The 121,896-nt window shown below is 38.6% G+C and overlaps 4 protein-coding genes and 2 pseudogenes across 12 annotated transcripts; 3 read left to right on the forward strand and 3 right to left on the reverse strand.

Moving 5' to 3' along the window:
- Positions 1-10,393: 10,393 nt before the first annotated feature.
- Slc25a28 (solute carrier family 25 member 28) lies at positions 10,394-20,622 on the reverse strand. 3 transcript variants are annotated; one of them, XM_047554080.1, is made up of 4 exons: positions 20,277-20,622; positions 13,541-13,769; positions 12,402-12,458; positions 10,394-11,225 (listed from the first exon to the last, which is right to left on the reverse strand). In XM_047554080.1, the coding sequence occupies exons 1-4, from the start codon at positions 20,565-20,567 to the stop codon at positions 10,708-10,710; spliced, it is 1,095 nt and encodes a 364-aa protein (XP_047410036.1). In that variant the 5' UTR covers positions 20,568-20,622; the 3' UTR covers positions 10,394-10,707. The 3 variants fall into 3 exon arrangements, with proteins under 3 accessions (XP_047410036.1, XP_047410037.1, XP_047410038.1); XM_047554081.1 differs by lacking the exon at positions 20,277-20,622 and adding an exon at positions 19,873-20,253; XM_047554082.1 differs by lacking the exon at positions 20,277-20,622 and adding an exon at positions 17,120-18,250.
- Positions 20,623-35,630: 15,008 nt separating this feature from the next.
- On the forward strand, positions 35,631-78,661 carry Entpd7 (ectonucleoside triphosphate diphosphohydrolase 7). 2 transcript variants are annotated; one of them, XM_047552447.1, is made up of 13 exons: positions 35,631-35,720; positions 35,984-36,078; positions 37,194-37,376; positions 51,933-52,138; positions 52,415-52,565; positions 56,580-56,683; positions 58,729-58,785; positions 61,437-61,570; positions 64,470-64,636; positions 66,904-67,228; positions 69,404-69,489; positions 70,560-70,721; positions 71,853-78,661. In XM_047552447.1, the coding sequence occupies exons 2-13, from the start codon at positions 36,071-36,073 to the stop codon at positions 72,082-72,084; spliced, it is 1,815 nt and encodes a 604-aa protein (XP_047408403.1). In that variant the 5' UTR covers positions 35,631-35,720; positions 35,984-36,070; the 3' UTR covers positions 72,085-78,661. The 2 variants fall into 2 exon arrangements, with proteins under 2 accessions (XP_047408403.1, XP_047408404.1); XM_047552448.1 differs by lacking the exons at positions 35,631-35,720; positions 35,984-36,078; positions 37,194-37,376 and adding an exon at positions 47,062-47,197.
- On the reverse strand, positions 43,939-44,004 carry LOC124986010 (uncharacterized; annotated as a pseudogene).
- On the reverse strand, positions 78,524-93,281 carry LOC124984621 (cytochrome c oxidase assembly protein COX15 homolog). Of its 2 annotated transcripts, XM_047552449.1 has the most exons (9): positions 93,138-93,281; positions 91,780-91,970; positions 90,168-90,290; positions 89,496-89,682; positions 87,514-87,681; positions 84,771-84,852; positions 82,921-83,075; positions 81,358-81,471; positions 78,524-80,207 (listed from the first exon to the last, which is right to left on the reverse strand). In XM_047552449.1, exons 1-9 carry the CDS (start codon positions 93,225-93,227, stop codon positions 80,076-80,078), a joined length of 1,242 nt encoding a protein of 413 aa, XP_047408405.1. In that variant the 5' UTR covers positions 93,228-93,281; the 3' UTR covers positions 78,524-80,075. The 2 variants fall into 2 exon arrangements, with proteins under 2 accessions (XP_047408405.1, XP_047408406.1); XM_047552450.1 differs by lacking the exons at positions 91,780-91,970; positions 93,138-93,281 and having other exon boundaries at positions 89,496-89,743; positions 90,168-90,285.
- A 107-nt stretch (positions 93,282-93,388) lies between these two features.
- Cutc (cutC copper transporter) lies at positions 93,389-113,474 on the forward strand. 5 transcript variants are annotated; one of them, XM_047553216.1, is made up of 10 exons: positions 93,389-93,576; positions 96,441-96,512; positions 98,729-98,788; positions 101,707-101,772; positions 101,981-102,049; positions 102,610-102,645; positions 105,135-105,268; positions 109,053-109,080; positions 112,222-112,327; positions 112,970-113,474. In XM_047553216.1, exons 1-10 carry the CDS (start codon positions 93,516-93,518, stop codon positions 113,082-113,084), a joined length of 747 nt encoding a protein of 248 aa, XP_047409172.1. In that variant the 5' UTR covers positions 93,389-93,515; the 3' UTR covers positions 113,085-113,474. The 5 variants fall into 5 exon arrangements, with proteins under 5 accessions (XP_047409172.1, XP_047409169.1, XP_047409173.1 ...); XM_047553213.1 differs by lacking the exon at positions 101,981-102,049 and having other exon boundaries at positions 101,707-101,916; positions 112,222-112,321; XM_047553217.1 differs by lacking the exon at positions 101,981-102,049 and having other exon boundaries at positions 101,707-101,916; positions 112,222-112,269.
- A 6,165-nt stretch (positions 113,475-119,639) lies between these two features.
- LOC124985191 (transformer-2 protein homolog beta-like) lies at positions 119,640-121,142 on the forward strand (annotated as a pseudogene).
- The last annotated feature ends 754 nt before the right edge of the window (positions 121,143-121,896 follow it).

The raw sequence follows: 121,896 nt of genomic DNA on the forward strand, positions 1-121,896 counted from the left end.
GAACGCTTCCAGGTGCTTGCCTGGTCACACAAGGATTCAGACAATAGGCTCAGTGACAGAGCTGCTGGGGACGGGAGAGGATTCCAGGTGGCTGGCAGGAGTAAGTGGTGGGCAAGATTTGGGACAGGGAGTCTCCTTGCTTGCTCTGATTCTAAGCAACCAACTGTCAGTATTTTGTTTGCTTTCCTGAAACCCAGCCTTGGCATGCAGCAATAATGTGACCTTGAGAACTTGTCCTCACTGTCTGCCTTTATCTCATTGCACAACCCGATCCACATGGATCCAATGCATCTTCTGCCTTCTGGCAATCAAGTCCCTAAGTTGGCAGTAGAGGAAAAAGGAAGTATTCACTTCTGAAAGATAGAGAGGTGACAGGCAGGGCTAATCCTCTTGTCCTTACCCCTACTTTCTTTCTTTGGGCACTTTGTCCAGACAGACCAGACTCAGCTCAGTGACCCCAAATGAGCTGAGTAACAGACTCTTGGTATGTCATTGCCAGGAATTCAGAGTGTGTAGCCGAAAGGGGCAGCTGATCTAGGCCAAAGTGGTGCCGTACCAAAACCAGGAGGTCTCTATTAACACTGTGCACATGAAATCAGAAAGTCAGGTGTAAGGACCCCAGGCTAAAGGTTCAGACTGCTGCCTGATGGTCTGTGGCTGTGTGACAGTGGGCAAGTGTCTTATCTTTCTTAGCATTCACTTTTTCATCTATAAAATGGGGATAGTAATTCCTGCCATACCTAACTCAGGGTTCTCATGAGACCCCCATTTGCTTGAGCAAATTTATAATATATGATATTAACTGATAGTACATGTCCTTCTGTGTGTTTCCCTGAGATGGTTGTGAGGCTCTCTGAGCTGTTATATACAGGATTGGCACACAATAGATGCTCAGTTAGTACAGTAATCATAAATAATTATTGTTGCTTATAAACTCTCCATGTACAAATATGATTTTAAATTGCAGAGTAATATAACATGCAAATCTTATTTTTGTCTTTTGTCTGCTAGTGCATAAGGTTAACACATGATCCCAATGTCACCCGTCCTGGCCTGGCAAATTTCTTTCATCCAGGGGACCTCAGTACTCCCCTGCCATCCTCCTTGCTTTCACCAATTCCCCAGCTCAGCCCTACACACAGTCTCCTCCCCAGATATCATTTCATTATGATCTTCCAGCAGAGTAATGCTTCTTATGGGCCTGCAACCTCAGCACCCACCTGTTGGGTCTTTGAAGCATCCTTCCTGCTCTGCTCTTGGGGTTAAGCCATTTCTTCTCCACACCTCTGCTTATTTCCGAGCCATCAGATGGAACCCCCTTGTCTCTTCTTCTTTCTTCAGTCCCAACCTTTCTTCAAAATTCACATCACCTTTTCCTTTAAGGAGTTTCTTGATTTCCCATACTCCATTGATGACCGGGCCAGGATGGGTTGTTTGTGCAGTTTCGCTTTGGCACACACCTGATCTGCTGAACATCCTTTGATCCCTGTGGCAGCCATCCAGTCCTCTACTTCTTCCTAATTACTCATCTGCACTTAGCAGAATGCATCATACAGAGCAGGCCCTCAGGAGAGACTGTCCCTTGACCTTGAGCTCCTCACCTCATCGTCTCCCTTCCCAGGTCCCTCTTCAGCAAGGAGCTCCTGGAGAGCAATGCTGCCCTTTAATGAAACAGTTTGTTTCAGATGCCTCTTGGGTCCCTACTTCCCACATGCCTCAGGGAAGCTTCCCCATCCATCTCAGCTTTCTTATTCAGGCATATTCTCCAATTTGGCTGGGAGGGGTGTTGCAGCCTCAAAAAACCTATGGAGGGGTAAGTCAGGGCCTCAGGTCAGTGTCTCCTGTGCAAACTGGAATTTTTCTTCTAGTTTTTCTATGTGTACCTGCAGACAGGTGTCTAGGCTGTGCTCTGCTCCCACCCCCACCACCTGCCCAGTTTAGTTCTAGTCCTGACCTGGGAAGCCAGAATCTAAGATGTCACATCATCACTGGTGGAGAGATGCTTAAAGAGAAAAAGCCAACTTGCGTTTGCTTCGGGGTACAGATTTGCTCCCAAGTTTCTCTTCCCTTTTTTGGTTTCTTTTCCCTTCATATTAATACTGTGCCCAGCACTGAAAATACAAGATATATAAGATCCTGTCAGCTCTGAGAGTCTTCCGGTCTGCAGAACTTCCTACCCACTAGGTCTCTGGATCCAGCTCTTTTCTCTAGATCTCCCAAACTTTTTAGGTTAAAGACCACTGAGAATCTTATTAGAGTTATGAATTTTCTATAACCATTCCCATGCAGTCATTTCTAATATTTGGCATATACTCCAGAGGGTTATGAATACCAAGGCACACTCCAAGGAATACTCCAAAACCACAAACCCCAGTGGAGAAAGAGTTCCTTTTTTTTTGAGTCAACAAGGATTGGGGTGGGTACTTAAATAGAAACTAATGAACTTAACCTATTTCAAATTAATATTAATATTAATATTTTATGTATGTTTATCACACATAAACAAACAAACACATTAAAGCAAACAAGTGAAACTAACTAACACTGAATTCTGGTTAGGAGTTTTCCCTCTAGTGATATGGGTTAGCAGTCTGAAATACTTTTTGTGTGCTGTAAACTGAACAAAAAAGTAAGTATACAGGGAATAATGGGAGCCAGTTCTTGCTGTTGGAGAACAGGTTTACAAATACGGAGACAGGGAAGATTAAAATGAATTTTGTGGTGCTGGATTGGAATTGGAGGTATCTGTATGACTGTGTGTGTATACATGTGTGCTTATAGACACAGAAATAAATTAAATATAAATATCTATATTCCTTAGTTTTGTTTGCTAAAGGACTTAGAGGTAGGCTCTGCAGGAGCATTGAACACACCTGGCATCCAGATCTTGTTCTTTCTTTCTTTTTGTTAGGAATGGCACCCAAGGCCTCATGCATGCTAGGCAAGTGCTGTACCACTGAGTTAGATCCCCAGTCATGTTTTTAATTTCAAGAAGAGTCTCACTAAATTGCCCAGACTGGCCTTGAACCTGCCATCACCCCCACTTCAGCCTCCTGTGTGGCTGGGATTGCAGGCATGTGTCACTGCAATGTATTGAGACCCTGCCTCAAAATAAATTTTTTTTTTAAAGGGCTAGCTCAGCGGTAGAGCCCTTGCTTGCACGTGCAAGGCCTGGGTTTAATCCCTAGGATTGGGGGGAGAAAAAGAGAAAGATGTGCTCACCCCTGTGCCTTCTGCCCTGGCAGAAGGACTCTGTAAAGGAATCAATGTCATTCTCATGCACACCTTGCCCCATGACTGCATAACAAACCAAATTGAAGGGCACTTGATGTAATAATTGATCTGTTATCTAAAAAATAAATAAGTAAATAAAAGGAAAAAAAAGGTAAGGGAAGGCTGGAACCTGATCAAGAGTAAAGAAAAATAAAGAAAAATAAACAGCAAATGCAATGTATGATACTGGAGTAGATGCTGGATCAGAAAAGGAAGAAAAAAAAAAGCTATCAAGGGCATTCTTGGAGCAATTGGTGAGATTCAAATAGGAACTATAGATCAGATAAGGATCTTGTATCAATGTTAGATCTCCTGGTTTTGATGAAAGTGTTGTGATTATGTAAGAGAAAGTTCTTATCCTTAGGAAATTTGCACTGAAATATTCATAAGGCTATTTAGGATAAAGGGGCAGAATTTAGAAAAAAATGTGTGCATATGTACATGTATGTGCGTGCACTGCACACATGTGTGCATTAGATGGATGGATAGATAGATAGATAGATAAAATGATAGACCAAATGGGGCAAAATATCAACAATTAATGAATTTGAGTAAATAATGTATGGGAATTCTTTATATTGTTTTTGTAACTTTTCTGTAAGTTTGAAATTTTATAAAAATTAAAATTTAAAGAGTGGCATAAAGGATGTTCACTTTAAACTGGAACTCTTATACATTTCTGGAAGGAGTATAAATTGATATAACCATATTAGAGCTTTGGTAATGTCTACTAAGGCTGAACACATACATCCCTATGACCTAGCAAGTCTGCTTTTATATTTTCCCAACAGAAGAGTGCTTCTGTTAAAAACTTGCAATAATATAAAACTGGAAACAACCTGTGGTGGTTAATTTTATGTCAACTTGGCTGTATGGTCAAACTCTAGTCTAGAGGTTGCTCTGAAGGCATTTTGTAGAAGTGATTAACATTTACAATCAGTTTACTTCAAATAAGAGGGTTATCCATAATGAAGGTGGGTCTCATCCAATCAGCTGAAGGCATAATAGCAAAAACACTGAGGTTCACCAGAGGAAGAACCTGCCTTAAGACTAACATAGCAACCCTGCCTGAGTTTCCAGGCTGCTGGCCTACCCTACAGGTTTTGAACTTGCCAGCATCCCCCAATCACATGAGCCAATTCCTTTTTTTACAAGGATGGCTTTCTCTCCACTTCCCTCTCACTCACCTATCTGTATATCTTATTGGTAGTGGTTCTGTTTCTCCAGAGAAGCATGACTGATACACAACCACAACAACCAACTGCTGTATGCACCAACATCAATGAATCTTATAGATGTCATGCCGAGGCAAAGAAGTCAGACCCAAAAGAGTATGTACTGTATGAGTACATTTTTATGAAGTTCAGAATCAGGCAAGACTAATCTGTAATTGCAAGAGTCACAATAGTGGTTACCTTTGCAGGGGTGGTATTAACTATGAGAGGACATAAAAGAGCCTTCTGGAGTTTTGAAAGCATCCTGTATCTGTATAGCAGTTCTGCAGGTGCAAATATATGAAAAATTTCACCCAGGTGTAGAGTTATGTATGTTACTTTTTAAAGGGGTTAAAAAAAAGAAAGAACACTTATTCTAAAATCTTACCTTCTCCATCCACTGTATAGCTTAGGTTTAACCTCTGCATAGTTGACTCCTACTTCAATATTGCAGATCCTGAAAATCTGTCCCAGCTTCAAAAACCTGTTCATAACTATATTTATTAGTCTCCCCCTGGAAAACCTGCTTTCTGTCCCAGAAATTCACAAGCTATTCAACAATGCTACTTCTTTAATCCTGAACACATCTGATTTGCAAGTTTTATTGATTCTGCCTCCTAAATATCCCTCCACTCTGTCTCTTCCTCCTCTTATCCTCACTGTCCTTGTTTAGGTGTCCCCATCATTTCTGCTTAGCTTTTATCATCATCTAAGTGACAACAACACCTAGGTTGTGTTTGAATAACTGGGACAATAGCCTCTCCATGTAAACATATAAAATTGACCATCACATAGGCCCAGCATCTACCTCAAGTGCCGCCTCTGCTCAATACATGGTTGTGAAGTGACATGACTCATGCCTAGCTCAGCACCATCATTTTCCCACACAGATCTTGGTGTCTGGCCACAATCAGTCCATGGTCAGCAAGTAGTTATCAATCAAACACCTGTGATGAGGACTGTGGTATAGAAGATCATACCAGAAAGGCAGGATTCTGGGCCCCAGAAATCAAGGAGGCAAAAATGCTGTCAGATGAGTGCAAGACAACCAACTGGTGGCTTCCCACATGAGCGTCTAAATCAGCAAGTGACTTCATCTTGTAACATTTCTTCTCAGGTTCTTCTTTGTATAGATGTTGACAACAGCCCCTCGGCTGGAGTCCCTGTCTCCAACTGTCCTGCATCTGGGCTATAGGTTGAATCATTCTCAGATATTACTTTGGTTAAGTCTCTCCCTGCTCAAGAACCACGAGAGCTCTCACTAGTTGCCAAGTCAAGTCTAAACTCCTCTGTCTGTGCTCTGCGCTCTGACCCCTCCCTGGGGACATGACAGCCATCTTAATATATTTGACGATCTGTCAGAGAGAAGAAGGATTAGTCTGATTTTGCGCTGCCCCGGCAGGCAGAAGGTGCCTTCAGAGATGGAAATTAAAGAGACCCTTAAGTGCCTCGATTTATAAAGAAATGTTCTCCTTTCTTTTGAGTGTGGGAAGTGCCGGTGGGTGGCAGGGATGGTGATGGTGGTGGGGGTGTCAGGTTAGGGTTAGGGGACTCTGACAATGCTTGAAATACCGAGCAGCTCCAGTGGGACTTGTTCTCCACGAACCGTTTAAGGTAGCAGGAAATCGCACGATACTGCACAACCAGCTAAACATCTGCTGCGTGAAGTTTCTGACGGTTTAGGCAGGCCTATCAAATCTCCTAAATTAATGAAGACAACAGAAGGAACGCTTTGGATTTTGGAGAAAATGGGTTTTGTGTTTAAGACCTCATCTTTGGGTGGCAGGTTGGGGTTGGAGAGAGAGACTGCACGCTAATTATGTAAAACCCTTTTGACCATGATGGAGAATTTGTCTTCTTCCCAAGGCAACAGAAGCGGGCAGTAGCATGATCCCAGAGTGGAAGCAAGACACCAGGGACTTTCTAATATTTGGAGCTTTGTAGCAATGACATGGATGGCCTTATACAACAGCAGGCTCCCAAACACCAGGGGCTGTAGAAGAATGCAGGGCTCCAGGAAGCGTGGGAAGTCAGATGACTTCTAAGGCGTCTCCCAGCCTGACATTCTCATTGGCCAGGCTCAGCCCCACCATCCTGTAACCTGTACCCTGGTCTCCAGGGAGCATCTCTTCAGCCAAGTCATCTCCCCACTCTGAACCTTCTCTCTACATTGAATACTCTTTTTTGGATTATTCAGATCCTATCTATCACAGCAGTGTTTCTGATAATAAATTATTATAAAGGTGCAGGGGACTTGATGGAATAAAGTAGCATTGTACATCCACATAATGGGATGTGGTATGGCCATTTACAAATGGAGTGGTGGAAGGAAATTTAACAATATGGAAAGATGAACACCATAGTCGATTATGTGAAGGAAGCTGGTTACAGTGAAATCTTGTTTTGAAAATTAACAAAAAGTATTTATGCATAAAAATCCTAGATGATATGTACATCAAAAATGTCCTTTCTAGGCTGAGGATGTGGCTCAGTGGCAGAGCACTTGCCTAATGTGTACAAGTTCCTGGGTTCAATCTCCAGCACTGAAAAAAAAAAAAAAAGTCATTCTCTGGGTGATGGAATTGGAGGTGTTTTCTTTTCATCTATATTTTCTGAAATTTTATTTTATAAAATTAGCATGATTCAACTTTTATTTACTTTTACAAAAGTACTTTTTATCCTGCTATTTATCAAAATAACCCTCTTCTTGGCTGGGTGTGGTGGTGCACACCTGAGGCAGGAGAATCACGAGTTCAAAAGCCAGCCTCAGCAAAAGTGAGGCGCTAAGCAACGCTGTCTCTAAATAAAATATAGAGATATCTTAAAATATAAGATAGGGGTGGAAGTGCCCCAAAGTTCAATCCCAGGCACACCCCCCCAAATAAAAACCCTCTTCTCCATTCACCTGATTCACACTTATCTTTTCTGTCTCTAAAATGCACTGTTGCTTCTGTATAACCCATTATATGACCAGATACTGTGTGTGTTATTACAAGACTGTTCCATTCACATTGGTCTATCTCACTAAAAAGAGTTTTCTCTAGGGAAATTGTGTGTTATTTTCTCATTTTCCTTAAATTGGCCCTATGATGGTGGCTTGGAACTCAAGGCATCAACAACCTACCTGACTTTCTGGAAAGGCTCTGGCCCTGAGGAGGCCACCAAACACGCACAGCTCTCCTGGATGTGGTGAGCCCCACAACGAGACCCAGGTATCCAATCACTGGCATTCTAGACTGCTCAGCCCTATCAGTAATTCTGCATCTATCTCCTTGAGTGACTGAGCCAAGAGAACTACAGAATCCAAGCCTCCTCCACCCCACCCCACTCCAAACTAGATGTCCTCTGGTAGTTAGGGCACAGTTGGAGGTTGGAAGGTCACTTTGGATTCTTTTCTCATTTGTGAGCAGCTGTAGGGATGAGTAGGTATTTATTTATTTTAGTACTAGAGATTTAATCTTGGGGCGCTTTACTACTGAGCTCCATCCCCAGTCCTTTTTTAATTTATTTTTTAAAATTTTTTTATTTTTAGACAGAGCCTCACTCAGTTGCTTAGAGCCTTGCTAAATTGTGGGGCTGGGCCTTGAACTTGTGATCCTCCTGCCTCAGCCTCCTGAGTTGCTGGGATTACCCAGGTGTGAACCACTGTTCCCCAGTCTGAGGGGGTCTTCAGCAGCCACCATTCTTTCAGAATGTTAGGCATGGTGGTGCATGCCTGTAATCCCAGAAGCTCTGGAGGCTGAGGCAGGAGGATCACAATTCAAAACCAGCCTCACAAGCTTAGTGAGGCTGTAAGCAACTCAGTGAGACCCTGTCTCTAAATAAAATACAAAAAGGGCTGGGGATGTGGTTCAGTGGTTAGGTACCCCTGTGTTCAATCCCTTGTACCCCCCCCCAAAAAAAACAAAAACAAAAAAAATATTACCCACATTCTCTTGAAAAATGAGCTTTACTGCCATGGTGCTTACTTTGTGCTGGATACAAGGCCAAATAGTAGTTCTGTGAAGCCAACTGCAAGAGCAAGTTCTGGAGAGCCATCCCTTTGTTCTCCTGCCTAGTTCACACCCAGAGGCAGCCTCTCACATTTTTTACTTGCAGACCCTCTGAAATTCCCTCTGCACTGATATTACACTTTTTTTTTTTTTTTTCTCCAAAGGCTTCCAAACTCCAGTACCACCGTTCAACACTATTAACATCTTTCCTTTCCATCACTAAATCAGATGGGCAGCATAACTTACTGAAATAGGGTTGAGAACAGGAGCCCCTGCTGTTTCCTTGACAGTTTTTTTCAAGTGCTTTCAGACGAGATTCTCCATTGATATTTGAAGGGCTGTCAGGTGGAAGGAGGACAAGATTTATTCTGTAACCAAATCCTATTGCTCCTACAACCCTAACATGGCTCCGGTCTCCTTGCCATTCCTGGCCCAGACCACCATGCAGTTGCCTGGATTTTATTGCAGCAGCCTCTTAACTTGCCTGCCCAGTCTTGCTCCTCTAATCCTTTCTCCAGAGAGCCTAAGTGATCTGTTTAAATGGCAAATCCGATCACACCCGCCTCAGCTTAAACCCCTGTAATGCTTCTGCATTGCCTTCAGGATAAAGTCCCGAACTCCTTAGCATTGCTTTAAGGCCCAGCACCTGCTCAGTTCTCTGGCTGCATGCCTTGCCCACATTGTTAGAGTCCTGCTGAACCATTGGCCCACTTCCAGGTCTTTTACTAGAACATCTCTCCTCCCCTCTTCATCTCATTTGACTTCCAGGTGTCACCAGAGATGTCACTTCTTCCAAAAGCTACCCATCACCTAAGGCTGGACTGGTATCCTCATATCCCCCATGTGTATGCTAGGTTTATCCCATCATTTGTCTCATCATTTTATCTTGTAATTGCCTATTTACACACATCTTCCTCCCAGACAATATGCTTCCTGAGGGCCAGGACTGCTTTATTTATCATTGTACCCCAGCTCTAATACCTGACCCAGAGACCCTCAATAGTTATTGAATGAGTGAACAAATGACAGATGACATAAGAGAGGATAGATGGGTGTTTTAGGGGCCAGATGTCTGTTCTGTGTCCTGCAGAACTTGCTAGTAACTGTCAATAGCCAGAAAAGGGACAGCCTGACCCACCTAGCACAGCAAAAACCCCATCTCTGAAGGCCTCCAGGCGGAGCTCTGGTGGACATCAACAGGGAGCTTCTTCAGTGAACTGCATGCAGGGGAACACGCCTCAGCTCACTTCCTGTCTTCAGGCAGCCAGTCGGGTTCACTCCTGGGGTTAAAAAATCTGGGCTGGGGTCTCTGTTCTGCACTTACAGTGAGGTCTCATGGAAGTCACAGCCTTTCTGAGCTTCCATCTCATGAAGTAGAGATGACACCTGAGGCACCACCTGCTTCACTAGTTCATGAGAACTAGATGAGATCACATGTGCTCAAGTACTTGGTAAAAGCCTTAAAGTCAAACAAAATGTGTGATTGCTCACACAAACTTCAGGACTTGCAGCTTCACTGAATAATTTTAATTTCACAACTACATCGAAAAACACAGTGCCGAGTGGGAAGTTCCACTGCTCAGGCAGAGCCCAGAACTGGAGCAGAGAGATCTACTCTACTACTCTGCTGTGGCCTGCCGCTGCCCCAGGGAAGAGGCACTCGTGCGAATGAAAGCACCTGCTGAGTTAGATTGTCAAATGCCCAGAGTTCCAGGTGATAGGGAGACTGAAACAAGGGAAATGGGACCCATCTTAAATCAGGAACACCAGCAGAAACAAAAACTTACAGAAACTTACAGCCATCCTTAATAAACCTTCCTCTGGGTCCTCTGATTTATGCTTCAAGACAAGTAAACAACAGCTGACAGCATTTCACTTCTCCTTTGGCAAGACAAACGCAGCAAAACCGTTTAATTTAAAGGTTTTATTAGGAACCAGGGGAATGTGCTGCTTAGCCCTCTATAACAGTCTAGAGCAGGTCACCAGGCCCAGGATGGAGGTCGACAGAAGTGCTGAGGGGTGCTGTGCGGCACTCGCCCAAGGCCTGAAGGAAAGGTGGTGGAGGCAACGAGGTTGGCAGGAACTGGTGTTAGCCAAGACACTGAGAGCCCGGGAGGCCCTCTCCCTTCCTTCCAACTCCACTCAAGGCTGGAGCGCCAGGAGACAGAACATGGCTGGAGGGGGCAGGACGCAGCGGTGCTGTCCACCCCTGGCTGCACAGTGCTCCTTCATTTGCCGGCTCTCCACTCTTCTTGCCGTTTAGTGATCAGGTATTTGAAGAACTCATACACAGACCATGCGATGGCCGTGGAGGGGATCTGGTAAATTACTCTAGCCTGCACCCCTCGGAAGTAGGCGGTCACCCCGCCTACTTGGTATACCGTCCTGAAGGCACTAGCCATGCCTGTGATGTGTCCTGTAATGTTTGAGTTCAAAGCCAGGGATTCCTGGGTGTTGAGCAGTGTTTTGCAAACGTCCAGTGGGGTTGTGGCAGCGGCAGCTACAGCTCCTGCACAGGCTCCGGAAAGGACGTGGGAGCTGGGGTTGTACCGTCTCTGGGGGTTAAAGTGCTCCTGCAGGAATTCATAGGTCATGAAGTGAATGGCTTGGAAGGGAACGTTCATGGTTAGCTGGGTGGTGTAGCTGCGGTAAAAGGCTCCAGCCCCTTCATTTTGCCACACTGCCCGTACACAGTCTGTCACCCGGTGGTATGGTGAGTTGTACATCTGCATCCTCTGCTTGACCACTGGGAGTGCCATTAACAAGGAGGAAAATGGTGACAGCAACCAGCCGGTGACCGAGAATATCCAGATGCACAGTCCCAAATCAGCAGATCAGCCAATGGAATGGAGAGAGAAGAAAGTATAAGTGAACTAACTACCAGTTAACATGATAAGCTCGTTTCCCTCTTGAGGGGAGGAAGTAGGCAAAGGTCTGGTAAAGGGTCAAAAGTAATGGGCCCACTCCCAGTAGGATTTCTTTAAAACCAGCCAGTTAGAACACAGGTTATATCTGTGGCTTAATACCTCCAGAGGGTCTCCTTGAAATGGGTACCTATCTATCTTGCCCTTTCACAACTCCAGCAAGGAGCGACTCAATGGCAGTGATGTAATGAACACAGAGCACTAACAATCCCAATCCTTAGGTGTGAGCAGCACCTAACTCTTAAAACATGAAGATGGTTATTCTCCCAGAGGGGAGGAGGGGAAAGTACTACCAAAGAGAAAACAAGATTCTTAGCCAAAAAGAGTGGGGCTTTAGTTTCTAAACATCTTCCACTCCCTCAGGTGGACAACATGGTGCGACTTCTGTAAGTCTCCAGCTTAGGTGTGGTCCTTACCATCCCATGGCCTTGCCCTGACACAGAACTGGAACTATGCTATCCCTTCTTATTTGTCCGACTACCTCACGCTCACAGTGAGAATGTTTTTGAAGAACTTCCCTCCAAATGAGAAGCCAAGAGTCAGGTAGAAATGCAGGGACCAACCTCTACAATTTAATCTTTCATTCCTATCTCAACCATGTTCTTCGTTCCAAGAAGAAAGGTAATACTTTTAAATGTCAAAATTCATCTTCACTTCTTTGAAGAGAAATTAAATAATCTGCTAAACTTTCAGGAGACATCAACTTTACTACAAAAGGGACTTCCACAAAAGCCCAGGAATAAGCCGATAGAGAGCCACCTCTTTTTCCAGGGAAGCCCCAAAGATGGATTAAATCCCAGTGAATGTTTCCTGTCAAGGGGTTCCTCTGGAGGATTAAAAATACGGAGCAAGCGCCCTCTGGTGGTAAAACAAAGTAACACGGGAGGATTTCCCACCAAAACTGAAATGCTCTCTGGCTTTTTTCTGCAAACCAGAAAGAGAGGAAAAGCTCAGACACACAGCTGCCTCTACCCAGAGATAGGCTGAGGAATCATTACCTTCCGCCGGATTCATGGCTGCATCATGAAGTAATGTTGCCACACACCCGGCTGCACCTGCAAATTAGAGAACAACTGCCACATTTAAGGCCAGGAGAGGCTGACCAATTCACTGAGGCCCGAATGAAGGCGAGTAGCTGTGCTAAAGCAATGAGGAAAGGGAATGTTAAGAGCCAGTCCAAAAGAAGGCCACCCACTGTTCCTAAACTTCTGCTTCAACAAATATTTGTTCCCATGAACTTAGTAAATGTCATCAATGTACATTCCACACCTATCTCAGAAGAGGCAAAACAGCCCAGTTTTTATCAATACAGATGGTCCTAAGAATAATTGCAGTTTATGCCCCAGCTAGGAAGCAGATCTGCCAAGGGATGCCAGCATATTGACTGCCACCACTGCAGGGAGAACATGGGAGCCAGGTGGTCAGATCTTCACCACACAATCCTGTCTTCCATCCTGCTGTGCTGCTCGCCCATCTCCAACTCACATTGTCCATCCAGACCTTTCCCTCGGTCCTGAACTACTATATCCCCCACTCTCTCCACACTGAACTTGGTTTTCGGACAATCAAAACCCTGGGCTATTATCTCTTCCTTCAATTCCACCCAACCTCCAACCTCTGGATTCTCCACAGACCTTTGGCCCTGCCCCCCTTCACTTGTCAAGGCTTTGTCATGTCCTTAATGACAAACTGCCTATGGTCAAAGGGATCCTGAAAAGGTGAGGTGAAGAGCTGGGGCTCCATTAGTGTCTTCCGTGGGTAGCTGGGTCACCTCCACCTCCAATCCCATCCTGAGGAGCAAGACACCATCCAACTATCAAGAAGTAAACAGTGGGGGTAGTTCAGTGTGTGTCTCCATACCAGGCATTAGTAGTTGATGCCAGGGAGATGAGAGGAAAAAGTCAAGCTGGTAGGAAAGGGAGGATACTGTAACCCTTTGCTGAGGTGCCCCAGAGGAGGGGTGGGGTTGCAGCAGCCCGTTGTCTGAGAACATCAGGTTTGGAAGTCCCTCCCCTATAATCTGGCCTACCCCAGCCCAAAGCTGCAGCTCCAAACCATGCTGATTCTGGAAAGCACTGAAGCGGCAAAGCCCAAAGAGTTGGGAAAATGGGGGAACCAGCACATGAAGGCTCAATACCATTGGCAATATGGCTATTGCCCCCTGGGTGGATTACATCACTCAATGTCTTTTTCAACTTTTCGTAGCAGGCAAAATAGAGGGCGTGAGCAGGCCCTGCGCCTGTCGCTGTGACGTTCAGCCCCCGCATGGGCCTCCATAGGCCCTCCGTTCTTATAATCCTTCTGAGGGCCTCCAACACATTGCGATATCGAGCAGCTGGGTCAGGCTGTAGACTCTGCATCCGGGTCTGAAATTACAGCAAGGAGAGCAATGTCAGCGAGGCCAACATCTTGCCCCACCTCAACACCCAGGCTTTGGGCACTGAACAGGCCTCCTACAAGCAACTGTGCCAATCTGTGGGGGCAATACCTAGCACCCTGCTTTACTTCATTCCAAATCTGTGTCCCATCTTTCCAAATCTTGGACTTTTCCTTTTCTAGTCATTGATGACGCCAAGAGTGGAACATCATGGCTTTCCCCAAGTACATGGCCACTTGGTAATTTCTCAGAACTCCAAGGTGATTCACTGCCCCAGCAATAAATATCAAGCCTGTGATTCAGAGGTTGTTTTTGTGCCTTAATAAATTCAAGCTAAGAGTTTTACAAATGGATTCTAAATTCAAATATTTACTGCATTTATTTCTAAAGACCAATCCTGGCACTGCTTACTGACCATAATACATGAACTAATGAGATGGGGACTCATTTTTTGATACCTTTTCAGACTATTTGGCATGGGCAGCTGGGTCTACAAGTTAGTCTTGGCAGAAGGAGTATTCCTAACAGAGGCTGCTACAGTTCCCTGGGAAAGATAGTTTTCCTTGAAACTGTGAAAGTGGGGAGTGTCTAGCTGGAAACCAACCTTGTCTCTAAAACTCAAGGGTCTTTTGAATTTCTGATCAAAATTGACTGAATCCCAAAATTGGCATCAGCAAATACAAATCAGTTTCTGTGAAACACAATCCTTGGAATTCCTAAAAGATTCAACAATTGGAATGAAAAGTGTAAACACTTGCATAATGTTCTTGGGTAATTTTATTGAAATTTGGGAAATTAAATCTCATCTGAAACACTTCCCCAAATCAGACCTTCTCTGAAGTATATGCCTCCTCACAAAAATCTCTTGTGAACCATTTCAGGTTAAAGTAGTGTGGAGACTAACAGTTTAAAATCAATGTGTAGCTGGGTGTGGTGGCACATGTCTGATCCCAGTGACTCAGGAGACTGAGGCAGGAGGATCCAAGTTCAATGCCAGCCTGGGCAAATTAGTGAGACCCTGTCTCAAAATAAAAAATAAAAAGGGTTGGGAATATAGCTCAGTGGTAGCATACCTCTGGATTCAATCCCCAGTACCTCAAAATAAGTAAATTAAATCAATGTCTATTGCCTAGCATACAGAAAGCACTTAACATGTTTGCTAATGAATGAATCTTTTGTCACAGTCATGTCTGCACCAGGTCAGAAAGTAATGAGTACAGCCACTGGTGAACAAACAAGGGGTAACTGATGCCCAAGAACAGTTTAAAATCTTCCTTCATTCCAATCACTAGATTCAGTCTGGATTTAAAAGCTTGAAATTTCCTGTTGGCCAACTGGAATCCAAGAGTAATGCTTTTTCTCAAAAGCATGGGGCAAAGAAACTAACCAGATTAACAGGTCCTGGTTAGCCACAAGTAATCCACATTCCTGAAGTTATTTCTCCTGCCTGCTACCACCACCACCACCAACAACAAAACAAAAAAACAACAACAAAAAACCCTTCACATTTAAAAGGTTAATTACTGGGTGTTCAATCAGAAATACAGTATCACAAAGGACACAATCTTTCCCACTTCCCAAAAAGACCCCATGAATCTCCAATAAAGAGTGTGCTTTATTCAAAGGGTGTTTTTTAAAACTGGTCTGGTAGCTTAACAATTTTGTGTTTCCAAAAATTTGTGTACAACTGATTTTGTACAGGAGGAACATTTAGAAATCACATTGCTCTGCTTTAGTCAATGGCCTATTTGGCATCCCATCCTGAAAGTTCTGATCTCAGAAACCTGGAACTCTTTACCCAAAAACTGGGCCAGGTGAGGTAGTGCATGCCAAAAACTAAGGCCAAAATAAAAAGACTGTGAGTGTAGCTCAGTAGTAGAGTGCTTGCCTCGCATGTGCTAGGCCCTGGGTTCAACCCCTAGTAAGAGACAGAGAAAAGTAGACTATGGTAAGTTTCACGAAATATTTTACAATTGCATCTGAATCTAACAATGGTTCTATTTAATGCTTCTCCCTTAAGGAGAGGACCTGGGTATAAACTATGCCAAATATAAAAATGAATAAGGATGCCCAAATTTGTGGGCCAATAAATCTACTTTGCAAAGAAAGATGAAATTTCTAAGAATTTTGAAGAGCCTTCAGTATGAAATACCAATGCTGTGCTTTGAAGAAGAGCCAAACTAGTAGGGAGATAAGTGGTTTGGTAAAAGACAAGATAAAATTTGAGTTCAAAAACCTGAGTTTGGCTGGGTGTGGTGGTGCATGCCCATAATCCCAGCCACTTGAGAGGTTGAGGGAGGAGGATCACAAGTTCAAAGCCAGCCTCAGCAACTTAGTGCGACCCTGTCTCAAAACAAAACAAAAACGGGGCTGGGGATGTGGTTCAATGGTTAAGCACTCTTGTGTTCAATTCCTAGTACAAAGGAAAAAAAAAAAAGTAAGCAAGCGAGCCTGAGTTTGAGTCCCAGTTTTGCTAGATGTATTGTCCCAAGTATGTTACTTAACCTTTCAGAGCTTCAAAACTGTCATCTATAACATGTGGCCAAGAATGGCTGGCTCCTGGGACTGCTAGAGGAATTTAAAAAATAAGACGTATAACCATTGGTTATTTTCACAATGTGCTGTAAAGACTTTTTATTGCATTAAAGTAATACTCTAAGGAATATTTACTTATATCCAAGAATTTACAGATCATGGCAGCATTGTCTCTTCTATAAACCTTTCAGAAACAGGCATTGGCAACTGGTTCTAAACTAATAAGTCAGGTTTAATTCTGCATTTTTAAAAGTTTATTTTAAAGTTTCTTTGTGGCTATAATGACTTATGTGTTCACCTGCTAATCTGAAGGTCACATATTCAAGACAAGCCTGTTGTGAAACTGTTTGCTTTGCTTGGGTCTTGAAATCTGCTTCTGAGAGGCTGTAAGGGAGGCTTGGGAGTCACACAGACTGGGTTCAAATCATGTCCCTGCCTCTTACACTCTGCGATGTTGAACAAGTTACTTAACTGCTCTCTAAGCCTCCTTTCTTCATCTATAAAATAATGGAAATGGTGTCTACTTTATGAGGGTGTTTCAAAGATTAAATGAGTTGTTTCAAAGATTAAATGTATGTGGGATAGTTCTTGGCACATGAATAGCTGGCATTTATTGAATGTTTAGCTATCATTATTAGATGCAAGAAAATCGAATGTCTGTTTCCATTTCCTAACCTTGCACTGGGGTATAGATAACAATTTATATCCAGAATGGAAAAGATTTCTCTCCCTCTGCTCTTTCCCTCTTCAACTTGTTATGTAAGTTGATAACTTGTTTCACTGCTGCAGAACCAAAAACAGTACCTTGGTAGCAGGTGGGGACTTTAGTCAGATGGTTTTGAGAAGGGTTGTCACTGCTTTGGGTTGCAGAGCCTATCCCTATAGATAAAGTCTGATGCTTGCTTCTGAGGCCTAGAAAAGGAAACTGGGGTTTATCTGGGTTCCCAAACCTCCCTATTATGACCACAAAAATAGATGGGTGGATAGCCATGGCCTACCAAGGCTGTTGACTTCTCATGGTCCCTCCCAAGGATATTTTAAGTCAACTTGACCCTGATAAGTGAGTGGGGATACACAGGTTTGCATGCCAAGAAGCAACACCAGCTTTCATTTGCAAACACTGTGGTTGCCCTTTTGACTGCAACATGGATACCTGTCTTTGGGTAAAATTGAGCTGCTTTTCCTCTCCACCATGGATTTATGGTAAAAAAGAACAGCTGCCAGGGCACAAGTGAACTGGGAAGGTCAGGATTTGAATTTTACTTTCATGCACGCACAACAGCATTTGACAAATGGACACTAACTCATACTGGTCTCTCCTCTAATCATTTAAATTCCAGCATTAATGGCAAAGGAAAGTGATTCTTGATTTTTGAAGACTCCTGAACATTTTTCATTCAGATCAAATTATTACTTCCTTGATGTATGGCTTTGAGGCATGACTGTAATGTTGCATGACTAATTTTATTTTTTCTTTTTTGTATTTCTGGGGATTGAACCCTGGGCCTTGTGCATATTAGGCAAGTGCTCTACCACTGAGCTACTTCCCCATCCCTGCATGACTATTTTTTCAAAAACAAAAATTCCAAAGTTCATGTAAATGAATAATAACTTTTTCCAAATAGTTGCCTTGGAAGGGTATAAGAGACTTATTCCAGTATTGCTGTGGTTATGCAAAGCATTTCTGGAACTCCTCTTTCACAAGTGTTCCTCAGTGGGCACATAGGCCTCAAGAAGTAAATCAATCTCCTTGCTATCCAATCCTACCTAATCTTTGACCCCAAGAAATAGTTCCCATTGTGAGCTCTGACCCATTCATAGTATATGATTCTGAGTGATCTCTGTTCCTACTAAATTAATCTTTTTTTGTTTTTAAATATTTTTTTGTAGTTGAATATGGACAGAATGCCTTTATTTTTACCCGGTGCTTAGGATCAAACCCAGTGCCTCACACATGCTAGGCAAGCACTCTGCCACTGACCTATAGCCTGGCCCCTAAATCAATCTTCTGGTATATATATATATATATATATATATATATATATATATATATATATTTTTTTTTTTTTATAGGACAAAGATTTGCCCACATTAAGGATATGCACACAAATATTCTGGAGGCATTTCTAACAGAGGAATTTACAAAATGTTCATGGCAACAATAGCATCAATAGCATTATGAAAATATACAGTGTAAGGAGAGTCTCCCATTATGTTGTAATGGCACAACAGTTAAAGTTGTAGTAATATCTTTGTCACATTATTTATTACATTGTATTTTTCAAGTCATTAAATTGCTTTCCCTTATCTGTTTTTCATCTGATACTCATCCTGAAACTGCACCATAAATCCTGCATTCTACTCAGGATTGAAGTAGAGTGAGGTTACTCTGCAGCTAGATCATATTAACTTTTGGATATGTAGCATTATTAACTCCCAGTCATTCAGCCTAGAGTCCACTACATAAATGTCTGAATCTTTTTTATTAGTATTTATTCATTTTACATTTCAAAGGTTCTATTTCTTTCTCATGGAATTTACTGGTTTATTTCTCTCAATCGATCAACAAGGGCATTTAAAATTCTAATCATGTTAGTTAAGTGCATTAAACCACATTTTCAGAGGCTATGGTCCTTGTTAGGAGTTAACCTTGTAATGCACTAGAACCAACTCAGTGTCATTCACAAAGCTTCATGAGCTCTTTCCCCATTTCTTCATCCACATTACTATGAAAACATGAAATGGTAACTGGAACCTGTGGCAAGCAGAAGAGGGTTGTTTTGTATGGCCCAAACTGACACTCTTTTCTTCTGAATACAAGACATTTTCCTAATTTGAGGAGAAAATATACAAAATCTGCCAGGATATTGTTTGACCATTTCCCTTAACACGTAAAGGAAGCACCAGGCTCGATCATGTTTATTTCAACAGACTCCTGGAGTTTACTTCCCCTTCAATTTAGACCTCAGGTTTGGTGGTTGGCACCTTTACTAACTTCGGGAATAAAAACTGCAAAGACAATATTCTTTCCCATCTTCACTCAGCTTTCTTCAGAAGGGCCTCGCCTCTGGATCCATTAATCATCCTGCTTGGTTGTGGATGAAATTAGTTTTACTTTCACACTAATTGTAGCGTTGTGTCGATCTCGTTCTATTTTCTTCACACTTACATCTACTTTCTAATACCATCACACTTCCCTTCTAGGCAACTTTCCCCTTTTTGTCAACTTTAGGCGCCCAAAGAAATACATTAAAGTTTCCTTTCTTGTGTGGGGGCTGACGCACACACACAATCTTAATCACGGTTCAATTTTTATGTTCAGGAAATAGGTGGGATATCATGCTTGTTTCATAGAGAAATCGAAACCTTTTCCCGAACACGATCTTTCCCATACTACTTCCAGTCTGGAACTCTGACTTCTGACTGCAAAACGACTTCCAATCACTCACGGGATAGGATTTAATACGTCTTTTATCTAGCTGAGAGATCCCAGATTGCGGATCCTGCCTCCTCACTTCTAAGGGAAGAGTCGGCACGAAGCTGGTAAAAGCACCTACCCAAAGAAGATTGCAAGCCATCCGATCCAGTTCACTGTCTTGATTCACGCCAGTCGGCTTCACCTTAATCGAATTAGTAGTAGCACTTACCTGTGCTTCAGGACCCCCCATCCCACCCTATACCTGTTTAGTCCCAGGTGGGATCCAGGACTTTGGCAGACAGATTTTTTATCGTAAGTCCTGATTGAGATCTCACTGACGGTTAGAAATAAGTCCTGGCTCCAGACTGGGCTCAACTCCCAGCCCGGACCTTGCTTGCATGGAGTATCAGTTCGAATCGTGTGAAGCGGCCGGAGCCAAGAAGGAACCCCGTCGACTCCAGCTCTCAGTTAGGATCCTGGCACTAGACGGGACTCGGGTTCGGTCAGCCCCAGGTCGGGTTCGGAGCCCGGTCCAGGTCTCACCTTGACGCAGTCGATGGGGTACATCACGCAATGCTCCAGGATCCCTGCCACGGCGCCCGCCACCATGTGCGTGGTGACAGTGGCTCCAGCCGGCAGCGCCTCGTAGTCCGGGCCGGAGTCCGGATCCTGCCGTACCGGGGGCCTGCAGGCCCCGGCCTCCCCACCGCCGGCCCCCCGGCCCACGCCCCGCTGCAGCCACCCGTCCAGCAGCGCAGACTCCCCGGGGCTCCGCCCGGGCCCAGCCGCTGGCCCCCCCGCCACACCGCCTGCACTCCGCCCCTCCAACTCCATCCACCCGGGCCAGCCGCGGCGCACACCCGCGCCGCTGCCGCCACTACTGCCGCCGCCCCCCGGCCCCGTTGCCTCCGCCTCAGGCGCGGCCCAGAGAGCCCCGGGCCTCCGGCTCCCGCTTGGCCCGCGGATACGCCCCCCAACCAACCATTGGTGAAGGCGCCAACTTAGCCCCACCCCTCTCCTCACGTAGGGAAAATATGTCTGCGGTATTCGCGAAGTTGCCTGTCATTCCTCTTCCCCGAGGCGTTGCTGCCGCTGAGATCCCACCCCTTCCCCTTTGATCTTGGAAGCTTCTTGTTTATTGGTCACTGATTGGCGGACATGTAAGATCAGCCCGCCTCTGACTTTTCAGGGGCGGGAGAAACTTAAGGCAGAACTTTGATAGGCTCCACCACTCTCGATACTTTGGCTGCGGCCATTGGCTCGCACCACTTCTATCTCCGATTGGCTAAAGAAAGAGAGCGAAGCGCTGGTGGGAGTTAGGGACCGACTTTGGGCCCCAGGCTGGCACCTGAGGGACTGCAGGCGCTGCGGGCGGGATCGCGGGATGGGTGCGGTGCCAGGCCTTCAAGGTCAAACCACTGACAGTACCGTTACGATCAGCGCTTGAGCGCGCGATCCAAGTGCCCGGACGCGCAGCGTCTAGAAGTGCGTTCCCGGGCACGAGAGCTCTGTTCCCGCGGGATCTCGTGGAGGGTGAGAGGCGGAGCCAGCCTGGACCCGGCTTCACCCTGGCACTGCCCCGGTGCCAGTCTGGGAAGTTGTTGCGACACATGGGTTGGGGCCCTCCCCACTGCCAGGCAAGACCGCGGCGGCCCGTTAGGCCCAGGTCGATTCTGGAGTGTCCGACCGCGGGGACCTCTGCAGGACCCGCTGGGTCCAAGGCCCCAATCTCTGGCACTGAGCCTTACACACGCAGTCTCAGTAAACCCCACAGTGGTTGAATGAATGAATTCTCCAGGGCCCCGGCGGTGAATGGGCTCTGCGCCAGGCTGAGAGCTGAAGGCTGGGAAAGGAGATGTCGAAATAGGGCGTGATGATTCAGAGATGATGACAGGTGGAGAGGTCGACTGGAGGCAGCGTTTCAAGCCCTGCAGAGAAAGTATGGCAACTATGGGGAAGTTCGGACGTACAGCTTGTACCGAGTCTGAACCATCCACTTCTTCCCCTTGAGCTGCCTCACTGCCAAACTTTATGGATCGTGTTAATTGCCTTTTGTGATAAGACCGCTCTTGCTCCCAGTCGGGTCGGCTAGTCTAGTGAGGGACTCGTACTGGTTGTACAACAAAGTCAGTGATGCCCAGCCTTCGGGACCACGCCAGCACCGAGACGTTGCGCATGGAGCATGTGCTTCCCTTAGGAACAAGGAAAAAACTCTAGAGCTGCAGCCTTTGCCAAGGAATCAACGCACCATTTCACTCAGTCTTCCCGGCTTCCTCAGGCTCCCTTTGCTGGAGCGTGTTTGCACAAGCTTCCCAAGTTTCCAGCTCAGTCTTTAATACCTATTTTAATGAGATGATGAAGTAATTGTGAACTATCTCTTCTATCTGTTTATAGCGTTTCCTTAGATTAGGAAAGAGGTTTTTCATTTTCTCTCTTAAAGCTTAGGCTTCTCTGGACCTCAGATCCCCCCCCCCCCCAACTTGTCTGTTCCCTTTTTCTTCAGCAGTGGTTAGTAACCTTTCCATCGCGACCTTTTGGAAAATAATAACGCTAAAAATCCGTTTCTCTAACCCTTGATGCATGCACAAAATTTTGCATGACTTCTGAGTTTCAAAGTCCCTGAAGGTGGCTCTTGGACTCCCTAGAGGTCCATTAATTTCAGGTTACAGTATGTTCAGTCTTCTCTATTTTGTAGCTCATTTCAATCCCACTAGAGTACTTCCCTTTACTGACAAATTACTCCTTTACTCAGTAGTCAAAAATGATCTTTCTAGATTCAATCGCCTTTTTCCTATTCCCATTTTTCCACTCTGAGAGAGAACACTTGCTCCCCATTGACTTATCCTTCACTGAAACTTTTTCCTATCTTCAGGAACCATTCTAGTCAACCTTTTAGATTTCTTATAAGGTCTCTTACACTACTCTAGTCACTAAAGTGGGACATTCCTAAAGATCTGATGCTTCTTATCTGTCTCTAACCCCCACTTTGGGGAACTTTGCCATGTAAAACCTGGTTTCCTCATTGAAGCCCTATTCCTTTCTGCATACTTGTTTTGTCGACTGTGCTGAGTGGGGCTTCATGCATGCTAAGGCAAGCACTGCATATCCCCTACCCTATGGTGTGATAAAATATGACTGGGTGGCTCCTTTTGTATGATCAAGGAAGGCCTTCCTGAGGAGAAGACCTGGTGAGTTCTGAATGACAATTAGGAACCAGTCGGGACAGACCTGGTGAAAAGCATTCCAGCAGAAGAAACAGGTACAACAGCCCTCAGGTAAGAACAAGATTAGCATGTTAAGGAAGGGAAATAAGGCCAAAGGAGCTTTTGTTGAAACAATCTTTATTACAACAGCTGAATTTTTAGCCTAACAAACATATGCTCTTCCCTAAAATGCATTTCTCACTTTGTATTTTTTTAAATCAAAATTCTTATTCTTAATGATTTAAAACTTACATTACCCTCTTTTCCTGAAATGCCATTGTACCTGGCATAATGTATGAGTGTATTAGTATATAAAATGAGATGAATTCCAGCAGCCACACATGAAAATAAAGTTGACTGCTTTCTAGTCACTTAGGGAGAAATTCATTCCTAAATGATGAAGAATAGACCATGAGAGCTGGAGAGTTTCATAGGAGATAGTGATCATAGGGCAATCACTGAGGACTGAAGGGATGAGGAGTTAGCATTACATATTTCAGCAGTTTTTAAACTGGAGAAAGTGCACAGGAAGATTTTACAGGGAATATGTGGAAAATGAAGTTTCAAAGGAATCAATTACTATTTCTCATCTGCATGTATTTTTTCATAAAACTCACCTTCCTAAAAAAGCAGATGAGGTAGTTTTTTCCCCTCCTTTCTCAGTCTGTGCTCCCACCTTACAAAAGAAAGGGGTGACCTCACCCATCCTTCATCTTGCTATGATTCATTCCCCAGGTATGTAAAAATCAAGTTGTCAGACAACCTGGGTATTGGCAAGGCCTCCTTTAATCAAGGTACAATTGTAGACTGTCTTTCCTACCTTAGGTATATTTCTGTTAAGGGCAAGCCATGGCTTTTTTTTTTTCAGTGCTGGGGATTGAACCCAGGGCCTTGTGCATGTAAGGCAAGCACACTACCAACTGAGCTATATCCCCAGCCCAACCCTTGGCTTTAAGAACAGCTATTTTGGTCCTTGTGGGATATTTTGTATACATATATGTTGTACAGTGGAACCATGAGTTTTTAATTTAACTATGTCACCTATTCCAACCTCTGACTACTGTCAAAGAATACATTGCTGTATTCCCTGAAATCAAAGAGTGCAATATGGAATATTAAAGGTGGTAGTGCCTTATTTCATTAGGTCTGTGTCTTACCTTATTTTGGGACTAAGATATTAAATATTTATCATTTTTATTTTTGAATTAGGAAGTAATAATGTGCAACAAAGGCAGTGCTCCTTCTTTGGTCAGAAAGAGTTTAGTAGCACTTTTCATTTACTCAAACTTTACCTTAGGTCTCAATTTTATATTTTGCATTATTTCTAGGAGAAGCATAGGGAAAGCACATGTTTATATATTTTCAGAGATTAACATTATGCCTTCAAGAAAATATGTTCAAAGAAAATTTGCATTTTACATTTTCTTGAATATTTATTTTGTATTTGTGTACTGTGGATTTGACCCAGGGGCCCTCTACCAACTAAGCCATATCCCTGGCCCTTTTTATTTTTTATTTTGAGATAGGGTCTCACTAAGTTGCTGAGCTGACCTCAAACTTGAGATCCTCCTCCCTCAGCCTCCTGAGTTGCTGGGATTACAGGTACACACAGCTGTGCCTAACTTTTTGAATGTTTATTTAGGCTTATAGTAAAAAAAAATTCATTTTCCTTTGTCAAAAGATTATTGGCTATACCATTTCATACCTACTTGAATGACTATAATAAAAAACACAACCATGGCTGAAAATAACCACCATTGGTGAGGTGAGGATGTAGAGAAATTGGAACCCTCATACATTGCTGATGGTAATATAAAATTGTTCAACCACTATAGAAAACATTTTGGCAAATCATGAAAAAGTTAAACGTAGGCCAGGTGCTATGGCACAGGCCTATAATGCAGCAACCCGTGGATTCAATCACCAGTACTGAAAAAAAAAAAAAAAGAAAGAAAAAGAAAAAAAAGTTTCCTGACTGCCTTCTCAGTGTTTTTGTTTTTGTTTTTTGTTTTTTCCTTCACTCTATCTTAAAGCTCATATATATCATGAAACTGTGCTAGGCCCTTAGTACCGAGTGTGATGTGTGAGGAAAAGGAGGGAAGGAATGGAAACAGTCCAAAAACAGAAAAACAGATAAACAACTTGAATATATACATGCAATAATTTAGTCATAAAAAAGAACAAAGTAGATACTGATACATACTACAATGTGAATAAACCTGGAAAAATCTTATGTTAAGTGAAGCAAGCCAGATGCAAAAGGTCACATATAATCCCACTTATATGAAATATCCAGAATAGGTAGCCCTGTAAGATTTCAGATTGGTGGTCCAGGGGCAGCTAGGAGAGAATGGGAATAACTCTTTAATGGGTATAAGGTTTCCTTCGGGGGCAATAAAATATACTGGAACTAGGTAGCAATAGTAGTTGCACATTGTGGATGTACAAAATGCCACTCAATTATCTACCTTAAGATGGCTAATTATGCCTTGTGAATTTTACTTCAATTTAGAAAAGATTGGCTAGCACTCAACAGATGAGCGGAATAGGCTAGTATCTCATTATCCTCTCAAGTGCTGATGGCTCTGTAACTCCAAAGAACACCTCTAAACCAGTCTTTATACAACTTTGGGTTGCTTCACACTGACTTGAAAGAAATCTATCCTGGAAAAAAAGTGAAAGATTGGGAAGAAATTGCCAATTTGAGTGTGTGTGTGAGTGAAAATGTTTTAAAATTACATTTTAGTGTACAACCCTGTGAACATACTAAAACAAAAACTACTGAATTGGATGAATTTTATGTGAATTAGAGCTAAACAAAACAGTTTTAAAAAGCAAAGGTCTATTTGGGGTACGTTGAAAGTATCTCTCTTGAAACAATAGTTTCATTATCTTTTAAGCAACAAACTGTTTCCTTTTGCACATTTTTTTGGGGGGGATTACTGCAATCATACCACCACTACCTGCTTTTTAAAAAGTTTCTCCTAGACCATCTTAATTCAAAAAGAAAAAGTCACAAGAAAATTTAGCAGTTTTGGTCTACGAAACAAACCTGATGTTATCTCGGCTCATAAAAAAATCCAAGGAAATTAGTTTCACTGGTTGTTGTTCAGTAGGAAGTTTCAGTTCATTTCATAACCATACTCAAGTTAAGTTGAAACAGATATAGTTAGAGGTAATAATGCTACAGTAAATCCATGTTCATTCTTGTTTAGGCATGAATCTCACTGCCACTCATTTTGTTCATTTATTCATTTCTATTATATCCTTGTTGCCTTGATAAAACTATATCATAAATTTTATAAATAATGCCTCTAATTATTTTTGTACTTTTGTAAGTCCTATATCTATTAGTCATATAATACTTTATCTTCTTTTTGTTTATTTTACAAAGAGGATAAGCAAAACAGTTTTAAAAAGCAAAGGTCTATTTGGGGTACAACTTTTTTGGGGGTACAACTAAGATGCTGTCTTAAAAGCATCTCCTTTTGCATCTGGCAAAATGAAGTGTTACCAAAATGTAATCTGAATTTATAATGCTCTGGACTTTAGGAAATCATTTCTTTTCATTAGAATTAATTTTTCCTTCTCAGACATTTGACAGTTTCCATTAATTCTATCAAATATATAATTGTCAACTTACTGCTTAATCTTGAATTACAAACCTGCATATTTTATAATACCAATTTCTGCTTATCTGTAATATCTTAAGGCACTTTAAAATGGTCTAAATAATTGAAATAGGACTTTGTTCTCAATCAAGAAGAAAAATTGTAGCCAGACCTGGTGTCACACACCTGTAATTCCAGCGATTTAGGAGGCTGAGGCAGGAGGGTTGCAAGATTGAGGCTACCTGGGCAACTTAGCAACACCCTGTCTCAAAATAAAAAATAAAGGGTGCTGGAGATATAACTCAGTGGTAGAGCACCCCTGGGTTCAAACCCCAGCACTACATGCACGCACACACACACACACACACACACACACATACAGAAAAGGAAAAAGAAAAATTGTGACATGCATAAATTCCAATTTTGTGGAATTTAAAAATTTCAATTTCATCTAATTTTAGCTCCATAATAAAGATGTGTCTAAATGAAAGAGTAAAAAGAACAATTAATTGTAACTTGATAAGTTTTGGTAAAATCTTTGTGATATTTTCAGAGACAGATAGTGATTACTTTGAGTAACACATCTTTTTGCAAATAAGATGGTTTTTGACCTTCTAACAAAGTGTAAGGAGATGAAAACATTGAGTGATGAGGATTTAACAAAAATCTCATTTATTCATTTAGTTGTGTAAAAGCCCCCTGTCACATCTGTAACAAAATAATAGAAATAGAACTGGTGATGAATTCTATCTCACTTTAGCAAAGTATAATAATCATCTAATAATTCATGATGTAATTTAAAATGTTTTTAAAAGCCCCACCTATCTATTAGGAGTGTAGTGTATCACAATTTTACTTTTTATGTAATTCTTCATCAAAATCTTATTTATAGTTACATTGTCGTCATATTCCAACTGATGCTCAGGTCTTTTGTAGAGCTTAGATAGTTATGGTTTTACATATGTTTATAAAATTATTTCACTTATATATATATTACCAATAGATGGTAACTGCCCCATTAGTAGGCTGGGAGCATCTTTTTTATTTTGTTTTTGTCCCCCTTCACCATTGTATCTTTAGAAGAGCATGGTACCTGAAACATTTGAAGTAGAATTTACTTGATTTGATAAATAATGAATGAGACACCCCTGGATCCTGGGTCCTCCATAATTAGGGATAATTAAGCTATTTTAATTGGATGGGTGGTAGAAGGGGTAAAGGGGGCACAACTTTCTGGACAAAGAGAAATCATGTGGCTCAATAACTTGTCTATTGAATTCCAGTTTCTTTACCCTCTCCCCTCAACCCTAGGCCTAATGTCCTAGGTATATTATAGTAGGAGCCAGGAACATCACCCAGCAGAGAGCTGGGAACAAGACTTGTTTCTTTTCTAATCTTGGCCTTAGTTCTAAGAAATTCTCTTGGAAGCAACAGGCCCTACAGTGAGTTCAGGATCCAGGACTGGAAATGGTGCCCTTGCCACTACCTGTGAGAGTTTATTAAAAGGTAGTGAGACTGTAAATAGGTTTCTTCCTCTTCTTTCCTTACCAGTGATTCTCAAATCACCCAGGTGAGCTTATTAGTCACGTAAACTTTGGAAACTAGCCTAGACCTAACAAATCATATCTCTGGGAGTGCAGTATGGGAACCTACATTTAAGCAGTAGGTTATTCTGACACTGGTGGTCATTGGACCATACTTTGAGAAATTGTTACTTTATCCCCATATGGTCCAAACACTGACTTGTTTCATAGGTTAAAAAGTATGACTTAGTAGGGGCAGCAAAGTTTTAGCAGTGCTAACCAATCCATTAATTGTTCTGAATGGCATGTGCCAATTCCTAATCTAGGAGCTGGGATACAAAGATGAGCCATCAGAGCCCTAGTCTCTCCCCAATGGGGCTTAGGTTCTGCTGGGGAAGAAAGGCATTAACCAGAGTCTCTTTCATGTGTAAAATTACAACTGGGATGTGTGTAATGAAGGGAGGGTGTAGTTAGGCTATGTGGGATGGAGGGGCAGTGGACCAGGAAGGGAGGCAGAACTTTTTGGACAAGAAGAACACCATGTGGCAAAAGTCCTGTAATGACAGGATAGGTGGGTGTCTAGGGCCCAGGGGAAGCATCGCTGAAGATGAGTTCTGGGAGGTGAGTAGGGGTCATTCCAGGAAAAATTTTGAAAGTCATGTGAAGGGGATCAGTTTATATCTTAAGAACAATGAAATCCTGTGGTAGAATTTTAAGTTGGAGTTGGGTTACTTGGTCAGTTTTGCATTTTGAAAAGGTCACTTTGGTTCCTGTGGAAAAAGACTGAGGGAAGCAACCCTACAAGTTGGGTCATCATTCGTCTTTTACAGATAAGAAAATGAACTGTAAGAAACTTCCTTAAGGTCATATAGCCAGTAAGTGATGGAGCTGGGTTTCCGTCATTGGTCTGTCTGACTCCAGCAGATGAACTTTTCAATACACAGTCTATTATCTCTCTGGATCAAGTTTGTATTGAACTGCCAAAATAGTTGGTCAAAATTATTTTTTAAAAAAGTAAACTAAGAAAGAAGGAGAAAGCCTTATCTAACTCATCCCATTCTAGCTTGAGTTCACGATTCTCCATCTGAAAATGAGGATGAAGAGGATAGCACAGCGTATCTGAGTTTCCCGAGCTTGACCTAAGCTTCAGCTTCCTTGCCTGTAAAATTGCATTTATGATAATAGCAGGTTCCTCACTGAATTGTTTGAAGATTAATTAGGAAAAGAATGTTAAGTGCTTAGCATATCATCTGGCATATAGTTAGAACTCAACAAATGTGATTATTATTTGTAGTTATGTTCCTTTATGAATGCCCATCTGCCATCACAGAAATCAGTGGTGTCAGGTTACTTTACTCCCAAGCAAGAAACCAAAATGGCCATGACTGGCCACTGTCCTCTGCTTGTTTACACAGTTATCTTGTTGCTAGACACCAACACCAAATTTACAGTATCTCACAAATAAATGGACTTTTCTCCTACCAATATCATACTTGAACTCCAGGCCCACATCATGTGGGACCTTAATGATTCTATGAAATTCGTATCATAAAGAGCAGACTAAATGCTTAAGGGAAAAGACTAGAATTACAAATCTTTCCTTGAGTGTTACCAAAGAATGTAATGGTCTGTTGTCCTTGACATACAAAGAAGATAAGTTATCAGTAGGGGATGAGGTTTGATTTGGTTATGTTTTTAATACTTTGTGGTATTAAATCCTTTATAAACATGAGACATGCTTATAATCAAAGCAACTAGCCAGGGTCATGGACATCAACAATCACAACAATGTCTTCTGAACAAAAAACTAGTTACAGCAGCACCTGTGGGTCTCAGACCCATGAGTCTTGAATCCCTGTGTTAACTGTGTGATTTTTCTGGCTGTTCGCCAGGTCCCAGTCCTTCCCCACCCACTAGTGCCTCTGTAGTGCTCAGGGCCACATGCATGTTATGCAGGAGTTCTAGGAATGAGCTACACTCCCAACCCCATCCCTATTTTTTAACATTTTTGTTGCAGACACATTACAAACTAGCACATAACAGCCCAGAAACACATCAACTGCACCAAAAGAGATAATCAAATATTTTAGGAAATGGGAAGTTATCCTCACAGTGACAAAAATGACAAAAAAAAAATCACTTTTAGATTTAATTCAGCCAACTCAAGAATTATCGATTGGGCTTCAGTTTTATGTGTGTCCAGCACTGTGCCAGGGAATGGAGAGGGATGAGTAGAGTCAGAGTATACAACAAAAGGAAGGAATGAGTTGCAGTCCTCTTTTTCAAGAGACTTGCAATCTTTGGTGAAAAAAGACATGCATGCATGCATTATGCAATACTGGTAACTAACTGCGAATTATTTTGAAGGGCTTACTATTGCCAGCCAAATTTATACATTATTTAGTTTAACCCTGCATGGTTGCACATTAGTTATCTATTGTTCCATAACAAATTATCACAAAACATGATGACTTAAAAATAGATATTTATATTTATTATCATTAATACCACCCCCATCAATAAACATTTATTATCCTTTCTGTGGGTGAAAAATTTGATACAGTTGATTGGGGCTACAGATACCTGAAGGCTTGATGTGGGCTGACTCACATTGCTGGCAGTTGATACTGATTATTGGCAGGAGGTCTCTGTTCCTCTCCTTGTTGATCTGTCCAGGGAGCTGCCTAAGTATCCTCATGACATGATAGTACATGGAACCACATTGTTGGCAAATTATTGTATGTCTTTTTAACTATAGTGGTTCTAGAGGATATGTAATAGTATCTCATTATAGTTTTAATTTGCATTTCTGTAATGACTAGTAATGTTGAACATTTCATGTGCTTATTTGCCATTTATTAGATCATTTTTGGTGAAGTATCCAAAGTTTTGTTCATTTATATTTGGGTTGTTTATTTTCTTCTTTAGTTTTGAGAATTTTTTTGTATTCTGGATATAAGTCCTTTATCAGATATATGATTTTCAGATCCCTCCCACTCGTGCATGCGGCTTATCTTTTCATTCTCCTAGTAATGTGCTTTGAAGAGTAGATGTTAGTTTTAATGAAGACCAGTTTCTGAAGTTTTCTTTGTGGATCTCACTTTTGCCGTTGAATCTAAGAAATCTTATCTAAACCTAAGACCACTAAGATTTTCTCATATCTTTTTCTTTTACAAGTTTTATAGCTTTAGTCCTTACTTGTAGCACTGTGATCTATTTCGAATTAGGTTTTATATGAGATCTTAGGTTTTTTGTTAACTGTCAGTTTTTTACTTAATGGCATGTCTTTGATATCTTCTCCTACGTTTACATAATGAGCTTTCGTATTCACGTTTAGAGCCATATTGCTCTGGTGGAGATGTCATTCTGGCTGTAGGGAGACAATAAACCAATGGGTAAAACACCTTGTGGTAAAATGGTGATACAGTAAGGAAGTGTGGATGTCACAGACAGCTAGAGTTTTAAATAGGATGGTTAGGGAGGGTCTTAGGGAGGGAAGTAGATATTTTAATAAAGGCTGAAGGAGATCAGGAAGCAAGGAACCAGGAACCAGGTAGGGAGAACAGACACACAATCTCTGGGGAAGGAAAGAAAAACACAAAAGACTTAAGGCAAGAGAGGGTCTGCCATGTCCTGGAAGAAAGGAAGGAAGGTAGCCTGTGTAGCTGGAGTAAACTGAGGGGAGGAAATAACAGTGGGAAATAAAGTCAGAGAGGTAAGAGTTGCGTGTGTTCAGCAGATGGCATAGGGCCTTGCTGGTTGTAGATCATGAGGGCCAGGGCTTTTCCTTTGAGTGAGATGAGAAACTACTGGAGGGTTTGGAAGAGCAACATGATCTGGCTTGGACTTGAAAGATTCATATTGATCACAGAATTCAGAACAGATTGCAGAGGGGCAAGACCAGTTCAGAGGTTACTGCAATAATCCAAGAAGAAATGGTAGCAGTTTGGGCCAGGTTAGTGAGAAGTGGTTGGATTCTGGATACATTTTAAGGTAGTGCCAACAGGCTTTGTTGATGGACTGAATGTGTGTGTGAGAGGAAGTGAGGAGGGTGTGAGAGGAAGAGAGGATGAATCCAAGATTCTGGGCCTCAGCATCTGGAAGAATGAAGTGCTTTTGACCCTTCATCAGTGTGTTCTGTACTGTTGAACACTTAGCTTTCACTGACTTTAGTTCATGATGTTATCAAGGACCTGAGTTTTCAGTCTATGCAGTATTTCTATTCTGTTATTCCCAGGCTTGTCTTCTCAGGATTGTAAGCATTAAGCATCACATCCTTAAGATTACACCAGGAAAGAAGAAAAGAGACCTTCTCTCATTTTGTAATTTTTTAAAAACTTGTATGTATCTCTTTTAAGATAGAGAAAAACTTTCCTAGAAAGTTTCCCTCCTCTCCACCATTCCCCACAAAAGGCGACTTCCTTTCAGTATCATTAGCTAAAATTCCATCACATGCCCATGTTTAAATTATTATTTGGTTAGGGTATGGGCCCACCACGATTGAGTTAGATCAATAATAGTTTATTCCCTGGGGCTGGGGTTGGACCTCAGCACTCTTCAAACACACAGCCAAGCATGAGAGAGTGGTTACTTGATAAGTTAACAGGGCAGAAGAGTCTTGGCTTTTGGGGCAGGCAGTCAGCAAATCCATCACACCATCCTAAGGAATTTGGACTATACCTGTAGGGATAAGGAACCAATGAAGAATTTTAAGTGAGCAAATAGCATGATTGGATTTCCATGAATGGAGGGCCACTCAGAGGGGCGTAGGTTGGAAGGCTGTGCCAGAAGATATTGAAAAAGATTTCAGGCACTTGATTAAGAACACTTAGTGACCCACTGGATGGAAATGAGGAAAGAAAGTAGAAGGAAGAGATTCCAGAATGGCTCTCACACAGGTTTCTGCTTGGTTGAATCACAAGGTATTTTGTTAAAGATGGGAATATGAATGGAGGGGGTTTGGGTGGATATGGTGAGAGTGGAGACAGACTAAGTTTGGTTTTGAACAATGAGGTGCCTTAAAGACACTTGAAGAGAGACGAGTAAGTGTGAAAGAGTGAAGACCGTGTTACTTGAAGTGTGGAAGAAAGGAGAATTGATAAGGGGAAACAAAATAATGCATGCTACTGACAGCTAGTATGAACAGGACTGCTGATTTTGCTCAGGGTTGTGCATCAAGTGTATCTGGAGAAAAATTTGCATGTAATTGTAGACAAGTCTTTAAAGAGTAGTTAAAAAACATGTTTTGGAATATGGGCTTCTATATTTGCTTCAACATGAAATTGAGACTAGCAAATAAATAGAAAATGGTCTCAATCCTTTTTTATTTGACCAGTGAACTGGAAACCTCAGAACTTAGCCCTGAGAGTTATTAATCAGATAAGCATTGCAAGTTTTTGTAAAGAATCCTGCTTAACAAATGCCTGAGGGCATATGAGTTTATTAAAGGAAGTATTGTCCAAATCAAACTGTCAAAGAAAGTTTTGCAAGGAAAGAGTAATGAGAAAGTTTGGGGATTAAAATGTAGATTTCTTTTCTGTTTTATGACAGTAGTTATTTACATTCTCTAATTTTAGACATTGTTTCCATGCACCTTTGAGTTGTAAGTTATAATTACAATTAATTTATAACAATAATTAATAATTAAGTTGTAATATAGTTCATAAACTCATGAGTTAAAATAGTAATAGTAATTCTATTCTGCTGAAAAACAGTCATTTTTGTGGAACATTGAAGTTTGAAATATATCTAGATTTAGAACTCTCAGAAGACAACTTCGAGAAGTTTAAAAAAAATTCCAAAATATCTGTTGAGTTCTTTCCATTTCTACATGTTTTAAGCACTGAACAGTGCTCTCAAATAATAAAAAATATCTAATAGTTGTATAATTTTGTGGTTAATCCCAATTTTATGTAACTATTTTACTCAATGTGGTTTCAGGGTTCAGATAAAATATAACACTTGAAGCAGTGTGAGGATTTAGAGACAGAGGAAAAAAACAGAAATGAGAATAGAAGAAGGGACAAGTTAGTTAGCAAACCAATTATATTGACAGAGTAGTGAAGGGGAAAAACAATAGTCATGAGAGACTAAATCTAAAACTAAAAAATGGGCAGATTATAAATGGCAACTAGAACCTGCCCCACAACCTTGGCAGCAAGATCTGATCAATAACTGTCAGCTTCTCTATTTTTTACTCCTCCCACCTCCAACTTGGGACCAACTAGAGACAGCCAAATATGCTCCCCCAAACCAATCACAAAGATGCGTGCTCCTAGTTAGCTTCCGGCTTCCCCATGCTAATGCTTCCAAGTTATACATGAATAACTCCCTCCACCTGTCCTTCACTGTTAAGCTTCCCCACTTCCCTGACAGCCTGTGAGTATGCTAAATGCAAGTAAAAGTGAAGGACTCCTGATTTTGAGAACAAAATTCTCATTTGAGTGGTCTTCATCCCCCCCCCACATTCATTCATTCATTTATCATACATTAATCATGTTGCATATGCCAGACAGTGGCTAGTTTTTGGACTTTGTGAAAGCAGACAGTCCTGCCCCTAAGGATATTCTGGCTAGTAGGACAGACACATAGAGTTGTAATTCAAAGTGGTAAGAGGAACCGTAGTCATGTACAAAGGAGGTGTATGTCAGGTAAGGCTTTTATAAGATGACCCTTAAGCCAAATGGCAAGGAATAAGCAGAGTTGGTCTGGCTAACAGGCAGGGAAGGGGTGCGTGGAGAGAGGTTATTGAAGGTAGGTGACGAGTTGCAGAAGATGGTAGGACGGGTCGTGGACGATGATAAACCGGACACGTTGCGAAAATCTTAGCCTTTATGCTGTCCAAGCGACTCCTTCCTGGAAGTAAGGGAGAGGACTGCGGAAAGCAAAGACGAATAAAAATATTTAGAGACGGAATTACTGTAAGGTCCAGGAGGGCAGAGACAAAGAAGCTCGTAATGTTTGGCACACATGTTCAATGAATGTTGAATGGATGGACATAAGTACTTTAATGAAGATATCGTCTCGGATTTATGTTTTTCTCACGGGACAAGACAATAGAGTTGGGACATCACTTTTGATAGGCGATACGAAAGGTTTGGGAGAACTGCCATTCTTTCCGGGGAGGATGCTGGGCACGAAATCTCCAACGGGTTGTGGGCAAGGGATGCACTTCTGTCGCGAACACCGAGACCCACCGACCGGAGCCACTAGGTCCTAAGAACCGCTGCGGAGAGTGACCAGTAGAGAACTCGCGCCACCCCGAGGGCAGCCCACACCGCGCCTCCGGGCACCACTCACCTGTGCGCACATCGCCCGCCCTTCCAGGCGGAGCCTCCACACAACAAGCCTCCTTTCCGATTGGACAGGGCTGTAAATCCTGGGGCGGGCATTAGATGCCCGGCGCTCTTGAGGATTGGCCACCCTGGCGGATGGACGTGCTGTCGGCGCAGCGGGTTCGCGCTTGACTCTGCCTGCGTAGTGGGCGGGACCGTCTCGGGGGAACCCTGTCACTCATTGGCTCCGTGCGGTTTCCTTGGGGACGTGGCGCCGCCGCCGGCACGGGCCCTCCTTCCGGCTGGGCTGGAGGCTGGAGGAGCAGCTGTGGACCGAGCGGAGCGGTGCAGAGGGACCGGCGGGCCGCTCGATCCCGTGAGTGAGAATGCGGAGAGCTGCGGGACCGGGGGAGACGGGGAGAGAACACGGGGACCCTCTCTACCTGGGAATTGCAGATTCCACGAGAACGCTCCGCTTCCAGGGCACCCGGATGGGGTCCGCTGGGCCTGAGGAACGAGAGGGGACAGACACAGAGTGGGAAGATATGGAAAAGGGTGGGAGATATGGAATTCTCTTGAAGGTCTAGTCTCGTGGGCACTGCTTGGAGGTAAGCCTGAAACCCAGCAAACTCTTTCCAGGCTGCAGACTTAGGAGATGCCTGGGACAAGGAGGCCACCTTCTCAGGTCAAAAGAAAAAGGAGGTGACAGACCACTGAAGGGAACCCATGGCTAGGTAAGGCTGCACACTTTCTCGATGACTGGGGACTCAGTGGAGGATGGCAGGCAGGATCGAGGGGAAGGGGATCCTGAGAGGCTAATATCTATGAGATCTGCCCTGAGGCTGCACCTGGACTTTGCATCCTGGTCAGGAGTATGCAAAGATGGTCAAAGGTGTATTCTTTTAAAGGCAGGTGCAATAAGAATTTTCATCTAGTAACCCCGGGGTTATGGAGGGAGACTGTTCACTCAGTTCTGAAAAGTGTTAGATTGTAATATTCTCTCCAACTTCCATCTGAGTGAAGCTAGGTGTCCCTTGAGAAAGTTAAATGGGCATTATTATTATTATTATTTTTTGTGAACTTCACAACTGAATACACTTATCCATATATTATAATTCTCTGAAACTTTTTTAAAAAGGGTTAATGTGGATCTACATATTCCAATATGGGACAGTTGCAAAAGAAAGTGAAGGAAAGAGCAGAACCATTTTTTTGTGCTTCCATTTTTGTAAAACCAAGGGAATGGACACACTCACGGGAGATATTACCATATGTATTACTATGTATTTATGCCTGCATAGTCATTGAATATTCCTGGAAAGATACATAGAAACTTGGTAGCAGTGGTTACCTCTGAGAGAGGCAGGTAGTGGGGTCAGGTCAAAAGATTCACTTTTCACTAAATATCCTTTCGAACTGTTTTTTTTTTTTTTTAAATTATTTTTCACCATGTGCATATATAACTTATTAAAACATTTAAAAAGACAGTTGAATAATTTTCAGATTATCCAGTTTCTTGTCGGTGTTCTTGGTGGGAAATGTTGGTGTGATTCTCTAGTGTTATGAAGTTCCCAAGAGAGCTTGGTGATCTTTTCATTAATATGAGATTAATTCTTTAAATTGCATTCAAAAGTTCAGAGTTTGGAAAGAGCAGATATGACTTTTCTGATTTGCATAGAAGCACCATGAACCATATAGGTGCTTTTTTAAAATTTGAGACTTAAAGAATAGACTTTTTGTTGGTGAATTTTTTGCCTTTTTTAGGGGAGCTTTTATCCAATTTAAAACCCATTTTAAGCACTCAATTTTGGAGACTTTTAAGACTTAATTCATGCTTGTCTCATTTCAGGATCAGTTTTTCCTACCTCTGCCCAGCTTCCTGGTACTTCACTGTGCCCACAGTGAGCCCATTTCTTCGTCAGCGGGTGGCATTCCTGGGGCTCTTCTTCATATCCTGTCTCCTTTTACTTATGTTAATCATGGACTTTCGACATTGGGGTGCATCATTACCAAGAGATAGGCAATATGAAAGGTGAGTCAGCTTTAGATCACTGATCAGCTTTGACACTGTTTAACATACTACTACCTTTGACCCTTTGTGGGGGGGGATATTGTACGTTTATTAGTAAAGATTGCTTATTATTTATTAAGTAAGAAAAAATTTAAACTCCATTTTGGAGTGTTCAGTTTTGATTCAGGAATGCTGATACTGTCTTTTACCATGAAAGGCATCTTTCTATTTTCTTGTTTTAGTGGGCTGACTTACTGGGTGCATAAATGTTCAGGATTATTGTACACCCTTGATGAATTGATCCATTTATCATTATTAAATGATTCTCTTTGTCCTTGATTATATCATTTGCTCTGAATTCTACTAGTCTGATATTACAGCTGCTTCAGCTTTCTTTTGATTAATATTAGTATGATAGATCTTTAGTCTGTGCTTTTAGTTTTAGCCTATTTTTGTCTTAGTATTTAAAGTGGGCTTCTCATAGTCACTGTTTAGTTCAGCCTTACTTTTTATCCAATCTGACAATTTCTGCCTTTTAATTGGGGTGTTTAGGCAATTTGCACTTAATTATAGATTGAATTTAATCTATATTGCTGTTTGTGTTCTATTTGTCACATTTGATCCTGTTCATGTTCCTCTTTTCTTTCTTTTAAATTGAGTATGTATTTTTCTGATTCCCTTGTATCTCTTACTGACTTATAAGCCCTAACTTTTTTTAAAGTGATTGCTTTAGGGTTTATAGTATACATCTTGAATTTACCACAGTCTACTCAAGTAATATCACACCGCTTTGCAAATATTATAACAACCCACAACAGTATACTTTCATTCCTCCATTCCCCTTGGTCTCTGTGATATTGTCATACATTTTATTCTTACTTATAACTTTCACAATATGTTGTTATTATCTTTGCTTTAAACAGTCAATTAACTTTTAAAGAGATTTAAAATTAAAAAAAAAAAGACTTGTATATTTATCCATGTGTTTACCATTTCTGGGTTCTTCGTTCTTTTATATAGATTTGTATTTCCATCTGGTACCATTTTCCTTTCGCCTAAAGAATTTTCTTTAAATTTCTAGCAGAGCAAGTCTGCAGGTGATGAATTCTTTCAACTTTTGTATGAAGAAGAAGTCCTTATTTTGCTTTCCTTTTGAAAGAAGTGCTCATTGGTTATAGAACTCTAGATCAATTGTTTTCTTCTTTCATTATTTTAAAGATGGTGCTCTACTATCTTTTGACTGCATTCTTCTTGTGGAGAAGTCGGCTATCATTTTTATCTTTGTTCTTTCTGTATATATGTGTTTTTTTCCCCCTCTGATGGCTTGTAAGATTTTTTCTTTCCTCTCCTTTTATTCCTTACTTCTTTTCTATCTTGCTTTTGACTGGGGATTGAACACAGGGGTGCTTTACCACAGAGCTACATCCCCAGCCCTTTTTATTTTTTATATTGAGACACTAAGTTGCTGAGACTGACCTTGAGGTTGCTATCTTCCTTCTCTAGCCTCCTGAGTTGCTGGGATTACAGGTGTACACCACTGTGCTCAGCCTTTTAAGATTTTCTTTTTTTTCTTTCTTTTTTTCCCTGTGGGTACCCTTTTTTATTTTTTATTTTGAGACAGGGTCTTGATACATTGCTTAGGGCCTCACTAAGTTGCTGAGGCTGTCCTAGAACTTGTGATCCTCCTACCTCAGCCTCCTGAGCTATTGGAATTACAGGTGTGTGCTACCGTGGCCGGCTAAGATTTTTTTTTTTAATCACTGGTTTTAATCAATTCGATTATAATGTGCTTTGTTGTAGTTTCCTACATAATTTGTGATTCTTGTTTTTGAGAAACGTTTTCTGAGAACTCACAGTGTGCATGACATTGTGATGGGCACTGGAATACGAATATGAAGTGTGGTCCTTGGATTTTTGGATCTATGGATTTGTAGTTTTTAATCAAATTTGAAAGTTTTGCTCATTATTTCTAAACATATTTTCTGTCCTCCCCATTTCTCCTTTGGGGACTCCAGTTGCACATATATGGAGCCATGTGAGACATTTTCCACAGCTCACTGATCATCTTTTCTTCCCCCCAGTGTTTTTTTTTTTTCCTTCTGTGTTTGATATTGGATATTTTATTGCTGTGTTTTCAAGTTCATTAGCATTTTCTTCTGTAGTTTCTAATCTACTGTTAATTCCACCTGGTGAAAACTGAATAGCTTTTTTCATAGAGAACTCATCTGAATTACTTGACAGTCTTTCAATGCCATACCAATTGTACAGAGATCTGCCTTCATTTTGCTATTTTTCTTTTTGCGATTAGTTTCTGTAGAAGATACAAAATTAAATGATGGCATATTGTGTTCATCATCTTCAGAATGATTTTCTAATTTTTTTTAGAATTTTCTTCTCGTTATTGCTCCTCAGATATGTATCAGGAGACTTCAGGCTGCAAGTAACAGCCAAAACTGACTCAAATAATTAAAAAATTTCTTCACTCACAAAACCAGAAGTCCAGGGATAGAGGGACCACAAGTTCAACATTGGCTAGCAGGACGGGAATCTGTGTCTTCTCTTCATTTTCCACAATGTCAGCTAGCTTAATGGTTGCAAAATAGCAGCCGTTAACAAGCAGAGCAACGTGCATCCTCATTCATGTCCTGTGAGAGAAACCGGTGCTCTGTGGCCCTTTTCTAAGAATGAACTACCTTTCCATAAACCTCTAGCAATCCTTTCCTTGAATCGCTTGTGGTTGGAATTGAGACATATGCCTACTCTTCTTTTTAGTTCTGGGTGATTCTGTTCCCAGAATTTCTTGTTTTCTCTTCATTCTTATTAATTCATTAAATAAAACTTTATTGAGCAGCCACTGTACGGAGGTGATGTTAGTCATGAGGACAGGGAGACTTTGGTACCTTTCCTCAAGAAGTTCATGTTTTCACCTTTCCTTCAGTAGCAGCTCTGCTCATTTGTTATTGTCTGAATCTTCCTTTCCAGAAGAGGGAACACTATTTGAGTGACTACAGTGGTCAACAGTTGCTTTAAGAAACCTGTTAATTTTGGAGCCCTAAATTCATAAGTTTAGTTTCTTTAATGTTTATTGGGATTTTCTTGACAAACCTAAGTTTATTTTCCCACAGGAAAACAGTATGGTCTAATTATGGAATTCCATATAGATTAGTTAGTATGGCCAGAGTAGATAATTAGGGAGTGAGTAGTGAGCTATACAACTGGAGAGGTAGATCAGGCTGAACTTCTTAAGCCATTTTAGGGGGTTAGATAGCATCCTAAGGGCAGAGGGGAGGCTTTAAAAGATTTTTGAGAATAATGTGGTCTGACTTACTTTTTGAAAAAAGCTCACTTTGGTGGCGTTGTGAAGAATGAATTGGAGGGGAATAAAAGAGAAAGCAGAGACTAATTGGAATACTTCAGTGGCCTGAACTTGGGTGGCAGCAACATGGATTGAGAGAAGTAGAAACATTTGAACCGCAAGTGGGAGGCAGAGTGATTCAGTAGTTTTTTGTTTGTTTTGTTTTATTTTTATTTTATTTTATTTTATTTTTTCTGGTACTGGGGATCAAACCCAGGGCCTTGTGCATGCTAGGCTAACACTACACTGCTAAGCTATGCCACCAGACCCTGATCCAATAGTTCTTATTTTCCACTGTATGCCAAGTGACCAGATTCAATAAATATTTGTTAGGTTGAATTAACTGAAACAGCTGCAGAGCTGAGGAACACAAGCATTAATACCCTGTAAAGCTCTCGCACAGCAGGCAGCAGCCATGTAACCTAGAACTCATTGTTATTAATGAAAGGTTATGTACATATTGTCACAAGTTACTATCTCATTAAACTCACAGCAGCCTCCATGAATCATGTAGGAGGTAAACATTTGCTGAGTGCTTGCTGTGCATGAAACTGTTAGGCACTGGGGTACAAAGATGAATAAAACGTGGCTCCTGAACTCAGAGTTCATTATCTAATTACAAAGATAGACTTGAAGGAATAATTATTTCTCAGTCAGATAATAGTTTACATACAGCCGTGTAGAATCAGGAGCAAAGACTTGGCAACTGTACACAGGTAAGAATCAAGAACAAAGTTAAGAACTAGAAATTTATCAGAAGAGGCCCATGAGTAACTAAACTTGATATCACTAAGCTCATGTCCTGAAAGTACATGTACTTTACTGATAAGATAGGCTGTATTACATAAAACCTGCTTGCTTTTCTTGCACACACAGTTTTATTTGTATGGTTCTCTCTTAATGTAGCAGATAACATCGCATTAGAATGGTGCAGGTGGGGTGGGGTGTGTCAATAGATGCAGGCACACTGATGGTAATAATGAGTAATATCTGATATTTTGAGAGTGAGGAAATTTATTAAAAATGGACTCAATTCAAAATTTCTACAATTTCTATGGTGGTAAATAGTTCTATGTATTTAGTTAAACATAGTCTAATAATTTATGTTAATATTGACATTAAATAATCGATTTTTAATCTTTGCATATCTAAATTGCTTTAGGACCATTACCAAATGAAAATAGTAGGGCATTTTGTTGAGGGAATTCTAGCATGCAGCCTAGGTTGAGAACCGTTTACTGTAAAGTTCGGTTACATTTACTAGGGAAGGTATTGTGGTGTGGAAGAAACAGGATTGAGGCAGAGCTAATCATTTCCAACCATTTGCTAGTCTGGCGACATGGGCAGGCTCCTTACAAGTTCTGGAATCTCATTTTCTTTATGTATAAAGTAGGAGTAAAAATGGCTACTTTGTTCTCCTGTCATTTGAATGCATTTGAATGTCATTTGAATGTCTAGTGCATTGACTGACTAATCAGTTGTTAGCCCTAGTATATTATTTGAAATAATGTTTTATTCTCGGATTCCCTTTCTAGTACTGTAAATATACATTGAAGATAATGGGCAGCATTTTCTTTATTTAAAATTTGCTTCCATAACTTATTTTTTTTGTAACAGCTGCTACTGCTTAAGCACTGGTGAGCACTAGCTTATGATAAAATGATCAAGCAAATAAAAAGGAATTAATGAAATTACCTATCACCTTAGTTCAACACTTAAACTATTTTTTAGGCGGGTGCTTGTAGTTGTGATTTTTATATTTCAAACAAATATAACATAACCATATTTTTTTCCTACTTAAACTGTTCCTGATTCACCCGATGAAATTTTTATCAGTATTTCATGGTGCTGCATGGAATGTGCTGTGCTTCCCGGAACACACAGGTATCATCAGGGGCACAAGTTTACAAATCCTAGATCAGATCAGGAGAATATGCCCAGAGGAACTTTGCATTCATTCTTCTGTGGTCTGGATAAATAAGGCGTTTCTTTAGTTAGACATTATAGTTTCTCTTGCACATTGCATTTTTGTGTTTTAATATGTATGAAAGAAGTTAATGTTTTAAAAATATTTTAACTTAATTATTTTTGTGCTGAAAACATTTTTTTTTCTTTTTTTTATTGTGAACAAATGGAATACATGTTGTTTCTCTATTTGTACATGGAGTCAAGGCATACCATTTGTGTAATCATAAATTTACATAGGGTAATGTTGTTTGATTCATTCTGTTATTTTTTTCCCTTCCCCCACCCCTCCCAACCCTCTTTTCCCTCTATACAGTCCTTCCTTCCTCCATTCTTACCACCCTCCTTAACCCTAACCCTAAACCTAAACCTAACCCTAATGCTAACCCCTCCCACCCCCCATTATATGTCCTCATCCACTTATCAGAGAGATCATTCGTCCTTTAGTTTTTTGAGATTGGCTTATCTCACTTAGCATGATATTCTCCAATTTCATCCATTTGCCTGCAAATGCCATAATTTTATCATTCTTCATGGCAGAGTAATATTCCATTGTATATATATGCCATAGTTTCTTTATCCATTCATCAATTGAAGGACATCTAGGTTGGTTCCACAATCTGGCTATGGTGAATTGAGCAGCAATGAACATTGATGTGGCTGTATCTCTGTAGTATGCTGATTTTAAGTCCTTTGGGTATAGGCCAAAGAGTGGGATAGCTGGGTCAAATGGTGGTTCCATTCCAAGCTTTCTGAGGAATCTCCATACTGCTTTCTAGAGTGTCTGCACTAATTTGCAACCCCACCAGCAGTGTATGAGTGTACCTTTTCCCCCCACATCCTCTCCAACACCTATTGTTGCTTGTGTTCTTGATAATCGCCATTCTAATTGGGGTGAGATAGAATCTTAGGGTAGTTTTGATTTGCATTTCTCTTATTACTAGAGATGTTGAACATTTTTTCATATATCTGTTGATTGCTTGTACATCTTCTTCTGTGAAGTGTCTGTTCATTTCCTTAGCCCATTTGTTGATTGGATTATTTGTATTCTTGGTGTAGAGTTTTTGAGTTCTTTATAGATTCTGGAAATTAGTGCTCTATCTGAAGTATGAGTGGCAAAGATATTCTCCCACTCTGTAGGCTCTCTCTTCACATTACTGATAGTTTCCTTTGCTGAGAGAAAGCTTTTTAGTTTGATTCTATCCCAGTTATTGATTCTTGCTTTTATTTCTTGTGCTATGTGAGTCCTGTTAAGGAAGTCTGTGCGCAGGGGCCATGCTAATCTCTGTATCGTTACAATTTTAGTATATGTGCTGCTGAAGTGAGCACTGGAAACATTTTTATTTGAATTCTTTTCAGCTATTGGTGGAATTTAGCAAATCTTTTCTCAGGTGATATGACTCAGGACTTAAGAAGCCTATGTGTTTTATCCCTTAATGGTTTCAAAATCCAAATTTCTTTTTTAAATTTAAATTTAAATTTTTAAAATTGTGAATGTAAGCCATATTGCTTTTGGAAGGAGAATGTAAGAGATTTGTATCAGAACTACAATTTAGGAAAAGGTAAACTTAGTGTTGGGGAATCAGTAAACATAGAAATCTAAAGCTGTTTTTTTGTTTTGTAATTTTTTTATTAAAATATTTTTTATTTTTACAGACACATTTTGATTCATTGTACACAAATGGGGTTCAACTTTTCATTTCTTTGGTTGTACACAATGTATATTCACACCATTCATGTAATCATACATATATACAGGGTAATACTGTCTGTTTCATTCTACTGTTTTTCCCTCCCCACCCACTCCCACCCCTTTCTCCTCCACACTATCCAAAGTTCCTTCATTCTTCTCTAACCCCAGCACCCCCCATCGTTATATATTGTCATGCACTTATCAGAGAAAACAGTCGACCTTTGTTTTTTTGGGCTTGGCCTATTTCACTTAGCATGATATTTTCCTACTTCATCCATTTACCAACAAATGCCATAATTTTATTCTTCTTTATGGCTAATATTCTATTGTGTATATATACCACAGTTTCTTTATCCATTTTCTCATACATGCCTTTGCCCATCCCCATATATGTAGAAATGTTATGTTTTTAAGATTTTTTTGTGTTAAGGTATGTTTAAATCAATTATTTATTTGGCATTTGTCATAAATTATCAGACATGATCCAATGATTTATTCGAACTTAATACATATTTTACATTTGTTTATTCATTCATCTATTCACTTAACACATATTATTGAATAAGCTATATTGAGGTTATCTAATAAGTAGCCATTACCTACAAGTGATTATTTAAGTTGAAATAAAACAAAAAAATTCAGTTTACTTGCATTGAACACATTTCAAGTGCTCAGTGACCACATGTAGCGAGTGGCTATCCTATTCGACTGTGTAGATAGAGAATATGCCCATCATATCAGGAGGTTCTGTTGGACAGTGCTAGGTCTACCATGTTTAAGGCACTGCCCTGGGTGCAGGGTAAATTGTTATAATTTATTTTTAGTATAAGGGACACTTTTGTGTGTGTGTGTGTGTGTGTGTGTGTGTGTATGTATGTATAAAACATATACATATGTATTGTAATATTATATATAATATGTAATATTATGTATATTGTATTAGACAAATGGTAAGCTATTCTTACCAAATTTTCTGTATATTTAGCACATTTTTTTAACCTTAATGTTTATTTTTGTTCACTTTTCAGTAGCCTCACTACTGTCTTCATTTTGTCTGGTTGAACTATTGTTCTGAAGACTTTCTTTTGTAGCTATGGAAAAGTGGTATCGTCATCTTTCTTTGCCATCTGGGAATAACTGAAGAAGTTCTATGTCAGTGATTGGATCAGTACTGGCCTTCCTTAGGGGTTTTAATTTAGTTTAAAGAAAGTCAGAAAGGGATATTACTTTTGGTTAGGATAAAAATGGTAAGCTTCAGGATAAGCAGATAAAATTAAGATTTTCTTTTTTTTTTTTTTTTTTAATGGTACTGGAGATTGAACCCAGGGGTTCTCTGTTACCAAACTACCATCCCCATCCCCAGACCTTTTTATTTTCCTATTTTGAGACAGGGTCTTGCTAAGTTTCTGAGATTGGCTTTACAGTTGGATAATCCTGCCTCAGTCTCCTAAGTTGCTGGGATTCCAGGCATGCATCACTGCATCTGGCAATGTTCTTATATAAAGCAATTTAGAAATTCTTACTGGTGTAACTGAAGGCATCTGTTCGCATTCATTCATTTACTTGATCTTAATGGTATTTCTAGAGTTTACAAGCAGAGCTTTAAATTATAAATGTTCCTGCCTGCTCTGATTAGTCTTGTTAGGAGGTAGGCAGTAACCTTACAAAATGTTTTTCTGGATATGCATTACTATCATCATTCATGTGCAGTAAATTTAGCAATAATGTCATTATATTTGGTTCTAAGTCATAACAGTGGTTGAAAAGTATAACATTTAACAAAGAGCTAGTAAACCCATTCCAATGGGCCCATTTATTGACTTTTGGCACATCACTAAGTTCTCTTGGAACTCTGAAAGTGGTATAATTAGTGTTGATTTTGTAAGCCAGGTAATGGTTTGGTCAGTTACAACGCTAATGATGTTAATGTTTTTAAGATAATGGCAGTGAAAAGCTTTTGTTTTCCAGTTCTGCTTGGGGTGATATATTTGTGGGTAACTTCCTTTTCATTTACTCAACAGTGACTAACGGGAAATCATGTTTCTCAAAGAGAAAGAGTGTGTGTGTATATGTATATGACATGGGGGAGGGTGAGTGTGTGATGGAGAATCAGACTTTTCTTGGGAAGGTAGACGTGAGGGATTCCAAACACTTTTGGAACTTTTCTCTTGGGCTATAGATTGGTTTAGGTCAGCATTAGCAAAGCAAAAGGGTCCAGCAGTGCAGGTAATTAACTATGATGGCTAAGGTGTGGGTACAAATCATAAATGAAAAAATTCAGCAAAGGACAAGTGATCTGTTCAGTTAGGAGCCTAGAGAGATGAAGATTGTTGGATGGTTGAAAAGTATAAGAAGACTGATGAGGTCCAAAGAGGGCTGAGTTCCAGCAAGAGGTAATTCTCTTAACTCCCAGAAGGGAAAATTGTTCTTCAGTTACTCATTTGTATGCAAAGCAAGAAAAATGGAGACTTTCTGCTTCCTGCAGTGACTTATCAAAAGAATCATCTGGGACACAGCAGAAATGCCATCTGGTCCTTTCTTTCTGCCTTGTGATCTAATGTCAGCTGAATTTTTTTTTTTTTTTTTTTTTTTTTTTGCCATCATATATGAAGACATCTAAGGGAAGAGAAAGCAAAGTTAAGTTGCACCAAAATTAGAAGTATAAAGTTGCTTATTTTGACAGAAATCAGAAAGCATAACAGGATACTTTGGAACGCCATTGAAATGTTCTAAAAGACCAATCGATTTTGAATATACCAGCTGTACAGAGATATGAAGGAGTTATCAACAAACCAACAGCATTACATTGTGAACTTTAGGACCAAACCAGTGAGTACTGATTGATATGTCTTAGGCAGACAAATGTGAGGAACACTGTGGCAATATCAAGATACTGCAGATAAGGTACCAGCTCTTAAGAAACTCTAGGAGAGGGTCAAACAAATGTGAAAGAAATCTTTGGGGCTCATACTGAAACATAAACAGACTACTGAAAGGGATTAATGACATGCTACCATTTAGAATGGAAGGAAGAGGCCTTATCAGATCATTGCAGATATTACAAGAGTCTGCATTGTTGAATAGAAGCTTCTTAGGACTGGGAAAAGGGGAAGGAATAGGTAGAAAAGTTGATGGATGTTAAGAGAGAAAAGTAAATAAAGTTGCCAAGTAACCCCCCTTGGTAGTCCTTGAGACCCTTTCCAGGAGTTTGTGAGGCCAAAACTATTTCCAGAATAATATAAGGTATTATTTACTTTTTTATTATGGTAAAAAACATAAAACTTATCATCTTTACTTATTTATTTATTTATTTATTTTGTACTGAGGATTGAACCCAGGGCACTTTACCACTGTACTATATCCTCAGCCTCTGAATCACCACCATGTGCTGCTCATCTGAACCTGGGATTGAGCCCAGGGCCTTTCGCTTGCAAGGCAAGCACTCTACCAACTGAGCTGTATCCCCAGCCCCTATCTTAACCATTTTTAAGTGTACAATTCAGCAGTATTACGTATATTTACATTGTGGTGAAACAGGTCCCAGAAGTTTTTCATCTTGCAAATCTGAAACTTTATACCCATTAAACAACTTCCCTTTTCTCCTTCCTGCCAACTACTGGTCCCCACCATTTTACTTTCTTTTTCTATTAATCGATCTACTTTAGATACCTCATATAAGTGGAATAGTGCAATATTTATCTTTTCATGTCTGGTGTATTTCCCTTGGCATTATGTCCTGAAGTTTCATCCATGTAGCATGTGAAAAGGATTTCCTTCCTTTTTAAAGATGAATAACATTGCATTGTGTGTCCATACCACATTTGTTTATTCATTGGTGGACACTTGGGTTGCTTCTACCTCTTGACCATTGCCATTGTATTTGCCTTTTTCAACTGACATTTGTTCTGATGGTATAAAAGCAGTGTTGAGTAAAATTGGAGGTACCTTAACACCAATCAAGATAGAGGCACCAAATCATAACTGTCAGTATTTATTGCCAATGATTAAAGTTGAATTTCCAAAAAAAAAAAAATTAGAATTTTGGAAAACTTATCACTGAAGTTTTGAATTTGGTAATTTTCCAAGAATTAAAAAAAATTTTTTTTGACTAAGATATGTGGTGATATTAATGAACATAGTTTATGATACTGTAAAATGATATGTGTCAACATTAGGAAGATTTGCATAATTTGGTGAACTAATATTTTCCAGTATATGATGTTATCAAATTATTGCTTGAGGAAAAGCAACTCAAAGTGTGAGATAAAACAGTAGATTTTTTTTTTTTTTTTCTGGTACTGAGGATTGAACCCAGAGACACTTTACCTCTGGGCTACATCCCCAGTTCTTTTTCTTTCTTTTCTTTTTTTTTAATTTTTTTTAATTTTGAGTACCTGCACTGACCTCAAACTTGCAATCTTGAGACACTGTACCCTGATAAACCAGTAGATTGAAAACCAAATGAAAAGTTCTTGAATAGGGTTTTAGATTCCCATTGTAAATAATTTAAGAAATGCTACTTGTTTTAGTTATAGGGTAGTGTCCAAAGAATATCCACAGTAATCTCTAAAAGTATTATTAAAATACTTCTCCTTGGGGTCAGTGGTAAAGTACATGCCTAGCATGCATAAGGCCCTGGGTTCAAGCCTTAGCCCCACATAAAGACAATAAATAAAGATGTGTGTCCATCTACAACTTAAAAAAATATTTAAAAATATTCCTCCTTGATCTGGGATGTATTTAATGGTAGAGCACTTGTCTAAAGGCCTAGGTTCAATCCCAGGAATTAAACTTTTTTTTTTTTTTTTTTTTTTTTAATTTAAAATACTCCTCCCTTTTCCAACAACACACGTGAGGCTGGATTTTCACAGAAATACTTCAACCAAAACAACATGTTATAGCAGATTGAATACAGAAGCAGATACAAGAATCTAGCTGTTTCCTGTTAATCTAGACACTACATTTGTAAAACTATGAAATAATACCACTGTTCTAATCTTGCAACTGCTTTTTGTTTTAGAAAATGTAGCCTATTTACATATAAAGTGTTAATATGTAATGAATTTATTGTTTTATCTAAATGAAGGAACAAATGTTTAAAAAAATGTGTTTAATTTTGTAATATACTAAATGTAGATAGAGGTACACACACAGCTCTTGGGTGTCCAATGATTTTTAAGAATATAAAGGAGTTGTGATATCCCAAAGTTTGAGAACCAGTGTTCTACAGAAAAGCAGGAAGGGGTGGGATCTAGAATCTTGCAAAGCGAAGCAGAGTGGGTGGTTTTCAGAGAAGGAAAGCAAAGACCTGTGAAACATTTGAAGTGAAAAGACCGCTGTGATGGGAAGTGAGAAGCCACTTTGGGCTGGAGGTGTATTATCTGTTTTTGTTTCAATCTGTGGCTCCTAATGTGGTCAGCATTTGCAAGAGTTCTGTAGCTTGAACCTAGACTTTGACCAGCTTTTACGTGATAGGAGTGAGTTGTGAATTGATTGTTGGATTCTGAACCCAGGACAAGCCCAGTAATTTGATTAGTTTGGGTAGGTACATGAAATAGGAACTTGAATATTGTAAACTTTCTAGTGTGAAACAGATTTGTACCACCTGCTTTATTTCCAGAGACTCCTATTTTAAATCCAGGTAAAACTTATACCTTATGTTGCCTTATGCAGTAATTTATGGCATTATATTAAGCACATATGTGTGTTCTCATTTTTAAAAAATTGTATTTTGCATTATAGAGTAGAATAGGTGCTCAGTTTCTCTTTTTGATTACAGAACTATTTCTGAATGCTCTTTTTTCTCCTTAAGTTTGTTTTACTTTCAAAACAAGGAATCTGTGGTCTATAGCAATGTGAACTCACCAATAAACAGGCTAGATTGGTCTGAGGGATGTGACATGTTAATGTTCCGATTGGAAGTGGATTTATAGTGAAGCTAATGATACCTACACTTCAAGCCCATCACTTGCATGGGCCCCTTTTGTGTTTGTTACTTTGAATCTTTTCTTTCCCCCTTAAAGCTTTGCAGAATATATTTGTTAGGCGCTCTTTAAGGCCCTTGGGGCTTTAGGAGTTAACTCCAAAGACAGTGTTAGATGAGCAGGGCACAGTTAAGGAAGGGAGTTTAGGTATAGTACTTAGAAAAATATTCAGCCTAACTCTCAGGAGATGTATCCAGACAATTATTAGTTCAATCCATAGTAATACTCATGAAAATCCCAAGGAATGTAGAAGACAAAATTATAATCTGTGTACTGCACAGTATGTCCTCGTTGTCATTGGAAGCCTTTGAGTGAGAGTCAGTGATACCTACACTTTTCAGGCCTTCAGATTCTGAGGGAATTTTAGTATTAATCATAGCTTCAGTGCTCAGAAGCATTTTATCAACTCTTCTTTTCTTTCTGGATTTTTCAGCCCTTTTCCGTGAGCAGTCTTCTGCTGTTTGCTCTCCCAATATTTATCCAGTCAATCACAATAGCAGCAGCTGTGCAGCAAACCACTGCCTAGCTGCTTGGTATGTGTTCTGAGGATAGAGAGCCCCCCCCCACACTTTTTTTTTTTTTTTTTTTTTGCAGTGCTGGGGATCAAACAGGGCCTCACACATCCTAAGCACACACTGTACCATTGAGCTACACTCCCAGCCCCTGGTAGCTCCTCTTAGTTCTTCTTGTTTTACAGATGAAGAAACTGTCTGAGACAAGTTAGGAAACTTGCTACAGGTCACACAGCATGAGAAGTGATGGGGTGGAAGCTCAGACTTGGTGTTTGATGGTAACACCTTCACTTGTTTCACCTTCCCACTATGAGCCAGGTGTCATGAAGTGAGAATCTGAAAAACAACAATAACATAAAGTACTGCTGTGCTTGGGCCTAGAAACACTATTTTCTCTTCTTTAATATGCATTGATTCATTTTTTAAACGATTTGGTGGGTACAAGGCATTTGTTTTATTCTATTCTTTATACCCTACAGTAGCGTTATTTTTATACCTACAAAATAATTTAAAAGATTTTAAAAAAGAATATTGTTTTTATGGAATGTTTTTTTATTAATGTAGTTCTAGCAATGTAAGTACAAAGAACGAAACTCCCGAAAAAACAGTAAAAATATCTCCACCAGGCACATACATTAAGTGATAATCATCTCACAGTATTCTTTGTGCTTACATATCAAAAAGATAAATAGAAAAAATTATCATAGTTATCTAATGTGCAGAACAAACCACCTCCAAATTTAGTGGCTTATAACAACAAAACTGAATAGTTTATTCTGGCCTACAGATTCTTTAGTGCTTGGTACAAGATTTGTGAGTACAGCCAATTACAGAACTGCCCTAAACATGTGGGGTGGGGGGAGCACTAGTTATCTAATTTCATTGGCCTCTAGGCAAGTCAACCAGCTGTCGCTTCATATGCAGCAGTAAATGTGGCCAGTATTGTTTCATTGCTTCATTAGGACTTATAGTACTGTGTGCTTAGCACAGTTAGGCAATTAATGAAGATTTTTGAACAGATGGTGATGCTTCTCATGGACCTGGTTGATCTCTTTTTGCCTCGTTTAGGTATTTGGCTCGGGTAGGGGAGCTTGAAGCTACAGATACTGAAGACCCAAATCTGAATTATGGACTTGTGGTGGACTGTGGTAGCAGTGGCTCCCGGATTTTTGTGTATTTCTGGCCAAGACATAATGGGAACCCCCATGACTTGCTGGATATCAAACAGATGAGAGACCGCAATAGCCAACCTGTGGTTAAAAAAATCAAGCCAGGTACTAATGAGATTATCTTTTGTTGTTGATCTCTTTTATCTGTTGTAGGCATGAAAGAGGATAGAAGGGAAGTGGGCATAAGAAAATCCCCCCGCCCAGAAGAAAATCCCCCCGCCCTTTTTGTGCGCGTCTGGGTAGTGGGAGAGGTATTGCATTCATTGTTGCTCCCCTTTCTAATAAATAAATACATAGGGTCTTAGGCAGAACCTTATGGGGTATAGTTTTCTGAATCCAATGTGATCTGTTTTTTAAAGAAAGTATTTTATTTTACTTAAGGAATCTCTGCAATGGCAGACACTCCAGAACACGCCAGTGATTACCTTCGTCCTCTGCTGAGCTTTGCTGCTGCTCATGTGCCTGTGAAGAAGCACAAGGAGACCCCCCTTTACATCCTCTGCACAGCAGGCATGAGGCTTCTCCCTGAGAGGTACGATGCAGGGTTTGGGAAGACACAGAAAAATGGGTGGCACGAGGGATGAAAGGTCAGTTCTACTCCTCGCCCTCCGGTTCCTGGTCTGGAGATGGGTGTGGGTACATCACGCAGAGTTGACAGGTGGCATGAGAGATTCATTGCTCAGAAATAGAGCAGAGCCAGCCTTGTACCCAGTTTTGATGAAAACCTGGTTGTTAATGATTGGTGGTTCACATCGTCATGTCATTTGCTTGTTTAGGATCAGTATCCATCTGGGATGACCCTAGGGATTCTTAATTTGGATTGATGGTTGGGCATGGTGGTGATGGTGATAAATTTGAACCATGAAGCCCCCCACTTCCAGCTTTGGAGAGCCTCATGTTTCCCAGGACTGTTGCAGCACTCTGCATTCCCACTAACACTATGTGAGGGCTCCAGTTTCTCCACGTCCTTGCCATGACTTGTCTTGTTCTTTGATAATAGCCATCCTGACAGGTGTGAGGTGATTGTTGTATTGTGGTATCAATTTGTGTTTCCCTGCTGAGTAGTGACTAAGCATTTTTTGTTATACCATTTATTCGTTCATTTGTCTTTGTGGAAATGTCTAATCAGGTCCTTAGCTCATTTTAAAATCAGGTTATTAGTTGGTTTTGTTTTGTTTGCTATTGAGTTTTAAGAGAACTTTTATGTTTTAAAGATTAACCCCTTATCAGATATATAGTTTTACAAGTATTTTTCCATTGTGTAGCTTGATTTTTCACTCTGTTAATTGTTTACTTTGCTGTGCAAAACCTTTTTAATTCAATATAGTCTCATTTACTTATTTTTACCTTGTTGCCTGTGCTTTTTTTTTTTTTTTTTTTTTTTGTGGTGCTGGGGATCGAACCCAGGGCCTTGCGCTTGCAAGGAAAGCACTCTACCGACTGAGCTATCTCCCCAACCCTGCCTGTGCTTTTGGTGGCATATCAACAAGATCGTTGCCAACCTTAACTTTAGAATCCAGGCTCCAGGAATATTTGTAGTTTTATATACAGCAGGCATTTATTAGCGTAAATATTTTCTGTTGGTAAATAGCAGTTCCCTTTTCCACAAATTTCAATTTTATCCTTGGCCTTTCTTTTCTAAAAACAACAAGAAAAACCTCAACCATACATATTAGGCTCACACTGCTTATGCTGGACCTGCCAGATTACATAACATATGCCAACACTCATTTGGGTGAACTTCTTTCCTTTTGTTTAGATTCATAATTAGAGGTTTGCTGTCTGATTTATTGTTGAGAAGCAGATTATTTATATAACTGTCAACATGAGAGGTCTTCTGGTTCCTTGTTGATTTCACCATGTATCTTGTTCCTTTAAAAGATGCATCTTATTTTTTTTTAATTTTAAAACCAAACTTCAAATATTATAGCTACAACCTTATGTCACTAAAGAAATATTAAAAGTAAACCAAACCAAACAAAAACTTTACAATCCTACTGTCAAACTGTTTCATTTTGTGCCAATTTCTTCTTTCTGTATATGTATATGTAATTCCTATGAAGTTGTAATCATACTGTGTATGCAATTTAGAATGTTTGTTTTTGACACAGGTAATATTCACATTGTTTAAAAATTTTAGAAACTGTGGGAAGTGTACGAATGACACAAGATGGGAATGCCAGATCAGAGTTTGAGAATGGCCAGAGGTCTCACAACCAAACAATTGGAAGGAAGGCTAGAGAAAAAGCTGACTCAGAGGTCAAAAAGGCAGAGTCAGCAGGGTGAGGTAGTGGAACCTGGTTGGTGGTTTGGCCACCTTTTTTGTGTCTGGAGCCAAGGAGACAATTACCTCTTCTCCTGGCACTGCCCAGCATTGCCGTGGTCAAAGAAGTTTCCATTGAAACAAGACCGACTGTGTAACTTAACTTCACTCCGTTTGTGATGCTAGCTATCAGTGTGGATACTCTGAATTTTAATATTTATTTTATCTTAAGAACTTCTTTAAAAAAAATTGCCTTCTTGTTTTCTGATCACTTTTTTCAATAATGCATACATCTGTTCTGGGCTTCATGAAATCATTGCTGCCTCTAAGGCCAAGCTAGTTGTTGACACAAGTGTGGATATCACTGCAAAAACCTGTTTTGTATGATTAATGTTTTGCTATTTTATTAGCATTTGTGAAGAGTATTCAATGTGGAGTTGAATCATGTAGACTATGTTTTAAATTTGTTAGTACTTGGTTTTATTTCTTTGCCAGGGACCTAACAAAATTTTCTACTTCCCTTTTATTTTCTAGAAGAAATACCCATAATAAAATTACAAAGGTAATACAGGGTTTAATAAAAAAATTATAGGAAATTTCCAATGTATATAAAAGTAGAGAGAACAGTACAGTAAGTCCATTTTACCTACCACCCAACTTCAACAGTTAACAACACTTTGCTATTAAGCTTTTTAAAAAACAAAAAATAATATTGAATTTTAGAAAATGAAAGTTCTATTCCTGTACAATATAGGAAGAGCTTTTGTTTTTAGCATAAATGGGATCATATATTTTTTGTAACCTATTAGAATTCAACAAAATATATTGAATCTTTTCATGTGAAAACATAGATATAAATTGACCTCATTTCTTCTAACATTTATATAGTATGACCTTGTAAGGATGTACCATGAGTTATTTAACCAACATCTATTTTGTTATTTCTAATTTGTCATTGTTATAAACAAATAATTCTGCAATATCCCTCTCTTTATTCCTTGGGATGAATTTCTAAAAGCATAACAGCTGAATCAAAGGTTAAACACATGTAAAATTTTAGAACAGTCCTGGATTGCTCTTTAGAAAGGTGGTGTTGGTTATTTACATTCTAAACAGCAGTGTGAGTTGGTGCCCATTCTTCCATATCAATACCAAACCCAGCAAGCTCTCTCTTTTGGGCAGTTTAGAAGCATATTCAATTGGGAGGGACAAATAGTCTCTCTTGTTTCCCATGTGAATTTCTTGTAAGAATTTAACATATGTAACAGTGACCTTTTTTAGAAATTGTACATAAATTATTTGAGAAGATTATTAACTCAAGTATAATTCTGCACACTTCAGTGCTATAAAAGCATTGTTCATTAAGTCATTCTGACAACTATCTGAGCCTGGAATATTTTTGTAATGAATAATTTTAAGAATCCAAGATATTGGTCTCATTTTTTCACTAACAGTTTCTCTATGTTCATATTATTATTTTCTGCTTTGTTTCTTTGCTTTCCTTTGTCTTATAATAATGATAACATACTTAAGAGAGGAAAAACAACTTTATAGATAACTGTTTCAGATGTCATCCTCAAATTGGAAATGTTTATGACCTTTGTATTTTGAACCTTATCTGCCTTTTTCAGAAACAAGATTTTTATAAAGAAAAAAAATCAACCCTTGAAATATGGAAAAGGAAAGTAAAAAGTTAATATGTTAAGGATTATACAAAAACCGGTGGAACTAACAGTATTTCTTGGTTGGTAGAGCTGGCATTATTTCTGTATTGTGTCAGATCTGAGGCTGGTCCTTAATTTATATCTTTCATAGTGGTTAGGAATAATGTAATTACATTTATATTATGGATTACAAAACTGCCACAGTTTCCTATAGTTTATTTATACTCACCCTCTGTGCGGCAGAGATCCATTGTCTTATCTTTTAGCACCATTTGAGTTATAACATTACATAAGGGGAAAGTATTACTATTACTATATTGTCTTTAATGTAGGGGCTAACTTTGGAGGCAGTTTAAACTTTTGAAATCGAAGGAGGTACCAAAAAGAAGTAGGGCTGTGGATGAGATGAGTGAACATCATACAAGACTAAGTAGAAGGACGAATTGAGACAATGTGTGAGAAGAGAGGTTTCATAGTTTTGTTTTTTTCTCTAAGAGTTGGGATCTTCTCCTGTTGCCCAGGGTCAGCCCCAAACTCCTAGGCTCAAGTGATCCTCCCATCTCAGCCTCTTGAGAAGAGAGTTAACGATTAACTTTTGGATTTTTGTTCTTTTTTGCAGGAAGCAGTTGGCTATCTTGGCTGACCTAGTGAAAGATTTACCACTGGAGTTTGACTTCCTCTTTTCGCAGTCTCAGGCAGAAGTGATCTCTGGGAAACAGGAAGGTACGGGCCTGGAGGGGTGCAGGTGCATCACTTCTCAGCCTCCCATGCCCTCAACTCTCTAGATGGTGTTTAGGACTACTTTATACATCTGATTTTTATTTTTCTGTCAAGAATTTTCTTGATTGTGCTATATGGTTTATTTTTATATTTTGCATTTGTAACTTTGAGACTGCTGTTTCTCAAAAAATCATAGATTTATATCTGGTTTTAAGCATTGCGCTTGGACTTTATTAGTATTTAACGATTCCAAATGAATCTTTGGTTAGCTAACTGTACTTGTGAAAACAGTTCTGGGAGTTGTATTGAGTTTGTCAAATTCAGATGGAAAGCAAATTATTAGACAAAAGTAAGGGGGGACTTCAATTTCAGAGGAAAATCAGGATGAATTACTTCTATTTTGTTATAGACTTTCCCTTTATTGAAGTTACTGTGCAATTTTGATACTACCCTACATGCTTATGCTATTTGGTTTGTACTTTGGGGCAGAGTTGTTCAAATGTGGGCAGTGTGATGAATTGTGTTCATTTCTTATCAGGGAGGAGGGAAAAGATTTTCTTTTTTAAATTTCAATGTTGGCATTTTACAATCCTAAAATTTGAATTTTCTTCTTAATATTCTATTATTTTCTGAGACGTGCTGTCTTTCTCTTTATTGTAAGACTACTCATATTTCTTGGTTATATAGCTGCCTTAATATTTTTGTCTGATAATTCCAATGCACATGTCTTCTCAGGGTTGGCATTTTTGAACTTTCCTTTCCCTTATCAGTTGAGATTTTCCTGGGTCTTTTTATGCCAAGTAATTTTGTATTGTATCTTGGACATTTTGAATATTATGAGACTCTGAGTCCTGTTTAAATCTTAAAGAAAACATTGATTTTCTTAAAAAAAATTTTAATAGGCAGTCAACTTGGTAAGTTCAAGCTCAAGTTCTTCCTTACCTTCTGTGGGCTGTGACCCAATTAGTTCATTATTCAAAGACTTGGCACTGCTATTTGGATTTGTCCCGTGTGTGTCAGCCAGCAGCAGTCTGGAACCTGTGCAGTGGCCTATCCTGTGGTTCAGTTCTGAAAGCCTTTGGTGTATTGTTTAGTGTCAGATTCATGCACGTGTACTTTGGAGGTGAGCCCAGGATTCCATACACAACTTTACTCACTACTCTTGCAATGTTCCTGACACTTTCTGCTTCCTTGGAGATCACTCTCATGGTTCTCTGGTCAGAAAACCAGGCTTCTAATTTGTTCACTGTGAAGCACTTTCCATGATTGCATCTGCTTCCAGGGCCAAGTGATGGTAGGACACAGGGAGAAAAATAAGCAATATGAATTTGTCCCACATGCTTGAAGCCATAACTCTTCTGACCAGAGAGGAGAATGCACATCCATTTAGGTGCCTACCCCAACTGCATATTGTCGAAGGATTGCCTGAGTTAGGAGGAAACACAGCAAAGGAAAAAAAAAAAAAAAGAGAGAGAGCATTTTCCTTACTCTCTGAACCTTTGAAGTTCCTGTTTCTGCTTCTTGGACCAGGAATCATTCTTTCTGTCCACCTGGTACATACTTCCTTGTTTCAAGCTGCTTTTGAGTCCAGGTCAAGTAACATCTAAGGAGAAAAAAATGGGAGACTCACTACTGGTTTGGGGTACTTTAAATTGTGGTCTCTTTCTCAATGTACCCACTGTCTTTTACCTTCAGAGTTCTCACAGAGCTGCTCCGTATACTCCATCTAGTGTATATTTGCATCCATAGGGAGATAGGGTGAAGTGTGCTTACTCCATCTTGCCCAGAAACAGAACTTCAGGATTTACATTTTTTAACAATTATTTTTATAATTAATTCTTATTCATTATAGGAATTTAGAAGATACAAATTTTAAAAAGGGGAAATCACGAAGCAAAAGGTTTAAGATTCATGCACTGAGAGTGTAGAATAAAATACTGTGATTACTTTTTTCCTAAGAAAATGAGGGAAAGAGTTGCCCTAGGGAGAGGTGTATACTTAGTATAGCAGTAGAGAATTAAGCCAGGGCTTTTGTATTTTTCACTTAGGGGTTTATGCGTGGATCGGAATCAACTTTGTTTTGGGAAGATTTGACCATGAGGATGGTGAGTAAAATTCTCTTCTTAGCTTAATTCTTTAAGGGCTGAAGGTTTTAAGTCATAATCTGTCAGTAATTTGTAAGTTCTAATTTTCAGTTGTGTTTCTTTTTTAAAACTTAAGCTGCTTCATTTTCTAGTCCTAATTTTTTTCTTTTATTTCTTTTTAATGTAAAATGTTTTTAATATAACAGTTTCAAACATTCATAAAAGGAGAGTGAATGATAAAACGAACTTCCATAGATCCATTACCCAGACAATAGTTACTAACATTTTGTTTCCATACTTTCTCCACATAACATGTTTTCTCCCTCATTGTTTTTTTTTTAAAAGTTCTTTCCCTCACTTTAAAAATTTTTTTTTTTTTTTTAGTTTCAATGGATTTTTAAATTTTATTTATTTATATGCGGTGCTGAGTATTGAAGCCAGGGCCTCACACATGCTAGGCAAGGGCTCTACCACTGAGCCACAACCCTCTCACTGGGTTCTTTAAAGCAAACCCTACCTATATCATTTTGTCTTCACATATTTCAGTATCACTAACAGATAAAAAGTTTCAAAACAAAACAAAAACACATATCCACAATGCCATTTTAAAACATAACAGAATTAACAATTTCTGATAGTGCCCAGTACTTATCTAATACCTAGGTAGATTTTAAATGATTTTCTCAAGAATGTTTATTTGTAGTTGACCTGTTCAAATTTGAATCTGATCAGGGGTCACATATTGCATTTGATTGATATGCTTCTGTAATCTCTTTTAATCTGTAACAGTTAATTTGACCATCCCATTCCTCCATCTTTTTTGCAAACCAATCATTAAAAAAGAAAGACCAAATTGGGTCATTTGATAGAATGAATTGCTGCATCCAGATTTGGTTAATGTTTGTGAAATTTTTCTCACCCCTCCCTTATATGTCCTGTCTACTGGTGGTTAGATACAGAAGCTTGATTAGACTAAGATTTGGTTCATCTGTAAGAATAAATCAGAGAAAAAAATCACAGATGGTGCTGTGCTTCCTACTACATTGCATCAGGAATTTCATCATGTCTGGTTCTTCCCGTTAGTCATGTTCAGACTGATGAGATATTGTCAACCTGATCTCTTACAGAAATTCCTCATCCACCTTTCACCTAATGGTTGTTGTAACCAATTGCATCCATTGCTTAGATAAGTGTTTTCATTAGAGGTTTCAAAATAGTGGTTTTCTGTTGTTTTATTTGCACTTAACAGCTGGGATTTTACATAATGAACTTTTTCTTCATCAGTTCTTTTGATTATCTTGAAATACAGTTACATGGGAAAATCTTTGATTCCTTTCCTTTATTTATGAAGTTTTTGAATAATAAATTGGTGTTCTAGCAACTTCCAAAGGTAATCAATGAATTTTTTTTTAACTGTCATAATTTTTTTCTTGGTGCTGGGGATTGAACCCAGGACTTCAATGTATTTGATGCATTAGGGCCCATCATATCAGGTTTGAAGGTGTGGTGGGTCAGTGATGGAAGCGTGTGTAAGGCCCTGGGCTCAATCCCCAGCACCACCAAAATAATACACGAATGAAGAGAGCTCGTGATATCATTATTCTCTTTAAAACATCTTTAGGTTGGCTTCTGTACTGTGTGTGTGTGTGTCTGTGCCTGTGTGTTACTGGGGATTGAACCCAGGGTCACTACCACGGAGCTGAATCCCCAGCCTTTTATAAATTTTTTTTAATTTGAGAGAGAGTCTCACTGCCAGTGCTGACCTTGAACTTGTGATCCTCCTGTCCCAATCTCCTTTGTCACTGAGATTACAGGTATGTGCTGCTGCACTCAGGTTATTGTACCTCCCTTTTCTTCTTTTGTCAGGGATTAAACCTAGGGCCCCACATATGCTAGGCAAGCACTCTACCACTGAACTAGATCCCCAGTCTCCTGTATCCTTTTTACATGATCCCAGCGCTCTTGTGTTTCCCTTGCTATCTGGTATACCAAAGTGTCCCATGCTTGTTTTTTATACTTTCTACCCTAGACCTGGCATTGGCAATTTTTTTTTGAGGAAATCTGTTTTCTTTTAGTGGAAAATGGTAGTGGAAAATGATATTTGAAGATTTTGGCTTAGATACCAGAAGTGCTTATTGCTCCTGGGTAATCATTACTTCCAAACTTTTCAGTGAACAGAGGTAGGAAATACCTTTTTAAGAAAGAGAAAAATAAATCACGAGTTCATAGTGATTTTTTCAACTCATATTTAAGATTATAAGATTTTTTCATTTCTTTGATTTTATACTTAAAATAAATATTTAATGTATTTTATTTCTTTATATGCTTTTTTCTCTTATGCTAAATCTTTGTCCCTGAAGATAGTAACATATTGTTTTTTTCTGCGATATGTGTTTAATAGTTTTCAAATAATAATACAATAATATTATTAGTACTAAGACTACAGGAATGCAGTTTAAGATGTTTATCTCTTTTGTTTTTTATAATCCACTCTGTAAAAATTGTCCAAATATGTTTAAGTCACTTGAAATAACTCTTCTCTGTGTAATATATAGTTGATAGATTAATTTATTTTGCTTTCAAATTTTTAAGTGACTGCTGTGCTGAGGGGTCTCTTCAGTTTTGACTTTAGTTTTTTATTACTGGAGCCCCTCTGTTCTCTTACATTTCAGAGTCAGATGCCGAGGCGTCTCAGGAATCGGCAACAGGACGCAGAAGGACTGTAGGGATACTGGATATGGGAGGAGCCTCTCTTCAAATTGCTTATGAAGTTCCTACCTCAACCTCTGTCCTTCCTCCAAAGCAGGTATTTTGCATTTTATGGAAAGTCAGTTAGAAATGCAGATATTTGAGAAGGAAAAACACTGTCTTTGGACTTAGGCCACCCTGCCTGGGTCCAAATTCTTGTTTAGATACTTGCTAGCGTGGTTATCTTGAGTAAGTTACCTCCCTGTGCCTCAGTATCCTCATGTGTAAAAAGGCATGAAAATAGCATCTACCTCATAAAGTTGTAAGAATGTGTGAAGCACTTAGCAAACTGCCCAGCTTATGATAAGTGTTTGATACATTTTAGCAGTTACCATTAAGCATCTATTTCCCAGGGCTGCCTGAGGAGTAAATACAATGCATGTAAATCCTAGAGACAGTATTTGATACATGCCCTGTGATTCAAACCAGGGTTTCTCATCCTGATGCTATTGACATTTTGGGTTGATAATTCTTTGTTGTGAGTGGCTATGTATCTTATGATGTTTAGCAGCATTTGTGGCCTCTACCAAATGCTGTTAACAATCCTGACATGACAGTTGAGGGACGGGCCTAGCATGATAGTAGGCTTTTGCATAGTGGAGGTTGAAGGAAGGCCATCTGCATGGATGGAACAGTATGTATGGAGGCATAGAAGGCAGCAAAAAGCCAGAATGTCCAGGGAATGGTGACTAGCAGCATGGGATTTTCAGGTGTGGCAATGGGATGCTAAGATGGAATTCTATCATCAGGAGTCCTGGGTATCATCCTAGGCACTTGGTTTTCATTTCTGTAGATAGTGGGGAACCAGCAAAGGTTTTGAGTAGGGCAGTCACATAGGCCTGTTTCATCATGAAACAAGCTCTGGAGCTTCATCTGAGCTCTGAGTTTTGCAACCATGTTGATTGATCTGATCTGATTTTTAGGAAAATAATTTTGATGTGAGTGGGAGAAAGAAGTGTAGGTCAGAGAGCCTAAAGTGTGAAGTGGTAAGTGGTTGAACTAAGCAATGTAAGTGGAAATGGAAGGGAGAGACAGATTTCTAGGAGTGAAAAACCAGTGTAATTGAGTGACTGGTTGTGGTGTTGTGCCTAAGGGAGGGAAGGATGGCCAGTGGTGCTGAGAGTCCTGGATAGATAACTATAAGGCCAAGGAACCCAAGGCTGAGTAAAGGCACATGGGGAAAGGGCAGGGCTGATGCTGAACAAACAGTAAAGTCAGGAGAGGTCTGGATGAGAGCATCTGTCTGGTCATCTAGCTCTTTGTACTAAGACCAATGAGTTCATTTCTGGGTGTGTTGAGTGAGAGATTTGCAAAGAACATATGTGTTAGAATTTCCATAGGACTATTGGAAATGTGAGTCAGCAGAGATGTTTTTGCTAGGGTTGGAGATTTGGGGAACTAACTTGGTTAAGAGACTGTTTAGTCTGTATTTGATAGTATATAGGCCATAGGTAAAATGAATGCATGATTCTGATTCTAAGGAATAGGTAAGAAGTGGCATTGAGACATAAGTCTTCTTGTGCATATTTAGAAAGTAATACTAATACATAAAGGATAGCAAGGAATGAATTAGATGTATGTGTAGAAATATAATGGCTCTTAAAGATGGATCTTAGTGCTTAGTTAAAAAGGAAGGAAAAAGTAGATGAGCTTTTGGGGGATATTTCAGATTCAAACCATAGCAATACAATTCACAGAGGTATTCATATTCACAAAATTGTTCAACCATCATTTTTGAATTCCAGAACATTTTCATTACTTCACAAAGAAACCCCATATTCCTTGGCACTTACTTCCCCTTCTCCCCTCTCCCTCTCCCTGACAGCCACTATTCTACTTCCTGTCTCATATGAACTGCCTATTCTGAGTCTTTCATATAAATAATATCACACAGTATGGCCATTTCTGTCTGCCTCTTATTTAACAGAATGCTTCCAAGGTTCAACTATGTTGTAGCATGTGTCAGTGCTCCATTGCTTTTATATGGCTAAATAACATTCTCTTGTACAGTCATGCTGTGTATTTTTCTATCCATTCATCAGTTGATGGACATTGAGTTGCTTCCACTTTTTGGCTATTATTAATAATACTGCTATGAACATTCATGGACGCGTTTTTATGTAGACATACATTTCAGATCTCTTCAGTATATACTTAGGAACAGAATTGCTGGGTGTAGTAGCATTTTCACAATCAAATACCATCAAAATCAGTAATCTCTGTTTTTTAATAATACACATAAACAAAAAATTACATCTTAAGCATATTAGAATGGTTGCTTGTTACAGGGAGTAGGAATGGGAGTGGGTATGAGCATAAGCAGGAACAAATAAAACACAAAAGGGGCTTTGTCATGACAATGAGCCATCTGCTGAGGTATATAATTAATTTGACCTTTGCACTTGAGATTGAGAGAGAGAGAGAGAGAAGAGAAAGAATACTTTTTTCTTTGGAGGTAAAATAAGATTGAAATTTTCCAGTGCCCAAACTTGTCACAAAGAATATTAAATCTTCTTGACTAGTTTAGAAAAGACCCTAGAATAGATCTCATGATGATCCCCAAATTCCTTTTTTATTAAAGGATTTTTTCCTAATTATGAAAATAGCCCATCACCATTGTTGAGAATTGGAAAATACAAAGTACCTGTCAGAAAATGACATCCACTGTAATAATTCTACCTCCTATACTGCAGATAGTGTTTGAGTCTCTAATTTGGTTTTAGTCTCCAGCTTGACCTCTAATTTGTACTTTTTGGTGCAGTCTTGTCATTTTATATTTTTTATCTAAATTAATGCTATGAGGGTGAAAGAATGGTATAAGACATTTTAAAGAGTAGTCTTCATAGAAAATGAATATTCTATGCAAGTATATTGCAAGTGTATATTGCTAGTGTAATAGCTTTCTAGAAAGCAATGAAAACTAAAATTTCCCCCCTTTTTTGAACATTGTATTGTAGGAAGAAGCTGCCAAGATTCTGCTGGCTGAGTTCAACCTGGGCTGTGATGTGCAACACACCGAACATGTGTATAGGGTTTATGTCACAACCTTTCTGGGTTTTGGAGGCAACTTTGCCCGGCAGCGCTATGAAGACCTTGTGCTGAATGAAACTCTTAATAAAAACAGGTATACTGGACATGAGATCCAAGTTTCTAAAACAGTGTCATCAGGCCACAGATATCAGGAAGAAATATTCACATCCTGCTTCCTTCTTCTTTCCAACCATCCCTGCCAGTAGGCTAGATTTCTCACTTAGACACCCTTTATCAGCAGCCCCATCTGACCTGGACCAGGGTGTACTGTGTTCTTTGTTATTAGAACTTATAAAAAGGTACAGTAGCTTATTGTGGTTTCTCACTGTGTTCCACATCCGGATACGGTATCGTGGGATAAGTGAGGCTAATAAATGTCTAATTTAAAATGTGTAGTATGATGTACCCCCCGCAGTTCCTTCTACATGGTGGTGCTCAAAACATGATTGTTGACTTACAGTGGAGTGAGTCATCTCATATGACAGTCAGGTTTGTAGTGTGCACAAATTGTAAAAAGCAATTACAGTTAACTTAAAATGTGTAATTACAATTAAAATGATTTCTTGTTAAGTTCTAAAATAGCCAGTTTTTTTTGGACAGATCACCAGTTCTTCTTTTGAGTTCCAGATGAACCAGTTAGACGATAATAAACAATTGTGAAGTGGTTGTTTGGAATATTTAAAATTATTTATTATTATGCATATCGAAGGAAAGCATATAAGAAAACAGAGTTCTTTTCCACCATAAAATTATTATTACTATTATTATTATTATAATTTACACTTTATTTAGCTAGAAAAAGTACTGTAATAATTTCTCTATAACACGCAATTATCCTATATTTAGAGCATGTTGAAGAAAATATTCTCTTGTAAGTCTTTCTGAATTTTGCAAATTTCAATCACCAAGAGTTCAGGGTGCTTTGGGAGAATTCTGGTGTCCAGGATTGTTGATGATTACGCTCACATCAAGCAGTGTGTTTTATTCTGAAAGTGCTGTTAGGTCCACACAAGTGTTATTTAGGTCATGGTACTCGGATTGCTCCTAAGGCACTATCACCTTTTAAGAATATTTGTTATGAAGGTTTTATACCCATTTAGATTCATTTCTATTTCAACAACCGTTGCTTCCTTTTCCTCCCTTCCCGTCCCACCTTTATTGTTCTGCTGCTCTTTTTTTCTGTTTGCTGTTCTCTGCTACCTCAGAACTTCTTGCCAGGCTGCATCTCCTTCTTCCCGTGCTTTGTTATTTTCTGGTCAAGTGTCTAGGTCACGTGAGACTGAGGCGTATAAGATATGTATTATTGTGGCTGCCAATCCACTAGAGAAACCTGTGCCTCCTGGAATGTGAAACTTAATGCTTCTCTCTTCTTAATAAGAATTTTCTGAGTTTTACTTTAGTTGGTGACGTGTCTTAAAATGGATTCCAGATATTCCTAAGTATTCTGTTATGTTGCCACCTTCCCAGTCCCTCCTTCAGTCTTAATACTTGTGGGTGCATCTTCATCCCAGGAAGTCCATTCTTCTGAACCTTCCTGTTTAGGAACTAATTAACTGCAGTGGGCAAATTTATTTGGTCTCCACAAAATTTCCATCCTTGGTCATCTCTGCCTGTTAATCTCTATAGCAATTGAGAATACAGTTGCTGGCTAAGCATAGACCAAAGAACCAGAATTATGTGATGGTTATGGAGGGAATCAAATCCTGTCCCTCCACTTTTCACGCAGAGGCTCCCAGACCTGCAGGTTGCTCCCTGGCACTGGTGTTCTGTCTGTCCTGTTCCCGCACTGCTCTTTCAAAGCCAGGCGTTGCCATGATCCCAGTGCTGTGGTCCTGTCTTCAGGAAACCCTCCCACTGTCCCCCCCTCAAAGTTTTTTTTTTTTTTTTGTAGTTGTTGATGGACTTTTATATTTTATTTATTTATATGTGGTGCTGAAAATCAAACCCAGTGCCTCACGCATACTAGGCATGTGCTTTACCACTGAGCCACAACCTCAGCCCCTCAAAGTTGTGTTTTTAAACATTAAGAACCACATTGTACTTTGGGGAGGCATGTGGAAATGAAGTCCAAAGCGAGGACAGCAGATTTCTATCACCAGTTTTTCTGTACACTGGGAATGAGACGTGCTGATGATAGGCTTGACTAAAATTGATCACTGGCACATTTTTTTCTTCTTTTTTTCTGATTTTAATTTGCTTACATTAAATGTGCATATGATGCTCCTGCATGGGTAATACTCCACTACATCCTTGTTTCTAGAGATGGCATGAAAGACAGTCTTGAGATACATGTGATGCTTGTTGTTTCTTATATACGTTTGAGCTCAGTAATCTCATGCTGTGTTTTTGTCATTGTGACAGATTGCTGGGCCAGAAGACAGGCCTGAGTCCTGACAATCCATTTCTGGATCCCTGCCTGCCCGTGGGACTCACTGACGTGGTGGAGAGGAATAGCCAGGTCCTACACATCCGAGGAAAAGGGGACTGGGCAACTTGTGGGGCCATGCTGAGCCCCCTGCTGGCTCGCTCCAACACCAGCAAAGCCTCCCTAAATGGCATTTACCAGTCACCAATTGACTTCAACAACAGCGAGTTCTACGGCTTCTCCGAGTTTTTTTACTGTACAGAGGATGTGTTGCGCATCGGTGGCCGCTACCATGGGCCAACATTTGCCAAGGCTGCTCAGGTAAATCAATAATAAAATGACTCATGTTGGCAGCAGCCATGCATTGGGTGTCTACCTTTGTGCCTGGCACTGTGAAAAGGGCTTTGTATGCGTAAGTTTATTTGATTTTCAGGTGGGGCACCATGAGTCCTAGTTTTAGAGAAAAAGATGAACTCAGAGAAGTTAAGGACCTGCTGTGCTAAATAGCCTTCTAACACTTGCCTAGCTTATACAAGGCCTCGTGTTCAGTCTCCAACACTGCAAAATTAATTAAGTTTAAGTTTCCATGGGCATTTTATCGGCCAGATGTAAAATTGTGTGGTCGCTAATGATTTTTCTTCCAACTTTCTAATAGTCTTGTTAATGTGTGTGACCAAAAAGTGTCATGGTACTTATTTTTCCCTTTGCTCAGTGTCTCAGTTGTAATGTTCTTTCAGAGATGATGTCATATGGGTGGGCAGGTCTATTTTCTTTCTCTTGTTTGGAATTATTAAGAGGACAGATTGGGATATTCTAATATTCTCACTTAGAGAATATTAGAAAGATGTGAAAAGCAATGATGGTAGAAGTATTATTCAAATTTAAAATGCACATATATAGGATTTAAGCATCTTTTAGGCTTAAATCATTAGTTTCCTGGATAGGTAAAAGTTTAGCCAGCTTTCTGTAGATCCCTGCCTTAGTTTAGAGTCTTTGTTAGTGCATTTTACTATAACTAACTACCTGGGATAATCAATTTATAAAGAGAACAGGTTTATTTTGGCTCACAGTATTCTAAGTTTCAGTCCATGATCAACTGGCCTCTTTGCTTTGGGCCTGGGGTAAGGTAGCAAATCATGAACATGTGGGAAGCAGAACTGTTTGCATCAAGAGTCAGGGAGCAGAGAGAGTGAGGAGGGAGTCAGGGTCCCACAGTCTCCTTTAAGGACATGCCCCCAATGATCTAAAGACCTCCCACTAGGCCATATCTCTTAAAGACTCCACCTCCTCCCAAGAGGGAGGACCAAGCCTTTAACACACAGACCTTTGAGAGACATTCTACATCCAAACTGTAGAATCATATCTTCAATTTTTGTATAATTCTGTTGTCAGAGAAATGTATGGGAAGAATCTATCCTCTTGTATATTTTATTCTTTCCTGTCTGCTTTTTAAAAAGTTTCTAGGATTCTCTTGATAAAAGACTTCCAAAATAATAGTATCTGCAGTATCTGTGCTATTATATCCCCAAAACTTAATCACCAGGGAAGATTGTGGAATACTTGGTTTGTATTGCTCTTTCCTCTCTAGACTCTGGGAATACATTCTTTTCCCTTTCCTTTCCAGAGCCGAGGAGTCCCTGACTGTCCATGACCTGAGTCTTTCTCTTATCTCAAAACTTCTTCAAATTCTGTTCCCTTGAACACTAAAGGGCTCAAGTCATTGCTTACCCAAGTTGCTAATGTCAATAAGTTACCTTCCCAAGGTAAAAGGGAAGATTTTGCTTCCTTGACTTTTTTTTTTAACTCTGATTTAGATGTTATTGTCCCACCTTCCCTGACCACCCTATCCAAAATTACAACTCTTCCCATATGACTTATTGCCGTTTCCTGCTTTGTTTTTCCTCTGAGCATTGATGTCATCTTATTACTGTGTGTATGCATGCATGCATGTATATATTTATATTTGTTTTTTGTCTCCTACCACAAGAAGGTAAGCTTCATGAGGACAGGAATTCTTTTTTTCACTGCTCAATCCGTTGGCACCTGGGATAGCATGTGGCACATAGTAGACATTCAGTAGATGTTTGTTCCCTAACAAACCAAAAGAAATGACTCTTTTGGTGAAAATTATAACATGGAGGCAGGCCAATGATAGGTTTCTAACCATTCTATTCCAGCTGTCCTCCCTCCTCATGTCAGCTCTGCATAGAGTAGAATGAAGCTCCCTTTGACCTTTGATTTTGCTATTCCTACTCCTAACCTTAACCCTCTATAAAGCCTAAGAGGCTCAGGATCCAGCTCAGACTGCCTTTGTACTAGACTTGGAGGCAATGGGAATAAAGAGGGGTAGGGCACAGTGTTCAGTGAATGAATATGCCATTTTCCTTGGTCAGCTAGTAGCTCACAGGTAACTCCAGCAGCAGGGCAGCTGTGATGTGGGGAAGTTGGGGAGTTTGCCTCCCATGTCATGCTGCACTGTTTCTCGTGGTGTTCCAGGATTACTGTGGCATGGCTTGGTCTGTACTAACACAGAGATTCAAGAATGGCCTCTTTTCTTCACATGCAGATGAGCATCGACTCAAGTAAGTAACTTCTTATTTCACCTTAGATATGACCTTAAAATATGAATGGCAGATTATAATGGGAAACTATCAAGCAATAGTATAGATTGGGTTTTAGGTTGAAAGAGAATTTGATTATTTCATATTTTGATTTTCTGAGAGATTAAGGCCAAAGTTACCAATTTTAGCAAAGCCAAGGGCAACCAGTGGTTACTAAAAAGAGTTCTCTCAGGGTATATGGTGCATGCCTATAATCCCAGTAACTTGAGAGGCTAATGCAGGAGGATTGCAAGTTCAAGGCCAGCCTCAGCAAATTGGTAAGCCCCTATCTCAAAAGAAAAACGAAATAGGGGTAGAGACCCCCCCCCAATTTAATCCACAGTACTGCTAAATAAATTAATTGATAGCTAAGTAGTAAAAATAAAGAGAATTCTCTTGAAGTGATTTGATATCAAAAGGTTGGTTCTTTTATTTTTAAACATTTTCTAGAAAATATCAAACATGAAGAAAATTAGAATAGTAACATGTAATTGTCACCTAGCTTCAACAACTCTCAACATTTTGCTAATTTGACTTATTGGTCTTCACATTTTATAAATGTTAAAAAAAATTCTAAAAATGTAAACAAAAATAGAAAAATGAATTCCCATGCACCTATCACCCAGCTTCTCTACCAACAGTTATTAACTCCTGGCCAATGTTGTCTTCCTACCCACTACCTGCCTCTTACAACTGAGTTATTTTGAAGCAAATCCCAGAGAGCATACAGTTACATTTGTACATATTTCAACATCTTCTCTGAAGGTGGGGAGGGAAGGAGGGGAGGGAAGGAGGGGAGGAAGGATAAAAGGGAAGAAGGGAAGAAGGCAGGAAGGAAGGGAGATAAAGAGAAACTCAGCCACAATATCATTTGTGGTAAGATGAAGTCAATTCAAATTTAGATCCATGTAGAGGTGAGGAAGGCGAATCTGAGACAGGCAGATCTTTTGACATCCCGTGGCCATACATGGCTTATTGTAAAGAAAAGCATTAGAATTCTTTTCTTTTTCCTCTTTTTTTTTTAATTTAATTTTTTTTTGGTCACAACCCAGATATCAGTGTTTTAAGTCAGCTTGGATGTACCAAGTCCTACATGAAGGATTCCACTTTCCCTACGACTACCCAAATCTGCGGACAGCCCAATTGGTGTATGACCGAGAGGTTCAGTGGACGCTGGGAGCCATTCTATACAAAACTCGATTCTTACCACTCAGGTAAAAAAGACCTACCAAACTGGTACCTTGAGTTCAGAGAATGTTAGTTGTTGGCTCAGGAAAAATTTCTTAAGCGATCCCCCCGCAACTACTCCACCCTCCAAACTATAACCCCCTTCTTCCTTATTCTAATCAGGCATGTTGAAACAGAAAGAAGATTGGAAATTATTGGTCTGGAGTCTGTTCCTAACTTTGCCATTTCAGAAAGTCATCTTTATTAGTTCACCAACAAGTAGTCTTTAGGACTGAGCTCTTACTAACCACTTCTAAGATGCTGACTGATGAACTAAAATGTTTTTCCTGTTAGTTTGAAAAACATATGTGACTAGAGAAAGTGGAGAGGCTGTCTGGCCACAGCAAGCTTCCATAGCGGGCAGAGTCACTGCAGGAGTTGTCATTGGGTTTTTGGTGGTCAGAATTAGAACAGAGGACATGGAATGTCTTTAGGGGGGATATTTTCATCAAGCTGTGGCAGCCTCAATGCCTTGCCTTTATGTCCTGAAAAATATTTGGGACAATTTTTGGGGACTCTTTCCCCTGGACTACTTCAGATAAATTCTTAATCTTTGGTGCCTGTTTCTCTAAACTCAATGCCATCAGGAGCCAGACAGTTAATAGAAGTGAGGGAAGTGGGTTGCATGGGTGTTGTGGGAACCAGAAGGTATGCCTCAACTAAAGCGCTGGTGACTGTCATGCAGAATTGCTACCTGAACATTTGTCAGGTCTCATCTTGTGCCAGATATCCATATTGTATATGAAGTCTATCAGTTTGGAGATTCACATTAACAACAACAACATCAACAACAAAAAACCACTGCAGGGTAAACAAAACAAAAAGTGGATCTAGTATCTGAATGACCAGAGTGGCTTCTATTCTGGCGAGACCACAAAAATACTGAACTTTGGTTTACATATCTCTTTTTTCCCCAGGTTATACATAATACAATTGATCAGGAAAGAGCTTTCTTTAGGTATGCTAGTTCCTAAGAAAATGTAGCAAACATTTTTAAAAGATCTAGACACTGGTTTCTTGGTTGGACTCAGCCTAAGAATGTTTCTGTGGATGGAATACCTTCAGATCAGAATAAACATTTTTCTCTGAAACTAACAGTTTTTTTCACCTTCTCTTAGGGATCTGCGGCAGGAAGGTGTCCGACAAACCCATGGTAGCTGGTTCCGTCTCTCCTTTGTCTACAACCACTATCTCTTCTTTGCCTGTATCTTGGTGGTGCTACTGGCCATCATTCTGTATCTTCTACGACTCCGCCGAATTCACCACCGACAAACTCGAGCCTCAGCTCCATTGGACTTGCTGTGGATTGAAGAGGTGGTGCCAATGATTGGGGTACAGGTGGGGCCATGAGGATGGACCAGGACTGGAGAAACTTGAGTACCCCAGAGTTGCTGCTCATTGAATTTCTTCACTTTTTTGTACTGGTCTCAGATGCTGCTTTGACCTTGGAATTTCTACTTTAATTTCTACTTTTAATTCCTTCTTAGTACCCAGGTCCTCTTCTCAGAGAAGTTGTTATTTAGTCTGTGAAGAACTAAGTGACAAGAGATTGGTGCTAACTAAGGGGACCAAGCTTAGTCCAGTTGAAGCATGCTCTCAGTGGTCTGGTATGTTCCTGGGATCTAGCCATTTTTTCCTTTGGTAAAGTGTGAAGTTTGGCATTGGGCACACTGGAAGCCTGGTTGAAACCAAACTTGGAGCATCTGATACAAAGCTGGGGACATTCTAGCAAGTGCAACAGCCCTTTCTTTCTCTGTAACAGAGATATCATTTATGTGGAGATCCACAGCCTTTAATAGGGATCCAAGATCTTTGCAATTTAATGGGCCAGATAAGAATTTCCAGGCAACCAAAATGACACAGCCTCCTTGCTTACTTGACAAAGAAACAATTGTGGATGTGATCCAAGATTCCTGAAAATGTTGCTGATGTTAGAATATGACTTTAAATGGTTGGAATCCCTTCTAAATGGATGGCCCATTGAAGATTTTATAATATTTTATCTGATGTCTGGTCTGACCAGGATAGACATTTTTTTTCTATGTCTACATGCCTCACAGGCTGTTTGGGCATTAATTTTGTTTTTTGAGTCTTAAGTGTGTTTCTAAGATGGAGAAACTTGTGGCGATTGAGGACCTGAATTTGGTTTCATGAGTCACTGTCCCCTAGGCATATTTCTATGTATAGGGAGGATTTAAGAGTTCCTTCATTTCACTGCTCAGATGAGTATCTAGTTTGGGAATGAATATATTTGCGTTGTCATCATGTGAGTGGGCAAAGGCAATAAATTCAAAGCTCTTACTCTTTTTGAGAAACAGAAATTTTCCAATTCCTGACTCAGAATATCTGAAAGAAAGTAAATTCTAAACTTTGGGAAAAATAGATTAATCTGCTTAGAAGCCACCTAGCAGCTTGCAGAACCTCTGTTAAGAGATGACTCAGTCACAAATAGAATTTCCATTAGTGAGAGGAAAAGCCATAAAATTACATTTTCATCTACTACACTTCAGGAGTTTCACTTCTGCTTCACATTTAGCCTTTCAGTTGCAGGAAGATTTCTATTTCATCACCTCCTGCTTTTCCCCAGAGTCTTCTTTATTCTTTACTTTCTCCTATATTTAGTTGTTAAGTGTCTGGTCCACAAATATGTTCCTGGGGTTGAAGTAGCTTTCTTTTCATCACCTTTGATTTCTAGAATTAAATGAAAAGGAAAAAAAGTCTCTGACTTTAAAGAATGAAAGTGGATCTCTTCAAAAATAAGGTAGTAAGGAATTGGGTTCTTCATAGAAAAGAGAAAATGAAATTAAGATCCTCTTACAAATAAGTATACTGACTATTATTGGTTGGTAGGTGAAAGGAGTGAGTCTTGAATTGTTTTCTAATTCGAGAAACTTGAATCCAGCAAAGACCAATTCCTTCAAAAATATCTTTTTCCTTTCACTTGGGCTTACATAACAGCAATTTTCTTTACTTCTTATTTTTATGCCCTGCGAGTGAGCCCTTGCCTTATGAATGTTGCTTAAAAATCATGTCAAAATGTTTTTGCTAGCCAATGCCTACTCAGGTTAACTTTTTCTTTTAACTCCATCTTGGTTTCCAAATACTTCTTTTGGTTTTCTTGGGAGGTCCATCAGTGATTTAGTCAAAATCTATGCAATTGGACTTAACAGCAACCATACTTGTGTGCTCAACTGAAGCAGGGTGGTAGTGACTAGTCCAATTTTAAAGCTCTCAATAGTAAGATTATTTTTTATCTTGGTTGTAAAAATAAACAGCTGTCATTTATTAAGCACTTAATATAAACAGACACTTATAAATTTATGTATGTTATTTAATCATTACCATAACCTTGCAGATTGCTATTACTATGTTCTTTTTATAGTTGAGAATCTCAGGATACCTACATTTATCATTTTTGAACATAAATATATTTCTTATTCTTAATTTATTTTTATTAGTTTTTGTTCAGTGTGTTATAGCTTATTATTTTAATATGGGATCTAGGCTTATCTTTATTACCATGAGTAAGAAGACTTCATGAAGTTCCATAGTATAAAAATAGGAAGGAAAAATTATTATACTGTACTTCAGAAGAACTGAGTATTTGCTCTTGGTATTGGTTCCTGTGCTTCTTCCATTGCTCCCAATTAGTAGATTTTAAATTTAATCCATAGCTTGAAACAGAAGCCATTTATTCTTTGCTGAAGGCCAATTACTTATATACTACTTCCTCACAGTGAAATAGTTTTGCTTATAGGAGCAGAAATGGATCTTGCCATATCCTTTATCTTCTTTTAAACTTCAGTGTTTCAGGATTCTTATTTGTACTTCTGCATGTTGAGTGGTTTCCTTGTGAAGATAATTATGGTGTCATAAAATGCATATTCCAATGGTTCCTTTGAATCTTACGGTTGCTCTTGATAATATCAACAATGAACCTGAGCTGTTTTCATACTTTTGTCATTACTGAGACAGGTCACAGATGTCAACATTGGAGTCAGTGGCTTATCGTAGTGAACATTTTATTAGTCTTATGATGGAATAACCCATCACTTTGCCCCGAATTGTCAGAACATAATGAAAATGTGTTTAATATCCACTCCTGTGGCATTACATTAAGTTGCAGTTCACTCTAAGCCAAATTATACCATCTCTCTGTACTTTATATCCTCAAATTGCATTTCCTTGGTCTGGAAAATCTTAATCACTTTCTCCTAACATCATATTTATTCTCCAAACATCACCTGCAGTGTTCTGCCCCTCCACGTCCTCTACTTCCTTTAACCTCTAGGTCTTAGGCAGTGATTACTGAAATGTTGACTGAAGACCTGCCATGAACTCTCTAAACTAGGATTTTTAGTATTAACATTTGCTGTCACATCCATATTTGCATTTTTGAAATGACTCGTGCTTCTTGCTGGTATTACGTAAATGAATGCCTCCCCCTAAACCATAGTTCACCTAGTTTTGTATTTTGCTTTTTGTCAGCTGAGAGACAAATGGACAGCACAATTTAAGGGAAGGAACACTGTATTTAATGAATAGCCAGTTTGAATACTAGACCTGGCTCTTTAGTTTACTTGCTCAGATATTCCAATTTCATTTGCCTTCTCTGGTTCAGTTTTCATCCATAAAAAAAGGTGACTAGACAAGATAAGGAACTAGTCAGGAGACAAGGTTAAAAAAAAGTCACATGATTTCAGGAAGAGGATTTAGACTTTGGTTTAGAGGACCAGGCTGTCCAAAAGAGCATCCCACTTGACCCATAGCCCCTAAAATTAAGGTTGATGGGAATGAGGCTTCCAGTAGCAATCATTATAAATAAATTACAGATGAAAGGTTTTTTGCTTTTAATTTACAAATAGAGATTTATTTAGCTCATAGTTCTAGAAGCTGGGATGTACAGGAGCATGGTACCAACATGTGCTTGGCATTTGCTGTTTTCTTGCTGCATCATAACATGGCAGAGGCATCAAATGATGAGACAGGATGACAGTTTTAAAGCTGGGATTTCAGAGGTCAACCCCGTTTGATTTTGGATGATTGAGGCCCAGAACAGTTATGTGTAAAGTCACAGTGCATAGCCTCTTAGATCCTCCCCTGCCTGCAGCCAGTTTGAAAGGTACTCATTGGCAGAGTCTTTCTGCAGTTTTCTCCCTGCTGCCGCTGGTTCTGCCTTGCATGCACTAGGCAAGTGCTGTACCACTGAGCTGCATCCCCAGCCCTCTGCAAATGTATTTCAACAGAACCTATTCTAGTACAGCTGGTGCAACTAACTGTGCCAGATCTTTATTAACAGCTTTTGAAATTCATTGTTTTACTTCTTTGCTCACACTTAGAAACATACTTTCAAAGAAATGTGCCAAATTTCCACTGCATATATTTTAGTTTTATTATTTAAATATTTTTAAATTTAGATGTCTCTTTTAAGCAGTTTGATTACTTTGCACAATTTTTTTTTAACCACAGCATCCAAATGATTAAAATGATGGTTACAGTCCAAATGAAGGTTATAAAGCTTATTAGATCTACCTCATTAAAGAACTTGGTTGTAATTCTTGGGCAGTTTCCAGACTTCTTTATGGAACAGAGAACATAGTGGTGAGTGGTTTTTGGTTTTACTTGGTTGGTAAAATTTTTCAAACTAGTTCAGAACTAGTATCTGATTTTCCGTTTTGCTGTGGTATGTGATATAACTTCATTTCAATTGGAATTAAGAATTAAGGTAGAAGTAGTAATGGATATTTCAAATTCTCCAAAATTAGGCTTTTACATGAAATGCTAGCTTCAGAGTCTTGCCATGGGGGTAATTTGCTTCTTTCAAACTTGTGAGGATTTTGTTGGTGTTATAAAAAATGTCACTGTTAAAAAAAAATGATTCAAGACCAAGTTTTGGCACTCTGGTTAACAACATAAAATAGCAACATTTTTGCTGAAATCATACTTTTTAAGTGATGTTCTGTACTCCTTGGCTGTCTCTCCTAACTTGGATCTGATCTAAGTTCAAAAGTTGTAGTACCTTGTATTCCCATCAACCTTCTGGTTCCTTTTTTGCAGGTGTCTTGTTAAAGTTTCATCTTAAGCCTGCTTTGTCTACTTTCTCTTTTTCTGATATCGTAATAGACTATCCTTGTATTATTACACATTTCCCTTTTGTCCTAATATTTATTTCTCAGTTTGTCAATACTGTTGTTATTAAAGGGACAAAGAAAGCATAATATACCAGCTGACCATTTTGTTTCTTAGAAATCTGAGCAATAAGGAAGTCCTTTTATCTGTAAAACTGAATTATTGCTCATACTATAAGGGCTTTCAATTTTAAAATGTATAAGTCATTGCCTGCCATTTTCATAAATACCAAAGCTAAAAAATGTCCAGAATCACAGGATGTTTATAGCTATGCCTGATGTCTTAGGCAACCTGAAGACATGTCTGCTTCTGAGTCTTTCTTTCTAAGTAAGGCAGCCACTTATAGACCCTTCAGTGGCTCACCATTCCTCCTCTTCCACTTGTGTTAATCAGCTTTCTGTTACTATAATTAAATACCTGAGGTAATTAGCTTATGAAGAGAAAAGGGTTGTTTGTTTTGGATCACATTTTCAGATGTTCCAGTCTATGTCGGAGTGATCCCTTTTGCTTTTGAGTGCATCATGGCAAAAGTATGTGGCAGAGCAGAACTGTTGACCTCACTGCCAGCAAGCCGAAAAGAGAAAGGAGTTCAAGTTCCACAGTTCCCTTCAGTGACACACCCGCAAAGACATAAGGACCTTGTATGAGGCTCTCCAAGAACCTACCACTTCCCAATAGTGGCACCCTAGGGACCACGCCTTTAATTAATCATGGGCCTGTGAGGGACATTCCAGATTCAAATCGAATAACACTCTCAGGTAGTCATGGTATTTTTCCTCAGCAGCCCTGCCTGTGGAGTACTTACCAGACAGCTCTGCTGCTAATGAACTCTGCCCCTTATTAGTTTCGTAAGTCTTTCTCTGCCCGCAGGGATCCCAAATACTTTGATTTCTAGTACTTCTGTTATTTTGTTATATTTAAAATTCTCATAGCACAATTTCCATTTAGTTGAAGTATATTACCTCCATTAATTACCTTGAGGAATGGCTTCTGTAGAGTGTGCCAAAAAGCATCTTTTTGTTACGATCCACAATTAGACACTCCACACTAAAAAAACCAAAGGCTGCCTATATTGCATTGATTTGGGGGGGCTGTGAAAACCAAGTTTTTCTAATGCTTCACATTAACTAAGAAAGTTTTGTTGAATAATTCTTAAATTTCTCATTAAGTCAGTTTTGAGGAAAACGTACAATGTGTGTTAGAGAGGTGACGCAGTCACCCTCTGCAGGGACATGGGTATGTGTGTCATATGTGATATACCATTTGTCCCAGGACCACAAGGACAGCAGCAGGCAAACTGGCTATCCTAAAACCATGATCATCAGCATTGGTCTTTGCAAACATCACTTTAGGCAGCTGCTAATCATTATCCCTGCCACAGTGGACAGCATATGTCAATGTGGGTTAAATACACACACTGTTGACTGATTAACATGTCCTTTAATTTCCTTCATGTTTAAAAACAACTGACAGAATTATTGAGACCTTTAAAATATTTAAGGAAATTCATTTACTCCTATACATATGTGGTGACTATTTTGAAAGAGGCATTTAGGACATCAATCTGTAATCATCTGTTTTCCATTAATTCATGCATTCATTCATTCATTCAATATTTGGTACATTGTCTGGTGGCGCTGAGAATCACACAAATACAAAAAACAAGATAATCTGTTTATAAATAGCACAATGCAGTTATACAGCTAGATACCAGATGTTTTTCCAAATTATCATCTGTAATAAAAGAAAAATGAAGTAAAACGTCTAAGATTTGAACTACTTCTGAGTTGTCACTTTCTTGGAGTGAACTGTAAAAGCATTAGTATATGGTTCTTTGAGTTGGATCATACTGTCTTCTGCTGTCTCAAATATTAAGGACAAGCCTGGGTTTGCCAATCATTGTATGGGAATCTAGGCCAGTCACTGAAGTTCCCTTTAAAGAATTCTATCTAGAAGAGGTAATACCCTGTTAATATACTAATAGGAGCCAGGTGCAGTGAATGGTGCACACCTGTAATCCCAGCAGAGGAGGCTGAGGCAGGTGGTTTGTGACTTCAAAGCTAGCCTCAGCAACGGTGAGGCAGTATGCAACTCAGTGAGACCCTGTCTCTAAATAAAAAATACAAAAAATGGGGCTGGGGATGTGGCTCAGTGGCTGTGTGCCCCTGAGTTCAATCCCTGGTACACTGCCCCCCCCAAAAAAAAAATATATCTATAGTAGTAGGATCAACACAGCAGATTAAATGAGATGGGGGCAGGGTGGAAATTCAGAAGGAATGGGAATAAGCTAGTAAGAACTTCCTACGGTAACTAGGCTATGAGGACCTAAGCCAGTGGTCCCCCAGTTTGTATGCACATTGGAATCACAAGGGAAGTTAAAAACTCCCAGAAGATGTGATTTAATTGGTCTTAGATTAGGCTTGGGCTTTGAGATTTTTAAAAGATTCTAATAGGAGAGAAGTTGGGGACCAAGTCTAGGCAATAGCTTAAGCTCATGAGGTTACAGGAGTTTCAAAGTCAGACAACTGCCTACCTTTGTTCTGCTAAGAACACCTGAAAATGGTACAATAGAGGTTACATTGAAACTCAGAATATTAGAGTTGAAAGGTAACAGATCATCTACTTCAGAAACTGCAAATGCCAACCTCAAGTCATGGATGGCTCCCAAACTTGTTAAGCCTGCATAACTTTTTAAAAAACTTAAAATGACATTTCAACACTTACCTAAAAACTTTCACATAAAAATCTAGATATGCGGCTTCTTGTAAAAACACATTTGACACTGCAGGTCCTTAGCAATAGGGCAGCACTCGGTAGTGGTTTAACTACTGGGATACCTGTCTCCACCAGCCTGACCTCAGAAGGTAGGACATTGGAGCACAAGGACACAGAAATTAAGCACGTATAACCAAAAGCGCACCAAAACTGAGAAAACAGACATAGCCTGTTAAGAAGCCACAAGTGGCAGACATTTCTCTCTATATGATTGACCTGCTTTTCAACATGAAAGGAAGGTTTAAAAGGAACCTTTGGTGCAATCATACTTAATGACATTCTTGATCCAGTGACTGTCTCAAAACAGGCAGAGTTTTCGATGACCAATTTGGAAACCATTTGGCATCCAAGGTCATCCTTGTAGAAAAGCCAAGTTCTGTGCTCTCTGATGAACTCTCACAAGTAGTTTTAGTCCTAGGAAGCTGATCTTCTGAGAATTATTTTGGGACTCTTCGGAGTTCATTCATGAGCCAAAGGGCACCACTAAGCAGAGCCAAGGAGCCCGACTGGTGAGTGGCAGCCAAAGGAGTTGGAACATACATGAGCAGAGTGCTGATGCCCAAGCCTGCCTGTTATAAAAATACAGGAAAAGTAGTAACTACAAATTCAGACTGAAAATGACTTGGGCTTGGATAACCAGAAACATAAACCTCCACACTCTCCCATCACAACATTAAAAAATATACATATTTTAAAATTTCACAAGGAAGCATACTTAACAATGAAAGAAATTCAAACAGAATAAACCTAAAATTCCCCTTAGTTATTTCTCTACTCCATCCTAGTTCCTGAAAGGTAATTACCAATTTCTACACAGTTGTACTCTCTTATATATCTTTATAGAGATAGTTTTGTGCTACTAAAACATATGTTGTTCTCTCACTTTTTTTCCCACTTAACAATCTGTCTCAAGATATTTTAAATTGCTATACAGTATTCCACAGTACAGAGGTATCATGGTTGTTTAGGTTGTTTCCAGTTTTTCATCATCACAATTCTGTAATGAATATCCTTATACAGAGTCCTCTGTGCAGTAGGGTATTTCTAGGGCAGAAACTAAGAGGTCAATTTTCTCGTCTAATATTATACTTAACATTACAAGGTTGCCCTCTGGAAAAACTACAAGCTGGGCACAGTGGTGCATGCCTGTAATCCCGAGCAGCTTCAGAGGCTGAGGCAGGAAGATCTCAAGTTCAAAGCCAGCCTCAGCAACTTAGTGAAGCCCTAAACAACTCAGTGAGGCCCTGTCTCTTAATAAAAACACGAAAAAAGGATGAGGATGTGGCTCAGTAGTTAACTGATCCTGGGTTCATTCCCCAGTACCAAAAAAAAAAAAAAAAAAAAACCTGTACAAATTCGTGCTTTCACCAAGAATGTTTGAAGGTATCCATTTTCCTATACCCATGCCAATGAACTGATAATCTTCCCCTTTAAAAAACAAAAAAAAACTTCATTTCTTCCTAAATTGACAGGCACAAAATGGTACTCATTGTTTTAATTTGCTCCTCTCCAATCATGAGTTAGGCTAAAAAGCTTTTCATGTTTATTAGCCATTTGTTATTCCTCTTGTGAGAATAGGTATAGATATCCTTTACTTATTTTCTTATCATTAATCTTTTTAAATCTACTAGAAATATTAAAAATATTTTCTTCCAGTCTATCATCTTTCCTTTATAACTGTGTTTTGGGGATACCATAAGACCAAAAAGTGGTTTATACCTGTATATATGCCAAAGCCAGCAGAGTCACTGCTGCCATCTTGGTCCTTCGAGGAAGGGGGATCCTTCGGGAGAGGAAGTAGAGTGCTGTAATGGCAGTGACTGAAGTGATTCCCTGTGGGGATGAAAGACTCTTTATCACAAGTGCTAGGGTTCCACTCACATGATGTGCCTCTCCTGGACCACTGAGCAGCCATCAGATACTTGCTGTGTAAGTTGCAGAGCAGCACACTGCAGTTCCACCCCAATCATTCCTCCCCAAGTCTCTCCCATGGTTCTCTTCTGCTTACAACTTAGATGGCAGTGTTACCTAGGGTTTCACCTAAGTTTCTTGGTATATCATATCACACGCACACACCTCTCAGTGATCTAATGCACCTTCCCATGTGGCTATGCCCCTAGTGTGGCCCTCACTTTTAAAATCATTCTTTGCAACCTTATTCCTAATTTTATCACTAATCCTATATGCTTAAAGTAGGCTGACCCCAGCACCGGAGGGCTACTGTTTTCCAGGGCTGTGAGAAGAGGAGGTGGTATTACAGCCAGCTGGCACTAAAAAAGACCTAAAGTCTCATTTTCATTCCCACCCCTTCAGAAGAAAGGTCCAGGACTGAATAAGGTCCTCCTGCATATCCATGATGTTTCTATTTCTCTATTTCATTCCTTTTCCTTTTCAGAACTGTCCACAATTATAATTACAACCAGATTTTAGTTACGCCAAAATATCGTGTGGAGGTGGGGACTGAACCCACACAAGGTACCATGCTCCAGCCCCTTGGATATCTGAGTCCTCTAGACCTCTCTCTGGATGTACTACCATCAGCTCACACTCAACATGGCTCTATCTAATGACATCTCCTGTCTCTCAGCGCTCACTCCAATGGTCCCATTTCTGTGGATCCTGTTAAGCATGCTGCAGAAGAAACTTTGAAATCTCCTCTGATCTTTCTTCACCTTTATCTCTAACAGCCAAGCTTAACTCTGTTCCTTTAAAACCTCCCTCAGATTCACTATTCCAAGTCTACCTTCCACCACACAGCTTTGCTCCCCAACACTCAGCCCTGCATCAATGCCACAGTACCTGCTTCTCAAGGTCTCCTTAGCACATAGAGTCATCATGCCTAGGCTGCCAAGCCAATCTTAACATGACCCATGGCAGGCCCTCAATACCTATCATAACTCAAACTGAAAGGTGCTGATGAAACTCCTGCTTGTTGGGGCTCTCTGAGAGCTATGCACTCAGCAACAACAGTCTCTGCACTCTCTGCTGAACCTCATGTCTGCTGAAAGGACTGTAGATGTATTGAGGGTTGAGGGAGGTTATAATTTTCCATGTGGTGAAAGGCATGTTTAAGCAGCTTACTATCCTGAAAGCTAGAATTTACCTGGAAGGGGTGTGAGTAATGAGGACAAAAACATCAGAGAACTGGTTCCAGAATTTCTTCCAAAAAGAATAGGAGATTCAGTTTCTGTCCTGCCCTCTGACTATTGCCATCACTACTTCATGGACATTCCAGAGCCCACCCAAGGCTCCCTGTGCTCAGCAGACCATCTCTACACTTACCAGAACCCGGTGATCAAATTGTACCATAGTGGGATTCTCGAAAACATTCTTCAGCATGGGGGAGAAGGTAAAGAGGTCCTCCGGGATCCAGGACTCTCCCATTTTGGGGAAGGAGTTATAAACAAGTCCAGCATCTAGCCCTGCCACGAAAGCCCCTGTGTTCCAAGGTAAATGGGAGTTATTAAAATGAGAGGAAGAAGAAACCAAACATTAGTTCTGATACAGAAAAAAGCCTATTATCCCAGTCAGGTAAAGGGTCTAGTCAGAGAACAACAGAAAGACCTATAATAGGGTTTCAAACAGGGAACATATTATCACAATCACTACAGGAAATTAACAAAACCAACAACTCTGCACCTTTTGCCCACTTCTGCCCCAAGATTCTTGCATATCTCTCTTATACACGTGGACTGTAAGTTCTGGTAAGAGAGGCATATTAATTTGGAAGACTTCCCTTAGTGATTTTGATGCTTTCCCTGTCCCCAACTGAGTATGCTGATCTATTTTGGAAATGCCCTTCCCAAGAATCTCCCTAACTTCCTCAGGTCTCTGATCAAATGTCACCTTACCAAAGAGATCTCCCCTGATGATGATACAAAATGGCGCTTTTCAACCTCACCTATCTCCTTATTCTGCTTTTTTTCCCCTTCACAGCACTGAATACTATCTGACACATTTATTCTGCTTTATCTGACTTCCTAAGTGCTCAATAAATGTTTGTTGGATGAAACAGAAATTAGAAAACCCCCAAAACTTATAAACTAAATCTTGGATAAAAACATCAAGAGGGTATAAGAATTAATTAATAGATGACTGATCTTTTATTCATGATAAAAGAAGATTCAGAGAAATTTAGATCACAGTTCTCAGTTTTGTACCATTCATTAAGTAAAAATTTATACTCTCATATTGAAAAAATATCCAATCAATATTATTTTTAATCAGTATTTTCATTTTAGAGCAGGGTTTTCCAATAGAACTTTCTGTGCTATTGGAAAGTATTCTATATTTGCAGTATCCAACGCAATAGTCGTGAGTCACATGTCTACTGAGCACTCAAAGTGTGGACAGTGAATGGCTGGGTATGGTAGCATGTGACTATACTTCCAGCTACTGGGAAGCTGAAGAAGGAGGAACTTAACTTCAAGGCCAGTGTGGCAACATACCAAGATTCCATCTCTAAAACAAATAAACAAATAAAATTTAACTAGTGTGACTAAAGAATGAAATTCTAAAATTTATCTAATCCTTAATTAATTTATGTTTTTGTAATATGTGACTACTGATTCCTCTATTAAATAGTACAGTTCTAGAGAGAGAGGTAAAGGTGGAGGTATGATTTACAGAATTAAAACCTATACTGGTTTCTCTGCCCCAGTGCACTCTCCATCTTTGACTGTCTTGGAGGGTGCCTTTTGTCTGACCCATCTTGGTGTACTGTAACAATAACAACAATGATGCTTCCATATTATTAGTGGATAACACTTCTGTAGCCTTTGCTATATGTTGTTCATATTAAAGCCATCATCTCCATTTTACAGATGAGGTCATTGAAGACCTTAGAGGTTTCACAGCTTATAAAGTTTAGGCAAGTCATAGGTGGTAAAGCCAGGATTTGAACCTGGGAAGTCTGGATGTAGACAGATAAACAATATTTTTATTTAACTGACTGGAAAGTAGGATTTTTGGAAGGGAGGAAGAACAGAAAATAGTGGATAAAGATGGTGGGTATGAGAGATAGGTGTGAAAAGGAAATTAGAAGATGTAGGAAGAATGGGCAAAGCATCAGGCAAGAGATTCTACTTGAGAGCGTAATGAAAACAGGCCATCTCTGATGAGAAGAATCCTACCTGAGAGAGCTGTAAGGAACACGAGACCTGCTGTTCCATGAGCAAAACGTCTCAACCACAGGAGCTGGCGGGTTTCAGGCAACTAAATAAGAGAGAAAATCACTCAGATAAACTGTACTGCAGGAACTATGAAAGACAGCAAAGATTTCCAAGGTCAAACCCAAGTGACAATTTAAGGTCAGGTCTTTTCTGATTCTCTACTAGGATAAATACTCTAAGCAGATATTCTGTTCTGACATGATCATGTTTAATTTTAATTATGTATTTGCCATATGTCTTCCCTGCTATCCTGCAAGTTTTGTGAAGACAGGAATTGCTGTCTGTCTAGCTGAGTAGAGTAACCCTATCCTAGAGCTTGGCATGAAGATACTCAAATACATATCTGTTAAGAACTGAATGACTTAAATTCATCAGGGGAAAATGTTTTACCATGATTGAAACAACATGGCTTTTCATGTCATATGTGATACTTAATACTTCGCAAATAAGGTCAGAATCAAAATTGTATAAAATGCCTAGCGTGGAGGTTCTCACATTCAGTATTTGTGGTAAAGCCAAAATTTGTTTTTTAGTTTTACTACAGCCAAATCCTGATACTAATCAGTGAATCAACAAATATTTATTAAGAACTTTATGAGCCAGGCACAGTGGTACATGCCTGAAATTCCAGTCACTCAGGAGGCTAAGCAAGGAGCAACACAAATTTGGGACCAGCCTCAACAACTTTGTGAGACCCTGTCTTAAAATTAAAAATAAAAAGGGCTGGGGGTTGTAACTCAGTAGTAAAATACCTGTAGGTTCAAACCTCAGTAACAAAAAAAAACAACAAAAAAAAAATTATCAATAGGTAATTATAAAGATATAAAGGAGTTAAGTCAGAGTGCTGCCCTCAAATGACTTACAATGTAGAATTTAAAAAGTTATATGTCAGTAGTAAGATATAGTAGGACAGTATGTCAACACTATCCAGTAGAACTTTCTGTGGTGATGGTATGTCCCATTACTGTGACTAATGAAGACTTGAAACATGACTAGTATTAAATAAAGTTAATTTAACTATGAAGTTTAAAAGTTTATTTAAATAATTTAATTTTAATTAAATTAATTAAAAATTTAAATAGCCACCTAAAGCTAGTAGAGCTAGAGAGCATTGAACTGTAAAGTTAATCTCAAATTCTTTCTATAATTAGGGGAATATAAAGAAATAAAAAGGGAAAATAATTGATAGTTATAAAGTCCTCAGTAACCTGTAAGAGTTCAATTTCAGTAGATGGTGTGGGTATATGTCTAAGTGTGTGTACGGGTAATAGTTAGCATGGAACCCAGATTACAGGGACTGCAAAGAAAGAAGGGGTTATCAGAAAGTAAGAGGTATAGATGTAGGCAATTTATTTTAGCAGTCTGATTTTTCCAAGTCAGGAATTATTCAGGTGTGGAATATCTACTATGACAGTGTTTCAACCATCTGGCTCCCCTGTGGGGATAACTGCCAAGTTAACATCTCCAGTTCTTAACTGGGATCCAGGTCACTAGCTTTAAATATCTACTGGATGATTCTATTTAAGAATCCTATATCACCTCAAACTTCTCTCCATGAACAGTTTATCCAGGTCAACCCAAGATTTCAAAGCCTAATATAATAATCAGTTTTTAAATACTAGAAAATAAATGTCCTATAGGGATGTGCTATCTGGAGACCTCTATTATAAATAAGGGTTTCCAAGAATCCTACTTTGTTTTTAAGTCAAAGCATAAAATGTAAAAACTTCTACTTCCCTAAAGGAAAATCAGTAAAAAGAAAAACCCTTTTGAGATAAAAATCACTAAGGTTTAATATAGTGTTAGTGTTGAACAGTAGGTCTCCATTTAACACGCAAAACATGGCTCCTGTATACCACCAAAAGTTTAGATGTAGTTCTTGCTCTGGTCTCCCTTGCTCTTCCATGCTCTATCCCTTCTGAAGTAGAGTTAGGGTGGTTGGGATATCTCTTATTGTTGGTACTCATTTTTCCCCCCCAAATTAATTTTTTCATCTTTCCAACAGACAATGTTGACAAATTACTCAGCTCCTATGTGATCTAACAATTGCATTTCTGGATATACATCCTAACAAACTGAAACCAGGATATCAAAGAGATATTTGCACACCCATGTTCAAAGTGGTATTATATACAATAGCCAAAAAGTGTAATCAACTCAAGTGTCTACTGATGGACAGATAAACAAAATGTAGTGTGTATATATAAACGGAATGACTTGGCCTTAAAAAGGAAGGAAATTCTTACACATGCTACAACATGGAGGACATTCATATGTGAAAGAAGCCATTCCCCAAAAGACATACATTGTATTATTCCACTTATATGAGGTATACAGAGCTGTCAAATTAATAGAGACAGAACACAGACTAGTGGTTGTTGGGGATAGGAGGGGAAAAAGAAAGTTGTTAAGGAGTATGAAAAAGTTCTGGAAACTGGCTGCACAATACTATGAATATATTTAATATATCCTAATTATACATTTAAAAATGGTTAAATGGGGCTAGAGATATAGCTCAGTGGTGTCTGAAACTCAGTGTCACAAAAACAAAACAAAAAAACCCTAGTTTTCAGTAAACTGATGGATGTCATTTTAAGGGAATCTGAATTTTGATTTAAAACTTCCTATTAGAACCAAAATTTCCATTTCCTGACTCTGTCAGCATCCATGCAGATGTGGTAATAATCCATATACTGATTTTTACCTTGTGCTGAGGGAGCAGCAGTGACAGCGAGGTCCACAGACTGGCACAATAAAGAACAAGGGCTGATCCCAGGTGGGCAGCAAGGCGGTACTGACTGACCCGAGGGATATCATAAGAGTTCGGTTTCTCTTCTAATCCACTTTTCACCATGTACCATCCCAACAGACCCTAGAACCCAAAAAGAGAAGAAGCAAATCTAACAAGGTTGAAACTGTGCAGTTTTACTGAGGAAGTGCAGTATCAGGAGTACTCCCTACCTGACCCCTCCTTTCCATACCCTGTCACAGATCCAGCGTCCCAAGAATCACCAAAATCCACAGTTCCACAAATACCACCATTAGTACTTAACCATTGTTTAATGTTTTAATGAAGTATAGTCCAAATAAAGAAAAGTACACAAAAGTTTACCTATTTGAAAAACTTAACCATTACTTGATAGAGTTTAATATTATATAAGGCAGTGAAACAGAACAAAAAGAGTTGATTCTATGAAAACCATGCTCTGGAAGAGCTTAATAAAGGCAACAGCTTAAAAATGGTTACTGTCAAGTTAGGTGGGAATAGTACAATTATAAAAGTTTGGGGGAATTCATACAAATCTAACTACTTTATAAATTTCTAAGTTCCCACTCTAAGTAAAATAAAATGGAAGATCATGGTTTTATGGGAGTACAAGAGATCTGAAGTTGAACTCCAATCTGGGTATTCATAGTCAAAGAAAAGCTTTGGCTCTTGATTTTAAAAAAAAGTTGGTGATGAAAGTATGTTTATATTTACAGTATGCATCATATCCTATGATTTTCTAATCTAACTGGCTTTTTCAATTAACCAAACAACTGTCAGTTTCAATCATATCTGGTAAGATAGTCCTTTCAGCCCACACTCAAACCAGCAGAATCCAGGCCAAAGGGGGATTCTCCTACTCCTTCTAAATATACACTCTTCAGGAAATGTTTTGGGCATTTCTTTCCCCTTTCAAGACTACCCTGGCTATTCTAATTACCTTGATTTCATCTGTGTGACAACTGGAAGATGAAGGTGTACATGCTTGATTCACCAGTTCTCACTTTCTTCTTCCCATAACCCTACCTAACATGTTAAATTTCTTCCTCCCTGGGAATCTGTTTTTAGTGTTTAATTCTAAATATTTACTTCATTTTGTTCCACCTGACTTTCAGAGTTAACTACTAGACTTTTATTAGTGTCTGCCTCTTACTGTTTCTATTACCTCCTTAATCCTTTATAATTGGCTCATCTTTTTACCACTTGAGTTAAATTAACCAAGATTATTCCTGAACAAATTTTGATGATGTTTCTTTGATGCTCTGATGCCATCCCTTAGGACCTCTGTACTTCTACCCAAATACTTATAAGTGTCTTCTCTCATAATTCATTTTAAGCTTTACCCAACTTCTTAACTGTGGGGGTCTTTCAACACTCTCTTCCTTAGGAGGGGTTCCACTTACATGATTATAAACACCATTTATACTTCAATATCTCTCAGCTACATCTATATTCTAAGATCCTTCATCCCATAAAAATGTTTTTCTATTTGCTTCTATAGTCATTCTAACATGGGGATCCCACTTTCTAATACAGCAGGCAAATAAGAGCAAGGTAAGAGAAGAGAACCCAGTAGGGGAACCACAATGGGAAATAAACTCTCTTTTTTGTGGCACATGAAAATGTACTTACTGAGCCAATTCTAGACACTCAACTAGGTGCTTTATGAACACTATCTCATTTAACATCCATCCACACAAACCTAAATGATAGGCCTTTTTTTATTCCCAGTTACATGCAAGGAAATCATAGCTTACAAAGGTCAGATAATGTGCAGGGCCAGGGTTTAATGCCTGTGATACAAAATGCATACTCTTAACATACTGCTATGGTGTTTCAAAGATTACTTCTTTAAAAATAATACCAACTAGGAAGCTTCTTGGAGCCTCTCTGATTTCTCAACCTTAAATACATCTTACCTGAAAGCAGACTAAGGCACAGAGGGCAAGAACACGTCCTTTCATACCACGGTTAAGCCAGCCCTTTCTCCAAAAGTAAGCAGCAGGTAGGATGTATGCCAGGCCTACAACTCGACCCCACATCCGGTGTGAGTATTCCATGTACCAGATGAACTTGAATTCTGCCAGCGTCATGTTGTGATTCAAGCTGAGCGAAATGGGAAGTCAAAAATGAAGAAAGAGGAAATATCCATCCAATTTTTATTTCCCTATGAAAAGCAGAAAGATTCTCAGACTTGAAGCTTGGTAGATCTGCCCTCTTCCTCATTAGCAACCTCAGGATAACTTTAGATGTAAAAGCCTAGATTAGGTAACTCACTAAATGTAACTGAACCAAAGATCAAGAAATAAAGGGATCTCCTGGGTTAAAGTAAGCAAACAATGAATGGTTGCCAGGCATGGTGGCACATGCCTGTAATTCCAGCAACTTGGGAGGCTGAGGTAGGAGGATCCCAAGTTCAAAGCTAGACTCAGCAACTTAGCAAGGCTCAAATAAACTTAGCGAGAACTGTCTCTAAATAAAATGTAAAAAGGATGGGGGATGTGGCTCAGTAGTTAATTGACCCTGGGTTCAATCCTTTGTACCAAAAAAGAGTGGGGTTAGTGGGATGTTTACCTGATTCTAATACTTACATTTTAAATTCTGGAAATTGCTGGTATTTTTGGAATTCAGTTTCCCATTCCTCTTGGCTTGTAGGTGGCTTCATCTCCTTTATTAAATGCCAGTCTACCATTGAGAGGCCAGACTCTGTCAGCCTAAGAATAGGAAATAAACTTTTGAGTGTGAGTATGATGACAGATTATTCATAAACAGTTTACAAACAAATCTAACATTAGCCCCACTAAAAGTAAACCCATGGTTTCACTGTTTCCTCTTTTGACACCTTTCTCTTTTACTGCTTAGAATTTTGTAACAAATAGCTCCCATCAGGTACCCATTTCTTTACCCTCTTATTCTCTCAATCTTTTCATTCAACTCTCTTCTTAATTCTTTCACTAGCATTCCTTGATGGCCCAAATCAACCTTTGGACCAAAGAAATGTGTCCTAAATGAAAAATCAACATACTTTTTTTTTTTTCCCCTTTTTCTTTGGTGCTGGGATTGAACCCAGAGTCTCACGCATGCTAATTACACACTCTACTACTGAGCTATATCCTCAGCCATAACCAACATTCTTTACACATGGGAAAGGAGATTTGTTATAGGCATACAAGTCTAGGTTCTTCTGTGAATTTACAATATTCGAATCTGTTGTAGTTTCCCATAATAACTTATTAACATATGAGGCATTGTGATATAAGGGCACTGGGAATATGGAGAGAATTTGAGGAATACACACTTTCTTTAAATCAGAAAATATTTTTACCAAAAGGAGTCAGGGTTCTTAAACTAAAGTCTGATTTTAGACTAGAAGCAAGAAATGTATAAATGGGCCTGGAATATTTTCTCATACTAGAAAGCAAGGAGGCCTCTATAAGGTAACTAAGGCCCTGTCAAAAAGACACTTTGAAGAGAGTCCCAATAGCTAACAATGGGACAGTTTAAGCAAATAAATGCCATCATCACAGGGGACTAAAACATATCAAATGTGTTTAAATCTGTGAGCAAATAATTATACTTATTATATACTTATACAAACACTTAAATATTTGAGAGTGTTCTAATCACCTATCATCCTCAATCTGAATCTGATCAAGCAACTAGTCAGTCAAGGACACACAGGGGACAATGGGACATGTTAAACATCACCACAGATATAAGTCAGCAAAATTCAGACTGTAGATAACCATAGGACAAATGATGTGGGCTTCTTCAACAACAAAAAAACTGCAAATGAGGGACAGAAAGAAAGTCTAAATTTACAATGTTTGTTCATAGATTTAAAGAGAACCTACAAAGCATATGTACACTGTGATGTATGGAACTCCTAAGGGTTTAATTCACACAAGCAAATGGTAAAAAGCATTGACATAAATTTGAATGTGGACTGGAGACAGAAAATACACACAAACAATACACAGCTAGGTTAAGACCTAAACCAGTCTTGCTGATAGGCTCCTGCAAATAAAACACTGACCTGTTCTATGGCAGGGCAAGCCATCAGACATGTTCCTTCTTTAAGGCCTCGATTTCTGTAAAATTAGAGAGCTAGACTATATGATCCCTAAGGTCCCTTCCCCCTCAGTCATCCTGTGCTTCAACTGAAAACCCAAAGACCTGACTCACTACGAGCAAACTACTCACCTAGTTACTCCACCAAGAATAACTGCTCCAGCCACCGTTCCACTGCAGACCAGGAGCCATCGGCCCACCACCCGCTCAGCAGCCTTTGAGGGAAGGGACACTGTTTCCCTTCCAGATTGCAAAGCCACTTCAGAGATGGTGCTGTACTGCCCTGGCCTCAGAGGGCGCCGGATGACACAGCTGCAACCACACTTAGGATCAAGATAGATAAATTATAACTAAAGAAAGGAGAAACAGCTGCTACCTACACTCAACCCCCAATTTGACTGGGATGAAGCACCCCGTAAGACCACATACACCTCCAGCTACAGCCCTGTAAATCATCATCTCTTATGTGGAAAAACGTTTTTTGTCTCAAGTCTTGCCTCATTCTAATAGTTCCCCACACTACATAAATTTTCTGTTCTCTGCATATCCCCCCAACCAGACTTCACTCTACACCTAGATAAGGATTATTTTCTTTCTCCTCTGGAACACACCCTGTCCTTGGACTAGTAATAACTACTGCAGATCTCAGCTTATATGTCATCTCCTCTGGGAAGTGTTTCCAGACTTTCTGCTATGGGTCACTCCCACAGCACACTGTATCTCCCCTATCACAGCCCTTCAAACATCTTAATATATCTTCATTACAATGACCTCTGAAAGGCAGAATCTGGTCAGTCTTGCTCATTCCCTCCTGCTGCTTTTATTTCTAACACTGTTTCCTTACATAACAAGATCTTACTAAAGATGTAACAAACCAATTAACAATGAACTGCTGCTGACTTCCTCCAGGGCAGGAGCCTTTTATCTTTCTCTTCCCTGTTCCTAACACATAATAATTACCCCACGATAATCAATTAAGAGAATTCATGCCCTCTTCTGGTTCTATACCTAAGAGTAAAAAGATGCCTGTTCAGTTTCCTACTTCTAATTAAACAACGTTAGACGAGTAATTTGAATTAAGCCCCAAATTCCTTCTCTGCAGATGGGAGTTATACAGTAGTTCCTGATTACTTGGTGGGCATTTTTTTTTTTTTTGGCAAAAATTAAGTATGCACGTAAAAATTACTGCGTTGTTATCGTGTGCTAAATGTCTGATGTTCAACTAAACCATTTACTCCTCACAAAAAGTAGTTTATGATAAAGTAGGTATTGTTTACAGATAAGGAAATCGTGGTACAGAAATGTTAAGTAACTTGGCCGATAACACACAGCAGCAAGCGGTATGTTCCGAACTCGGGTGCTCTGGATACATAAAATGCCACAGTGAAACGGAAGGATCTAAAGTAACGTGAGTGGGCTCTCCATTATCTTTACTCTGGCCTTTTCACCCCATCCCCGCTTCCGCGATCCGAGTCGTTGCGGTGCGGTACCTGTGTTCTAGGCGCCGCCCTAGGAACCAGAAGCCGGACACTCCGGCTCCCCATCAAGGTTTTCAAGGGCGGAAGGAGCAACCGCTGCATAGTGACAGCAGCACAAAACAGCCACCAGCACTGGCCGGCGCTCCGCAGCCCCCTTTCTCCTCTACGGAAAGGAGAAGCACTTCCGGGTCAGGAAACGTGACATCCTCCTTCGCGCGAGACTGGCGAATGCGCTTGTGAGGCGATTCTGCTTCCGCGGTGGCTGCTGGGGCACGGGCCTCGGGGACGCGCACGGCGCGCGCCGCCATAGAGGACGCGCTTCTCCGGTCGCGCGCGCGGCAATCCATCTCTGAGCGGAAACCGAAGGCACAAGGGGGAGAAACGTAGAACATGAAGAGGCAGGGGGCGTCCTCCGAGCGGAAACCGGCGTGGATAGCGTCGGGGAAGGCGGGTGCGGAAGGTGGCGGGGCCGGGGGCGGTCGACCGGTTCTGGGGCCCGGCCTGTCACCATTTCTCCCGGAGTCTTTTCCTCAGTCCCTGGCGCGGCACGTCCTGGCCTTAAGCCGGTGTGGGTTCGAATCCCGGCGCCACCACGCTCCGTCGTGCGACCTAGTGCAAGTTGGTTAGGTCATCCCAGCCGCATGTCAGTCAGTTCCCCCTCACCATCGCGGTGAGAGCCCTTGGAACGCGGACCCAGGCCTCACCTTTAGTGTCCTCACAGCAACCTGTAGCTGCCACAGCGGCCGTGGTTTTTGTTCCCGGAGTTACAGCTGCCGGGTGGCAGTGGCCCCAAGTTCCTAGTTCTTACTCCGCGCCAAGGCGAGCTCGCAGAGCAGGCTCTGCAGAATTTGGCAGGTGCCTTCTCCTCCTAATCCGTGAATTCTGGGTTCTCCTTTTTTTTTTTTTATCTCAGGATTCCTTTATCATCCTAAAATTATTGAAAATCTCAAAGATTCTCTGTATGAGTTATATCTGTCGATTTCGATCATACTAGAAATTAAAACATTTTCAAAATGATAGACTAATTAGGAAATATAATAAACCCATTACATGTAAATTTAACTTTTATGAAAAATAAATATTCTTAAAATAGAGAAAGTGACTTACAGATTTTTTAAATCTCTTAAAAATACTGACTTGATGAAAGACAGTTGGATTTTCATACCAATTTCAGCATTCAATCTGATGTGTCAAGTAGCCTCCTGAAAACTTCACTATACTTGTAAGAGTGAAAAAGGCAAATCAATTCTTAGTATTATAAAAATGATTTTTCACTCCACAGATTAGAAGGGTTTCAGAGGTCCTGAACTACCTCATTATAAGCAGTACTGCTTCAAACAAACGGTCTTTTCCTTTGATCTGTACAAATAACTGTTGCTTAGGACTTCTCCCTTACTCTGCCTGCTGTGTGCATCTCCACCTTCACCTGGCAGGGTCATTTCTGGTGTGAAGCTAATGGTAACAGAGCAGCATTGTCCAGTTCCATCTGTGGGACAGTGGTGTGGTAGCCATCAGGAGACTTAGGGAGTTAATGCAATGTTGATTAAGAGCATAGATCAACACTTAACTCTTTTTCAGTTAGGAACTGATTGTCTTTTAAATAAATGATATCCTTGAAATGTGATGTTAACTTAGGATAAATTTTTGTTTTATTTGCTGTTCAAAGTAAAATGGCTTTTATTTTTTTATTATAAAAACTATATTGGGGGGGCTGGGGAGATAGCTCAGCTGGTAGAGTGCTTGCCTCGCAAGTGCAAGGCCCTGAGTTCGATCCCCAGTACCGCAAAAAAAAAAAAAAAAAAAAAAAAAAAAACTATATGGGGTAGAAAAATTTATCATCATAAAAAAGTAAAAAGAATTCCAAACCTCAATCCGTTGGTAACCATTACCAGTATGAAATGAACATTCTTTCAGACATCTTTGCATAAGTATGCATTCAATATTTCTAATTTAAAAAAATGTATATGCTTAACCTACAGGTAAAACTCAAAACTGTGTTTACAACATATTTTTAACATCAATATATGACTTTTTATGAATGTGTTAGTTATTTTTATAAATATTTGAGGGATTGATGTGTAGCATGTGTTTGCTGTCAGTGATGGTAAAGATTTCTTACATAAAGACCTTAGGAACTATAGGTCAACAGAGAGTGATCAGACGCTTGTCTGCATAAATGAGATAGAATATAATTGTAATTAGTCATTTAAAGAGGAATGTAGGAATTTAGTTTTCTCTCTTTTCAAGCAGATGTCCACAGTAATGCTTATTTATTAACATTTCTTTTGAACTTAGCAAAAACTTCAAACTTTTGGTTTAATGATGGTTTCATAGAAGTTTGGGGGGTAGCTCAGTGGTAGAACACTTGCTTAGCATGTCTGTAATCCTAGCAACTCTAGAGGTTGAGGCAGGAGGATCCCAAGTTCAAGGCTGGTCTCAGCACTTTGGCAAGACTGTCTCAAAAACAAACAAACAAACAAACAAAAAGAACTAGGGGTAAAGAAGAACTCAATGGTAAAGCACCTCTAGGTTCAAACCCTAATACCAAAAATAAACAAATAAGAGGAATGTATAACCTAAGAGTTATGTGAGTTCAAAAGAAAGTGATAATTCCTACTTCGGGAGAGAGAGAAAAAAAATCATGGAAATGTGACAATGTGAGCCTTGGAAAATTGTGGCATTTAAAGATTAAGTTAGAAGAATTTTGTGGGTTAAGCAAATGGCATAAGCAATACCAAGGGTGAAGATTGGAGAGAACTGCAGGCCTAAAGAGGAAATAATGTGTAGTTCATTGTGGTAGTGAATTTTTTTTGAATGCCCATTTACGTGAATTGTTTCTTGATGTTCACTACTCTGAGGTAGGTACGAAAGCCTACCCTGTTTTATGGGAAACTTAGTTAACATGTCAGGGATCACACAATAAATAAATGGTGGGATCAGGATTTGAAGTCCATTCCTGCTTTTAAACATATTTTCCTTATAAAGATGTTTGAACATTTTATAGGCATTGAGAAGCATTGTAATAATCTGAGCTGGGGTGTAATGATGATATCTGTTTTGGGAAAGTTAATTTAGCATTCAGCATATATTTTCCTTAGTGCTTTCTTATGTATATGACTGTGTATGTATTTCACAGTCCAGAGGTATCAATTTAATAGAAAACATGGAATTTTACTGTATTCATAAGTCCTAGTGTACTTATGTATTTCCCTACCATTGGCAGAGAAATAAAATTTCTTAAATATTAAAATATTTGTGGGACATTGGTCCACGTGGGCAGTATCCTCATAAATTTCTGTTCTCCATGGATTTTAGGAGCAACAAATGCATTTCTCATGGAAGTGTGTGTTGATTCAGTAGAGTCAGCTGTGAATGCAGAAAGAGGAGGTAAGAGAAATTAGAGAATGAGTGACAGTTAGCAACCCATTCAAGAGTCTGAAAATGAATCCTATAAACTGACCTTAGAAGCCCTTGTGATTTCCAAGGATCCTGATAATCCTCTTTAAAACAACAAACTAAAAAACCTACTGGAAAATTGTAATTTAGTTTCTCTCTTTTCAAGCAGATGTCCACAGTAATGCTTATTTATTAACATTTCTTTTGAACTTAGCAAAAACTTCAAACTTTTGGTTTAATGATGGTTTCATAGGGGTTTGAGGGGTAGCTCAGTGGTAGAACACTTGCTTAGCATGTATAAGGCCCTGGGTTCAAACCTAACACTGGGGGCGGGGGGAATTAAAGATGTTTGAGAGACATTATTTATTTTTACCCAAGATTTCTTTTGTGTTCTGAACTTGTTTAAATAGGAATCCTAGACATTTCCATCATCTCAGAATCAGAAAAAAAATTTAAATTTTAAAAAATCTATTTAAATTTTATTTATTTATTTATTTATTTATTTATTTTTATGTGGTACTGAGATCAAACCCAGTGCCCCACACATGCTAGGCAAGTGCCCTGCCACTGAGCTACAGCCCAAGCCCTAAATTTTTTATTATGGAAAAATTTTTAAACACATATTGCAAAAGTAGAGTAGAATAATGAATCCCAATGTATCCATTACTCAACTTCAATCATTTTTAACACATGATCACTCTTTCAAATATGTCAGGGATCAGCAAACTTTTTTGGTAAAGAGCTGCATAGTCCATATTTTCAGCTTTGTTGGACACATTTGGTCTTTATCACTTGCTCTTTGTTTTTTAAAAATAATCGGGGCTGAGGAGATAGCTCAGTTGGTAGAGTGCTTGCCTTGCAAGCACAAGGCCCTGGGTTCGATCCCCAGCACCCAAAAAAAAAAAATAATAATAATAATCCTTTGGGGGCCTGAGGTTGTGGCTCAGTGGTAGAGTGTTTGTCTAGCACAGGTGATACCGTGGGTTCGATCCTCAGCACCACATAAAAACAAATAACAGTTAAATCCTAAAAATAATAATAATATCCTTTGAAAATGCAAAAACCCTTCTTGGTTTGGCAATAAAAAGGCATAAAGTGCTGATATATGCTATAACAGATGAATCTTGAGACATCATTCTGAAAGAAATCAATCACAAAATACCATATTGAACAATTTCCAATTGTATGAAATGTCCAGAATAGGCAATTTATGGAGACAGATAATAGATTAGTGATTGCCTAGTGCTGAGAGGCATGGGGAGAAGGGGAGATGACTGTTAAAGGATGGAGTTATTTGGGAGGATGTTGAAAGTGTCTTAATTGTGATGGTTGCAAAACTTGGAATATATTAAAGAGCACAGAATTGTACACTTCAGGTGGGTTGATTATATGGCATGTGAATCACTGTTAATAATGCTATTATTTTTAAAAACCCATAAAAATATTCTTAGCTTTCAAGCTAAGCATAACAAAAATAAGCTTTCAGTCTTTGGCCTGTAAGTCATAGTTTGTTAACCCTTGATCTATATACCTGCTGTACTTCTCCCAACCCCAGATTATTTTGAAGCAAATCCTGTACATCATGTAATTTCATCCTTAAATATTTAAGAATATATCTCTAGAGGATAAGGACTTTTCTTTTTTGGGACTGGTGACCCAAAAGCACTCTGCTACTGAGCTACATCCCCCAGTCCTCCTATTTTTTATTTTGAGACATGCTCTTACTAAGTTGCTGAGGGTCTCACAAAATTGCTGAGGCTGACCTCAAACTTGCTATCCACCTGTCTTAGCCTCCTGAGGATTCTTGTTATTTTGGTTCTTTATTATAGTTTTCATTATACCCAGCATAATTGTTTTTTAAAGCTTGGAATAATAGAGTCTTTTGGAAAAGATTATGGTATTATCAGCAAAGAGCCAACATTTTACTATGATCTAGTAACATCTTTATTCTAAATCATTTCCCTGTGCATGTCAACCCTATAATTTAAAATTTTAAGTAAACTACCTTGAATTAACTCTCAAATTTTATCATCAGTAACACAACTGCATTGCAGAATACAGTTGAGATTAAAAATCGAGTTTTAGTCTATAATTTGATTCCTAATAGGTAATTTCTAAGACTCTTCTATGTTTGGGAAAAATGTAAACAATTTTCTATTTAATAAGAGCTTTAAAGAAATTGTTGAGCAATGCTTTTTTTATCACAGGTGCTGGTCGAATTGAATTATGTTCTGGTTTATTGGAGGGAGGAACCACACCCAGCATGGGTAAGTGTTTTGTTTTTCACCAAACTTCTTGTAGGAGGCTTTTTTTAAAAAATGTTTTTATTAGTGCATTATAGTTACACATAATAGTGGAGTTCATTTTAACATTCATAAATGCATATAGCATAGTTTGCTCCATTTCGATGCCCAGTACTTCCACTTTCCCTCTCCTCCTCCCTCCTCCTGATTCTCTTCCTCTACTCTGTTGTTCTTCCTTCCTTTTTTCTGATACTGGGGATTGAACTCAGGGTCACTTAACCACTGCCACATCATGAGCCCTTTTTATTTTTTTATTTTGAGACAGAGTCTTGCTAAGTTGCCTAGGGTCTTACTGAGTTGTAGGGGCTGGCCTCAGACTTGGAATACTCCTGCCTCAGCCTCCAAAATCACTGGGATTACAGGTGTGCACCACTATACCCAGCTGTTGGTCTTCCTTCTATTTATTTATTTTTAATTGGTACATTATTGTTATATATAAAATTGGAAATCATTGTGATATATTCATATATGCATATAGAATAATTTGTTCAACTTCATAACCTAATTCTTTCTCATAGGAGTTTATAAGGCCTAAAGACAACTATATATCAGTTTCATTGGTGTCCTTTACTAATGTCACATTAACTATGTTGTGAATATTGTATCATTTGGAAATGCTTATGGTTGTAAATAACACAATTAAAAATTTGATCAGGGGCTGGGATTGTAGCTCAGTGGTAGCCTAGCTTGTGTGAGGCACTGGGTTCCATCTTCAGTACCACATGAAAATAAATAAATAAAATAAAGATATTGTATTCATCGACAATTAAAAATTTTAAAAAACAAAGCAAAACAAAAAAAAATTTGGTCAAACTTTTTTTTCTCAAAGATCAAAAAGTTGGAAGGTAGTACTTGCTGTTAATACTGATTCAGTTATTCTGCAGTAGCATCCAAGATCAGACTTTTAAAAAATCTTTCTATATTGGCATCCTCAATATATTTTTATCCTCATTTCTTCCCTCCTGTCTTTTGTGTTATTGTTGTCACACATTTTACTTTCATTTATTAAAAACCCCATGCTATATTATTTTTGTTTTAAAAGTCAATTATCTTTTAAATATATATAAGTAATAAAGCAATCATCCTGCTTCTGAGTCCTGAGTTGTTGGGATTACAGAGTTCTTTCTCCTTTGTTTATTTATTCTTTGTACTAGTGATTGAATCCAGGAGCACTTTACCAATGATCTACATCCCCAGCCCTTTTTATTTTTTATTTTGAGACAGGGTCTCACTGAATGTAGAGGCTGCCTTGAATTGAAGATCCTCCTGCCTAAGACTCCCAGGTCACTGAGATTATAGGCAACTGTCACTGCACCTAGCTTAACTTTATTGTTTTTTTTAATTTATTTTTTTGTGGTGCTGGGCATTTGAACCCAGGGCCTGGTGCTTGCGAGGCAAGCACTCTGCCAGGTGAGCTATATCCCCAACCCTTAACTTTATTTTTGAAAGATATTTTTGCTGGGTGTAGAATTCTAGGATAACAGGGTGTTTTTTTCTTTCTTTCAGTTCTTTGAAGATGTTTTTTCTTCATCTTCTTGCTTGTGTTGTTTCTTATAAGAAATTTATATCCATAACTTCATTTTTTTCTCTATATAATGCACCTGTTAAATTGCTTTTAAGATGTTTTCTTTATTCTTTGTTTTGAACAGTTTGATTATGATGTACTAGGTTGTATTTTTTCATGTTTCTTTGACCTGTACATTTGTACTTTTAATCACATTTGGAAAACTGTTAGTATTCAATGTCCTCCACTCCCTCCTTCAGAGACTTGAGTTATACTAGATTGCTTTGAAATTGTCCCAAAACTCGCTAATGAACTACCTGTATATACATATGGATATTTCATCTTGCACAGTTCCTATAGTTTTGTCTTCGAGGTTGCTCATCTTTTGCAATATTTAGTATGCTTTTAATCTTGCCTGGAATATTTTTCATCTCATACACTTGTTTTTTCATCTGTAGAAATTTAATATTCTAGACTCTACCTAGGCTTCCCCTCCCTGAGCTGTGGCCTTGAAACTGAGGCAGTAAACTGGGTCAGTCATAGAGTTCACCTCACTTGTTTTCTGTCTTTCAGGGATCATTATCTTTTGTTGTTTGATGTCTAGTGTCTTAACACACTGTTGTTTTAAATATTTTGTTCATTTTTATTATTAAAGGAAGGAGGATGAACCTACTGTTTTTATATCTCCCATGTCTCTTCTTAACTTTTTCGAACATATGGAATAAAGTTATAATACCTGTAGTAATGACTTTGCGAATTCTAACATCTACATTAGATTTGTTTCATTTGATTAATTTATCACCTTGCGATCTGTCTTATTTTCCTGCCTGGTCATTTTTTTATTGCATGAAATACATTATGAATTTTACTTTGTTGATTACTGGATATTTTTATGTTCCTATAAATATTTTTGAACAGATAGGTTATTTGGAAACGGTTTGGAACTTCTAGGTCTTTTTAAGGTCTATTAGGCAATTCTGGAGCAGTGATTACTCTAGAGCTTATTATGCTCTACTACTGAGGCAATACCTTTCTATGTACTCAGCCAACTCTTTCCTTTCAAAAGAACAGATGTACATGAATACCTAGAGCTTTTTTAATTTTTTTATTTTTCCTTTCTCTCTCTGTATGGGAGCATTGAACCCAGAGGTTCTTTACCACTGAGCTCTATTCCCAGGCCTTTTAGCTTTTAATTTTAAGACAGAATCTCTCTCAGTGACTTGGGACCTCACTAAATTGATGAGGCTGACCTCAGACTTGGAATCCTTCTGCCTCAGCCTCCTGAGTTGGTGGGATTAACAGGCAAGCACCAGTGCCTGGATCTACTTAGAGCTTTTAAGCTCATGTTTGAATTTTAGTCTGCTTTCTTTTTTTATAGGTGTCCTTCAAGTAGTGAAACAGAGTGTCCAGATTCCAGTTTTTGTGATGATTCGGCCACGTGGAGGTGATTTTTTATATTCAGATCGTGAGATTGAGGTGATGAAGGCTGACATTCGACTTGCCAAGCTTTATGGTGCTGATGGTTTGGTATTTGGGGCATTGACTGAAGACGGACACATTGACAAAGAGTTGTGCATGTCCCTTGTGGGTAAGAATTTGTATATGAGATGTATAAACCTCTACTGATGGTTGTATTTATGTTCCTGATGCAGAAAAATATCATCACAAAATGGACTTTTCAGTCATACCTGCAGGCAGTTATACTAACCCACCTAATTTAGGTAAATATACCTAATTTAACAGTAATTATTTAGATGTTTATGGTAGAGATAGTGGAGAATATACATGAGAGAGCCCTGCTAACTCTCCTCAGTTGCTGTAGATCTGGTTATGATCTCATTCTTACAAGGTTTAGGGATTATTTATTGTTAGTTTCTTAACCACTGCACCAAAACCTTTAAAGTTATTGCTTTCAGTGAGAATGCAGAGTTGGAAAGAATAGAAGCAAACTACCTGTTACTTGATCAACATTATTTCTTGAAGAACCTTTAGAGGGGCAAATAATAGATGTAATGATGTTCTTATAGTTGCCAAATCATGCAGTTTTTCTTTGGTGTCTCTAAGGTGTGGTTGGCCATATTTTATATAAAAATAAGAATTTATTAGAAAGATAGGATTTAAATTTGAAGGCCACCATCTTATTATCATTTTGTTCACTGTCTTACTTCTTAGAAGAAAGTATAAAAAATTTTCACCTTACAACCTTACATAGAGCATTCTATATATAGTAATCAATGATGACCTTTTCTATTCATCTTGTTATGTGACTTTCTTTTTATAGCTATTTGCCGTCCTCTGCCAGTTACTTTCCATCGAGGTGAGTAGTTTCCATTTTATAAACTCTGTTGAACAGTGTCAGTTCTCTAACTTCCCCAGAAATTACAACCTTTCTATGGAGCACAGTTCTATAGTGTTATTCAAATCTTGGAATGAAATTTAAAGATGAACTATATCTAGAAAATTTGAAGGCTCAATTATAAAAGTTGTTAAAAGTAGGTGGTTGTAGAGTATAATAGAGAAGTAGGAGATAGTAAGTATTACCGTGCTGGCGATATAGCCTATCACGTAGAGTGCCTGCCTCGCATGCTTGAGGCCCAGGTTCGAGTCCCCAGCACTGTGGTGTTGCGGAAACAGTAAGTATTACCTGCAAGTGCATGTATCCATCTGGGCAACAATTCTGAGATTCATTTTAATTAGATTATCTTAGGTTATGTGCAGCCCTAAAAAGAACAAATCACTGTTGGCTTGTGAAATAAAATGTACTGCCTGGCTTAAACCAGACAAAACCCTTCCTAGAGCTAGGGGTGAGTTCAACTTTCTAGAGGATTCATATGGGGAGAGAGAGTGAATATATGAAGGATTGGATATTTTTTGGAAAGAGAAAAGAAGAAATAGGTGCTAAATGGTAAATGAACAGATGTCTGCTAAAGTATGTGAAATTACTTTTCACAATTAATATCTTGTCTGCATCATTTTTTAAAGTGCTTTCTATTTACAAATCAGTTGATTATAATATTTCAGTGTAGTTTGGCTAAATGTTGGTGAAATGGATAGAGATATACTTTTGCTTTAGAGGACACTGCCATTGCACATGAAAAAAAGAAAAAAGAACCATAATATCTTTTTATATTTTTACCTGACATGTTGGAGAGTTTGTCAGCACTTTTCTTCCTTTTAAGTAAGCATTCAGAGATTAGGCTAAGAGTGAATACCAGGATCTGAATATAGAAATTAAGGATAAAGTGTATTTGTTATTCTTCTTTCTCTTTGAAATGTGTAACACTATGAGAAAACTCTTTTCTTTGACTTGACGTTAGCAATTCTTATAAACTAGCAATAATTAAAAGATGTTAGGGTACTTAAAAATCTGCACCTTGAGGCTAACACACATAAGAAAAAGTTTTTGTTTTTGTTTTTGTTGCTTTTTTCCGAGGTGCCGGGGATTTGAACCCGGGTTGCTGTGCACGGGACGTGTGCACTCTACAAGATGAACTATTCACTCACTTAAGAAAATATTAACACATGAAAAGCATTTTAAATTAGTGGACATTTATCTGAAAAATACATATTTTAAATTTTTGACATTGCAAATAATTTAGAAAGTAAACTAGCCGTATTTTTTCTACTCTTAAATTAAGACAATGACTTTTTTCTTTTTTATCCAGTAAGTTTAACACAAATATTGTCATATTTTCAAAATTTGTGGAAATTTTATATTTTCCTGCATTCCACATTTTTTGACTCATTTATTTAATGAGACTATGAGAGTGTCATCACAGGTGAGAAAGTGCTACCACCAAAAGAGAAAAGTCTTCCATTTAGCTGATTTAGCTGAAGTAGCTTTTCTGTTTTGAGGTTCCTAGGCCATTTTCCTCTCGGAGGGTTCTGAGGAAAGAGGTTTCTTAGAAAATAGAATGGAACTGGGCAGGCAAGGTAACATATCTGTAATTCCAGCAACTGGGGAGGCTGAGGAAGAAGGATCACAAGTTTGAGGCCAGCTTTAGCGACTTAGTGAAAACCTAAGCATCTTAGCTAGACCCTGTTTCAAACATAAAACATGAAAATGGCTGGACTTGTGGCTCAATGGAAATGCCTCTAGATTCAATCTCCAGTACCAAAAAAAAAAAAAAAAAGATGGAATTGAAACTTCATATAATCTGTTGAAAACAATTGTCCTTCTATATGTCAGGCAAAAGGATTGATACAAAATAGTAGTCAGTAATAACAATGTGAGCCAAGTTTTTCCTAGAACTGGTGAGATACTTTATTTAGTCCAGTTTGTCTAAAGCCTGAGAGCAGTTTCCTAAATTTGGTCACTTATCTATTGCACTTAATAATTTTACCATATCTCAATGCTTACCTGTGCAAATTCATTTAATAATTTTCTTAAATAAAATCTTAAGTAAATTAATTAAGGAAAAACATTTATATTATTGAAAATTGGAAATTTTTCACTTCTTTTCTCCATTTATGTAAATATACCTATTAAAATGTATCCTAGTAAAATGGTCATGCATATTGCCAGTGGAGTGCAGACTGTGGTGTACTGGTAAATTGACTCTTGGGAAAAAAAGAGCTCCAATTTATAGTATTTTCTGATTTCTGTGGTTAAGTACTCTATCTTGAATAACTTCAAGATACCAGTGGACTAACAATTTTGATTTGCAAAATTCCTGAATATTTAATAATTGGCTCTTGAAAGCCTGTATAAGTTAGATTGAGCATACCACCATGTGTACTGTGCTTTGAATAACAGTGTATTAGAGAATATCTGTTTAAAATTCAAATCAATTTTATTTATTTCAGCCTTTGACATGGTTCATGATCCAATGGCAGCTCTGGAGACCCTCTTATCCTTGGGATTTGAACGAGTGTTGACCAGTGGATGTGACAGTTCAGCATTAGAAGGGCTACCTCTAATAAAGCGACTCATAGATCAGGTACAAACAATTTCTTTTCTTTCTTCCTAAGACCATTGTGGTTACTCCTGACATTCTGTTGTTCTGCTAGGGTGTAAAATTAAATATTACTGACTTTATGATTCCTCTATAGGAAAAAGCAAACAAATTCCTGTTTCTCTCACATGAGCGGTCTTAATAACCAAGGCTCTTTAGTTCTAATGGTAGACAGTGCCTATAGATCTGATTTAACTTGGATAACCATAGAAAATTCTACCTTTTCTGTGCTATCAACATTGCCTAGTTTTAAACCACATCTTTTCATTACCAGCCCATGTATACTCAAGGGATCCCATGAATTTATGAAATAATTATCATCTTTACTTTCTAAATGTAAAATTATGTTCTTTTATTTTTCTCCATCTGTCAATATAGAAAGAAATATATTTTTCTGTAGTCCAAGCTTTCCTGATGAGCTATCATCATTTTTAGAGTAGTCAGGTATGCCTTTTTAATTGAAGTGTGTCTTTTCTGACACCAGTCCAGAGACATTCCAAGTTAATGAGTATAGACTTTGAGATGAGAGAGTTCTGTATCTGAGACACAGATTTGACACTTGTTTGCTGCATGATGTTGAATAGATTACTAACTTAAAATCCTCATTTCCTTATGTGTGAAATTGAAATAAATTAAATTTTTTTTTTTTTTTTGTATCAGGGATTGAACCCAGGGGTGCTTAACCAATGAGCAACATTCCCAGCCCTTTTTATTTTTTATTTTGAGATAGGATCTTCCTGAGTTGCTTAGGGCCTCACTAAGTTCCTGAGGCTGACTTTGAACTCTTTTTTTTTTTTTTTTTTTTTTTTTTTTTGTGGTGCTGGGGATTGGACCCAGGGCCTTGTGCTTGCGAAGCAGGCACTCTACCAACTGAGCTATATCCCCAGCCCTGACTTTGAGCTCTTGATCCTCCTGCCTCAGCTTCCCAGGCCACTGGGATTACAGACATGTGCCACCACACATGGTTAATTCTTCCTTTATAGGATTTCTGTTAGGATTGAAAGAGATATGTAATAGCCATAGCACAGTGCTTGGCATATAGTAAGTAGATCTTAGAACATGTTAGTTTCCATTATTATTACTAGTATTATTAATAATATTATTTATCATTCCTGTATAGTCATCTGATTATTTTTACTTATCTACAGCTATAAAAATAAGAAATTTCCTCTGTGGATTTGGTGTGATTTTGCTACTCTGAAACTTACTGATTTTACAGATATTTATTAAGTATATATTAGATGCAGGATATTTGTACTGTGGTGGTGACCAAGAGATAAGGGTGTCTGTGTGTGTGTGTGTGTGTGTGTGTGTGTGCACCTGTAACAGTCACCACTCTTCACAGTCTGGTGACCACAGATACTTTTAAATAGAGAACAGAAGGTGTTATATGAGCACATTGGAGAAAAATTAACTCCAGATTTTTTGCAGCAGGAAGGTTGGCACTGGTTAGGGGAAACTTCCCTAAAGAAAAGATATCCAAACTGCAATGTCTTACTCATTTGAAGGACATTTGAGAGTAGGGGCGGGTGGAGGAATTGCTTCATGCAGGAAAAATTGTATATGCAAAGACCTGGAATCAAAAGCAAGTATAACTCAAGATACTGAAGAATGACCAAACTGTTGAAGATGAAGAGAAGAATGATATCCAGAGTTTTGAAAACCTTATTAAATTGTGTTTATATTTAATCCTTGATGCATTGGGGAATGGTGGTGAAGCATTTTAAAATAGAAGAGTTGATGAATCAAGTTTCCAGTTTAAAAAGGTTACTCACTAAGGAGTAGAGAATAAGATATAATTGTGATAGTCCTGTGTTGCATTTCAAAGTGTGAGAGTGTGTGTGTGTGTGTGTTTTATGTTAATCATTGGTTGGTAGGGAGCTGGGTTAGATAATTCACATTATTATCTTTCCTTCTTGAAGTTACTACCTAACAGCATAATATACTGGTTAAACCATAGGCTTTAGGATTAGAATCCTGGTTTATATGCTGATTTTGTCACTTATTAACAATGACCTGAATCAAATTACCTAACCATCCTAAACCTGAGTTTCCTCATCTGCAAAGTTAGGATAATAATAGCACCTACTTCCCAGAATAGTTATGAGAGATTACTTCAGATAATATAGCATAATGTCTGACCCTTAGTAAGTGTGTTATATTGTTAAATCACAGTGAGAGCCTTAGGCATATAATTCCATATAATCCATTATAGAAAGCAAAAAAAAAAGTGAAAGAATCTGTACCTTTAAAATATCATTTGTCCTTATTTTGGAAAGTCTTCATTGGAAGAAACAGGTAAATACGACTTTTTCCACCTTGAAATCATTTTTGCTTTCTAAATAGTAAATGTTTTATGAATGATTTTGCTTTTAGCACATTTGAGAGTATGACACATCTTTTTTTCTGCTTGATTTTTCTAAGTTATTAAATTCTGTGCAATAGCCCTTTCTGTTTATTCTCTATTTTATTAGTTTGCATTATTGTTCCTCATTGTACTTATTGCTACCTGAAACTTTAGTATATAAATGTACCTATTTTCTATCTTCCTTAAATGTGTAAGATCCATGAAAGTAGAAACTACACCATGTCAGGAAGGCAAAAATTCTAGTACTCTTTTGTGTTTAATTCCCAAGGGCTTGCAAAGTAAACTGATTAAAGAGGAGAAATAATGGATCTGGATTGCATACCTAAGTACCTATGTACATGTGGAAGTTCACAAAGAAATATGACTGAAAGTGATTATAGAGGTTATGGGCTGGGATTGTGGGTCAGTGTGAAGTGCTTGCCTAGCATGCATGAGGCACTGGGTTCAATCCTCAGCACCACATACAAAACTAAATAAAATAAAGTTTAAAAAAAAAGCTGAAATTGTTTAAAAAAAAAGAATTTTGAGGTTGTATTATAAACCATCTTAATAGGTGAAAAGGAGGAAGAGAAAGGACTTATGGAGGAAAAAGTAGCTTATATGGAAGGATAAATGGGCCCTTAGGAGAATAGATGGGAGATAGTATTGTTTTATAATAATTTTAATCCCTACTTTCCAGAATTATCAGCAATTAAATTAATTTCTGTAGTCTTAGTAGACCTAGAGAATTTAGTTGAGGATGCAGGATTTAAGTGAATTTTTTTCTCTAGTAACTTAAAATTATGTTATTCTTTCTTTTCTAATAAAATCTTTTTAAAATTCAACTATTTTCATCCTATTGCATACCAAGAATGCAGAATTAGTGGTATTTTTTTCAGTAAGGCTTTTCTTTAGGTGGTGTGATTATTCAGTATTTGTATTGTAACCTCCTATTCTTTGCATTCATAACAGTATTAGTTTATAAAGCAATATGATAAAATAATCCTGGATAGAAATGATTATGCTGGGCATCTTACTTGTTCAAGATTCTTACCCCGAGAAAAGATCTACTGAAAATTAGAAATTAGTAGTAATTTTTTAAAATAATATACTTGATTCATCTTTCTCTTCTCACTGCCTTATTATCCCAGTTAAGAGAAAGATATAGCTGGGCACAGTAGCGCATGCCTGTAACCCAGCAGCTCTGGAGGCTGAGGCAGGAGGATCACAAGTTCAAAGCCAGCCTCAGCAACTTAGTGAGGCCCTAAGCAACTCAGTGAGACCCTGTCTGTAAATAAAATACAAAATAGGGCTGGGGATGTGGCTCAGTGATTGAGTGTCCCCAAGTCCAATCCCCGGTACCCCCCTGAAATAACCCAAAAAGATATTACAATTTATTTACCTGTTTTTTTTTTTTTTCAGGCAAAAGGCAGGATTGTGGTAATGCCAGGTATTTATTTTTCTGTTTGTCTACTAACCTAATACTAATATGTAGTGAAAGAAGAACTAAAAAAGCAGGAAAATGTGAGAGAAAGTATTAGTACATGATGTTTAGAGAGAAGAATAGTTTGATTAAAATGTTCAAGATTAGGAGATTTGTGCTGGAATTAAACTTTAGTAAGAGGAGAACATTCTAATAGCGATAACCTCATTGAGGAGCAAATGAGGAAGTAGATTAGGACTGCAATTTTTCCATGTTTGCTTTCCTACAGTATAGAATGGTATGAATTTGTATGTTTATCTCTGGAGAGGTACACCAAGTTTGATAGTATGTTAAGACCAAACATTTAGATGACATCCCTCAATTCCTGAAAATCTCTGATCATCAAATTCTTTGTTGAAAACAAAATAATTGGAGCATCTGTTCCTGATGATAACCGTAAAATCAATTAAGTGCATAATGACTCATTAGAAATGAACAGATGAGACAGTTTTTAAATGAGAAGAAGCAACCTGAAATCAGCATGAAATTTTTTCTTTTTATTATTTTCTCAAAATAAAAACAATAGAAAATAGCGTAACAGTCACATTCATTCCTTAGATTTAACATTCTTCTACATTTGTCTCATCTTTTTTGTAGTCCTGAACTGTTTTCCTTTTTTTTCTTTATTTTTACCCCCCTTAGTGCTAGAACTCAAATGCAGGACTTTCTTATTCAAGGAACAAGCATTACATTTGGTTGTTCTCTTTAATATCTTTTTTTTTTTCAATGCTAGGGATTGAACTCAGGGGCATTCAACCACAAAGCCACATCCCTAGCCCTATTTTGTATTTTATTTAGAAACAGGGTCTCACTGAGTTGCTTAGTGCCTCTGCATTGCTGAGACTGACTTTGAACTTGTGATCCTCCTGCCTCAGCCTCCTGAGCTTCTGGGATTATAGGCATGTGCTATTGCACCTGGCTTTAAAAAATGAATTTTAAAAAGTGGACACTTACCCTGTAAGTGTTACTGTATTTATGGGATTATTTCTTTTTGATACTGTAAATAGTATCAAAGCTAAAACTTGCTCCTCTAGCTTCTGTATTTTCTATAAACTGGTAGTTAAACTGTAAGACTTGATTAAATTCTCGTTAAATATTTGGATATGAATAATCTGTGATTCTGTGTACTACATAGTAGATCACATCAGAAAGCATTCAGTCTCTAGACATCTCACTAGCAGTAATACCAAGACTGACCAGGGTTCAAAATGGTGACAACCAGATAAGGACAAGTTTTAAAAGAGGCCAGGTAAAGGATATCATCAGACATTAGGAAGGTTTTCACTTGCAGTAAGTCCCTGAAACAAGCAGTTAGAAAGTATATATGATCTGTCAAATTGAGATCCTTTATAGACTAATCAGGGAATGTTAAAGGAACTTACTGAGTCTAATGCTTTTCTGTTTAAGACTAAATGTGGACTGGGGACATAGCTCATTTGGTAGCGTGCTTGCACAAGGCCCTGGGTTCAATCTCCAGCACCACCAAAAAAGCAACAACAACAACAACAAAACACAAAGACTAAATGTATTTAGCCTTGAAACTAATAACCAGACTTAGATAATTGTTCACTTTAAAGTGCCGTTGCTGAATATGTAATTATTAAGTTATCTGCTTTGTACAAGGCATTATGTGGGATAAAGAGTTAAATAAGCAATTATTTCCTCTAGAAGTTGATAGTCTTAGGTCAGAAGATGTTATATTCAGAAATATTTGTGGTTAGTTTAACAAACCTTACTGGAGAAATATTATGTCAATTTTAATTATACATATATTGGTAGATGTGAAATAGAATGAATATGAAGTAATCCTTCTATTTGAGGAGCTCACAGAATTTCATGTAAATAAGTACCAGCCAGTAATCATTCTTAGATAAGTCAATCTGAATGCCTAATGAGTTTTCATCATTGGGAAATATAAAGTTAAATAGGACATACATAATGAAACTTACAACATATTTAGATTCTGGTTTCTCATCTATAAGGAAGGGAATATTGAACTAATTGTTCTTTGAGGTCTCTTTTAACTGTAAAGCTCTATTAGCCTATGTGTTGGAAAATGTATTGAGCAATGTGTTTCAGTTTTATTGGTTAGTGGGAAATAATTTGTTTTTTGATCCTTACAAGCTCATGAGGTAGGCAGTATTATCCTCTTTTATTGGTGAAAAAATTGAGGCTCAGTGAATTTAAATCATTTATCTGAGATCACCCAACTCTGAAGAGCTACAGGGGTGACACCAGTATCCCTTTAAATCTAACTTCTCAGTCTGTGTTCTTGCTACTTTCAGCAATATGAATGTATCACTAACCAAAAACAAACAAACAAAAAACAAAATCTGAAAGAATATATAAAAACAGGTTATTTCAGCAACTTGAATAGCTTGAGGTACAAAGTACAAGCTTTAATGTCATTTTAAAATGTTTATTAATTATATTATTAAATATATTCTCTTTCTCAGAAGACACAAGTATAAAGATCAATAACTTCATATCTGTAGTTATTAGTACCAATTCAGAATATGATTTTTATGTATAAATATTTTAAGATTATTTATCAAAACATGTAATCATAAAAAAGTAGAGTCAGATTCTTCTGTAAAATGAAACAGAAAGTTGATATTGTGATGAATAAACTGTGTAAAACTTTCCCTCATTGACATTTCCCATGAAGTTGGTACACTCTTTCAATTTTGGCCACAGAGAAAATCTTACAGGTTCTCTCAGGTTGTGTTTTTGTATCTTTTCTTCTCAAACCTATTCTTACCTTTCATTTTAATTTGTTTTTTGCTTAAACTGAGGAGAGAGCAGGGCTGGATTGAATGATTTTTCCTTGACCCAGAGTAGTCTTTTTAAATTTAACATCAATAATGTCTAGCTTTGTCATATAAACCAACTGATATATGTAATTTCATCACATGGGCTCTGACCTTAACAGTTCTCCAGAGTATATATCTTTCATTACTTTTTAATTTCATTCTAGCTTAGGGAGAGAGTAATTCTTGAATCAATGAGAAATTTCAGAATGGAGATTTCAAAGAGTAAACAGTCATTGTTATTTAATTTTTATGCAAGATTCTGTTCTCTTAATTTATTACTTGTTCTTTACGACAGGAGGTGGTATAACTGACAGAAATCTACAAAGGATCCTTGAGGGTTCAGGTGCTACAGAATTCCACTGTTCTGCTCGGACTTCTAGAGACTCGGGAATGAGGTTTCGGTAAAAATGTTCCTGGACTCATACAAGAAGGGAGGGAATTAATCTTAGCTTCCCAAATAGGAAAACGTTTATTGATACCATGATCAATCAATGGCATGTTGTGATTAGTACATAAGTATTGTCATCATTTTTGCAGTTTAAAAACATTTCTAAAATGGTTCTTGTTCTGTCTTAAATGAGCAGGAACTTTTCAACATAGCAAACCTTTATATAGCCTTTGTGTAGCCTTGCCAGCCATTGCCATTTAGTCAGTCTTCCCTCACCTTTGCTATTTTCAGTTATGAAATTATATCACCATTAAGAAATCGAAGCTATTATGTGATTTTTTTTTTATACATGAGAGGATTCCTATAACTTAGTAGGTGAATCTTTCTCTTTATAATTTGGGAAAAAATTCTTGTAAAAAAAGGAAGAGGCTTAAAAACTTATATTTCCAGATGTAAAATCAAGTATACTGTTTGTTTGATTCAGCTACTAGATGTTTCAAGTAATTAATTAATGAAAATTATGGAATATGGTAGTCCAGAGTCCTTACCTTCCCCAGTTTTTGAATCATGAAATAACCAATAAAGCGAAGTGCCAATTGGAGTACTAAATTACCAACTTATATAATTATCTATTCCATTATTATTTCTGTTGCAGAAATTCCTCTGTTGCCATGGGAGCCTCACTTTCTAATTCAGAGTATTCTCTAAAGGTAACAGATGTGACCAAAGTCAGGACTTTGAATGCTATTGCAAAGAATATCCTGGTTTAGCCAGACCTCTCAAAGAGACATGGATATCGCCGTGTGAAGAAAGAAGTATAATCTACGATTCTCTGTGACAAAGTTTTAACCTTCTCCAGCTAGGACAGTCAGTCTTTAAGTTTCACATGACCATGAAGTATGTTTCCAAGAAGGAAAAGAAATTGAAACAGATAACACTCATTTCCTTTGCTTACTCTTGCCAGCCTTTGCCATCATCGTGATTAAATCTGTTTGTGCTACTTCCACAGAGAGGCTTAGTCTATTTTCAGTAGAACTAGTGAATGAACTGAGAAAATTCAGCTGCAAGGTATGAATTAAGCGTGGCTTCAGGGTCAATTCAATAGTTGTAGTATTTTGCCTTTTCATTTGTAAAATAAAAATTTTCATTCTATTATGATATCAGTCTCTTATTCTTAAACTGAATACAACCTGTAACCAAATGTGAAAGGGAAGATTGTGGTTCATTTTTTTTTCCTTCATTTGCTCTTTTTGTTATGTGCTCACTGGATATGTTGCCTTAGGACAAGAAGCAAAGGATACAAAGTGAAATGGTATGGTATAAAAATTCCAAGACTTGGGAAACAGGATATAAAAGTTCCCAGGGTCACGATTACGTATACATACAAATATATAGTTGGACTTCATTGTATGATTCTCCAGAGACAATAGCAGGCCTTGTCATCTTTATTTTATTTATACAGATTAGTGAGGGATCTGAGAGGTGAGGGTGAGTTGCTCAAGTTTAACAACAAGTTAATGTTCCTTGTGAAGCATGAACATTAGATTCCTAACTTTCCAAAATTTCTGCTTTAAACTGCTTCTGGTATGTGAATGTGGTACAAAGAGTAGTACTTATGGGCAAACTAGACATACCTGGGATCCTATCCTAGCTCCTAGTTTAACCATGAGAAAGTTAGCTTAATGTCTTGTACTTTATACCTCACTTGTAATTTAGGATTAATAATTAAAACATAGTTTATGATTAAATGACATATTAAAGCTTGAGGCACATAGATAGTACTTGTTAAATACTGTTTTTCTCCTAAAGTAGCTTTCTAGGAATAGACTTTGATAGTTTAAAAGCCAGTAACTGAGTATTGAAACAAGCACTAACTTTGTGCCCTTGACTATATGAATATAAAAGAAGCACGAGAAGCAGCATAAGGTAATCCCTACCTTGAGTTTTCTTTTTCTTTCTTTCTTTCTTTTTTTTTTCAATACTGGGGATTAAACCAAGGGATGCTTTACCACCTTCATTGTTTTTATTTAGGGTCTCACTAAGTTGCTGAGGTTGGCCTTAAACTCGAGATCCTCCTACTTCAGCCTCCCAAGTTTCTGGAATTACTGGTGTGTGCTATCATGCCCTGTCCTACCATGATTTTTCTATACCTTATTTCTGTTTTAAAATATTTACTGGTGATTTCATATGTGTAAGTTTCTTCACAACAATATCACTACTATTTTGAAGATAGGAGACCAAAATACCAAGTCTTCTTACTTTTTGTATCTCCCATCACATCTACCACATTGTGTACTCATAGTAACATTTACTTTGCCTAGTGGAAAAGTACTGAATTGGAACTTAAGACCTAGGTTTTAAATCTGACTTTATCATTGACTTTAGTAACTGTGTTAGATTTCTTTTCTTTTCCCTTCTAGATCCATTTTCTACCTTTGTTCTGTGTCTTGGAAGGCATAACCATATTATCTGCATTTATGGCTCCTTTGACCTTCATATTCTTGTTGGATTTGGTCAATAGAAAGTATCGGGACCTGGGAAGGTGGTTCCCTCTCTACCATGTTGTTGCGAATTGACTGCATCCCTTTAAGGGTCATAGATCCTGTCAGGTGTTCCTTTTATACCCTTTCTGGGTTCTGGTAATGAGACCTTCCCCTTTGCTTCTTCAGGTTTATGGGTAGGAATAGCTCCAGACTAACTGGCATACTACACTATTTATTCCTTGTTGATTTTCTTAAACCATGCCCATTCCTTTGTGTATAGTTCTTTTATTAAACTCCTTTGAAATTTCCACTCTAAACTATCTCCTATCAGGATCCTGACTGATAAGCAAGTGACAACTTTTCTAGAATTCAGTTTCTGCATTTGTAAATTCCTTTGGGCTTTAACACCATGTGTTTTAACCATTATACATTTTTTTAAATAGAGACAAATTACTAATAACAGTCCTGTTTCATTTTTAACTTTTCTGTATCCATTATGCAATACCTCAAGAAAAGGCAGATAGTCCTCAGTTGCTTTTCATTTTGTTTTATCTTCTCCATGAATGCAACACAATGCTATACTTTCTAACAAACAAACAAAAAATTCTATTAAGTAATAGCTTAAGGTGGGCACAGTGGTGTGTGCCTGTAATTCCAGCAGCTCTAGAGGCTGAGGCAGGAGGATCACAAATTCAAACTTAGCCTCAGCAATTTAGTGAGGGACTAAGCAACTCAGCAAGAATCTGTCTCTAAATAAAATACAAAAAGGACTGGCGGTGTAGCTCAGTGCCCCTGAGTTCAATCCCCAGTACCAAAAAAAAAAAAAAAAAAAAAAAAAAAAAAAAAAAAAAAAAAAAAGGAATAGCTTAAAATAGCTGTATCTGTGTGTTATCTTAAATTCTATCCCCAAAGTAACAACATGATGTCACTTTCTGGTATGAATTCACTTTTGGACTTTGATGATTTCCCATCCCTTACACAGTTACTTCTATCTAATATTGAGTCAGTCCAGCATTTTTTTGTTTTGGGGAGGGTACTGAGGATTAAACCCAGGGGCACTTTACCACTGAGCCACATCCCTAACCCTTTTTGTGTTTTACTTTGAGACAGAGTCTCACTAAGTTGCTAAGGCTGGCCTCAAACTTGCAATTCTCCTGCCTTAGCCTCCCAAGTCACAGGGATTAGAGGTATGTGCCATTGTACCCAGCTGATCCAATTTTTTGACAAGTTTAGACTAAGAAGTTTTTTATGACTTTAAAGAAATTTTCATTCAGGGCTATATTGCCTGGTTGAAGCAAACATCATATTTAATGATGTAATAGTAATCATTTTTCTCCAGAGACTGAAAATGAGACAAGGATGCCCAGTATTGCTATTCTGTTCATTTTGCTGGCAGTCTTAGCAAGTGCAATAAGACAGAATGAAAAATTTAAGGATTGAAAAAGGAAGATAGATATCATGATTATATGAAGAAAAATCTAAAAAATCTTTTGGAATTAGTAAGTGACCAACAAGGTTACTGAATACAAAGTCATTGTACAAAAATCAGATTCCATTATCCAGCAAAAAGTTAGAAAATGAAAAATTTTAAATGTGTACAAATGTAAAAACAAATTGTACATTTTAAATATTCAGTTTAGTGTATATGAATGATGATAAAGCTTTTTTTAAAAAAGCATACCATATATAACCATGTATATTAGCATCATTGTTCTCTCAGATGCCTAGGAATAAAGTGTAAAGAAAAATTCTTTAAGAATTTTAAAAGTTTCTTTCTTTTCACTTTTTGTTAGGAAGATTTTAATACATACCTGGATCCCACAGTTGTTAATTTCCCATATTTGTTTTCTCTCTCCACCTCCCCTGCCCTTGCATAATTAACTCAGCTTCTGCAGAACACAGTACATTTACCAACATTAGCATTTCAGAATAGGTAAACCAGAATTCCATGGAACAATCCTGAGTTACATTTCATTCACTATATTATATTTTAACCTGGGGTGATATGTTTCCATGAGAGCAGGGAGCTCATATTTGTATTTCTGACAGTATTTCATACATAGTAAGTGCTTTTAAAATCTGTTAATGGGTCATTTTGAGACAACAGCCAGGCCCAATAGGACCCCTGGCCAGACTGACTGAGCCCCGTCTCCAGGATCCCTCAGCCCAAACAATCACTCCTTGCCTCTGGGGTCCTCACATCGAATGACTGCTCCCTGCCGCCAGGACCCCCAGACCAACTGACTGCGCCCTATCATCGGGCCCCCAGACCGACTGATTGCACCCGGCCTCCAGGATCCCACAACCACACCAAACACACCCAACCTCCAGGACCCCTGCCTGACCAACTGCAGCCCGCCTCCAGGTCCTCCAGCTGACCATGTTCATACCCTGAGCTGCAGCTCCCCATTTGCCAACACATTTGGAAGCCAGAGTGGCCATCGTGGATAATCCTAGAAGCTGTAGCTCCGATCTTTAGGTGGGGCAAATCCCATCCTGAGACACCTGCTGGAGATTTGAAGCTCATTGTCAGGTACCTCTCATGCATCAGGCTACTGAAGACTGGGAGGTTTCATTACTATATGACTGTTATACTGTAGATTTTCTTTTTTCTCCTTATTGAAAAATTTTAAGTTTTTATTTCTTTACTTTTCTTGCTCTCTTTTCCTTTTTTTTTAACCTGTTCCCTCAGAGTCACTTTCTCCCTTTTTGCATGCTAACATCCAATTTCTTTTGGTTACGCTCTCACCCTTTCTATTATCTAGAACTTCTGTATATTCTTTTCTTATCCCATTAACAGCTACATTCTACATCCCTCTGCATCCTCTTTGTCCTCCATTAGAAACTGCAGACCTTATTGCAAATCTGTTTGTTTTACTGAAGATAATATTTGAACTCATTCTGTTTATTATGATAATATTGTTATTGTCCTCATAGGGGCTATTTGATCTAGTATTGCAAGTGTCTGAATTGGGCACTGCTAATATTGATCTCCCCTTAAAGAAAAGGTTTTGGAAACCTATAGGGCCACTATAAGCCTATAGGGGGGAATCTGCAATACCCCAGATCTGCAGTGCTAGAGGGGAAGATACATGAGTAACATGAAAAAACAAGCGAAGAAAATAATCCAAACAAATCTAGATTCTATATTAACAGAACCCAATGACAGTATGTTAGAAGAAATGTCAGAAAAGGGCTTCGATTATACATGATTAAGATGATTCGCAAAGCAAAGGATGAGATAAGAGAGCAAATGCAGGCAATGAATGATAATACCAATAAGCTGAAAGAGCAACTACAGGAAGCAAAAGATCATTTCAACAAAGAGATATTCTAAAAAAAACCCAAATGGAAATCCTTGCAATGAAGGAAACAATAAACCAAATAAAAAACTCAATGGAAAGCATCACCAAAAGACTAGACCACTTGGAAGACAGAACCTCAGACAATGAAGACAAAATATTTAATCTTGAAAATAAAGTTGCCCAAACAGAGAAGATGGTAAGAAATCATGAACAGAATCTTCAAGAACTATGGGACATCATGAAAAGACCAAATTTAAGAATTATTGGGATTGAGGAAAGCACAGAGATACGAACCAAAGGAATAAACAACCTATTCAATGAAATAATATCAGAAAATTTCCCAAGCCTGAAGAATGAAATGGAAAATCAAATACAAGAGGCTTACAGAACACCAAATGCACAAAATTACAACAGATCCACACCAAGGCACATTATAATGAAAATGCCTAACATTCAAAATAAAGCTAGGATTTTGAAGGCCGCAAGAGAAAAGCATCAGATTACATATAGGGGGAAACCAATACAGATAGCAGCAGATTTCTCAACCCAGACTCTAAAAGCTAGAAGGACCTGGAACAACATATTTCAAGCTCTGAAAGAACATGGTTGCCAACCAAGAATCCTATACCCAGCAAAACTAACCTTCCGATTTGAAGATGAAATAAAATCCTTCCATGATAAACAAAAGTTAAAAGAATTTACAAATAGAAAGCCTGCGCTACAGAATGTTCTCAACAAAATATTCCATGAGGAGGAAATGAAAAACAACAATGTAGGTCAGCAAAGGGAGTAACTACTTAGAGAAAAACTGCTCAAAGGAGAAACCAAGCCAAATTAAAAACCAAAATAAGCCCAAATGACTGGGAATATAAATCATATCTCAATAATAACCCTGAATGAGCCAAAGTTAGTCAGAAGGGATAAAGAAGGACATTTCATACTGCTTAAGGGAACCACAAATCGGGAAGACATAATGATTGTAAATATTTATGCCCCAAAGAATGGTGCATCCCTGTACATCAAACAAATCCTTCTCAATTTCAGGAATCAAATAGACCACAACACAATAATTCTGGGTGACTTTAATGCATCGCTGTCACCACTAGATAGATCATCCAAACAAAAACCAACCAAAGAAACCATAGAACTCAATAACACAATCAATAACCTAGACTTAATAGACATATATAGAATATTCCATCCATCAAGGAGCAGATTCACTTTCTTCTCAGCAGCACATGGAACCTTCTCAGAAATAGACCATTTGTTATGCCACAAAGCAGCCCTTAGGAAATGCAAAAAAATAGAGATACTGCCTTGTGTTCTATCAGATCATGATGGACTGAGAGGCTACAGCCCGCGCCTAGGTGGTGCGGGGCCTTTCGGCTCTGAGCGGCTCCGCAACACGTGGGTCCTGCGAGGCTGAGGCGGAGCCTCTAGAGAGAAGGTGCAAGAGGTTGGAAGCTTCGCTTGAAGCCCAGCGAGCAGCGACGTCAGCCAGGAGTCATGAGCGACAGCGGCGAGCAGAACTACAGCCAGCGGGTTAATGTTGAAGAAGGAAAATGCGGAAGTCGTCATTTGACAAGTTTTATAAATGAGTATTTGAAGCTCAGGAATAAGTGAAGCTGAAATTTGAAAAAATAAAAGAAAGAATGCATGCTAATTGTCAGACCAGAAGTCCCACTTGTAGAATATTGAGCAATTTGTGTGAAGTGGGGAAGATGAAAGAAGTCAGAATTTGAAATGGAAGAATGAAGAAAAGAAATAAAAATGAAGTTAAGAAGTAATCTGGAATCAGAAAGCACTACGCTAAGAATCCCGTTCTGCTTCCAGAAGTGGAAGTGCTCACGGGATAGGGGAAATCTGCAAGGCATACCCCTGCAAGGTCTCGCTCCAAGGAAGATTCCAGGCGTTCCAGATCAAAGTCCAGGTCCAGATCTGAATCTAGGTCTAGATCCAGAAGAAGTTCTCGGAGGCATTATACAAGGTCCCGCTCCCCTTCCCGCTCCCATAGACGTTCCCGTAGCAGGTCTTACAGTCGAGATTATCGCAGACGGCACAGCCACAGTCATTCTCCCATGTCTACTGGAAGGCGCCATGTTGGCAATCGGGCAAATCCTGACCCCAATTTTTGTCTTGGAGTGTTTGGGTTGAGCTTATATACCACAGAAAGAGATCTGAGAGAAGTGTTCTCTAAATATGGCCCCATTGCTGATGTGTCTATTGTATATGACCAGCAGTCTAGGTGTTCAAGAGGATTTGCCTTTGTATATTTTGAAAATGTAGATGATGCCAAGGAAGCTAAAGAACATGCCAATGGAATGGAGCTTGATGGACGCAGAATTAGAGTTGATTTACGAAAAGACCACATACTCCAACACCAGGAATTTACATGGGGAGACCAACCTATGGCAGCTCACGCTGTCGGGATTATTATGACAGAGGATATGATCGAGGCTATGATGATCGGGACTACTATAGCAGATCATACAGAGGAGGAGGTGGAGGAGGAGGTAGATGGAGAGCTGCTCAAGATAGGTATCAGATTTACAGAAGGTGGTCACCTTCTCCTTACTACAGTCGTGGAGGATATGGGTCATGATCCAGATCATGATCCTACTCACCTCGTCGCTATTAAAGCATGAAGTTGAAGACTTTCTGAAACCTGCCATTGAGCTGGGATATTGTTTGTGGACAATATTTTTTATTGTCTCATGTTTAAAAAGTGAACAGTGCCTAGTGAAGTTAGGTGACTTTTACACCTTTTATGATGACTACTTTTGGTGGAGTTGAAATGCTGTTTTCATTCTGCATTTGTGTAGTTCGGTGCTTTGTTCAAAGTTAAGTGTTTTCAGAAAAGTATGTTTTGCATGTATTTTTTTACAGTCTAAATTTTGACTGCTGAGAAGTTTCTATTGTATAAAACTTCATTTAAAAGGTTTTTCTACTGAATCCAGGGTATTCTGAAGTTCAAAGCCTGTGTGTAAAATGCTACCAAATGGCAAAAAGCAACAATAAACAATTTGATTTTTCCTTTTCTTTCTAACATAAAAAAAAATAAATAATGGACTGAGAGTAGAAATCAATGACGAAATAAAAAACAGAAATTACTCCAACACCTGGAGACTAAATAATATGCTATTGAATGAAACATGGATAACAGAAAACATCAGGGAGGATTTAAAAAAATTCTTAGAGGTCAATGAGAATGATGATACATCATATCAAAATCTCTGGGACACTATGAAAGCGGTACTAAGAGGAAAATTCATTGCATGGAGCACATTCCAGAAAAGAATGAAAAGTCAACAACTAAATGACCTAACATTACAGCTCAAAGCCCTAGGAAAAGAAGAACAGAAAAACAGCAAAAGTAGTAGAAGACAGGAAATAATTAAAATCAGAGCTGAAATCAATGAAATTGAAACAAAAGAAACAATTCAAAAAATTGACAAAACAAAAAGTTGGTTCTTTGAGAAAGTAAACAAAATAGACAAACCCTTAGCCACACTAACAAAAAGGAGAGAGAAAACTCAAATTACTAAAATTTGTGATGAAAAAGGAAATATTACGACAGACACCACTGAAACACATAACATAATGAGAAGTTACTTCGAAAATCTGTATTCCAACAAAATAGAAACTACCAAAGACATTGACAAATTTCTAGAGACATATGCTCCTCCCAAACTGAACCAGGAGGACATACACAATTTAAACAGATCAATATCAAGCAATGAAATAGAAGAAGCCATTAAAAACCTACCATCCAAGAAAAGCCCAGGACCAGACGG

Source organism: Sciurus carolinensis, chromosome 5, assembly GCF_902686445.1.
Source record: "Sciurus carolinensis chromosome 5, mSciCar1.2, whole genome shotgun sequence".
Taxonomy (NCBI): domain Eukaryota; kingdom Metazoa; phylum Chordata; class Mammalia; order Rodentia; family Sciuridae; genus Sciurus; species Sciurus carolinensis.

What these genes read in the sequence shown, in the direction of transcription:
- Slc25a28 (XM_047554080.1), bottom strand. Translation starts at nt 20,567, where the DNA reads ATGGAGTTGGAGGGGCGGAGTGCAGGCGGTGTGGCGGGGGGGCCAGCG. An exon ending in ACCCCATCGACTGCGTCAAG is followed by an intron (nt 13,770 to 20,276) that starts GTGAGACCTGGA and finishes CTGTAATTTCAG; the next exon opens with ACCCGGATGCAGAGTCTACA. An exon ending in AGCCATGAATCCGGCGGAAG is followed by an intron (nt 11,226 to 12,401) that starts GTAATGATTCCT and finishes TGGCACTCCCAG; the next exon opens with TGGTCAAGCAGAGGATGCAG.
- Entpd7 (XM_047552447.1), top strand. An exon ending in AGAGATAGGCAATATGAAAG is followed by an intron (nt 37,377 to 51,932) that starts GTGAGTCAGCTT and finishes TGCCTCGTTTAG; the next exon opens with GTATTTGGCTCGGGTAGGGG. An exon ending in GAAACTCTTAATAAAAACAG is followed by an intron (nt 64,637 to 66,903) that starts GTATACTGGACA and finishes TCATTGTGACAG; the next exon opens with ATTGCTGGGCCAGAAGACAG.
- LOC124984621 (XM_047552449.1), bottom strand. Translation starts at nt 93,227, where the DNA reads ATGCAGCGGTTGCTCCTTCCGCCCTTGAAAACCTTGATGGGGAGCCGG. An exon ending in ATTCTTGGTGGAGTAACTAG is followed by an intron (nt 90,291 to 91,779) that starts GTGAGTAGTTTG and finishes TCCTATTCTTAG; the next exon opens with GCTGACAGAGTCTGGCCTCT. An exon ending in AATTTGATCACCGGGTTCTG is followed by an intron (nt 81,472 to 82,920) that starts GTAAGTGTAGAG and finishes TCATCCCCACAG; the next exon opens with GGAATCACTTCAGTCACTGC.
- Cutc (XM_047553212.1), top strand. Translation starts at nt 93,516, where the DNA reads ATGAAGAGGCAGGGGGCGTCCTCCGAGCGGAAACCGGCGTGGATAGCG. An exon ending in TGTGAATGCAGAAAGAGGAG is followed by an intron (nt 96,513 to 98,728) that starts GTAAGAGAAATT and finishes TTTTTATCACAG; the next exon opens with GTGCTGGTCGAATTGAATTA. An exon ending in AGGAACCACACCCAGCATGG is followed by an intron (nt 98,789 to 101,706) that starts GTAAGTGTTTTG and finishes CTTTTTTTATAG; the next exon opens with GTGTCCTTCAAGTAGTGAAA.